The following is a 131,542-nucleotide window of genomic DNA, read 5'->3' on the forward strand; positions in this document are numbered from 1 at the left end:
TTTGGAATGAGCTGATTTTTTGTGAGGATGATCTCTATGATGAGGAGATCATCCTCACCAAAAATCAGCCTATTCCAAAACTATTAATCTCATCAAAAGTGATTTACAAAAATTGGACGGTCCACAATTCTTTAACTTGTAAACTAGGGTTAGAAGTTTCAAAATGAGCTGATTTTTTGTGAGGATGATCTCTTCACCGTAGAGATCATCCTCACAAAAAATCAGCCTATTCCAAAACTTCTAACCCCATCAAAAGTGATTTACAAAAAATGTTTGACACCAAACTTGGCAAACTTTAGGGCTGCCGAACCGCTCCCTATATATATATATATAGGAAAATGTTCAGCAACAAACATTTTGGCAAAACATTTTTCAAAACATGGGTTAGAGGTTTTGGAATGGGCTGATTTTTGGTGAGGATGATCTCTACGGTGACGAGATCATCATCACCAAAAATCAGCCCATTCCAAAACTTCTAACCCCATCAAAAATGGTTTACAAAAAATGGACGGTCCATGATTTTTCAACTTGTAAACTGGGGTTAGAAGTTTTGGAATGGGCTGACTTTTGGTGAGGATGATCTCCTCACCGTAAAGATCATCCTCACTAAAAATCAGCCCATTCCAAAACCTCTAACCCATGTTTTGAAAAATGTTTTGCCAAAATGTTTGTTATTGAACGGGACCCATATATATATATATATATATATATATATATATATATAAATGAATTTTCCGTTTTCTACATAAAGTGACCAAATTGTAGATTTCCCTGCTTTTGAAAATTGGAACAACTAAAGCTTGAATAAAATCCAAACATTAACGAATTTAACACTTTGAAATAAATAAATAAGCTAATATCCCAAGTGCCCAATTTATGGTTTTGATATCCGAAGAAGTAATGAATTTATCAATTGGTATAAAAAAATATGAACCGTTTGATTGTTCTTTCCGGATGATACATGATCTACTATCCTTCTATATGGTGGGGTCGTCACCTAGATTAATAAAAAAAGGGAAAATTATAAAAAAAATACAAAAAAAAATTATTTACCAAAACAAATCCAATTTTTCAAATTTTTGAAAAAAGATACAAAACCGGTCTTTGAAAGACCGGTTTTTTCTCTCTCCTCTAATATTATATGAAAAAATGAAATTTTTTTAAAAATCGATCTTTGAAAGACCAGTTTTTCTCTCTCTTCAATTTTTCTCAACACTTTCTCTCTCCTCTATTATTTAAAAAAAAACAAATTTTTTTTAATTAAATTTTTCTCTCTCTTCATTCATTTCTCTCACCCCTTTCTCTCTCCTCGTGTATTTCCACCAATATACGTGATACCTTTAACAGAATCGCCATATCGACAAATAATTGCTCTTGAATTCATATTCGATGTAAATTGTGAGAGAATAAAAATAAGGAGAATTCTTAGAGAATCAAAATAGTAAGAATTATGAAATGATCAAAATAGTGAGAATTGTGAAAAAATAAGTGTGAGATTGTATATATATACATATAGTATAACGGTAAAAAAATGACAAAAAAACAGCTATATAACGGTCGAATTTGAAAAAGAGGAGAGAGAAAAAAATTTGATTTTTTTAAAATATTAAGAGAAATGAATGAAGAGAGAGAAAAATCGGTCTTTCAAAGATCGATTTTTTTAAAAAAAATCATTTTTTTTTAATAATAGAGGAGAGAAAAATGAGTGAGAAAAATGAATGAAGAGAGAGAAAAACCTATTTAAAAAAAAATTCATTTTTTTTTAATAATAAAGAAAAGAGAAAGGGGCGAGAGAAATGAATGAAGAGAGAGAAAAACCGGTCTTTCAAACACCGATTTTTAAATAAATTTCATTTTTTTTAATATTAGAGGAGAGAGAAAAATCGGTCTTTCAAAGACCGATTTTTAAAAAAAATTCATTTTTTTTATAAATATTAGAGGAGAGAGAAAAAACGGTCTTTCAAATACCGGTTTTGTATCTCTTTTCAAAAAGTTGAAAAATTGGATTTGTTTTGGTAAATAGTTTTTTTTTTGTGTGTGTATTTTTTTGATAATTTTCCCATAAAAAAATGAATAGTTGATGGTGCTGATGTCGTAGTGGTTTTGAATTATCATAGAACTGATGTATGTGATCATATACGAAGAAGACTTTCATACTTAGTTTTGTTAATTACTACCCAAAAGTAATATTTTTTAACGTAGTACTAAAAGGGATTTAAAACGATGGAGCTTGGACAGTCAAACGTTTTTAGCCACTCATATTTTTTTTAAAACACTTTCCTTACTAATTTAGTGAGATTTGAAATCTTACTAAAAGTTGTTGAGCTGAAATGGATTGTGATATCGACAATCCAACACCACATCCCTCTAGATTTCATTGAAAAACTTAGATTCAAAAAACTTTCACGGAACTCCCAAATTTAAAATTAAAATTCAATTATGAAAAATAACTTTTTTTCTAAGTTCATAAAATATTGTCATGTACAAACATGTGGCATCAAATCATTTTTTTGAATGCCACGAGGTGAGGTCGACAATTCAATACTACCGTCATCATAGTTCCAAGTTTTAGATCCTTTTTGATAAATTTTTAAAATTTATTATTTTTTTTATAATTAATAAGAAAAACAATCCCGTTTTAGTAATTCTCCCTAAATAATTCAAGGGAACAGTAACATTGCCGTGTGGAGCCACTGAACAGTAATATAGCTTCTACATATTATAAAGGATGAAGGTGGTTTTTAGTACAAGGATGAAGGTGTTTATCTGCAGATAGCCCTCCAAGATCAATGTCCTTAGTGTATTATGAAGAAGACATCAAAACATCGCTTTGTAAAATTACAAATTTGTTGAAGCTATAAGAACAATTCATTAGGTTTTGAGTTCAAAGCATACTATGAAGTTCACAACAAATCATTGAATAATATTTGTAGTAATTTCATACATCAAAATGCTTGAATTCTTATAATGGAAATAGAATTTTTATAACTAAGTTGATAATTTTGTAACTTTTAAAGAAGATAAATTTTTATTTTTGAAACGAGGACCGAAAAAATATAATTATTATGGTTCTAAGTATCTTAGGACTTAAGTTGAAACCAACCCAGTGACACCCCAAGTTGGGATCATAGTACTCGGTAGTTATTCACAGATAAATTCTAAAAATATTTATAAAAAAATCAAAAAATTTCAAAGAATATACAAATGATTTTTTTTTTTTTTTCCTTTTTCGCTTCAACAAAACTTCCATATAGATATCTTCTGTTCCAATTTCGTTACATTCTTTCAAACTTCCAGTCCTTTTATTTTTTTTCAATAGAATAGCAATAATGCCGTGTGGGGCCTCTGTTAAGTAATTATTGGCTTTATCTGAACGAGCGCACGGAACTATTGAGCTGTCAATACCGACAAATTTGAAAAATATTATTAACTCAACTTTTTCCAATGGGAAAGCTGAAGGACACCGAACAATATTCTTTAAGTTGTCCAATCCAATTTTCATATGATTTAACTAAGGGGAGAAACAAATGACTATCAGAGGCATTAGACAAATTAGCAATTGACTAATTGCACACCACTTACCACTTACAATCGGTTTTAGAAAAAAAAAATTATTTATAAAAAAGTCAATCTTGAATTTCACATAATTTTAGATCGATGAATCACATGAACCCACTTGTATTGTGGGCATGCTCAATATACAAAACTACCCGTTAGATTTCATGAGATTAGTCAATCGAGAATCTATAAAATCCCATATAAATTTTTTTGTGAGTAAAAGATCTCGTTAGAATGCTTCCCAACACTTGAAAAATCAAGAAAACTGTTAGTCGCACTCCATTTTGAAAAATATCGATTTGGTTCATTTTGAATCAATCATTTAATATGAGATTTAAGTAAAGGAAAAAAATTTGTACGATAATGGTTAAATAATTGTTTCAGTTCTAATTTGTATTTACATTTTAATATGAGATTTAAGAAAAAGGAAAAAAATTTGATCAACATGACATAAGTGTGGAAGCGACTAGTTGCACACCACCCATGATCGATTGCAAAAACGATCATCCGCAATTTATGTGAAATTCAAAATTTATGTCCGCCCGTGTGTCCCCCCATTAAGGTCACTCCAGCGTTAATCTTCTTTTTTCTTTGTAAGTTGAGGAAGCAAATCTATAGTTGAAAGTGTCCACGAAAAGTCAATTTAGAACACTCTTCCATATTTGGAGTGCAGCTGTCAAAAACATGAAGAAGAGCCACGATGAGTGCAACTGATAGGAAATTAAAATTAAGGTCTAAAATTGATATTTTCAATTTTGGAGTGCAACTGTCAAGTTTTGATCTAGAACTAGTCCTATATAAAGTTTGCTCGCTCTCTCCCTCTCTCTCTCACTCAACTTCTGCCCTCCATTGCTGAAGAACGAAACACTGTGATCCTTTGTGCTCAGTAAGTCGTCTTCTTCTTCTTCTTCATTTTTTATTTTATTTTGATGGTCTAAGTACATATAGCAAGAATTTGGAATGGATATGTAGCTAAACTATTCTTTCCTGGTTTTTCATTTCATTTTTAGAAAAATATGTATATTCTTGAATATCTATGACAGCCAAAGAAGCTGAAACATTACTCTCTTTTCTTACTGAGTTGGACTAACCTTACTAAGTTAGTAAGGATTCCACTCTTACTAAAGGTCCTTTTGGGCTAATCTTGTGGCATCCAAAAGCATGATCTGATGCTTCAGAGTTGTAGAGGATATAATTCTGTGAACTTTGTTTTTTGATTTTTTTTTTTTTCTTTTGAATCTAAGTTTTTTCATGAAATCTAGAGGACTGTGGCGTTGGATTGCTAATACAATAATCCATTTGAACAAAACGACCCGTTTGGGTTTTTGTTGGCAAATTTTATTGATTGAAAAATTTACCAAGGCCAAGTTGAGGCAAAACTTCAAAAGAATTAAAAACTAGAGAATTCCTACTTCTCTCCAAACAACCTTTAGTAAGGAATAAATCTTACTATGTTAGTAAGGAAAGTGCTTCTTTTATTTATTTTATTTATTTTTATCTTCAACAGAACTTCCTGATGTGATATGTTAGTTGGTGACGTTTTGCTAATTATCTCGGTATTCATAGAGTATCTATGAAAGCCAAAGAATTAAAAGCTGATTTCCCCCCCCCCCCCCCCCCCTTTTACGCTTCAACAAAACTTCCATATAGATATCTTCTGTTTCAAATTTCGTTACTTTCTTTCAAAATTCCATTATACAACCCATTTTGTCCTTTTTTTTCCAAGAAAATATTAAATATATATGGACGCATAACTCAATTTAGTTTTTAACCAACTCGTTGTCCAACAGGTACAGTAATGGAATCGATTGCTAAAGAAGCTATTAGTTGCTCAATTCCTTGTATCCTGACTCATGTCAGATATCCTTTTAACTGCAAGACAAATGTTCAAATCCTTGAAGGAAAATTGACTGATTTGGGAAGTATGAGAGATGGCATTGAACGATATGTCCAAACATTGGTTTGACACTATTGGACTGATTCACTAATCTGAATATAATTGACTCGCTGTTTTTTGGGTGCACATAAGATATTTAAAATCGATTTTTTTTATAAAATTCTCACTGTTTTGGAGGAGGCATCGAGTGTGGCGTTGAGATTTCATGTGATAAATGGACATTGAGTTGACCCACTGATTTGCGTGTGCATAGGAACTTCCAAATTGATTTTTTTTATCGTTGCCACGTGAGTTAACCCACTAATTTCTATGTACATTGGAATTTCAAAATTGATTTATCAACAAAATAGACATTGAGTTAACTCACTGATTTGCATGTGTGCATAGAATTTCAAAATCAAATTTTTTAATAATATTGCCACGTGAGTTAACTCACTGATTTCTATGTACATTGGAATTTCAAAATTGATTTATCAACAAAATAGACATTGAGTTAACTCACTGATTTCTATGTACATTGGAATTTCAAAATTAATTTATCAACAAAATAGACATTGAGTTAACTCACCGATTTGCATGTGTGCATAGGAAACTGAAATCGATTTTTCTTGATGAAATTGACATGTGAGCCAATTCACTGATTTTTGGTGTGCATAGGAATTTCAAAATTGGATTTTTTTTATAAAATGGACATGTGAGTTGACTCACTGATTTTGGTGGACGTTGGGAAGGGAAAACATATCTTATGTTTCAAAACGTTGTCAACGAGTCAACTCGCTGATTTGTGTGCATGTGACAAAAATGGGTTATTGAAAAGATCATGGCTTGCTAATTTGGGAAATCCAATATTGACAATCCTCTAACTTGGAAAATCTTTTCATAAATTTTTAATTGGGAACTCATCATATTTGAAAATTCTTATTTTGGGAAATTTATTTCTAATTTGGGAAATTCTCATATTTTCATAAGTTCCCAATTTAGGAAATTTCAAAATTTTAATTTAGATATTCTATGAGTCACCAAATTAAAATTTTAATGTTCACGATTTTCTAATTTAGAAAATTTTCATAAATTCCTATTTTAGTCTATTCAGAAAAAATATTGGTACATTTGGATTTGTAATCGAATATCTTGCCACGTGAGCCTTGAAGCATGATTTAGAATTTAGGTTTTTTCAAATATTTTCACTTTTGTGCGAAATTCGAGAATCATATGATATTTGGGGAATATTGGCCTTGGGATTCGTTTAGCACATTTGATATAATTTGATGGTGATGGTGATGATGATTGGACCATAGTCTTGACTTTAGTCTCTATCCGTTGACCGTAGCATATTTTGAATCGTAGTAGAAACTGATCATCTCGATCGGGCGGGTTCTGTGCCTAACACCTTCCGAAACCCGTAATTTGACCCCTTACCTATTTCTCTTATCCGTGGACCAACCCGATCCATTTCGGAGTCATTTATGGTTCCTAGACCTAAACTAGGTGGCGACTCCTTATTCCCTAAAAGCCCCCAATTTATCAATCGGACCCTTATCCACAATTTGGTGGAAAATGGGTCGAGGCGATTTCATCTAAATTTCCATTTCTTGGTGTAAATTTATTGGATTCCTTTCATGAGATAAAATTATTTTTTGTCCAACACCACCTGCTCATGAGTCTAATAGTACTCAACTATTTATCATTCTCCCATGCACTAGCGACCATGGTGGCTAATTATCTTCACCTTAAGTATTTGTTTTTGATTTATTACTAATACTCTAGAGCTCACCAATAAATCTCTCTCTAGACATTGTTCCAAAAACAATATCAATGGCCTTACTAAGAATGGAAACACTTTCTTCAACAAAGAAAGAAGACATGGTTGATTGGAATCTGTGATTGCAGCTCATGCTGATAACAACACAAAGACTCGGAATAATTGTGTGAGAAATTCGATTTTGGGAAGAGATTATGAGTATAAAACATGTTTTAGGGTGATGATGTCTTAAATGAAAAGTCATGCAATGTGGATATTCTTGGGGAGTGAGAGAGAAGCTGCGAAGCATCGGGACATTAGAGTGCCTCTCACTTGCAAACTGAGCCTGACAGATTTGAGGGAATAAATGTGAGGTTGTGTCGTTTAAGTTCAAGATGTTTGCTTTCTCTCTGAATTAGTTAAGTTAAATTGGTTTACTTCTCTAGAATCATTAGATTTGAATTTCTTACTACTTAAACATCGATTAACTAAAATCTTCAATTGGATGGACTTTATGAAGTAATTTGCTCTTCAGGACATTGAGTGAATAGCTTCTACATATTATAAAGGATGAAGATAGTTTTTAGTACAAGGATAAAGGTGTTTATCTGCAGATGGCCCTCCAAGATCAATGTCTTTAGTGTATTATGAAAAAGACATCGAAACATCACTTTGTAAAAATTACAAATTTGTTGAAACTATAAGAACAATTCATTAGGTTTTGAATTCAAAGCATGCTATGAAGTTCACGACAGATCATTGAATAATATTTGTAGTAATTTCATATATCGAAATGCTTGAATTCTTATAATGGAAAAAAGAAATTTTTATAACTAAGTTGATAATTTTGTAACTTATAGAGAAGATAAATTTTTATTTTTGAAAAAAAATCATTAACTTATATCTTTAGTATAAAAAATTATAATAAGTTGATAATTTCGAAGATAATATATTAATATTTTGACAGGAAAAAATTTATAACGATTTAAAATACTTTTTTTCTCATTTGATTCTTGAGAATCGAAATTGATGGGTACCTGTGTTTATTGCGGGTTCCGATTTTATTTTGGAACGAGGACCGAAAAAATATAATTGTTATGGTTCTAAGTATCTTAGGACTCGAGTCGAAATCAACCCATTGACATCCCAAGTTGGGATCATAGTAGTCGGTAGTTATTCACGGATAAATTCTTAGAATATTCATAAAAAATAAAAAATATTCCAAAGAATATACAGATGACGTTTAACGATTTCGTGCAAAAACACATCATCTTCTCCTAAAAGCCCTGTCTTTGCATGGAGAGACTGCAATGTTGAAGATAATAAAATTTTGAAGGTGATCATAAAAATGTTTTCATATTAGATGATTAACTGAGAAATCATCAATTAATTGGCCTATTCACCAATTTAATTGGCTACTACTTATTTGGAGAATTTTACATGTTTTTTGAAAAATTCAAAGAATTTTGTGACTATGACTGGGATAATCTTACCATCTCAGCCATGTATAGGTTTGATGTTCTACTATAAAAGTTGTTTGAAACTAGTATTTTCTAACAAACCATAGTGTCATCAATAATGAAAGAGAATTCGATCCACAAAGAAATAATGATGTACTCTTTCTTAAAAGAATGAGAAAATAATCTCAAATCCACCTTTTGTTTAGAAAACAAGGGCAATAGAATCAAAACAAAAACAAACGCAAATACAGAGAACACAAAGGTTTACGTTATTCCCTCAAAATTGAGATATATCCATGGATCACACTGATTCCACTATGAAGAGAAAAATCATAATTACAAATTACACCATTTTATCAAAAAAAGAAAATATGTACCTTAAGAAAACACACCTAGATTTTACATAATAGTAATGAAATTATGAAAACACCATTTGCGACACCTTATAATCTCAAATATTAGTGAACATTAGTAAAAACATTGTGTTAAATGATGAATAATACTCATTTTGACCATATCATCAGGCTTCACAATAATAAAATATTTTGCAACACTCATAACTTAAAATCTATAATCTCTAGAAAAAGATTTGATACAAATCGAAGGACATGCAAATAGATCCAACCGTAAGAACCCACTTTTTCATGAGGCAGTCTTTGTCGTATTCTTCGCATCAACCGGTTAAGATCGTTCAATCTTTGTTTTACGGTGCTTGTGTTGTAGTGATTTTGAACTAGCATAAATCGGATGTATGTCATCACATCTTAACAAGACTTTCGTACCTCAATAACTCAATGGAATAGCAATAATGTCGTGTGCGCCTCTGATTACATCCTATCAAGATTTTCGTACCTAAATAATTTAATAGAATAGCAATAATGTCGTGTGGGGCCTCTGTGTAGTAATTATTTGCTTTATCTAAACGAGAGCACGAAACTGTTGAGTTGTCAACACTGACAAATTTGGTCACAGTGTACCGTTACTGCATTCTATCAGTCCAGCCTGTAAACCTGCCACTCTGAAAGGTACCTTAACGACTTTCTCTTAACCGGCCTTCTCTTTTTTCTCTCGTGTTTCAAGCTTTGACGACTTGTTTTTTTAATATTAATGTTTAAAATGAGAGACTAGAGAATAATTAATTAAGTGTGGAGGGAGGAGCAATAAACTAGATATAAAGACTCTAATTGAGGCATTGAAATACATAAAAAGATTAATTTCCTTCTCAAATACATACATTACCTATAGAATATTATTAACAATACTTGTAACAATTGCTTCTGTAGAAAGAAGTTTTTCAAAGTTGAAATTGATAAAATCTTATTTATGATCAACTATGTCACAAGAAAGATTAAGTGACAGTAATTTTTTCTATTGAAAAAGATATATTGTAGACGCCTCATTTTTACACTTGCCTGATTAATCAATTCTTCAACCTGATTGCTACGGTTCCTAATGATGGATGAATATTTCAATATTTTTATTTGTTACTAGATATGTTTCAGAAATTTGGATGAGGTATTTCAAACAAACAAAACTTCAGAAACCACGCTACGCTAGAAAAATATGATCCAAAAACATAAAAATCATTATTGTGAAACAAAAAAAAATTTTACAAGAAAAATCACAAAAAAAGGCCAAATTACTAAAATATCCCTAATATCAAAACATCTATAGAGCCTACATTACTCATAGAAAAATCCTTTCGAACACATAAAACAACAAACAAAAATTAAATAAATCGTTTCGCCAATTTTCACAAAATTTGACAAAATTACGAAAATACCCTTCACATGGTCCACGATCATTTTACATCAAAAATTCATAAATGACACAAATCGATACTCCCATTGAATTTCTTATGAAAAATTACTTCTAAAACATCGAAAAACGACCTCGAAATGTAAAATTCTTTTTCGGGGGTAAAACGATAATTTTCCGACCCTAAAAATTTAAAATTTGAAAATTAATAATTAAAACATTAATTAACACAAAATGAAATCTTAATAAATTTTAATTAAAAATTTTAAAATAATTAAAACCAATTAATTAAGCCTACAAGGCCAAATTTTAATTGGTAGCCCACTTGTTTAAGTGGGAATCCACCTGACATTTATTAAAATATCCATCCATCTGGGGGCCCAAATAATTAAAGATATAATTAAGGGGGGTTCTCTCAAAAATTTAAAAAATATATTCTTTCATTTTACGTAAAAATGGAAACCCTAATTTAAAACTCTAATTCAAAATCATAATTAAACAACTTAATCTTATCTAAAGGCAACGTAGTCAAACTAAAAAACTTCCAAAAAAATCTATAAATAGGAGCCTCCACAACTTAATCTCGCGGGTCAAAATAAACCTTAGGAAAGAGAGATCAGAAACACCCCCCAACCTTCCCAAAATCCTAAATTTAAAGTCCCAACTCCTTGCCTAACATCCAAACCCTAGTTTCTGCTCAAAAAACACCCAAAAACCCTCTAAAAATACCCAAAAATCTTCTAACAAAACATTAAAAAAAATCAAAAAATACTCAGATCTAAGAGGAGGATACCTCAACTTGAAGATTAAAAGCAGATCTAGTGACGGAGAAAAAGTAGAAAAACTCATACGAAGACGCTCTCCGCCAACTCTAAGGGAATCAGTTGTCGCAATCAATCAGGTATTGTTTTTATTTATTTATTTTTATGTCTGTTTAGCAATATAATTTTTTTGAAAAAAAGTAGAGACTAGCGGTTGTCGGGCAGGGTTGGAGCCTAACACCTTCCAACCCCGTAACGTGATCCCCGGACCCTTTTTTTTTTTTTTTGTAAATTAATGTTTTTATCTATTCAGAGTCAATATTCGATTCCTAAGTCATAATAACTAGGTGGCGACTCCCAAATCCACAAAAAAAAAAAAGCAAATCCGCAACCCGCGGATCGAAGGCGCTTTCATATGTTACCAAAAATTGAATAAAAAAACTTAATAATATCCTTAGGGTATTACAAAGAAGGCAGATAAGGTGTTTATCTACAGATGGCCCTCCAAAATCAATGTCCTTAGTGTATTACGAAGAAGACATCAAAACATCGCTTTGTAAAATTACAAATTTGTTGAAACTATAAGAACAATTCATTAGGTTTTGAGTTCAAAGCATGCTATGAAGTTCACGACAGATCATTGAATAATATTTGTAGTGATTTCATATATTGAAAATTTTGAATTCTTATAATGGAAATAGAATTTTTATAACTAAGCTGATAATTTTGTAACTTTTAGAGAAGATAAATTTTTATTTTTGAAAAAAAAAAATTCATTAACTTATATCTTTGGTATAAAAAAATTATAATAAGTTGATAATTTTATAGATAATATATTAATATTTTGAAAGGAAAAAAATTTATAATGATTTGAAATACTTTTTTTCTCATTTCAATTTTAAGAATCGAAATTGATGGGTACCTATGTTTATTGGGGGTTCCGATTTTATTTTGGAACGAGGATCGAAAAAATATAATTGTTATGGTTCTAAGTATCTTCGAACTCGAGTCGAAACCAACCCATTGACACCCCAAGTTGGGATCATAGTAGTCGGTAGTTATTCACAGATAAATTCTAAAAATATTCATAAAAAATCAAAAAAATTCCAAATAATATATAGATGATGTTTAACGGTTTCATGTAAAAACACATCATCTTCCCCTAAAAGCCTTGTCTTTTCATGGAGAGGCTACAATGTTGAAGATAATAGAATTTTGAAGGTGATCATAAAAATGTTTTCATATTCGACGATTAACTCATAAATCATCAATTAATTGGCCTATTCACCAATTTAATTGGCTAGTTACTTATTCGGAGAATTTTACAAGTTTTTTTGGAAAATTCAAAGAATTTTGTGACTATGATTGGGATAATCTTACCATCTCAACCATGTATAGGTTTGATGTTCTATTGTAAAAGTTGTTTGAAACTAGTATTTTCTAACAAACCATAGTGTCATCAATAATGAAAGAGAATTCAATCCCTGAAGAAATAATGATATACTCTATCTTATAAATAATGAGAAAATAATCTCAAACCCACCTTTTGTTAAGAAAACCAAGGCAATAGAATTAAAACAAAAACAAACGCAAATACAGAGAACACAAAGGTTTACGCGGTTCCCTCAAAATTGAGAAACATCCATGGATCACACCGATTCCACTATGAAGAGAAAAATCGTAATTATAAATTACACTATTTCACCAAAAAAAGAAAATATGTACCTTAAGAAAACACAACTAGATTTTAGATAATAGTAATGAAATTACGAAAACACCATTTTCAACACCTATAATCTCAAATATCGGTGAAACATTAGTAAAAACATTGTGTTAAATGATGAACAATACTCCTCGTTGATCTGTATCATCAGACTCCACAATAATAAAACATTTTGCAACACCCATAATCTAAAATTTATAATCTCGAGAAAAAGATTTGATACAAATCGAAGGACATGAAAATAGATCCAACCATTTTATTTAAGAATCCACTTTTTGATGAGGCAGTATTTGTCGTACTCATCACATCAAACAATTAAGATCGTTCAATCATGGTGGTTATGATGTACTATCCCTTTATAAAGTGGGGTCAGTTAGATTAATGAAAATCTATAATCTCTAAAAAAAGATTTGAGACAAATCGAAGGACATGCAAATAGATCCAACCGTTTTATTTAAGAATCCACTTTTTGATGAGGCAGTCTTTGTCGTACTCATCACATCAAACAATTAAGATCGTTCAATCATGGTGGTTATGATGTACCATCCCTTTATAAAGTGGGGTCAGTTAGATTAATGAAAATCTATAATCTCTAAAAAAAAGATTTGAGACAAATCGAAGGACATGCAAATAGATCCAACCGTTTTATTTAAGAATCCACTTTTTGATGAGGCAGTCTTTGTCGTACTCATCACATCAAACAATTAAGATCATTCAATCATGGTGGTTATGATGTACTATCCCTTTATAAAGTGGGGTCAGTTAGATTAATGAAAATCTATAATCTCTATAAATAAAAAAAAAAAGATTTGATACAAATCGAAGGACATGCAAATACATCCAACCGTTTTATTTAAGAATCCACTTTTTGATGAGGCAATCTTTGTCGTACTCATCACATCAAACAATTAAGATCATTCAATCATGATGGTTATGATGTACTATCCCTTTATAAAGTGGGGTCAGTTAGATTAATGAAAATCATAATCTCTATAAAAAAAAAAAAGATTTGATACAAATCGAAGGACATGCAAATAGATCCAACCGTTTTATTTAAGAATCCACTTTTTGATGAGGCAGTCTTTGTCGTACTCATCACATACATCAAACAATTAAGATCATTCAATCATGGTGGTTATGATGTACTATCCCTTTATAAAGTGGGGTCAGTTAGATTAATGAAAATCTATAATCTCTATAAAAAAAAAGATTTGATACAAATCGAAGGATATGCAAATAGATCCAACCGTTTTATTTAAGAATCCACTCTTTGATGAGGTAGTCTTTGTCATACTCATCACATCAAATAATTAAGATCATTCAATCATGGTGATTATGTGTAATATCCCTTTATAAAGTGGGGTCAGTTAGATTAATGAAAATATAAATTGTTTTACGGTGCTTATGTCGTAGTGATTTTGAACTAGCATAAACCGGATGTATGTGATCACATCTTCACAAGACTTTCGACTTCAATGATTCAATGGAATAGCAATAATGCCGTGTGGGCCTCTGATTACATCCTATCAAGATTTTCGTACCTCAAGAATTCAATAGAATAGCAAATTGGTAATAATGCCGTGTGGGGGTCTCTGTTAAGTAATTATTTGCTTTATCTGAACCAGCGCACGGAACTGTTGAACTGTCAATACCGTCAAACTTGATCACAGCGTACCGTTACTGCATTCTATCAGTCCAGCCTGTAAACCGGCAACTCTGAAAGGTACCGTCAATTTAAAATAAGGGACTAGAGAATAATTAATTAAGTGTGGAGAGAGGAGAAATAAATGGAAAAGATTAGTTTGAATTGATCCGTATTGATCCGTTAATTGTACACAGTAACTACTACCTAACGCCCCTGTCAGTGATATTATTGGGTAGGTTTTGATTTTTGAAAAATATTATTAACTCAACTTTTTCTGGTGGGAAAGCTGAAACGACATTGAACAGCATTGTTTAAGTTGTCAAATCCAATTTTCATACGATTTAATTAAAGGAAAAAACAAATGAATACCAGGAGCATTAGATAAAGGGGACGGTTCAACAGCCCTAAAATTTGCCAAGTTGTATGTCAAATATTTTTTAAAATATGGGTTAGAAGTTTTGAAATGAACTGATTTTTTGTGAAGATGATCTCTATGATGAGGAGATCATCCTCACCAAAAAATCAGCCTATTCCACTACTTCTAATCCCATCAAAAGTGATTTACAAAAATTGGATAGTCCATGATTCTTCAACTTGTAAATTAGGTTTAGAAATTTCAAAATGAGTTGATTTTTTGTGAAGCTGATGTCTTCACCGTATAGATTATCCTCACAAAAAATCAGCCTATTTCAAAACTTATAATCCCATCAAAAGTGATTTACAAAAATGTTTGGCATCAAACTTGGCAAACTTTAGGGCTACCGAACCGCTCCCTTAGATAAATTAGCAATAGACTAATTACACACCACCTATGATCAGTTGCAGAAAATAAAAATTATTTAAAAAAAAATTAATCTTGAATTTCATAGAATCTCAAATCAATCAATCACATGAACCCACTTGTATTGTGGGCATGCTCAATATACAAAACTACCCGTTAGATTTCATGCGATTTGTCAATTGGGAATCTATGAAATTCCACATAAATTTTTTTGTGAGTAAAAGATCTCGACCAATTGCTTCCCATCACTTGAAAGTCAAGAAAATAGTTAGTCGCACTTCATTTTGAATCGGTTGTCCATTAAAGTTGAAGAGTGGTGCAAAGTTCTACCCAAAGGATGGAGTAAATTTTATGAAGAATCTGTCTTTGAATCTATATATATATATATATATAGGGTCCCGTTCAACAACAAACATTTTGACAAACATTTTGGCAAAACATTTTTCAAAACATGGGTTAGAGGTTTTGGAATGGGTTGATTTTTGGTGAGGATGATCTGTACGGTGAGGAGATCATCCTCACCAAACTTCAGCCCATTCCAAAATTTCTTGCCCCAGGTTACAAGTTGAAAAATCGTGGACCGTCCATTTTCTGTAAACCATTTTTGATGGGGTTAGAAGTTTTGGAATGGGCTGATTTTTGGTGATGATGATCTCCTCACTGTAGAGATCTTCCTCACCAAAAAACAGCCCATTCCAAAGCCTCTAACCCATGTTTTGAAAAATGTTTTGCCAAAATGTTTGTCAAAATGTTTGTTGCTGAACATTTCCCATATGTATACATATATATACATTTTGGCAAAACATTTTTCAAAACATGGGTTAGAGGCTTTGGAATGAGCTGATTTTTGGTGAGGAAGATCTCTACAGTGAGGAGATCATCATCACCAAAAATCAGCCCATTCCAAAACTTCTAACCCCATCAAAAATGGTTGACAGAAAATGGACGGTCCATGATTTTTCAACTTGTACCCTGGGACTAGAAGTTTTGGAATGGGCTGATTTTTGGTGAGGATGATCTCCTCACCGTAGAGATCATCCTCACCAAAAATCAACCCATTCCAAAACCTCTAACCCATGTTTTGAAAAATGTTTTGCCAAAATGTTTGTTGCTGAACGGGACCCTATATATATATATATATATATATATATATATATATATGGTCAGGTTCAAGGGCCATATGAGAAAACATATGTAAAAACTTTCGTTTTTAATAAAATTTTAAAATATGGGTTAGAAATTTTGGATTGAGCTGATTTTTTGTGAGGATGATCTCTATGATGGGAAGATCATCCAAAAAAAAAATCAGCCCAATCTGAAACTTCTAACCCCATTAAAAGTGATTTAGAATGTGGACTGCCGATTTTTTACCAATTTTTATCACTAATTTGTAAATCGCTTTTGATGGATTTAGGAGTTTCTGATTGAGCTGATTTTTTGTGAGGATGATCTTTTCATCATAGTGACCATCCTTGCAAAAAATCAGCTCAATCCAAAACCTCTAACTCTTATTTTGAAAAATGAAAGTTTTTTCATATGTTTTCTCATATGGCCCTTGAACCATATATGGGGTCCCGTTCAGCACCCTAAGTTTTACCACACACTTTAACAAACGTGTTTTGTCTGACATGGATTAGAAGTTTTGGAATGGGCTGATTTTTGGTGAGGATGATCTCTATGGTGAGGAGATCATCCTCACCAAAAATCAGCTCATTCCAAAACTTCTAACCCCATCAAAAATGGTTTACAAGAAATGGACGGTCCACGATTTTTCAACATGTAAACATAGGGCTAAACATTTCGGAATGGGCTGATTTTTGGGCAGGATGATCTTCTAATCATAAAGCTCAAATGACATTGAGGTTAAATAATTGTACGATAATGGTTAAATAATTGTTTCAGTTTTCTAATTTGTATTTACATTTTAATATGAGATTTAAGTAAAGGAAAAAAATTTGATCAACACGACATAAGTGTGGAAGCGACTAGTTGCACACCACCCATGATCGATTGCAAAAACGATCAGCTGCAATTTATGTGAAATTCAAAATTTATGTCCGCCCGTGTGTCCCCCCATTAAGGTCACTCCAGCGTTAATCTTCTTTTTTCTTTGTAAGTTGAGGAAGCAAATCTATAGTTGAAAGTGTCCACGAAAAGTCAATTTAGAACACTCTTCCATATTTGGAGTGCAGCTGTCAAAAACATGAAGAAGAGCCGCGATAAGTGCAACTGATAGGAAATTAAAATTAAGGTCTAAAATTGATATTTTCAATTTTGGAGTGCAACTGTCAAGTTTTGATCTAGAACTAGTCCTATATAAAGTTTGCTCGCTCTCTCCCTCTCTCTCTCACTCAACTTCTGCCCTCCATTGCTGAAGAACGAAACACTGTGATCCTTTGTGCTCAGTAAGTCGTCTTCTTCTTCTTCTTCATTTTTTATTTTATTTTGATGGTCTAAGTACATATAGCAAGAATTTGGAATGGATATGTAGCTAAACTATTCTTTCCTGGTTTTTCATTTCATTTTTAGAAAAATATGTATATTCTTGAATATCTATGACAGCCAAAGAAGCTGAAACATTACTCTCTTTTCTTACTGAGTTGGACTAACCTTACTAAGTTAGTAAGGATTCCACTCTTACTAAAGGTCCTTTTGGGCTAATCTTGTGGCATCCAAAAGCATGATCTGATGCTTCAGAGTTGTAGAGGATATAATTCTGTGAACTTTGTTTTTTGATTTTTTTTTTCTTTTGAATCTAAGTTTTTTCATGAAATCTAGAGGACTGTGGCGTTGGATTGCTAATACAATAATCCATTTGAACAAAACGACCCGTTTGGGTTTTTGTTGGCAAATTTTATTGATTGAAAAATTTACCAAGGCCAAGTTGAGGCAAAACTTCAAAAGAATTAAAAACTAGAGAATTCCTACTTCTCTCCAAACAACCTTTAGTAAGGAATAAATCTTCCTATGTTAGTAAGGAAAGTGCTTCTTTTATTTATTTATTTATTTATTTTTATCTTCAACAGAACTACCTAATATGATATATAAGTTGGTGACATTTTGCTAATTATCTCGGTATTCATGAGTATCTATGAAAGCCAAAGAATTAACAATTAAAATTGCATGCAATTCTTCAAAAGAAGCTGATTTTTTTTTTCTTTTTTTTGCTTCAACAAAACTTCCATATAGATATCATTTCGTTACTTTCTTTCAAAATTCTATTATACAACCCATTTTGTCCTTTTTTTTTTTCAAGAAAATATTAAATATATATGGACGCATAACTAACTCGTTGTCCAACAGGTACAGTAATGGATTCGATTGTTAATGAAGCTATTAGTTGCTCAATTCCTGTTATCCTGACTCACTTGGGTTATTCATTTAACTGCAAGACAAATGTTCAAATCCTTCAACGAAAATTGACTGATTTGGGAAGTATGAGAAATGACATTGAAGGATATGTCAAAACAGCTAAGGAGAAAAGCGATTCGATCAAATCAACTGTTGAAAATTGGCAAGAGAAGGTGATCACTGTTCAAGGTGAGGCGACGGTTTTGATTCGTGCATCCCAAGATATCAATAGGTGGTTCCAAGGCTGGTGGTGCTTGGCTCGTTATAATCTAGGCGAAGATGCACACGAGAAGATCGACATCGTGAACGAACTCATAAACGAAGGGACAAAGTTCAGTAGCGCCAGTTGTGTATCAGATCCCGCACCTCTTCCTGGCTTGCTATCCTCTGTAGATTTTCAGGCTTTTCCATCCAGAGAATCTACTAAGAATGAAATCATCGAAGCATTGAAGGATAAGAAGATCAACAGAGTTGGGGTGTGGGGGATGGGAGGAGTGGGTAAAACCACCTTGATCAAAGAAGTAGGAGAGCAAGTGATGAGAGATAGACAACTCTTTGACCAGGTTGTGATGGCAACTGTGTCCCAAAACCCAGCTTTGATTGAAATTCAAGGTGAGCTAGCAAAGAAATTGGGAGTCGAAAACTTTGCATCCGGCATCATCGGTGCAAGAGCAGCACAGTTAGGGGTGAGGTTGAAGGAAAAGAAAATCCTTGTTATCTTGGATGATATATGGCGTAGTTTGGATTTGACTGACTTGGGAATCTCTTTCGGAGATCAAAAGTCTTGCAAAGTTGTATTCACATCCAGAAACGAAGATATTTGTAATGATTTGAATACCCAAAAGAATATCAAAGTCGAAGAGCTATCGAATCAAGATTCATGGGATCTGTTTGCTAAGGAATCAAGATTGAATGTGGGTGATGTTGTGGACGACGAATTGGCTAGGAAGGTTGCCAAGGAATGTGAAGGTTTGCCGTTAGCAATTGTTACACTTGGAAGGGCATTACGAGGCAAGGACCAACTTTTCTGGAAAGATGCGGCTAAGCGTCTGCAAAATTCCATCTACTTCCAAGAAGGTACGTTGGAAGTCTTACCCTTGATAAAGTTGAGCTATGATTACTTACAAAGCGAAGAAATCAAACATTTCTTCTTATTTTGTTGTTTTTTCCCTAAAGACGAAATTTTTAATGTGGATGATTTGATATGGTTTGTATTGGGAGAGGAACTGCTTTCAAATGTCGAAAATTTAGAAGATGCCAGAGGAAGGTTGCATACAATATTCGACAGACTTGTGGCTTCATGTTTGTTGTTAAAAAGTGGTAATAGGCGGGGAGTTGGATGCGTGATGCACGACATTGTTCGTCATGCAGCCATATCAATTGCACATGAGGAAAGTAACAGTTTTATTGTAAAAGCAGGCTTGGGATTGGAAGCGTGGCCTGTTATGAAAAATTTAAGAAGATGCAAAAGATTATCACTAATAGGTAATAAAATCAGTGAGCTCCCAGATCAACCAGAATGTCCACAACTCTTTTCCTTATCATTATCATCTAATGCCTCTTTTACCAAAATCCCAGATTGCTTTTTTGAAAGAATGACATCCCTTGTAGCCCTTGATCTAAGTCAAAATAAACTTTCATCTCTACCACCATCACTCTCATGCCTTGTGAACCTTCGAACACTTTGTCTACAGGGTAATCCACTGAGTGATGTATCTCTAGTTGGAGAATTGAAGAAACTCGAATATCTTAATTTAAGTGAAACTGAGATACAAAGCTTGCCAGAAGGAATAGGGGGATTGACCAATCTAAGGTTTTTAAGCTTTTCAAAAATCCGCCGTCTTAAAATTATTCCAAAAACTGTGTTATTGAACTTGTCTCGCTTAGAAGAGTTATACATGGGGATTTACGGTTCTTTGGGGGACACGGAAATGGGAGATGAAAGTAATGATAGATTACCAGAGTTGGGATCTTTGAAATTGTTGACTACCCTACACTTGAATGTAGTACGCAATGTCAAATGTTTGTCCCAAGAGATCTCCATATTTGGTGAAGTCTTGGAAAATTTTATTATAACTGTAGGTCGTCGCAGTAATTTGAATTTTAATTACCTGACGAAGAGTATGGAACTTAAGTATATTGATTACCAGAGGAGTATGAAACTTAATGCTATATCAGATCCGCTTGCGAACTGGGTGAAGGTATTGTTGAGAAAAACGGAGTTACTTTATTTGTGCCACTGCCGAAGCCTCAAGAATATTGTAAAACTTGGTGAAGGAGGATTTGACAACCTGAAGGTTCTTCAAATAGAAAGCTGCGACGAAATAGAATATCTTACGTGTGTGGTGGAAGAAGATACTCCACAAATTACATTTAATGGTTTGGAGGAATTGGTTCTGTCGGGATTGAATGGGTTTGAGGTGATCCATCATGGATCACTTCCAAATAGTTTCCTTGGCAAATTAAAAACCTTAAAAGTTTTTCAGTGTAAAAAAATAGTTAAACTTTTTCCGTGTGAATTGTTGTTGAAGCTGCAAAATCTAGAAGTGTTGGAATTAGTTAGATGTGATAAGTTGAAGGAAGTATTTCACACAGTAGGGATTGAGGAAGGGCATGTTGCTATCCCTCGTTTAAGAGAGATGAAATTGATTAACTTATCAAGTCTGACAACAATATGGAAGAGAGTTATTCCCCTTGTAAGCTTCCAGGAGCTAAATTCCCTGACAGTTGAAACTTGTGGTAGATTAAGATATCTCTTTACACGAACCATGGTTCAAAGACTTCAGAGATTAGAGAATCTTGAGATTGAAGACTGCAGCCAAATGAAGAAAATAATAAAATCAGAGGAGGATGAGGAAGATGAAATAATGGTAGAAGAGGATCATCAGGAAATAATGATAGAAGAAACAGTGGTAGAAAGAGAGCAGGACGAGACGGTTCAGTTCCCTCGATTAAAGACTTTACGGCTACGTGGATTACAGAAGTTCCTGGGTTTTTATCGGCCCAATATACTTTGGCCTTCCTTGGAATTACTGCATGTGTACGATTGTCCTAACTTGGAAAAGCGTCCTTTGTGCCTGCAAAGCACTACTAAACTAAGGGAGCTTTCTGGAGATAATATTGAATGGTTTGAAGGGTTGGAATGGGAAGACCAAAGTCTCAAGTCGCGCCTACAACCCCTCTTTGTAAGTCCCCAATCTTTTGTTCTTCATCATAAGTAGAAATTCAAACGCAGTAAAACCACACATGTATCATCATAATATAGGTCTAGTCAAGATCCACTAGTTCTTAGAGTAAAATATTTTTATTTATTTGTTGAAAAAGAGTCCCTTTTTCGATAAAATCAAAGAAGAACGAAATTGTTTATTTTGTTTGATCTCTTTCCACACAAGTACTCCGTTCTTTGTGTTCAACCTCATTGGTTGCATGGTATCCAACAAATAGATGTCATCTTTTTTGCTTTGAACCCACCCCAGAACACTCCTTTTTCAAATGTTTTGTTAAACCCTCGACTATTTTATTACCTGTTGGATTAAAGTATTTGTTTTGGATAACAAAATCAAATTAAATGTTTTAAATATAATCAAACTGAGGAGGACTAAAGGGAACTATCTGTTTTATTTCCATTGAGTGGAAGACTAAAATTTATGGGCTTATAGAGCCCAAAGGAGTATATTACACACTTGGGGGGTGAGATCATTATCTCCACTGGGCACAAAAAAAGGCCATGAAGACACCTTACCTTTAGTATAAGATAGAATATTAGGCTTATTTTGGTTTTATATTTATAAATGCTTGCTGAAGAATATAAAAAAAAATGTTTAAAGGTGGTGAAGTACTTTCATGTGCAGCTAAGCCTGGATGATTTAAAGGCACGGAGGTGGAATTGATGTCATTTGAAAGAAGGTAACTCATGTCATGGATTTTTGGGTATGGCTCGTTATCATTTGATAAAATCAGTCAAATTTGAATAGATCTCTGAGATTTATGTATCTTCATGATTCTGTGATCCTTCTGATCTTTCAAATCAATTTTGATGTTCTATTTTTCTTTTTTCCTCTTCTTTACTAAAGTGTAAATGATCTGCATTTATGATATTTTTGTTATTTGAAACCAAATATTGCAACTAAAAAAACACAATGTTTGTCCAGATTTAATGGTCCCTAACCAAGGTTTGGCTTGTTTAAATGTTCTTTTTTATGCCTTTTAGTTGAAGTGCAACACCATGAATCCTTTTCGATATACAATGCCATGGATTTCTTCAGCAAAATTTTGATATATAAAGAAATCTATACCCTCCATCCTGTGAATTCAATCTTGATCGAATTGCTTCGCATCACAATGCTTTTAAAATTTATGCTTTCTTCTTCATCACGGTTCACCCATCACAATGTGGCCAACTGCAATTAAAAGGTCGATACATGTTATCTTTATTTTATCATTGTTACATTCATTTGCTTATATGATTTGTCTGTTTCTTCCATATCTTACAGGCACTAATGCATTTACTTATAGTTTTTTTTTTCTTTCTTGTTTTGTAGATGGAAATTCGGTCTGATCTTGCATGGATGCACATTTATAAGCATCTAAGAGGTTTGTGGTTTTTCTAATGAGTGATGATAATTTGACACCCCCACGTGGCATACTCAAAATACTCACCTAACGTGGATACACAACTGCACAAATTTATGGGAATGTGCGGTCGTGTATCCAGAGGCATAAAGTCTATGGTTCTGGCACACCTAGTGTCAGGTGAGTATTTTGTATATGCCACATGGGGGAGTCAAATTATCACGACTCTTTTCTAAAACCTTCTAAGCTATCTTCTTTTTTTTTACTTCCAAAGCTTCCACATGAAAGCACTCTATGCTGACCCTTTTTTCCTCAGTTCTCTATCAAGTCCATTCGGCAAGTGGTTTGAATCAAAAGGTGACTGTGTTAAGTTTGGATGTCTTGTTTTCTTATTTAGTCTTGGGCTTCAAGATCGAGGCAAAATCAAAATGGACCTTTTCAGAAGTGGAGTGAGCTTAGGTAATATATGTATTCTTATGAGAAGTCACTATAGGAAAAAAGACATAGCAACCACTTTTAGTGACAGTCAGATTTTGACCACTTAGTGATTTTTTTTAATTATTTCTTTTGATATGTGAGGTTGAGCTCTCGGTCTCTCTCTTTGTATAATCCTAATTTCTATAGTGTTGATTCAAATTTTAGTTCGATTTCAAATTAAAATCTCAATTTCTATAATTTTAATTTAATTTTAGTTTCAGTTTCAAACCAACACCCTAACTTCTCATTTTTATAGCTAAGATTTTAATCAAAGAAAGTGGTACTTTTGATTACGGTGTAACAATCAAACCCTAAACCCTAGATATCATTTTCTAGGTTTCTAATATCGAGAGGGGATCAACTCTGTTGAGCTTCAACATCGAAAGGCAAGTTTTTAAAGATTTTATTGGTTGTACTCCAACTCTGATCTCAATCACTTTTTGGATGAAATCAGATTTCAGGTGAGTTTATGGTTTAATTTTTTGTTTACTTTCTTGAAATGCAATGTGCCGCTATTTTTTATTATTTTTTGTTTATGGTAAATCTATTTACTTGAATTTGATAGTTCATTGTCATTTCTCGAAATAGATATTCACCTTTCCAGCTTGTAGACCAATGTAAATTATATTACAAAGTATATAAATTATATTATTTATTTATTGAGATGTATGAAGTTTGTTTAGATTTTGTATATAAAATCCGATCTGACTTGATTATTAATGGATTGAATTTAGATCTTAGTATTGGGTTTTGATAAAAAGTCGATCAGATACTTATCGGATAAGTCCAATTCGATTCTTATTAGATCGGTACCAAATCAACCCCAATCTGATTCATTGACAACCCTAGTTCAGGGCTATGTTACTTGTTTCATGGTTCTTGCTCTGTTCGAATTTGGGTTTTGTGATTCACCACTCTAGAATGGATCTAATTTGTGGGGGTTGGTAGAGATCATTCATTTCTTACTTCACTCTTGTGCATATATATAATTCAGGTAAACAAGTTATAAGTACAATTATAATTTAAAAAAATTCCAAGTTAAATAAAAATTTTAAATATGAATAATGAAAAAAATATAATAAATTGGTGGTTTGGTTCATTGAACTAAATTGTTGGGTTTGTCGAATCCAACCAAAATTATGTGGGTTCGTGGTTCACTTGATTGTATAAACATCCGATTCGTGGTTCAGACTAGTGACCACAAATTCGGTAGCATTAGTATGGCATTCAACATAAATCTGTACAAAAATTGCACTTCTTTCATGAGACTCAAGTATAAATTATTACAAATTTCTTAATTAATCTTTTTTTAAGAATGATATGTTTGTAATGTTATTAAATTTGTGTAAGTTATTTAAAGGAATAGGAAGAATAAGAAAAACTAAGTAATTAAACATACAGTAGGGACAAAGAGTTGTACATAGCACCAGTTGGACATGGTGCGTATATGTTTATAGATTATTTCAATTATATCATTTTCTTTTAATATTTAAGCGACCTACGACATATACTAATTTGTTTTTTTTTTATCATGTAATTATAGGCCAAGGGTAAAGAAGATGGTAGTTTACCTACTCGGGATGAAGTTTTCAAGAAAATCCATACTAGGAAAAATAGGTCTTACAGTGATCCTAAATCGGCCGAGCTTATTGTACGTAAGACGTCACTTGTAAGATAAATTATTTAATGTAAGATAATTACTAATGTATTTTTTTTTATACAGAATAATATGATAAAAAAACATAAAGATAGTGACGGATCTGATTCTACACGCATAATTGAGAAGATATTTATTAATGAAATGGGACCAGAGCGGCATGGTAGAGTACGTACATATGGCCTAGGCCTAGCCCTAAGTTTGGTTTTTTACATCTGCTTCCAACTCATCTCGTAGTAGTACTTATGCCGAGATGCAATCCTAGTTGAATGAGATGTAAAACACACAAGTGAAATGTGATCGACAACATAAGGAGATGATTGTTGAGTTGCAAAAAACACAAGTGGAATGTGATTGACAACATGAGGAGAGGATTGCTAAGTTACAAATGGAGATGCAGATGCAGATGTAGATGCAAATGCAAATGTAAAGAGAGATCCATAGTCAGGTGCAGAGCCAAGTCCAAGAGCATATAACCCTATACTCCGTATCATGTTTCCTAATGGTCATCCTCCCAATCAAGGACCTTGGAAGTCAAGTAGATACAATTAGTTTTTGGTACATTTAATTTCCGCATTTTAGACTTTTTTACATACATATTGTTTAACCAATAACTGTTTTCTTTGTTTTGGTAACTAACCCCTTTTTAACTCCGCCAATGTAAAATTAAATATTTTACATTGCCGGTCCCAAGCCCGGATAAAGGAGGAGGGAAAAGATAAGGTATTGTTAATTTATAAATAAGGTAATTTTCTTTTAACATGACATGCTTCTATGTTATCATTCATATAAGTTACTCTTGATTTCAACTATGCCTGTCTTCAACCAAGCATTGATATATTTGAAGCATTTGATGAGGTTAGAAGCATTAACAAGTTCTAAGATCTTCAATAGAAATCTCACCACTTTTATGAAGGTTAAATGCAGTTGCAATAAGAGAACCCCAACTCCCAGAAGTGTTTCCCTACCAATTGGAGCTGTTGTTTTTCGAAGCCCGTCTCCTTATAATTCAGATTTTGATGCAAATCCCTTCTCTGGACTTGTTTGATTTTCATTGTGACATTGAACTGGTTATTTATGATCTCTCTCAATTTTTTTTCTTCCGTAGGAATGTTGATTGGCGCATGCAATGTAAAGGATAAATCTTTTTTTTTGCCCATTCTCATCGAAGTTCTAAATGCTAGTTATGGTGGTGATGGACTTCTTTTGAAGGTAACTATTTCTTTGTTGAACTTAGTGCATCCTTGAACTTAGTTGGGATGCTGGTTGTTTGTGTACTCTTCGTAGTTTGTGGGGTAGGGCAAGTAGTATGTAGGCTGGTCTAAGATCTCAGTGCATACTATAGATTTTATGGTGCTTACAACTTGTATTTTTTCGTGGGTTGCTACTTAAAAAAAAAATAAAAAATTACTTGTGCATGCTTTTAAGTATTTGGTTAATTATAATTATGACATATGACGAAACCAAATACTGGTATTTTATAATTATGTTCGGGAAAGATTGAATGTAGTTGATTGATGAGATGATGATGTGGCGACTGATGAGGCTAATTGAACTTCTTAGATTGATGATGTTCATTTTGATGGTGGTTGCAAACAGAAGAATGTTGGTGCCAATACTCAAAATGTTAACTAATTTGCTATGATGTTCTTATGATTGGTAAGGATCGTAATTCATGTATATATATTCTCAATTGTCCTGTATCCCTTTGAAATTTGATACTTGCCTGGGCCAATGTTTCTGTTGCCTTTCGAAAATTTTAAATTTTTTGGACCAAGGAGTTGTAGCTGTGATGGCCAAAAGGTGGTCAGAGTAGCATGTCTTGTAACTAAGGCTGCCATGGGGCTAGACCTGATGTATGACCACACTGATACTAAGATGAAACCTAGTGTGCTAAGTAGGTTCTCTTCTATCATACCGAGAGGTTTGGACAGGGTAATTAATGCATGGTTTCTTATTTTGTTTAGGATTTCTTAATTAGGCCTAACCTCTTTTTATGTCTAGTTGTTAAAGGATTGACATTGCATTCATTTATAAAAGTTAAGTAAAAAATCTGACTTCATAGAGACATGTCATAAACTCATATGTTAAGTTAGGAGAGCAAAGAGGGGGGGTTGAGTTTGCTTTACAAGCTTCATCATCTCTACTTCTTTCATTTTCTGATTCTTCCATGTTCTACTTCTTTAAATGATTGGGATTCCATCTTCTTATTCTTTGTTCGTGCAGTCGATGTTCAGAACCGCTTCTTCTTCCTCCCCCTTTCTTCTTCTCTACTTTGTCTTTATTAATGTACAATGACGCATTAATGAGTTGCTATGTAAGGGACTAAAGTGAAGAGATTTTGCATTTTTTCAATTATTGAAAGAAATGAATGTGATTTTTGTATTGTTCTTCTCTTTTATGTAATCTGTGATCTTCTCAATGAAGCATATTGAACATTAATTAATATTCTCATAAAATCATCATTTTCAAGTTTTAGGATTTCAATATGCTAGTGGCATGATCTTACTTGAGTTGATCAACTTTTGTGTTCAACACCATTAGGTAATATAAAATCCTTTTTATCTACAAAGGAACTAATCTCATCCACACATCTCACCCTCATTTCATTCTAAGAGTCAAAGATAACACCTGTTCAAGACACGCGTCCTTATCCACAACCTCCAATTGAAACTTCTCCATCATAGATGCTGCAATTGATTTCATTTGAATATACGCCATATCTTTCCCTAAACACATCCTCGGCCCACCATGAAACACAGGAAACCGAAACGGATTTTCCGTCCGAAACGTTCCATTCACCAACTAGACAAGCCGGATCTTCGTTAAAAGCAACTTTACAAACATTATCAAAAGCGAATTGTTCAAGAAGATCTTGAACATCGATTACTTGATTATTTTTCTTCGATTTGACAACAAATGTATCAATCTCGATTGAATCTCTTTTCTAACATTCTCCATAATGAAATTTCGAAGAGATCTTGTGTTAAATTCGAAACTTGCAGTCTTACGTTGAGTTTTCTAGAGATCTCCATTAGAATTGAAAATTCCTTTTTCGAGAAAATCTTGAAGAAGAAATATGAATCGATCGCTTTTCGGATAGTTTTGGAAGTTGGATTTGAGAATGTGTTCGACGTTTGAGGGATTTGCGATGATGATTCCTTGGACTTCTCCAGGTCTACGAAAAATGAAGGTGTTGGTAGGGCTGCGATTTAGAATATCTGTGGTCCAATCAAGGAATTTGTAACGATTTTTGATGAATTCGGAGAGGTTTCCGAGTATTGAATAGGTTGTCAAGGGTTTGTTCATTACGTCATATTGCGTTTTTGGCGACACTACCATTGGCTAAAAACGACTGCTAAAGGCTGTCGTTAATGGCGACAGTTTTTGGCTGTCGTTTGCTCATCGTTTTTACAGAATCACTGACGATAATAAGTAAAAGTTGGTGTGCCAGTAGCCACTCTAAAACTACCCTTTCTTCCCCAGAGAGAAAAACGAATTTCTCTCTCTCTCTCTCCCCGATCTGGTTTGATTCTCGGATTCTTTTATGTTCATTTCTCCTTAAATAAACAAACTCGCGCTCTCTCTCGACTCGATTTGTTCAAGTTGGATTGTTACGTACCCACTTAAATCATATCACAAAAATAAGAAAAAAGAAGAAAAAAGAAGAAAAAGAATGAGATTGATCTCGTTCGAAGGAGATCAGACCTCCTAAGCCACCAATTCGAGATGGTGAATCTCCAAAATCCAATAGGATCTTAATAATAATTTCTCTGCATATTTTTAATTAGTCTAATAATAAATTTAAATACAAAGAATTACTACATTAACTACCCACTTATCCAAATTACCCACTCTCCTATTCATTCAAGTAACTACCCCATAACCATAACTCCATAACTCCTACACAATTCGTAACTACCCTTACCCATTACCTAAGACTCCTTAACTAATTAAAACAATTAAAATAAAATACATTAAGATGCATCAAATCTTGATACAAGATAATAAATTTCTAGGCACATAACATTCTCTACCCCTTGTAAAAAAACCTTGTCCTCAAGGTTTCAATCTAGAAAGTATTCCCTCCCCCTTCATCTTCAATTTTCTTTCCATCATCTCGCTCGTCAATTTCATCAATTTCTTTTGGCCAATTCCCCTCTAAAAGGAAAAGCTGCTGAACTTTACATTTATGACCTTGGGAGAATTTCTCATCGCAATTATAACATAACCCACGATCTCTACGCTCTTTCATCTCCACAGGTGAGAGTCGTTTAAGAGCAACTGCTAATGGTTTTCCTGAATGAACGATTGTGTTGGTGTCATTTGTAGGGTCGTTCATCTGCTTTCGAGCCAATATTTTTTCTTCTTGCATGCAAGCAAGACCGATTGCATCAGTGAGTGTTGTTAGTTTCAACATCTGAACACTCAAACGAATTTCTTCCTTCAATCCTCCCACAAAACAACTCACCATGAAGGACTCATTAAGACCTTCAGTTCTGTTTGCTAACTCTTCAAACAGAGTTTGATATTGCTCCACCGAAGACGTTTGTTGCAATTTAGATAGCATAGCTGTTGGATCCTCGTATGGTGAAGATCCGAATCTAACTTGCAAAGCAGAAGCAAGTGATTCCCAATTTGAAATTGCTCCTGACCGTTCCATCCAACGAAACCACTGAAGTGCCTTCCCTTCCATGTGAAAGGAGGCTATAAGTAGCCTTTGTGTGAAGGGTGTCTGCTGGTGTAAGAAGAATTGCTCTGCCCTATAAAGCCAACCATCTGGATCCACCCCAGTAAACCTTGGAAATTCCAATCGTACTGTCCGAGTTTGAATTCCCTTGTCAATATCAAATTGATAAGATTCATCAAGTCTATTAATTGTCTTACTGGAACTCTCCCCTATCTCCTTGCCTTTTTCTTTAGAGAGGTGCTCAATTTTGGTGTCCAAACTTGAAACCTTCATCACTAGCTCATTAAGCATCTTCCCATGAATCTCTGTGGTTTCCTTCAAGAAACCCATCATCTCATCGAGTTTGGCATTTCGTGTTCCTTCCGCCATTCCAGAATCTATCGCTCTGATACCAATGTTACGTACCCACTTAAATCATATCACAAAAATAAGAAAAAAGAAGAAAAAGAATGAGATTGATCTCGTTCGAGGGAGATCGGACCTCCTAAGCCACCAATTCGAGACGGTGAATCTCCAAGATCTAATAGGATCTTAATAATAATTTCTCTGCATATTTTTAATTAGTTTAATAATAAATTTAAATACAAAGAATTACTACATTAACTACCCACTTATCCAAACTACCCACTCTCCTATTCATTCAAGTAACTACCCCATAACCATAACTCCATAACTCCATAACTCTTACACAATTCGTAACTACCTTTACCCATTACCTAAGACTCCTTAACTAATTAAAATAATTAAAATAAAATACATTAAGATGCATCAAATCTTGATACAAGATAATAAATTTCTAGGCACATAACATGGATCCATAGAGCTGTTCATCAGGTTGGTTTGTTTTTTTCCCTCTCTTGAATTGTTCTAGGGTTTGAACTCTCGATCTCACTCATTTATTTTGATTTTTTTATTTGTTTTTTCTTCAGATCGAACTCTCGGTCTCTTTCTCTCTCTCTATAATCTTCATCGACTTTGGTTCTAAGTTTTCGATTTGATATCGAAACTTTAATCAGGTTCGATAGTATAGTTTTGATTTTATTTTTTGGTTTGATTTAAAGGTTGATGGATCTGTATGCAGATATTGGATACAAATCCCCAACTTTTTTTCCATCTGCAGCAGCAAAGGTTGATAGAATTGATTTGTAATGGAAAAGTAGAAGAAGCTTTGGAGTTTCCTCGGGAGGAGCTCGCACCAAGGGATGAAGAAAATGTAACTCTTGTCCCCTAATTTCCTTATTGTGCCTTTTTTTGGTTGATGCTTTGTAATTTTGAAAAACAACACCTCACAAGGTTTTCTTGTTCACACCAGATCATAAAAGCTTGAATTTATTATTTTCAATTGTTTTTCTTCGTAGAAAAGTAGTTTTTTATAATATTACTTGAACCTGAAAGGATTTGATGATAATGATAGTGATAATTATCTGTTAGGATCAAGCTAGCAATCATATTCCTTATTAAATTTACAATTGAATCATGATTTATTTACTAAGCTTCAAACAAATTTGTATGCCTCTGCGGCAAAGCTTTCTAGAAGAGCTGGAGAGGACAATAGATACAAAGTGTTATAATTAGTAGACTATCAAGGGGTATATCCTCTATTTGAAAACATGAGTATCTCAAATATTCAACAATAATGTAGAGCATGTCTAAATCACAGATTTAATTTGGTTTCTGTTCTGTATTTTAATTATGTTTCTAGGCACTTTCATATAGAACTTGGTACCAAGGAAATGCTCAATATCGAAGAATACACAAGGATGTTTCCATATCTGATGAAACTCAAGTAACATCAAAATAATTCAGGACAGAAGCCACTCGAGAAAGTGCTCTTGTTATAGTGAGCATCACTCTTGTTGATGCATTCTTGGATGTTGTAAGTCCTTACTTTAAAAATAATTAGTTTGGTAAATGCAGAAAAATAACAAAATGAGTATATTCAATTTTTTATATATGATTTGAAAACTTGTCTATGATCACACACACACACACACAAATGAGTATATTCAATTTTTGATATATGATTTAAAAACGATAAAATGTCAGTTCATAACTTGTTAGCTGAAAGTTCTTGAGATGATGTTTTTCTATACATGGATCGATTACAACCGGCATTGATCCAAAATTATGTTATGGGTCAACCTCAATATCCATATCCATATCCATGTCCATCTAGTGAAGACTCAAATGATGGTTTCAAGCCTACTAGTGGGAGAGTCCAGGTAAGATTTGTTGTATTTTGTAAGAATATCCCATTTATTTTCCTATCTTCTGCTTTTATCGTGAACTTAATTGGAGTGATTTGACTTGTTATAGGAACTGAGTTTCAAAAGTAAGCCAAATGTGTGGGCATACTTCTCTGCTAAGGTATATCTTCTGAGGTACTATATGGGACGTCTTCTATCATACTCTCGCATGTAATAGTCACTAACATGATGGGCATTTATGGTTTGCAGTCTGGAAGAGGCATTCATGAATTCTCAGATTCTCAGTTCGGCAAGTACTGGGTGGCTAGAATAGTAATTATCCATGGAGTTACTTTGAACATAGAAGGAAGCAAATACACGGTAACTGTTTCTATATAAAGGGTTCATTTTTATCATTTTCAAGAGTGTTAAAGATTTTCAGTTCATGAAACTTTTTAGTGCTTCACTTACTCTGTGGAATGGTGTCCTTAGATTGACATGGTAAGGGGAGGACCAAGAAGCAATAGATTGAGGATTAACCAATCTAAGATCGAAGCAGAAATACATACTTTGCAGGGTGGTGGTCTACTAATGCAAGTAAGCATTTGTTTTCTCCTATTCTCTCATGTAAAAATACCACAACAATTTTTAGGATATTTGTCGTGTTGAACACACATCCTAACACTTAAGGTAGTATTACACTTAACCCCTTATTGACTTCTTTTAAAAATTGACCTCTAAAAGAGGGTTGGTGTTATTTTTCCTCCATTGGCTAATTTATTATGTTGTTAAACACCCCCACAGTTTGATATTAGAAATCAAGTTTAATTAGTTTATGGTGTATATTAATGTTTTCCTTTGTTTTCATATATTTCTTTCCTTATTTTTATTAGAAACACTTATGAGTTACATATAACTAAATATTATGCTACAATAACATTGTTTGCTATGGCTATGAGTCTGATTGCTGGTCAGTTTTATGATGAGTGGTAGTAGTAATCTTTGTATCTATATTATTATTATATTCTGTTGGGTTGGCAAAAATTATGAACAGTAACCTGCCTTGCAGGTATATGCAAAGATTTGATCTTCGGTTTGGGTTCAGGACCATACACCATGCAGCCCTTGTATTCCCCTGCGTTGAACTATAATCATTAGTGGTTTTCCTTCTTATTCAATTTTGGGTGGTGTTGATATTCTTAGGTGTGTTAGGTCTCTTTGTAACTTGGAGCTCCTGTCTTCAATTATACCTTGTTGTCTTTCAGCTTTTAGTGATTGGATACAAGTTTAGGGAAGGTTTGCAGTGATGATTGAAAAACCTAAACCACCTTGGAAGATAGGAACTTGTTGCTATTTTCTGAGTTTAAAACGGTTATTTCCTATCCTTAAAGATGAGAGTGGTGATTTATTTTTCCACGTTGGCATTAACTTAGCCTCTTGTCGCATAGAGTACGTGTGGCACTCAAGCTAATCCCCTAATATAGCCTCACCCAAGAGTCCAGGGAGTTCCTTTGATTTCACTAAGGCACTCACATACTCAACAAGATGCTCACACACTTAGAAAGGGGGATCCACCATAGGTGTGATGAGGGAAAAAAGGATTGAGTATGTTTAGTTCATAGTTCTGTTCATGTCTTCAAGATGTATGTTGTCTATGTGAAGGTATGTATGTTTAGAACTACATGCTTTTGTCCTATGTAGGTATGCCAAAGAGGTACTTCAAAAGGAAATGCTTCCCCATGTTAGAGTTGAGGAATATTGTGAAACTAAGAAAGCTTATTATTTTGGGTAGGTTCTGCCTGCCCCTATCTCTTGTTATTGTCGTGCTTTACTCTTTGTTTATGAGCAATTGAATTTTCATTTTGACATAGTGTTGTAAGCATTGGATTATTAATTGTGAGAGCATCCTATAGAAGCGTTCTGTAATGTGGATTACATAATTGTGTTCTTGTTTTCAAGGACATACATTGATAAGAAATATGTTTCCTTAGGGATGTCCATGGTGATTCTCTTGCTTTTGACACAAGATTCTTTGAAGGATATTTTTATTTTTTGTTAGATCATTCTTAGAAAGCAAAACATAATGTTTTCCTTTTGGAAGGATCATTATTGAAGGAGGTGTGCATTGCTAGTTAAGGCTTTTTGATAGACTAGGTCATATGCTGCACACAAAATTTCTTGTTTTTGTTTTATTTGAACTTGAGTCAAAGCTTTACAAATTCCCTACTACTTTAGTGTTTAGCATTTTATCTAAATTTTGTGCACGTATGCTCAAACGTTTGTTTCAGAGGAGTTGGGAAATTCTTTATTTTTTGTATTTTCTATTTAAGTTGATATATGGACTTTGTTGGTTCGATTGTCAAAAGATGGTTGGATATTTGCTTCTTGCATTGCACCGTTTACACATTCATAGGTCAAAAGAGGCATCTATTTCGCCAACACCATAGAGTTAGTAAGTATGGTAAGGTACAGAGGTGTTGTAACCACTCATGTTCTCCTGAAAAACTAATGCAGGTGATAAGATGAACACCTTTAATTGGGAATTGTAATACACTGGGGGAAAAGCATTTAGGAATAGGATCCCTATAAGAAGCATTGTGAAAATTATTATATATTTTGGAGCTGGTTATTGACTTTTGAAGCCGTATTCAAAAACTCTATTCTTGCACTTGTGGCTCAGCTGGCTTGGGCTTTCTTGCATCTGTGCATTGAGTTGTCAAAGCTACCAGTTTTTTAAGTGTTCAAAATCTATTCGTCAAAATGATCTATCTAAACCATTTTAAGTTCTCTGTTACCTAATTAGTAAATTAGGTGCATGATTCTAGTTTTGCATCAAATAAATTGGGATTTGTTAGGCAGGGTTTGGCAGTTTCTTTCTTCTCAATATAGTTTTGCTGCTTAAAAATAGTTCGGAGGTAGCACAATTTAACTGGTCCAACTACATGTAGAATATATAATATTTGCTAGTGCTGTGTTTTCTTTCTATAAATTAGTGTTCTTGAGAATTTTTCATAAATTCTGGATGATATCTTATAGTTACTATCAAATGCCAATCAAATTGGCACCAACGTCTGTATTAAGCATATCTTTGTAACATTACAAATCAGGAAGTTTTCTCCCCCATGTTTTATTTAGTCTTGTTCAGTCACATGAGACATTGACAGTAGATATAAGGGTAATCAGCATTGTATAGCTCTTGAAGTATTTTTCAAATTTTTTGTAAGCTTTTACGAGGGTACGTATTTTCATATTTCTTGGCATAGGTTGTCAAGACGGTAGATCTTATAAAGGCTAAAGGGGGCAAAGTAACCAGAGAATCTGGTCCTGTCAAAGGTGGCAGTACTATGATTGCTTTTGTTGAAGATCATGATGGTTATAAGTTTGAGCTTTACCTATTGATCATATATTTTGTAATGTTTTCTGTGTTCTTTAGTAGATTCAAGGTTTTATTCTTTTTTACATAAGCTTTTAAGCGGGTTATTCTTTGCAGTTGTGTGCAAATACTGAACTGGTTTGACTATCATTGGCAGTCCTCTCTGCCTACGCTTGCTATTATCAGTTAAATTGTTTAATCAGTAGATGATTGTTATGTTGAATTATGTGTCCACTGCTACAAGTGCTTATGTTTTGGTATTATATTTATAAAATTTGCAGTTATGCATGATTTGCGTCTCATCCATACTGATTTGAAGCCAGAGAACATCTTGTTTCGCCAGAGTATGTAAAAATTCCAGAATTCAAGGTTAGTTACGTTTTGAAAGATGGATCTCATCTTCTTACTACCAGAAATTGAAAATCCTCTCTTTCTTTTTTCTTTGCTTACCTTCTTTTATTATTATTTCATTGGTTTAATAACACCATTAAAATATTGTTGATGTAAAGGTTTCATTTCGATCGCCCAAGGATGGGTCTTACTTCAAGAGACTTCCGAAGTCAAGTGCTATCAAGGTGAGAAGGGGTAGATTGGACTGGCCAGAGATCTCCACATCACGGGAGAGTATAAAAGCAGTTTTAAAGTTACCTCGTCTTCAGGTGTGGTGCTTGTTAATCACATTTGTTTATCTTGCATGCATGCTGAGGGATGATGATGGTGAATTGTGCTTATTATTTCCTTTTATGGGTGCTGCTATATGTCAGAATCTAGTAATGCAGCATGTGGACCACTCGGCTGGGAACTTGATAGATTTACTGCAAGGTCTCCTGAGGTATGATCCATCGGATAGACTAACAGCTAGAGAAGCCCTCAGACATCCTTTCCTTACCAGGGATCACAGGAGGTCTTAAAAAGGAGGGGGAAATTTTCTTCTGGGAGGACATCTCTTTAGAGTGTAGTAGTTCTCTAATGGGCTGCTGCTGCTGCTCTTCTAGTGACAGAACTGTGTTCCTAGTGCAATTACTAAGCAGGGGGATGTTTACATTACAATGTGCTGTAGAAAAAGATGTTTGGGAGCACATAATACACTGTGATTCCATTGCTGTTAAAATAAAGAGGAGCTTTGACTGGCGAAGGTAGCCATTACTTAATTTTAATCGCCAGCAAGTTTTGTAATGTCAAGATATCTTCCATGTATTTTTTTATTTTCTGTTTCATGCATCTGAGATATTAATAATAGTAGTAGTAATAACAATAGAAGCAAATGAGGTTTCAATTATTTGAAGTTGAGTGATTTTATATTTTAGAAAAATAATTTTTTTAATGATCTATTATTTTTAATTTATAAATTCAGAAAAAAAATAATTTTTTTTATATTATAAAATCAAGAAAAACAACTGTCCATGACCGTCATTTTTCCCGTCTGTCTAACAGTCATTTAACGATTGCTACTGTCGTATTTTTCGACTGTTAATGACAGTCGTTTTTTTTCGACTGTTAAAGACAGTCATTTTTTCCGACTGTTTTACCATACCGCAATTTAAAAATCCCTCTTTTTAAAATGACCCTTTTTTCAATCGTAAGAGCAGTCGTTTTTAGTGCATCATGACGTAGTGGTTGTTTGAAGATTTGTGATTTTATCTAACTATTATATGGGGGGATTCAATTCACGTTGACGACAAACAAGGGAGGAGTGATAAGGAAGGATTCTCTAGGTGTTGGATAACATTAATTAGCCAACATCAAGTCTCTATTCTTGCCACGTGTTGTATTAATTAAAGAGGATGAGAGAGAGAGATGGTCCAGTGTTGGTTAACATTAGTCTGCCGACATAAAGTCTCTATTCCTCCTTGTCGTATATAAAAATCCAAGATGATTTTTGTATGTTGGACATATGTCCAACGAAGAGCTAAGATAGAATAGTAGATTAGCTACCTTAAAATTAATATATACTATACATTTATTTTTGAGAGCTTCTATTGCGACACCAACTTTTGCTAACAGCACACTATGATGTGTCAATTCCTAGGTAAATTACCATTTCGTGGGTTGATTATGAAAAAAATTCAGCTCCAATACACTGTTCATTTTAATTCCCAAATCATATTTTTCAACGAGTCCGTCAATTTTATAATCAGCAATCTTGCCAATAAAAATATCAAGCGTATTTGACTTTAACATTTCCTGTAATCTCTCTAGTAATTTATCAATGAGATCACTAGTTATAAAAGTCACTTTAAAGTTACCAACGATCTTGTTGGTAATTTATCAATGTGTTTGTTGGTTATAGAAGTGACAAACTCACTAGAAAACATGTTTTGGGAATTAGAATAATAGTGTCCCGAAACCCGAATTTTACTATATATTGCCATGTTTATAGAAATTTCTCTTAATTCTTTGATGATTAATGTGCCAATTGGGGATTTGTTTACAAAAATTTGTGTGACAATATAATCTTTTTTTTTTTTTTAAAGCAAATATATTTTTCTTACAATGAACCTGTTTGAATAGAACTAAAAAGTAATATTTTTTGTACTTTTAAAGGTTAAAAAGTTTTAAAAAAAAAAAAACAAAAAAAATTTGATTATTAATTTAAAAAGTAAAATACTGAACTTTTTAAAATGTTAAAGAAAATTACTTCCTAAAAAGCTCAATGGACCTTTCTTTCCCATTTACTTTCTATTTTCTGTTTTGTATCCAAACAAGGTTAATAAGAAAGCTTCCTAACCGCACCACCTTGTAGCATTGAAAAACATGATCCGATGCCAAAGGCATGTAGAGGAAATAATTCTAAGAACTTTGAAGAAAACAAAACTTATTTTTGACCGTTGAATTTTAATCTTTAGTTTTGTAATTCCGTTATCATCCATTTTCAACACTTTGGATCAAGTCCAATTATTTTTTTTTAAATCAAGAAGAGTCGGGTTGGAGTAACATTGAAATTGACATTGTTTCACACATTGGTGTGCAAAGAGCCAGAGATGATTTTTACTCGTATCTCAATGAAAAGCATCTATGGTTCTATAAATGCATCCACATCAGCAATTCTTGAAGCGTTTCTTGAAGTTCTTTGCCTCCATGACCTTGATCTTTTCTAATAGATTAATGCAAAATGACCTCAAAACCCTTGACTTCAACTTAAAATAATAATAATACCTTTGATTTATATTTTTGAAAAGCCAATCATCTTCAACATCTTGAGTAAAAAATTTAAGATTTTCTGTAAAGTGATTAAGGCGAGGATCAAAATGATAGGTTGAAAATGAGGTTAAATATATAAAAATAATTTTCAAAAGAAGTTGAAGAGTTTGAAGATGATTGATCGTAGGATGAAAAATAAAGGATTTTTAGTTATAGGTTCAAGACGAGGGTATTTAGTATTTTTTGTTAGTGTAGAAAAGAAGAACAAGATCAATGGGGGCATGAGTCTGGATACCACGTCATTAAAAAAGGTCAGTGGGGGCATGCATGTCTCCAGTTTGAAAACATAAGGGCTTTTCAAATATTCACCCAAATATGAAGGGGTGTCCAAATCAACAACAAAATTAGAGGGGAGCGTATCATCACTTTTTGAACATAACAATATCTCAAATATCCACTAAAATTTGACGAGACATGGTATGGATTTGAAAGCAAAGAGTTTTCTCAAATGTTTGTCAAAATTTTGAAAATGGCATGGCTGGAAAACACAAGTGGTGTACAAATGTTAACCAAATAGAGAGGATTCTAATAAATCCAAAAAAAATGAGTTAGGGTGGACACAACTTCCAATAATTTTGTGGGGGCAAACATGGGGATAAATTCAAAATATATCAAATTATCAGTAGGTTCATGTAATATTTTTAAATTCTTGTTGGGGAAAGTTCCCCCACTATAAATCCGCCTCTGTTTAGTCCGTCGAACAAAATTGGCTTCATTGATGGTTATATCAAGAAGCCCAACTTCAACAGCCATTATTTCGCTACAATAATACGATCATTTCTTGGATTCTCAATTCTTCATCCAAGGGATTGGCACTAAGTGTTATTTATGTTGAAAGTGTGCATTAGTATGGTCTGACGTAAAGGAGGAGTTTTCTAGGTAATATATGCTCCCTACATGTTTCAAATTGAGAAAGATAACTTTTGTAACCAAGACATCTATCAATTGCCACTCATTATACTTGGCTGGAGGAATTAGGAGATGAACTAGCCAATTTGCAACATGGGGGATACTTTTGACGTGGAAATATGTAGTTACCATAGATGCTTTTCATTGATATCTCACTCATGAAAAATTCTAAAGGAATCCTCTTCATTACAAAATACATGGCACTTTGAATTTATTTCACGTCCCCTGCATTTTCACCAAATTTTGGAATACCTCCTTGGAAATATCACGTGTATTCCAATGGAGATTGGAGGGAGTTCCTTTTAAATTTTGAAGTGGCTTGCCTATTTCAAAGTTTTTTCCAAAGAAATGATGGTCAAATTCAATTTGAATTAAAATTTTACTACTTCGAGTGATTTCATGTATCGATTATTATAATTATTTTGGATTTTGGGGAGCTAATTCTCTGTTTGTTTTGTGTCATCTTTTACACCACATTGTTAGTCCCGAATTTGGATAGAGAAGGAAGATTGAATCAAGGTTGCAATTGGTGTAAATATCTACCACCCTCAAGGATGAATCTTAATGAGTAGTATACAGGAAAAAAAAAAAAATGAAATTCCTTCTCAAATATATTGGCACTAACAGAAAGGAAGGGGTCCATGTAGCTGCTGCGCCCGCCCACTGAGCAGCAGGTTCGGCATCTACTACAAAAGAGAGAATCCACTTCAGATAACCACGCCTCTGCTAGGCAGCGTGTGGAATGGCCGAGAGCGGACCTTTTTGGATAGATAATCCAAGTCGAGAGTGGAGTTACGGGAACAGCCGTCTGATGGAAAACAACTTTCACGTTCGGTTCAGAGAGCACTTTTTTCGTTGAGAATTCCATGGGTCTTCTTCGTGGGCTTTGGCCCGTCAATTTTTTCTGTAGAATTTTCCAATTTTCACATAGTGATGATCCCAACCCTTTAAACAAAAAATCCAATGGTTGAGATTTATAAGAATCTTGATAACACAAATCTCAAAGATACTTATCATGAGGATGAATCTTAACCATTGGATTCTGCATTTAAAGGATTGGGATCAAGTGTTTTTTCATGAGTCATTCTTAGGAATCAAGGGATATATAAGGTCGGGTTTCATGGACAAAGTGTGTTGTCCTATATGGGTTAAAAGTTTCAAAATGGCTTGATTTTTTGTGATGATGGTCTCTATGATGAGGAAATCATCCTTACAAAAAATCTGCCCATTCTGATATTTTTTAGCGACCAAATTTTGCCTAGAATTGTCTCATATGTTCGAGAAAATCTTTCGTTCAAAAGGTCCAATAGTTTGTCATCTGTAAATTCTAGCAGGGATAGGGAAGGAAGAGAGTGTTGCAAGGATTGATGGTTACAGTATTTCATCCACACTTCTCTACCTGATCAACTTACCTACGTTAACAAATCACTATTTTTTTTTTTTTTTCGGGGGTTTGGATAAGTAATTTCCCCCTGAAGATATAACTTAGAAGAATCCTTTGATATGAAATCATGAGTGTATTCATGTTGATGTCAATATAATTTATATATTGGACTAGTTGTGCGGAAGCGTAACAAGAAAAAGTAAATCAAAATGAAAACGATCACACAAAGAACACAAGATTTACGTAATTCGACAAATTACCTACATCCATGGAGGAGAGGGAGAAAAATCGATAAAGATTACACATTCTCTGTCCCCTACAACTCTCTCGGCCGCAAGAAACCCGACAAATAAAAAAACATAAAGAAACCCTACCTAAAAAGGTCCACTTTGATATTGTCTTGTTTCTAAAAGCCCAATCCCAATCCGACTAGTTGAAGCTCAAATTCTACCACAATTGGTTGTTGGATCGATAATGAGTGATTGTCCATATTTGGCTGTTGAATGTGATTTGAGAAATGTTGAAAATTGGGTTAGGGATATTTTATCAAATAGAGTGGGAGCCATAACTATTTAGAAATATTCAACTTTTTTTATCTTCAATCCATAATCCATTGTTCTCAAATCTCAACTTAAGCAGCTCAAAATCGTAGATTCTTCCATTCAAATTCCATTTCTTACTATTTCCCCAAAAATCGTATCTTGCATTGAGGTTTTGAAGTTGAGGTAGATCATTTCTCAAGTTTTAAGATTTGATTGATTTTGAATATGATTTGTTTTGAGGGGAAAAAAAGATTTTTTTTTCCCTTCTTGAGATGAGTGCATTCAAGAAGAAATTTATCAAAACAGAACAAACATTTGGCATAATTATGAAAACGAAGCACTTTTAAACTTATTTTCAAAAATAATAATTTATTATTTTTAAAAATATTTTATTTTACCAAAACGGTAAGAAAAAAAACTTTGAAAATGTACTTTTATTCCAAATATGTGAAGATTTATGTATAAAAGAGAATATTCCTCTACTCATTTTCACCTTTTGGCTGATGCAATAAACGAAAAAGCTGAACATGATAACTTTAGAAAACTGCTATTGCCACACCAACATTTTACTAATGCTACACTAATTCTTAAATTCAACACCATTAAATAAGTACAATAACCAAATCAAATTTCATTGGAAACAAACCAACTCAAATCGAACTATAGTTGGTTTGATTTTGTTTGATTCCACAGATTACCAATAGTTTATAAATTATAAGTAATATTTTTTAATAAAAAATAAACATAAAATTTTATACAATAATCACTAATCTATTTATTTAAAATCATTAATTTATTCATAAAAAAATATTAATTTATGTTCTAATTCCTAAAATAATCCATAATAATTATTATTTACATATATATATATATATATATATATATATATATATATATATATATATATATATATATATATATATATATATATATATATATATATCCATAATAATTATTATTTACATATCTATATATATATATATATATATATATATGTATTTATTGCATAGAGGTTTGGCTCTCGATTTGGTTCAATCCTACACAAGCTTGATCCGATAATCGAATTAAATTGATTGGTTCTCCATTTTCGTAATTTAAAATCGAACCACAACTTGTTTCAAATCAAACCAAATCACCTCAAAACTATCAGTTTGATTCTGTTCTCGATTTGAATTAAACCAAGTTGCACCCCTAGTTTTATTAGTGCGGATTTAGAGAATTACTACTATGATGCCAACCATTAGGAATTGGTGTGACTTTAATAAAAGTTGGTGTGGAGTAACTCTAACTCTATTACCAATACAACACATTTTTTAAGGCCAGAAGCAAGAAAAGCAAACCTCAAACACATTTCCAAACACAACCTTAGAATTCCTAACGAGACCCACATTATGAAAAGTCCACTTTGAAGAGTATTTATTATATTTATCTCAAAAGTTGGGGGAGATGATCTAATCGTCTTCCTCTCCCTTCCTTCTTCTCTACTTTGTCTTTATTGATGTACATTGGTGGATTAATGAGTTACTATGTAAGAGAATAAGGTGAAGAGATTTTGAATTTTTTCAATTACTGAAGGAAATAAATGTGATTTTCATATTATTCATCTCTTTTATGTAATTTGTGATCTTCTCAATGAAGCATATTGAACATTAATTAATATTCTCATAAAATCATCATTTTCAAGTTTTAGGATTTCAATATGCTAGTGGCATGATCTTACTTGAGTAGATCAACTTTTGTGCTCAACACCATTAGGTAATACAAAATCCTTTTAAAAGTAAATATCTTAATAGTAGTAGACATTTTGTAACCAAAATGAATTAGACATAAAGTATTTTTTATTTTTTTCAATTAATCCTTGACAAATTGAATGCAACAGGGGATATTTCTTCATTTAAAATAAAGTAAGTAAATAGAGATTTTATTAACTTCTCAGCTAAAAACTTTAAATAGTACTTGAATTTGATACATTTAAAGTGAAAAAACTCATAATATATTTGCTATTGCCTGTACAGCAGGTGTATCACAGTTGATGATGATGTCTAAAATACCAAATAATTATATCCATCCATCAACTAATCTCGTCCACACATCTCTCTTTCACCCGTACCTTCATCCTAAGAGTCAAAGATAACACCTGTTCCGGACACGTGTTCTTCTCCACAACCTCCAATTGAAACTTCTCCATCACAGATGCTGGAATTGATTTCATCTGAATATACGCCATATCTTTCCCTAAACACATCCTGGGCCCACCATGAAACACCGGAAATCGAAACGGATTTTCCGCCCGAAACGTTCCGTTCTCCAAACACCGTTCCGGTACAAACTCCCTACAATCTTTCCCCCAAATACTCTCCATTCTTCCCATCGCATATGCATTATACGTCACAAACCATCCCTCGGAAACCACCGTTCCGTCAGGCATGACGTCATCTTTCAGGCAAGCTTTTGTATCGACGGCCACTGGAGGGTAAAGTCTCAGAGTCTCAGAAATTGCTGCATGAAGATAATGCATTTGACGCAAATCTTCTAAATCGTAAGTATCGCCGATACGTTTCCCGCTACTTTTCCGTATCGTTTTGAGTTCTTCTAAAATGTTTCTTTGGATATCAAATCTTGATGATAAGAGCCAAAAGAACCAAGTGAGAAGCGAAGACGTTGTGTCTCGTCCAGCGAGTATGAAACTTATAACGATATCTCGTAAAAACTCGGGCGAGTTCTCATCATTCGCAATAAATCGGGATAGTAAATCGCTCTCTTCTTTAACATTCTTCTCTAACCTCATACGAATGATTTTATCTGCAAAATCGTGTACGGTAGAAATCGATTTTCTCAAGCGCTTCTCAGATCCGAGATTCAACAGCTTTTTGATTGTCCAGAGAAGCGGAATCGCGTACATGAATCTTCCAGCACTAAGAGTCGTGGCATCTTCGAACGCCCGCATGAAATCTCCACCATCGGTTCCATCTCCAACTAGACAAGCTGGATCTTCGTTAAAAGCAACTTTACAAATGTTATCAAAAGCGAATCGTTCAAGAAGATCTTGAATATCGATTACTTGATTATTCTCCTTCGATTTGATCAACAAAGGTATCAATCTCGATTGAATCTCTTCTCTAACATTCTCCATAACGAAATTTCGAAGAGATCTTGTGTTAAATTCGAAACTTGCAGTCTTACGTTGAGTTTTCCAGAGATCTCCATCAGAATTGAAAATTCCTTTTCCAAGAAAATCTTGAAGAAGAAATATGAATCGATCGCCTTTCGGATAGTTTTCGAAGTTGGATTTGAGAATATGTTCGACGTTTGAGGGATTTGCGGTGATGATGCCTTGGACTTTTCCAGGTCTACGAAAAATGAAGGTGTTGGTAGGGCTGCGATTTAGAATATCTGTGGTCCAATCGAGGAATCTGTAACGGTTTTTGATGAATTCGGGGAGGTTTCCGAGTATTGGATAGGTTTTCAAGGGTTCGTTATTTGAAGATTTGTGATTGAAGAAGAAGAAGAAGAGATAGAGAGAGACGAAGAGGGAGAAGAAGAAGAGGAAGAGAGACTGTAGAGAGAAGATATCCATGAGAGAGAGATAGAGTCCACAGAGATTTTATCTAACTATCATACGGCACAGAGTCCATGGATCCATGAATACTTGGCTCCTCCTTGTCGTATATAAAAATCCAAGCTGACTTTTGAATGTTGGACATATGTCCAACGAAGAGTAAAGATAGAATAGTAGATCAGCCACCTTAAAATATATACTACATATTTATTTTTGAGAGCTTCTATTGCCACACCAACTTTTGCTAACAGCACCCTTGATATGTGTTAATTCTTGGGTAAATAACCATTTCGTGGGTTGATTATGAAAAAAATTGGGTTTCGATACACTGTTCATTTTAATTCCCAAATTATGTTTTCTAGTGAGTCCATCAGTTTTATAATCAACAGTCTTGCCAATAAAAATTTCAAGTGTATTTGACCTTAACATTTCCTATGATCTCTCTGGTAATTTATTAGTGATATCGCTAGTTATAAAAGTCACTTTAAAGTTACCTACGATCTTGTTGGTAATTTATCAATGTGCTTGTTGGTTATAAAAGTGACAAACTCACTAAAAAACATGTTTTGGGAATTAGAATAACAATGTCCCGAAACCCAAATTTTCTATTTATTGCCACGTTTACAGAAATTTCACTTAATTCTTTGATGATTAACATGTCAATTGGTGTTTTGTTAACAAAAATTTGTCTGACAATAGAATCTTTCCTTCTTTTTTTTAAGCATACGTATTTGTTCTTACTAAGAGCCCGTTTGGATAGAATTAAAAAGTAACATTTTTTTTTACTTTTGAAAGTTTAAAAATTGAAAAAAAAAATTTTTGATTAATTTTAGAAAGTAAAATACTGAACTTTTTAAAAAGTAAAAGAAAATTATTTTCTAAAAGCTCAATGGACCTTTCTTTCCCGTTTACTTTCTATTTTCTGCTTTTTATCCAAACAAGGTTAATAAGAAAAGCTTCCTAACTGCATCACCTTGTAGCATCGAAAAACATGATCCGATGCCAAAGGCATGTAGAGGGAATAATTTTAAGAACTTTGAAGAAAACAAAACTTATTTTTGACCATTGAATTTTAATCTTTAGTTTTGTAGTTCCGTGATCATCCATTTTCAACACCTTTGATCAAGTCGAGTTTTTTTTTTTTTTTTTTAAATCAAAGTATTTTCATGAAGAGTCGTGCTAGAGTAACATTGAAATTGACATTGTTTCACACATTTGTGTGCAAAGAACCATTGATGCATTTTACTTGTATCTCGATGAAAAACATCTATGATTCTATACATGCATCCACATCAGCAATGTCTGAAACGTTTCATGAAGTTCTTTGCTCTTTCTTTGGGCAATGTAATAGTTAGGGAACTCAAATATAGACCAAAATGCCTACATGCTTCCATGACCTTGGTCTTTTCTAATAGATTAATGCAAAATGACCTCAATATTGTTGACTTCAACTTAAAATAAAAATAAAAATCCTTTGATTTCTATTTTGAAAAGCCAATCATCTTCAACATCTTGAATAAAAAATTTAAGATTTTCTACAAAGGGATTAAGGCAATGATCAAAATGATAGGTTAAAAATGAGGTTAAATATATTAAAATAATTTTCGAAAGAAGTTGAAGAGTTTGAAGATGATTGATCTTAGGATGAAAAATAAAGGATTTTTAGTTACATGTTCAAGATGAGGGTATTTAGTATTTTTTGTTAGTGTAAAAAAGAAGAACAAGGTCAATGGGGGCATGGGTCTGATACCGTCATTAAAAAAGATCAATGGGGGCATGCATGTCTCCAGTTTGAAAACATAAGGGCTTTTCAAATAATCACCCAAATATGGAGGAGTGTCCAAATCAACAAAAATATTGAGGGGACATGTTATGGATTTGAAAGCAATAGATCAATTTTCTATGGGTATTTCTAAAAGTAACATTGTGTGTGTGTGTGTGATCATGGGGGCCATTTCTGACGTGGAAGTGTATAGCAACCATAGATGCTTTTCATCGAATGGACTTGGAGAAAGTTCCTTCTAAATTTTGAAGTGGCTTGCCCGCTTCAAAGTTTTTTTTCCAAAGAAATGATAGTCAAATTCAATTTGAATTCAAATTTTACTACTTTGAGTAATTTCATATATTGATTATTATAATTATTTTGGATTTTGGGTTCTCTGTTTGTTTTATGTCATCTTTTACACAACATTGTCGGTCCCAAATTTGGATAAAGAAATTGAATCAAGTTGGCAATTGGTGTAAATATCTACCACCCTCAAGCATGAATCTTAATGAGTAGTATACGGAAAAGAAAAATGAAGTTCCTTCTCATATATCTATATATATATAGGGTCGGGTTCCATAGACCCCCATTACGACCCCCTTTGCGACACATCATTTTGTCTTATATGGGAAAAAATGTTTGGAATGGGCTGATTTTTTGTGATGATGATTTCTATGGTGAGGAGATCATCCTCGCCAAAAATCAGCTCATTATGAAATTTCTAGCCCCATGTTTACTAGTTGAAAAATTTTAGACCGTCCAAAAATTTTAGCCCCATGGTGATGATTTCTAGACTTGATGTATGACCACACTGATACTAAGATGAAACCTAGTGTGCTAAGTAGGCTCTCTTCTATCATACCGAGAGGTTTGGACAATGTAATTAATGCATGGTTTCTTATTTTGTTTAGGATTTCTTAATTAGACCTAACCTCTTTTTATGTCTAGTTGTTAAAGGATTGACATTGCATTCATTTATAAAAGTTAAGTAAAAAATCTGACTTGATAGAGGCATGTCATAAACTCATATGTTAAGTTAGGAGAGCAAAGAGGGGGGAGGAGGGGCTGAGTTTGCTTTACAAGCTTCATCATCTCTTCTTCTTTCATTTTCTGATTCTTCCATGTTCTACTTCTTCTTTAAATGATTGGGATTCCATTTCTTATTCTTTGTTCATGCAGTCGATGTTCAGAACCGCTTCTTCTTCCTCCCCCTTTCTTCTTCTTTACTTTGTCTTTATTGATGTACAATGAGGCATTAATGAGTTGCTATGTAAGGGACTAAAGTGAAGAGATTTTGCATTTTTTCAATTACTGAAAGAAATGAATGTGATTTTTGTATTGTTCTTCTCTTTTATGTAATATGTGATCTTCTCAACGAAGCATATAGAACATTAATTAATATTCTCATAAAATCATCATTTTCAAGTTTTAGGATTTCAATATGCTAGTGGCATGATCTTACTTGAGTTGATCAACTTTTGTGTTCAACACCATTAGGTAATATAAAATCCTTTTTATCTACAAAGTAACTAAACTCGTCCACACATCTCTCTTTCACCCTTACCTTCAACCCTCATTTCATTCTAAGAGTCAAAGATAACACCTGTTTAGGACACGCGTCCTTATCCACAACCTCCAATTGAAACTTCTCCATCATAGATGCTGCAATTGATTTCATCTGAATATACGCCATATCTTTCCCTAAACACATCCTGGGCCCACCATGAAACACAGGAAACCGAAACGGATTTTCCGCCCGAAACGTTCCGTTCTCCAACTAGACAAGCCGGATCTTCGTTAAAAGCAACTTTACAAACGTTATCAAAAACGAATCGTTCAAGAAGATCTTGAACATCGATTACTTGATTATTTTCCTTCGATTTGATCAACAAAGGTATCAATCTCGATTGAATCTCTTCTCTAACATTCTCCATAACGAAATTTCGAAGAGATCTTGTGTTAAATTCGAAACTTGCAGTCTTACGTTGAGTTTTCCAGAGATCTCCAACAGAATTGAAAATTCCTTTTTTGAGAAAATCTTGAAGAAATATGAATCGATCGCCTTTCGGATAGTTTTGGAAGTTGGATTTGAGAATGTGTTCAACGTTTGAGGGATTTGCGGTGATGATTCCTTGGACTTTTCCAGGTCTACGAAAGATGAAGGTGTTGGTAGGGCAGCGATTTAGAATATCTGTGGTCCAATCGAGGAATCTGTAACGATTTTTGATGAATTCGAGGAGGTTTCCGAGTATTGGATAGGTTTTCAAGGATTCGTTGTTTGAAGATTTGTGATTTTATCTAACTATTATAAGGGGGGATTCAATTCACGTTGACGACAAACAAGGGAGGAGTGATAAGGAAGGATTCTCTAGGTGTTGGATAACATTAATTAGCCAACATCAAGTCTCTACTCTTGCCACGTGTTGTATTAATTAAAGAGCTAAAAAGTAACATTTTTTTTACTTTTGAAAGTTGAAAAGTCAAAAAAAAAAAAAATTTGATTAATTTTAAAAAGTAAAATACTGAACTTTTTAAAATGTTAAAGAAAATTATTTCCTAAAAGTTCAATGGACCTTTCTTTCCCATTTATTTTCTATTTTCTGTTTTGTATCCAAACAAAGTTAATAAGAAAAGCTTCCTAACCGCACCACGTAGCATCGAAAAACATGATCTGATGCCAAAGGCATGTAGAGGAAATAATTCTAAGAACTTTGAAGAAAACAAAACTTATTTTTGATCATTGAATTTTAATCTTTAGTTTTGTAATTCCGTTATCATTCATTTTCAACACTTTGGATCAAGTCCAATTATTATTTTTTAAATCAAAGTATTTTCAAGAAGAGTCCTATTGGAGTAACATTGAAATTGACATTCTTTCACACATTGGTGTGCAAAGAGCCAGAGATGATTTTTACTCGTATCTCAATGAAAAGCATCTATAGTTCTATAAATGCATCCACATCAGCAATTCTTCAAGCGTTTCTTGAAGTTCTTTGCTCTTTCTTTGGGCAATGTTATCGGTTAAAAAAAAAAAAGGTAGAGATCTCAAATATAGACCAAAATGCCTACATGGCTCCATGACCTCGGTCTTTTCTAATATATTAATGCAAAATGACCTCAAAACCCTTGACTTCAACTTAAAATAATAATAATACCTTTAATTTATATTTTTGAAAAGCCAATCATCTTCAACATCTTGAGTAAAAAATTTAAGATTTTCTGTAAAGTGATTAAGGCGAGGATCAAAATGATAGGTTGAAAATGAGGTTAAATATATAAAAATAATTTTCAAAAGAAGTTGAAGAGTTTGAAGATGATTGATCTTAGGATGAAAAATAAAGGATTTTTAGTTATAGGTTCAAGACGAGGGTATTTAGTATTTTTTGTTAGTGTAGAAAAGAAGAACAAGATCAATGGGGGCATGGGTCTGGATACCACGTCATTAAAAAAGGTCAGTGGGGGCATGCATGTCTCCAGTTTGAAAACATAAGGGCTTTTCAAATATTCACCCAAATATGAAGGGGTGTCCAAATCAACAAAAATATTAGAGGGGAGCGTGTCATCAGTTTTTGAACATAACAATATCTCAAATATCCACTAAAATTTGACGAGACATGGTATGGATTTGAAAGCAAAGAGTTTTCTCAAATGTTTGTCAAAATTTTGAAAATGGCATGGCTGGAAAACACAAGTGGTGTACAAATGTTAACCAAATAGAGAGGATTCTAATAAATTCAAAAAAATTGAGTTAGGGTGGGCACAACTTCCAATAATTTTGTGGGGGCAAACATGGGGATAAATTCAAAATATATCAAATTATCAGTAGGTTCATGTAATATTTTTAAATTCTTGTTGGGGAAAGTTCCCCCACTATAAATCCGCCTCTGTTTAGTCCGTCGAACAAAATTGGCTTCATTGATGGTTATATCAAGAAGCCCAACTTCAACAGCCATTATTTCGCTTCAATAATATGATCATTTCTTGGATTCTCAATTCTTCATCCAAGGCATTGGCACTAAGTGTTATTTATGTTGAAAGTGTGCATTAGTATGGTCTGACGTAGAGGAGGAGTTTTCTAGGTAATATATGCTCCCTACATCTTTCAAATTGAGAAAGATAACTTTTGTAACCAAGACATCTATCAATTGCCACTCATTATACTTGGCTGGAGGAATTAGGAGATGAACTAGCCAATTTGCAACATGGGGGATATTTCTGACGTGGAAATATGTAGTAACCATAGATGCTTTTCATTGATATCTCACTCATGAAAAATTCTGAAGGAATCCTCTTCATTACAAAATACATGGCATTTTGAATTTATTTCACGTCCCCTGCATTTTCACCAAATTTTGGAATACCTCCTTGGAAATATCGCGTGTAATCCAATGGAGATTGGAGGGAGTTCCTTTTAAATTTTGAAGTGGCTTGCCTATTTCAAAGTTTTTTCCAAAGAAATGATGGTCAAATTCAATTTCAATTTAATTTTACTACTTCGAGTGATTTCATGTATCGATTATTATAATTATTTTGGATTTTGGGGAGCTAATTCTCTGTTTGTTTTGTGTCATCTTTTACACCACATTGTTAGTCCCAAATTTGGATAGAGAAGGAAGATTGAATCAAGGTTGCAATTGGAGTAAATATCTACCACCGTCAAGCATGAATCTTAATGAGTAGTTGCTGCGCCCGCCCACTGAGCAGCAGGTTCGGCATCTACTACAAAAGAGAGAATCCACTTCAAATAACCACGTTTCTGCTAGGCAGCATGTGGAATGGCCGAGAACGTATCTTTTTGGATAGAAAATCCAAGTCGAGAGTGGAGTTACAGGAACCGCCGTCTGATGGAAAACAACTTTCACCTTCGATTCAGAGAGTACTTTTTTCGTTGAGAATTCCATGGGTCTTCTTCGTGGGCCTTGGCCCGTCAATTTTTTCTGTAGAATTTTCCAGTTTTCACGTAATGATGATCCCAACCCTTTAAACAAAAAATCCAATGGTCGAGATTTATAAGAATCTTGATAACACAAATCTCAGAGATACTTATCATGAGGATGAATCTTAACCATTGGATTCTGCATTTAAAGGATTGGGATCAAGTGTTTTTTCATGAGTCATTATTAGGAGTCAAGGGATATATAAGGTCGGGTTTCATAGACAAAGTGTGTTGTCCTATATGGGTTAAAAGTTTCAAAATGGCTTGATTTTTTGTGATGATGGCCTCTATGATGAGGAAATCATCCTTACAAAAAATCTGCCCATTCTGATATTTTTTAACGACCAAATTTTGCCTAGAACGTTGTTTACAATTTTTTCTACCGAGCGTTGTCCATGTATATATAACCACACACACACACACACACACACACACACACACACACACACACACACAAACACACATATATATATATATATATATATATATATATATATATATATATAGAACAGCGTTATTACGACCCCCTTTGCGACCCCCTTTGCGACACACCTTTTTGTCTTATATGGGAAAAAATGTTTGGAATGGGCTGATTTTTTGTGAGGATGATCTCTATGGTGAGGGGATCATCCTGGCAAAAAATCAGCCCATTCCAAAACTTCTAGACCGTCCGATTTTTGTTGAAAAATTATAGACCGTCCAATTTTTGTAAATCAATTTTGATGGGGTTAGAAGTTTTGGAATGGGATGATTTTTTCCCAGGATGATCCCCTCACCATAGAGATCATCCTCACAAAAAATCAGCCCATTCCAAATATTTTTTCCCATATAAGACAAAAGGTGTGTCGCAAAGGGGGTCGCAAAGGGGGTCGTAATAACGTGACCCATATATATATATATATATATATATATATATATATATATAGGGTCCCGTTCGGCACCCTAAGTTTTACCACACACTTTAACAAACGCGTTTTGTCCTACATGGGTTAGAAGTTTCGGAATGGGCTGATTTTTGGTGAGGGTGATCTCTATGGTGAGGAGATCATCCTCACCAAAAATCAGCTCATTCCAAAACTTCTAACCCTATCAAAAATGATTTACAAAAAATGGACGGTCCACGATTTTTCAACTTGTAAACATGGGGCTAAACATTTCGGAATGGGCTGATTTTTGGGGAGGATGATCTTCTAATCATAGAGATCATCCTCACCAAAAATCAGCCCATTCCAAAACTTCTAACCCATGTAGGATAAAAAACGTTTGTTAAAGTGTGTGGTAAAACTTTGGGTGCTGAACATTTCCCATATATATATATATATATATAGAGTAGCGTTCAATGGCCAACAGTTTGGCAAACATTTTGGCAAACACATTTTTCAAAACATGGGTTAGAGGTCTTGGAATGGGCTGATTTTTGGTGAGGATGATCTCTATGGTGAGGAGATCATCATCACCAAAAATCAGCCCATTCCAAAACTTCTAACCTCATCAAAAATGGTTTACAAAAAATGGACGGTTCACGATTTTTCAACTTGTAAAATGGGGCTAGAAGTTTTGGAATGAGCTGATTTTTGGTGAGGATGATCTCCTCACCGTAGAGATCATCCTCACCAAAAATCAGCCCATTCCAAGACCTCTAACCCATGTTTTGAAAAAGTGTTTGCCAAAATGTTTGCCAAACTGTTGGCCACGGATAGGGACCCATATAGAGTAGCGTTCAATGGCCAACAGTTTGGCAAACATTTTGGCAAATATATATATATATATATATATATGGGAAATGTTCAGCAACAAACATTTTGGCAAAACATTTTTCAAAACATGGGTTAGAAGTTTTGGAATGGGCTGATTTTTTGTGAGGATGATCTCTACGGTGAGGAGATCATCATCACCAAAAATCAGCCCATTCCAAATCTTCTAACCCTATAAAAAATGGTTTACATAAAATGGACAGTCCACAATTTTTCAACTTGTAAACATGGGGCTAGAAGTTTTGGAATGGGCTGATTTTTGGTGAGGATGATCTCTACGGTGAGGAGATCATCCTCACCAAAAATCAGCCCATTCCAAAACTTCTAACCCCATCAAAAATAGTTTACAAAAAATGGACGGTCCACGATTTTTCAACTTGTAAATTGGGGTTAGAAGTTTTAGAATGGGCTGATTTTTTGTGAGGATGATCTCCTCACCGTAGAGATCATCCTCACAAAAAATCAGCCCATTCCAAAACCTCTAACCCATGTTTTGAAAAATGTTTTGCCAAAATGTTTGTTGCTGAACGGGACCCTATATATATATATATATATGGAAATGTTCAGCAACAAACATTTTGGCAAAACATGGGTTAGAGGTTTTGGAATGGGTTGATTTTTGGTGAGGATGATCTCTACGGTGAGGAGATCATCATCACCAAAAATCAGTTCATTCCAAAACTTCTAACCCCATAAAAAATGGTTTACAAAAAATGGACGGTCCACGATTTTTCAATTTGTAAACTGGGGCTAGAAGTTTTGGAATGGGCTGATTTTTGGTGAGGATGATCTCCTCACCGTAGAGATCATTCTCACCAAAAATCAGCCCATTCCAAAACCTCTAACCCATGTCTTGAAAAATGTTTTGCCAAAATGTTTGTTGTTGAACGGGACCTATATATATCTATATATATATATATATATATATATGGGAAATGTTCAGCAACAAACATTTTGACAAACATTTTAGCAAAACGTTTTTCAAAACATGGGTTAGAGGTTTTGGAATGGGCTGATTTTTGGTGAGGATGATCTCTACGGTGAGGAGATCATCATCACCAAAAAATAGCCCATTCCAAAACTTCTAACCCCATCAAAAATGGTTTACAAAATATGGACGGTCCACGAGTTTTCAACTTGTAAACTGGGGCTAGAAGTTTTGGAATGAGCTGATTTTTGGTGAAGATGATCTCCTCACCGTAGAGATCATCATCACCAAAAATCAGCCCATTCCAAAACCTCTAACCCATGTTTTGAAAAATGTTTTGCCAAAATGTTTGGAAAAATGTTTGTTGCTGAACGAGACCCTATATATATGTATATATAGGGAAATGTTCAACAACAAACATTTTGGCAAAATATTTTTCAAAACATGGGTTATCTTAATTAGCGAACATTGTTCATCACATTTCCTTTCTCTATCTTAAGATGAAAATTTAATTGAACACAACAACAATACCAATGGCACAAATGCAATGTGGAGTTGGGCCAAATGATGAAATATTGTAAGCATGGAATCTATGTATGGCTTTTTTTGATGGGGTGTGCTATTGACACCCACTTTTCTACTCGTTCACTTCCTTTTTCAATAAATCATGAAATTACTCATCATACCCACTTAAAAAACAATTAATTTTTTTTATTTAGTGAAAAGATGTTTTTCAATTGGAAGCTTCTAAAAATTTACATTGCAATTCGGTAGGATCCTATTGAATTTAGTTGAAAGGATTCTGTAAAAACTTACCAATTGACAAATTTCGTACTAATCTACTGAATGAAGTTTTGTTTGAACTTTTTTTTTTTTTTTTTACTCGAAATTTATGTAAGTCCAAAGAAGAAGAAGAAGAATGAATGTTGTCTAAATTTACGCACGCAAGTATACGTATCGAAACAAGTAATAAAGTGATAGGAAAGTATCGTTCCCACGAAGACTAAATACCAATCTATTGCTAATTACAAATTTATCTCACTCTAATTTTATCCAAACAAAAGTAAAAATAGGAATTAAAACTAAACAAGAAAACTAACAGAGAAAATAAACTTGCAGATTTAAAATCAATGAGTGATAAAATCTAGGTTTATAATTTCCCCCAAACAATCCACTTGATTAGATTATTTTTCCTTCCATGATAAATTAATCCACTATAATTGTCACCCAAGAACACTAAATTCTCTACAAGCCTCTGTCGATGGTCATGTAAAAATACCCTTCTAAACTAACTCCCTATATGTCTATGAGAATTAAATTAAGAAGAATTCATTAAGAATAAGCTCTCATAAGGGATGCACATACAACTTGAGTATATGTCTATCTCAAATTAGCATATGTTACTCTATCTAGGTCATGAACACAAAATAACTCTGTCGATATTATTAAGGTTCACCGAATCAATTCAATCAATGGCCAGTTAATTAAATCGCATTAAACATAGGATAGAATAAACAATCACATGTGGAATCAGAGAAGAAAGAAATAAAACTAATTAAATATCATGAATGGGTTCCATTATAACCCTAGAATAGAAATTAGTTTTTCATTGAAAAGAAAACAAAATCACAAAAGTATTTAGCCATTCTTAGATTACAAAATTAAGAGAAGAGTTAAGGTTAAAGAAGATAAAACTCAAAAGCCGATCTCTAATTCCCATCCTCCTTCTCAATCTTCTGCCTCCAAGAAAAATCCAAAAACTTTCGTCCCCAAATAAGGGTTAAACTTTCCTATTTATAGATATAGAGTCATTAGGGTTTAAGAGTCCCAAAATCCGTCTCTAATTCGATCACCACAAATTAACGTGTAAAGCTGGAAACGTAAGCAGGCCATGGCCTCCCAATATATCATGCCGCGGCTTGTACTTTTATATTTCTGTTATGCCATTCTTGAATTCCCGCCGCGGCCTCGTTTTCTATCAAGCTACGGCTTGAAGACTTTTTAGCTTGTATGCTTAGCTTCCTTCTTCCGAGAGTGCACCAATTTGGAGTCAGAATTTCTCCTAAACGTATGCACCTATCCCAATGTTCCATATTGTTCATAATCTGTAAAATAAGCATAAAAATCAAATAAAAACATAGAATCACATAAAAAGTATAAAACTAACTAAACTTAAATAAAAACAACTAAAAGACTCTAAAATTAACAAAATATTATATTTAAAAGTATTTAATTCGTAGGTATAAAACCTACTCATCAATGAAAAAGATGGAGATGGGCGAGAAAGAAGTGTGCGTCCATAGCACGCCACTTTTTTCTTCGTAGTGGTTATGTTGTGGTCATATCAACTACTTGCGCCATACCCTACATTTTAAAGCATCATCTGCATGTATTTTTCATAATTTTGAAATTTGAAATGAAATGTGATCTTTTATTTGAGGTTCAAAATAAGTTTAAGAAAGTAAAATCGCTAGTACATCCATAGTGGGTATTCATTTTGCTAAAACAAAATACAATAAATACCAAAACGGCTATAATTTTGGCCTCATGCATGACTGTTCCACATCGAAATCAAATGAGAACCATCAATGATTAAAAGGACATCCATTTGGTTAGCAATAATCCTACCAATTTTGACCTTTCAAGTCGGTTTGACCATCTGCTTCAATTGTTTCTATAAATAATTTATACCATTTGGAACTAGATGTGCAACATGGTCCGATTCAAACCAAGAACCAAACCAAACAAATGGGTTTAGGTTGGTTTGGTTCGGTTTGAAATAAGTTGCGGTTTGATTCTGGGTTGATAAAATGGAAAACTGATCAATTTGGTTCATTTATTAGTTTAAGGATTGTATAAAATCTAACTCTTAATGACTTACTACCTTTTGAAGATTTAGGACACAAATTACCTCTCAACAACCTGACGCACTTCAGTCCTGATTAAATTTTTTTTATGGTTAAACCAATGACTTATTTTAAATTTCATGTTCATTAATTATTTTACTTTGACTATGATTTTTTGACCCCCTTGACATACACCCCCTATGCTCCAATCATAGAATCGTAGATCATTTGCCTCAGGATACACAGAATCATTTATATTTTCTTATGTATCCCGAGGCCCTGGAACCAACTTATGTCGGTTCGGTTATGATTTGACTATAAACCGAATCAAGTTGCACCCCTATTTGGAACCATTAAGCATCCCAGAAAAGCCAGATTAGCACAAGCTCAAAGCACTTTAACAGAACGAATGTCACCATACCTAATCGAAGATCGTTTTTATTTTTATTTTTTTATTATCACCACCAACAATATCACAAAATCCTCCAAATGTTAAAAAATATATATAAAAAAATTCCAGCAAAAAAGGGATTGCCTGATTAATTTTGTCAAATTAATCAATGATTTGTGGAATTACACGACAATTCTCCAAAGTAATTGACAATTTGTTGAAAAATAAATCAGATCCAAGCTAATCAGTCCTCTCGAAACCCTAAGGTCCCTAACTCCCACCACTTCATCTCACTAACCTAACTTTATAATGCCATGCACCTATGTTATTTGGTTAAAAGAATCATTTTTATAATTTCAGAATTTTTTTCTGAATCTTTCCATAATTAAACTGTACCTTCTCCTCTTATGCGATTTTAGTGAACGGAATGCCTCATGGATTTTTTAAGAGTATAAGAGGCCTCAGACAAGGGGATCCTATATCACTTTTCTTGTTTATCATAGTGGCAGAAGCATTTGGTAAGATGATGGAAAGAGAGGTAGCGAATGGTTCTTTTTTAGGATTCTCAGCAGGGGTAAGCACGGTTAATATTTCACACCTCCAATTTGTAAATGATACTTTAGTTTTCTTAGACGACTCCATAGATCAAACAAGGAGGTTAGGCAGATTGCTTTGTTGTTTTGAAGCAATGTCTAGTATTCCATTTAACACGAGGAAAAGTAAGGTGTTGCCGGTCGATTTGGTTAGATGTGCAATTCTTCTAGCAACTTCATTAGGATGGCAGGTGGGTGTCTTCCTTCGTCCTACTTGGGGATGCCTCTAGGAGCCCCCTACAGGAGGGTGGCGATTTGAGACCCGATAGTGGAAAGAATCGAAAGGAAACTAGCAATGTGGCAAGCCAATTATCTTTCGAAGGGAGGTAAATTGATTTTGATAAAAAGTGTCTATCTAGCATTCCAATATATTTTCTCTCTCTTCTGTCAATGCCTTGAAGTGTAGAGCTAAGGTTAGACAAGTTGTTTCGTAACTTTCTATAGCATGACAGAGTTGGAAACATAAAACATCATCTTGTGAATTGAAAACAGATTTGTTCAACTAAGAAACATGGTGGCCTCGGTGTTAAGAGACTCGGGGATATGAACTTGGCATTGAGGAGAAAGTAGTTGTGAAAGTTTGGGAATGATAGCAACAACTTATAGAGATAAGTCATAGAAAACAAGTACAAGTTGAGCCGGACGGGGTGGGAAAACGGATCAACCAGTTGTGGAAGGGCATCATGAAGATCATCCCACTGTTCAATATGAGAATAAAATTCAAGGCAACCGAGTAAGATTTTGGGAAGACACATGGTGTGGCAATCGGCTTCTAATGGAGGTATTCCCAACCTTTTATTCCATTTCCTCGAAGAAAGAGCAAATAATCACATCCGTCCAACGAGTTATGAGTGGAGAATGGGCATGGGATCTTGGATTTCGAAGGGACATTAATGAGTTAGAACTTCAAGAAGTTGAGAGATTAGTCAGTGACGCTTCTAGTATCGAGCTACGTACGGGAAGTGAAAATGAGAGAATATAGACGGCAATCAAGGACGGAAGATTTACGGTATGCTCATTTTATCAATCCTTGTGTAATAATGGAGACTCCCTCTATTTCCTCATGCTTCAATTTGAGGTCCAAAAGTACCAAGCAAAGTCGCCTTCTTCACATAGACGATGACTTTAGGAAGGATACAATCGACGGATTTGTTGATGTGGCGTGGATGGTGCTGGGTGAGTTGTTGTGTGCTATGTATGAAAAATGGAGAATCATTGGATCACCTTCTAATCCATTACAAGTTCTCGCACGGCATTTGGGCTCATTTTTTTAAGTTGTATGGGGTTTCAACATGCTTACCGAAATCAGTTAAGGATATCTTCATTGGTTGGTCGTCAATTGGCCATTCGTTCAGTGGCACAAAGAGGATGTTGTAGACTATTACACCTTTCGCAATTTGCTGGGGGGGTGTGGTTTGAAAGGAATAGGAGTATCTTTGAGGGGAAACAAAAAATTGTCCAAACACGATTATATCTATCTTGGGTCTTATCTTTTGTTGGTCCAAAGTGTATAAGGAGTTTAGGGGTCTGTTTTTTGAGGATTTTTTGTACAAGTGGGATGGGATTTGTTAGTCTGTACCTGAGTAGTGCTGTAATGTAAGGCCTATCTTGGTTGGTCAACTCGACCGATTTGGTTATGTTTCATGAATACAATGCTATTTATCAACAAAACAAAAAAAAACAAAAAAAAAACATGCATGAACGTGAGATGTAGCAAGATCACAAATATTTATTCTAATTTTAAAGTGACAATCTCAAAGCCTTATTTCATGGTTTTCTTCTATGCCTCTTCTGGGAAAGTATCTGATCATTGAGAGTTATCATAAATTCCTGGTTGATATAGGCAATGGTCAAAATATTCTTTGAAAATTGGAATCCTTATGGTATGAAATTAGACAGATTCTTTAGACCTTCTAGTGGGAAAAACGTCATGTGTTCAAGGAAGGCAATGGCGTTGTGGATGAACTGGCAAAATTAGCAATTCTAATTGCTTCATCGCCAATTTTTTATTCTTTTGTAAACTTACCTCTAATGGCAAAAAAAAAAAAAAAAAAACCTTTGAAGGAGAGATAATTGGTCTGCTTCCAGGGAAGTGATGTAATTGGGTTTGCCCCCCTTCTCTGTTTTTAAAATTTATTATTTGCTTACGTGGCACAAAAAATAGTGAGAGAGAGAGAGGGAGATTATAGGTATTTTATTCTACAATTGATCATTTCGCTGATAAAAATTAAAACATGATGTAGTGATATTGTGACCTAATAAATCAGATACATCATAACGTTTTTAATTGTGAGATCACAAGTACTTATTCTAGAAGTGAGAATGTAGTTGAAAAATAATTCCCAATGAATGGAAATTTCCGATATTCAACACATGAATAGAAAGGGATATTTTTATCATTCAGCAATACAAATTGTCGGAATGGATCATAATTCAAAAAACTTTAATGCATTAAAAGAAGTGATAAAGAAATATTTATTACTACTTTGAAACATTTGTTAAGATGAGGGGCATGAAGTTATCCCCAAAACTAACAGACGACACATTTGTAAGGTTTTTTTGTTAATTTCAATTAGGGCTTTCAATGGATCGGGTCTGGATCAAATCGGATGTTAATCTAATCAAGTTTTTATTGGAACTCAATATTAAGATTCAGATCCAATCCATTAACAGTCAGATCGGACCCGAATTGGGGCAAACACAGTTTTATATACAAGATCTAAATAAATTTCATACATCTCGACAAATATATAATATAATTTATATATTTTCTAATATATTATTGGATTATATGTGAACATGGTTGATCCAGATCCGATCCAATAAGATATCGGATTGAAACCCGAAACATCTATCTAGACCCAAAGTTATCAGATCGGATTTTGGGACTGATTTGATCCGATTCATTGACAGCCTTAATTTAAATACCATTGCATCAATTTTGTAACTAATGGTGTAACAGACCCTGAAAGACACGCAAATAGATCCAACCGTTTTATTTAAGAGCCAACTTTTTGATGAGGCAGTCTTTGTCGTACTCTTCGCACCAAATGATGAAAATCGTTCAATCATGATCTACTTGTAAAAACTCTTCAGTCTATAATTTGCAGATTAACCATTTGTTGAACATGATTGTTCATATTATTCTGTCGGACAAGAAGCCTGAAGAACTTCCAATGGTAAGTGTTTATTTTGGGTATAATCATCCATGCCTTATCCCGAATATTGGTGGAGTTAGATAATTAAATTAAGAACCAGGATGAGCGGATGGAAGGGAGATTGTCTGGTTGCTCCTTTCATAAAGATACCATTTAGGCGGCTGCCTAAGGCCGCAAAGATAGAATCCATTTTTTATTTTGTTTTGTTAAAGTGGATGTTTCTAATTTAAAAATACCTAAAATAAATAGGAGATAAGATCTCCTAAATTGCTAAATCCATGGCCCAGCCTAAGGCCGCCAAAAATTTTGACTTTAATTGAGTAGCTCATTGATGGAAGCCTGTGTGTGTAAGGAGTTTTTCCTTCAATTCGTTCGGTTCGATGATGATTTTCAGTCGTTCGGTTCGATGATGATTTTCAGTCGAGTCTTATGTTTACTAAAAAAAATATGTGCTAAGCTGATGAGTCAACAACATGATACCATGTGATCAACAAAGAAATTAGTAAAATCCAAACACTTAATTATTCTATTTTTTTTAATACGTGTGACATCATGTCATTGATTCATCAACTATATACACAGATTTTTTGTTTTGGTTTTTTTTGTTTTTGTTTTTAATTGACAACAAATTCCTAGCTATTAAAGAATGCAGTTTAGAATTGACGAGGTAATTTATTTTAATGGTAACTAACCAATGAAAGGGTCTTTAAGGCTTTTAAATTTCGGAATGACAACACATTTTGGTGAGGTTGCTAAATTTCATTTTTGGTTTGTTGTCTCACTAATGCTTTCATGGCCTTTGTGCAGAAAACAATGTCTGCTGTGTGGAGAAGAGTATTGAATCACCATACTTTTTGTGTGTAGTTTTTCCTCTAGGATTTAATGGCAACCTCTTCGGCTGGAGTTTCTTGGAAAGATCTTCTAAAGGGTGGTAGCCCTTCTTCGATAGAGAAGAGACTTGATTTTTTTCCTGAAGTATTCAAGGGCGATACGATTTTGTTGCCAGAAGAGGAAATAAAAACTGAAGCAGCAAGATGGGAGAATTCTCTGGTGGGATATCTTCTAGGGAAACGACTTTATTTTCATGGATTAAAAATTGTTGTTCAAAGGATGTGGAAAATAAAAGGAAATCTGGAAATGCTATCCATGGAAGATAGATTTTTTTTTATTTAAATTCAGCAATTCAGAGGACTGTAATATGATTCTTAATTCGGCAGTATGGAGTATTGGAGGAAGACCATTAATTCTACGAAAATGGTCTGTGGATGCTAAACCTATGCGTGAAATGCTATCTTCGATTCCAATTTGAGTTCGGCTTCCGCAATTACCAATTCAATTTTGGTCTCCAATCTGCTTGGGTCGTATAGGAAGCAAAATTGGAATTCCTTTGCATTCGGACGAGGCTACAGCGAATAGATCTCGACTTAGGTTTGCTCGTATTTGTGTAGAGATTGACTGTCTATGTAAATTTCCAGACATAGTAGTTCTAGAAAGGGAGAATGGAGCGAAGTACAATCAACGAATTGTTTATGAATGGAAGCCGAAGCCGTGTAAGGTGTGCACAACCTTTGATCATAGTCATGATCAATGCTCGAAAGTGAAGAGAAAGAAACCTGTCATTATGGTCTCTGCTTGGACTGCAAAGCAGTCAAGAGTTAATGAAATTCCAACTGATGTAAATTCAGTTGAGTTGGGCGGTAAAGAGGCTGAAGTAGGAGCAAATATGGTTAGTTTGGGTGAGTTTGGGGATGATGCAGATGCAGGCAAGGAGGATCGCAGTGGAGAAGAAGATAATGACGTGGCTTTAACAAATTCCTAAAATTTAGGAGTTTCAAATTCGAACTCAACGTGTGGTTCGGAGTTGGGTGGAGAAATAGAGTTGTTTGTGCGAGAAACAAATCTGATGTCGTATTCCACTCCAACTAAAGATGGATGGAATCTCGTAGTTGGGAGACGTGGGTCTTCCTCAAAAAAACCTGGAATGGATACGGGTATACCAATTGGAGCGGAGCAAACTGTTGGAGCAGAGAAAGAAGTGGATAATCCGGAATTGGCAGCTAGTCTTGAGGTTGTTCTAAACGTCCAACCAATGCACATTGAAAACTCTTTTCAAGTACTGGATAATGAAACAGCAAAAGGAGGAAAAGAACCTGGTCTATTGGCTGAGAACAGTAATTATTATGAAGCAACAGAGTTTGCTATCAATGGTAATTCTAAAATTGTCAAAAAACAGGGTGGAAAAAATATGAGGAAGAAGAATGTGGTGGAGGTCGCTAATAGAACCACGAGATTGAAATCTATCCCTAGTGAGGGAAATCAAATTAATAGTTCTTAATGTTAGTGATAATGTGGAATGTTCGGGGAATGAATTATGCGCAAAAGAGAAGGGCGATTAGAGATTTCATTAGTGATAGAAGGCTGAGTTGATGGGGTTTTGTGAGACAAAAATTCAAATTGCAGATGCAGATGCAGAAAAATTTCAAAAACAGTTGTGTAAAAATTGGAAATTCATCGATAACTATGAGTCTCACTTTTATGGACGGATTTGGGTGGGATGGAATCCATTATATTTTTTTTGTGCAAAAGATATTCGAATCAAGTCAAGTGATCCATTGCAAAGTTACTAGGATTCGGGATGCTTTTGTTAGTATTATGTCGTTTGTGTATAATAAAAATTTTGAAAACGATAGAAGACTGTTATGGACAGACCTTAGCCACTTAGTCACAGTGGAACCATGGATTGTATTGGGAGATTTCAATATGGTTAGATTCCAAGAAGAGAAGGTAGGAGGGCGCCCTTCTTCAAGACGATCAACGCGTGATTTCAATGACTTCATAAATACGATTGGTGCTCAAGATTTGAGGACAAATTCTGACTGGTTCTCATGGAGTAATAAATCTACAGGAGGTCGACGTATTCTTTGTAGGTTGGATAGGGTGTTAATAAATATGGCATGGATGATTAAATTTCCTCAGATGTTGCTGAATTATTTACCATGTGGAGTCTCGGATCATGCCCCATTGAAATTGGAATTTCCAAGGAATTCTGCTGGCGGACCGAAAGTTTTTTAAATTTTTTTCGATGTGGATAGGCAAACCAGGATTGCGAGAAGTGGTGTTCAATGCACGGAATCAGGAAATTATGGGTATAACAATGTTTAGACTCACAAAAAAGATTCGTGCGGTGAAAAATCCCATAAGAGTATGGAATAGGAATTACTTTGGTTCTATTCATAGTCAAAAAGAAGAAGCAAAGGATAAATTGTTTCGGATTCAAATCAAATCCAGAAAGAGCCGATGGACAATAATCTTCAAGGCCAAGAGGTGGAGGCTTTGAGGGTCTATAATTCTGAGCTAGACAATGAAGAAAGTATGTACAGACAAAAATCAAGGGTTCAATGGCTTCAAGAAGGGGATAGAAATACACAGTTTTTTTACTCATCAGTAGCCGAGAATATTGCGAAGAATGGGATTATGGAGTTGATTACGGATCAAGGAGCATTACTCAAAGATGAAGAAAAAATGGGACAGTGGGCTACTCAATTTTTTTCAGCTATGTTTCGCAATCCGAATCCTACTGTAAGTATGCACGTGCCTTTTATTTCAAAATTTTCTGAAAAACATGTGCAAATTTTATCAAGTCCTATTAAAAGGGAGGAGATAAAATTTGTTATATTTGCTTCCCCAAAGAATAAATCTCCAGGACCAAATGGATTTGGGGGTGAATTCTTCGTCAATTTCTGGGATATTGTGGGAGAAGATGTGTGTGTGGCAGTGTTGGATTTTTTTAAAAAGGGGAAGCTGTTGAAGGAAATAAATGCGACTTTAGTTTGTTTAATCCCAAAGGAAGAGAATGCCAATAGTCTTGAAAAATTTAGGCCCATTGCGCTTTGCAATTTTATATACAAAATCATTTCCAAGTTACTAGCAAATAGGTTAGCCGTTTGCCTTCCTGATATTATTTCTCCTAATCAGTCAGCTTTTATTAAGGGGAGAAAAATCCAAGACAATATTCTTCTTGCCCATGAAATGGTCCATAATTTTCATAGTTCAAAATCTCCTGAAGCCTTTTGTGCCAAAATTGATATTAGGAAAGCCTATGATTGTGTTAACTGGAGCTTTTTGTAATCAATACTCCTTCAATTAGGTTGTCCTTCAATTTGGATAGATCAAGTTATGGAATGTGTGTCAACTCCCAGCTTTTCTATTCTTATTAATGGCACCGCTCATGGGTTTTTTAGAAGTGAAAGAGGTCTGAGACAAGGAGACCTACTTTCCCCTTATTTATTTACAATGATTATGGAAGCCTTCTCTTGTATCCTTAATCAACTTGTTTCTTCAAATTATCTGAGTATTCCTAGAGTTATGGGCAATCCAGGAGTTTCCCATCTGATTTTTGCTGATGATATTCTAATTTTTTTCTAACAATGATGAATCATCAGTAAAGTCTATTCGAGATATTCTAAACTCTTTTTACAACGTTTCTGGTCTCCAAGTTAATGAAGCAAAGAGTCAGATTTTTTTCAGTGAATCATGTAAAAATCATAATATTATTCTTGATTCTCTTGGATTCTTTAAGGGAAGTCTTCCTATTAAATATTTGGGTCTCCCTTTATTTTCTTCAAGACTATCTCATACGCTAAGTCAACCTTTGATTGATAGAGTTTCTAAAAGGGTTGAGGGGTGAAGAGCAAATCTATTGTCGTATACGGGTAGACTTGAGCTAATCAAATTTGTTTTATTTAGTTTTCAAGTCTATTGGTCGGCGTTTTTCAATATTCCGGTGAGTGTTTTGAAAAAGATTGAGAACATTCTAAATAATTTTTTGTGGAGTGGTCCATCCCTTGTGCGTTCTATTCATCCGATTAGTTGGGTTATAGTTTGCAAAGCTTATGGGAAAGGAGGACTTGGCATTCGACGTCTAAGGGATATAAATAAAATTGGTATGGCAAAATTGTATTGGAGAATGGTGGAAAACAATTCCTTTTGGGCGGAGTGGATGAGGAAGAGATATGTGGGGGATGCTGATATTTGGGGATGCCAACCTCCAAACAATGCTTCTTGGGCATAGAGAGGCATCTTAAATGAGAGAGAATTTGTTAGAAAGCATGTTCAATTTCTAGTTGGAGATGGGAAAGACACATACATTTGGAAAGATCCTTGGATACAAGAAGGGAGCATTATTTCTAGATTTGGAAATAGAGTTATAAATCAATTTGATAGTCATTCAAGTGCAGTTATTCGAGACTTTATTGTGGAAAGAAGGTAGGTGTTTCCAAGACCATACAATGATCGTATGCAACAATTATTGATCTTATTTCAGCAAAACCAATTCCCAAAATGTTGATGAGGGATAGAATAGTTTGGAACCTAACATCAAACGGCCAATTTACTTCGAAATCGGCTCACGAAGAGCTATGTGAAAGGCAAGAGTCAATGGACTGGAAGAAAATTATTTGGAATAATTATATTCCAAAATTTTCCTTTATAGTGTGGTTAGCGGTTCAGAAGAAGCTATCTACAGTGGAAAATCTGAACAAGAGGGGTTTCAAATGGGTGTCCCGATGTGCCTTGTGTTATAACCATCAAGAGACAAATGACCATTTGTTCTTTCGTTGTCCATATACACGATGGATTTGGACTCAATGTTTGAAGAAGTTTGGAATTTTAAGAGCAGGAATGGGATCAATAGAGGATGAAACAAATTATGCAAATGCTTCATGCTGTAGACACCCCATTTTTGCATTTGCCTAATTCGACAATTCGTCATCCGGTTACCGTGAATTCCTAATGATGATCGCAAAGAACTCGAAAGCTTGTGAGTACTGTCCCTGATTCCTTCGTTTCCACTCTTTTCATCTCCTCTACTCGTTACGACTTGACATAGAAATTTACGCACGCTTAGGATCGCCATACGTCACACCCGATTTAGCAAGCACACACGTTTAGGCTCGCCACACAGTTCGATAACCTAGAGACCTCGCCACGCTAGGAAAATACAACTTTGAAACATATAAATAATCACGTTGGGACTAAAAGAAACCTCACGCCAGAATTCGTAAAAATCCGCAAAAATTGACAAAATGACGAAAATACCCCTCATAAATTTCGGACCTTCGAAAGACTTCGAAAATACCTCCATTGCACTCAGAACATGATTTCGAGTCTAACGGGACCCAAATCGACGAAAATCGAGAAATTTAGGAAAAATCATAAAAATGATCGAAATGCCCCTCGACCTCCAAACTCAACTTAGAGACCTCGACCGTTAGGAAAATGTAACAAAATCAAATCTAATTAAAAATCCAATAATAATAAAATTCAAATTAAAAAATCAACCAATTCAAATAAAACAATTAAACAATTCAAACAATTTAAACTAAAAATTAAACAATTTAAACAATTAAAACTAAAAAATTAAACAATCCAAACAATTAAAACCAAAAATTAAACTCAAATTAAAAAATTCAAACAACTAAAACTAAAAATAAAACTTAAAATTTAATTCGAAATTAAACAATAAAAATTAAAATCAAATTAAAATTAAACGATTAAAACTTAAAATTTAACTCAAAATTAAACAATTAAAAATAAAAAAAATTAAAACTTAAAATTAAACAATTAAAATTCAATTCAAAGTTAAACAATTCAAAATTAACAATTAAAATCTAATCTAATTAAAAAAACAAACAATTAAAATTCGAAATCAAAATCAAAATAAAAATCGATGAACAAATTAAAATCGAAATCGAAGTCCTACCGACCAAAAATCCAAATCGATCGACAAAACTAATAAATCAAATGGCCAATTAAAACTCAAATTAAAAATTAAAATCAAATTTAAAACCAACAAAAATCGAAATCAAAATTAAATCAATAAAATTTAAAACAATTTTTTAAACAACCAAATCAAATTAAAATCCAAAATAAAATACAAATTAAAATTTTTAACCAAAACAAAGTTAATCAATTAATAAAATTCAAAATAAAAAAATAAACCAATAAAAACTTGAAACAAAACCAATCGATCGACCAACCAAAAATCGACAAAAAGAAAACTAACTAACTACGAGTAGCGCAAGATCCTAACTTCCATTCTCTTAAAAAAGAAGGTAGAAAACGTGTCAAAAAATTAGAAAGAAAATCGAAATAGAAACTCTTTTTTTATAAAGAAGAGAACGTTTTCTCTCTAAGGGGTGCTTCTTCTCCAACGTCAGTCGGCTGGATCTCTTCTTCTCGAACGATTTTAAGGTCTCCTTCTCAAGATCCTTGGGCTGACCTTCGACGCTCTCTCCCTGCACTCTCTGCTCTCCCTCTCTTGGAGGTTCATCTCATCTCCTCTCTCACTATCACAACCTCTTCCGGCCTCCTTCCTCTTCCCCATTAAACCTGCAACTCACACACCCCCTTGCTGCCCTCTCCATCATCCCCATAAACCAGCAACATCTTTCAACCCAGACCCCTCTCTCTCACGTTCAGCACAGCCCCTTACAACTCACCTCACTCTCCTCTCCTTCATCTTGGAATGACCCTGCATTATAACTTGCTGCTGTGAAATCAGCAACGCCCAGACCTGCGCCTCCTCCTAGCTATCCTCTTCTTCTCCAACGTCCCAACATCCCCCTACAACTCACCTCTCTCTCACGTCCCTCTCTCTTCCCAAAACGTCCCTAAACAGCAGCTTTTCTTCTCCTTCAAGGTGGCTGCTATCCTCCCCAACGTGGCTGCTTCTTCATCACTGCAACAACTCTCCACAGCCTTCACCTCACGGTCTGCAACAGCCCACACCTTCTAAACGTCCCCTTCTCTTTCAATCTCTCCCTTTCCTTTGATCTCTTCTCTCTCAGATCTCTTTCCCATATTTTTTTTAGCCATTAAACCTGCACTCCCCCTTCTCCATGTGTTTTCTAAGCCATTAAACCTGCTCCTCCTTTTCTCCACGTTTTTCAGCCATTAAACCTGCTCTCTCTCTCTCTCTCTTGCACCCACGTTCTGCCCGGCCCCTTCGTGCTGTTGTTACAACATCACTCTTTGGCTCACTGCTACAACACTGACGAGAACACATCCCTCTTTGCCTGCAACGCCTCTCGCTATCCGTTTATATCTTCACAGCCACAGTGCACACAAACTTTGGAGGTCATACCTGAAGGAATCGACGCCCGATAATTCATTTTATAGGTATGTTCATTGTTGGATTTTTATTTTTATTTATTTTTTATTTTTTTATTTTATTTTTATAGTAGGAGGACTAGGAAGGTATTTTTATTTTATGTAGTTTTTGATGTTTTTTATGTCGATAAGATTAGGATAATTTTATGTATTCTTTTTTATGCTTTATTTGTTATTTTGTACATTGGTAAGATTAGGGAGCGTTTTTAGGCATATCTCTTGGTTGATTTTTTTTTATTTTCTTGTTTATGTTCGCATGTTAATAGAATTAGGAGGGTTATTTTTATTTATTTGTTTATTTTTGCATCTTTTTACGAATTCGTGGTGACATAATCCTTGTGTTTGAGCATGATGGTTCTATATGTTTTCTACGATGAATTTGTGATAAAGACTATTCCACATGATGATATATTTTTTGTATGACGAGTATGTATGTCGTTGAATGATGATTATCGCTGAAGAATTGGGAGGCATATCGTTGTATGATAGTTGCTTTGAAAAATTGAATGTCGCGTATGCTTGCCCGTTTGGGTCGATTTAAGAGTCATTCGAAATTGGAAATTTTGTATACATTGGTGTTTGTCGATCTCCAATTTGGTAAGCATGACGATGTGGAACTTTTCATTGCTATTTTTTGATTTTCAATTTGGTAATTTGTTACAAATTCACAATTTTCTAATTCGAAAACTCTTATTCATGATTTTGTTTTGAAAATTCATATTTGGAAACCTTCTAATAGGAGGTTGCATAATTTTCTATTTTGGGAAAGACACATACTTGTAAATTTCCATTTTAGGAATTTCATATTTTATCAATTTCCCAATTTAGAAGATTTTGCATCCTCATATTTAGAAGGTTCACATTCATGGAAAATTGGGAGTTTCCAATTCGGAAGTTTAGATTTTTGAAACTTTTTATTTTGGAAAATGTATCTTTTGAAATTTATAATTTGGGCATTCAACAAATATTTTTAATGCTGATTCAGGAAACTTCAGATTCCAATTTGGAAATCCTAATTTCTAATTTGACAGTTTCTATTTTGGACAGTTTGAGAAATATTTGCAGGTGGAATTTCTTAATTGATTTCAGGTCATGAAGCTGATTAGGGTTTTTTTCAAACCCTCCCATACTTTGTGGAATTCAAAGAAGAATCATGTGATAATTGGGACAGTTTTTAGCCACGGGATTCAGTTGAAAAATCCAACATAAATTGATGATGATGATTGGACTGTGACCTTGACTGTAGTCTCTGTATGTTGACCATAGGATGATCTTGGATTGTAGTAGAGACCGATCATCTTGATCGGGCGGGTTCGGTGCCTAACACCTTCCAAACCCGTAATCTGACCCCTTACCCATTTCTTTGATCCGTGGATCGACCCATATCCATTTGGAGTTATTTATGGTTCCTAGACCTAAACTAGGTGGCGACTCCCTTTTTTCAAAAGTCCCCCATTTAATAAATCGGACCCCTATCCACTATTTAGTGAAAACGGGTCGAGGTGATTTCACATGCATCCTTTTGTGCCGTGGTTTACTTTTGTTGGAAGGAAAGAAATCAAAGAATTTTTGAAGATATTAAGAAATCAAAAGAAGCTATATTGACACAGGTTGGCGAGGTGATAAAAATTCGATTTGATGGTTTATCAATTGAGGACAGATTCATGTATACTTATATGCAGATTTTAAACAATTGGAGTTGTTGTTATTTCATTGTTAAATCAGTTACAAAACATATATGTTGGTCAAAACCAGAGGAGAATGTTGTGAAGATAAATACAGATGGAGCTCGATCTTTGCAGGGGTCAGGATTTGGATTTATTGGAAGAAATAGCGTTGGGTTAATGTTTTTTACAGGCTGGAGTAATATTACAGCAGATGATATTATTCAAATTGAACTTCAAGCAATACTAGAGGTGATGAGGTTTGCTAGATCAAGGGGATTGAACCGACTTCTGATTTCTTCAGATTCATTATATTCAATCAAATGCATAAAAAAAAGAAATCATTTCATCATGGAAATATGACGAAAAGTTGCTGGAAATTGCAGAACACAGATTTTTCTTTGCAAATTGTTCTTTTGAATTTGTTTGGAGAGAAACAAATCGGACAGCGGATTTTTTTAGCGAAATAGGGCACTTTTGCAAATAGTTTTTTCGTTGATGAAGAAATGTGTAATGTTCCTTAAGAAATTTTGAGAATTATTGAGGAAGATTTAACTTGTATTTACACTCGACAGTAGTGTCTTCAGGGCGGGGTCCCTTTAACCCCAGCTTATCAATCTAAAAAAAAAAAATAATGTCTGCTGTCAGAGAATGGGCTACATCTCAGAATAGTAAATTTCTTGAGGTTAATTTCCCAACCCATACCTCTCTTCTACTGCCTTAACTGTTTCAAAACCGATAAAGCATTACTTATGTACTCTAATCCTTGAATGTTATTGCTGTCAGGCCGTTGCTGTAAACAACTTGGGGAAATGGAAAATAGCCACCCAAATGACTGCACTAACTACAATCCCCATTACTTATCACCCTTGAGTATCTTTTACTTGGGCATATGCTAATGCTTAGACATGTAAGTATCTTTTACTTTCAGTTTCTGTTAGCTTTGAGTTTTATTTTTGTCGTTTGCATATGCTAATGCTTGTAGTGGTTACCTTCCAATGTGATTCGTATTGAGCAGAGTTTGCCAAACCATTTTCACCACCATGTACCTCAACAGCAGCCAGACACGTCAAGTGTCAACTCGTCGACTACTTTGGATACAATACATTATTATGCTCCTGGAGCCACGAATGTTGCTATACAGATGCAAAGACCTATGCAGGCTGCTGGGAATAACGACATTCAACAGATGGATGGTGCACCAGCATTGCTTAGTAAGAGCTACCAACACTCCTCACTCTCAAATCAGTTCTCTTATGTTCAAGCAGACCACCACAACGGGCACCCTCCTCACAAATACTGAGTCGTGGGTGGTCTTTTCCTCCTCCCAGAACATTGAATTATATGCACCCTACACCTCTTAGACCACCACCTGAAAATACAATCCCCAGAGCAAATGGAGGTGCATTATCTTGTTACTTTTAATATATTACTCTGTTGGTCTCCCTGCAACATTTTATATATATTTTTAGTTCAATTCCACGTAGCATTTACTGCTGTTGAAGTTATACAATATTGCATCAAGATTGTTTTGTTTAGTCTTTAATGGTGTGGTGTGTGGGCATGCCAATGTGGGCAAGGGACTCTCTGAATTCTTGGGACTCCACAACTCCTCTACTTTTCTTCCCGCCTCCAGAAAAGTCTCCAGACCTCAGCGGTGGGTTTACTAATTTTCAGAGTTTTCTAATTGGGTTCAGTTAATTATGTGAACTTGTATTCTTTGCATCACATGTGGTTATTGCATATGTTTTGCTTAGTAATGAGTAATGGTAGGTTACATTTGACAATTAACCGTGTACTGTTGAAATAATGGATAGAATGTATCTTGATTCGCTGCCTTTGCTCAGTGAGCAATTCAAATGAATGCCAATAAATTTGACAAAATTGTTCATGACAGGTTGTCACTTATTTAGTTTCTTATGAAGTTTTTTTACTTTTGTTTCTGTTTATTTATTCACTTAATGATACAAAACTCTGTTGATGACAATTAAAATTTTGGTATACTATACTGATGGAGAAATTTACTCGATAAACCTGAGGCCTTTTAGGTGCAAAATAAACAAGTAGAAGCTTAGTCTAGATGAGATTTATAGATGAGGTAATTTAGTTTCTAATGTTCATCTCAAATAGCGTTTCTGAACTTTGTTGTTGTTAGATTGATGAATTCATGTAGTTTCTAGAATCGAAGCTGTCACCATGGCAGCCAAAGATCAAGAGTGCATGTTTTGCATTTAAAATTTCACTACTGCTGGTTTGGAATGGTATAATTTGTTAGTGGTATTGTTTCACGTTCATTTTGAAGTTCATGTTTTCTAAGCATGTCTTTTTTTATTTTTTATGTTCCTCTTACTTTACTGAAGTGCTATGAGTGGTTTCAGGAACCATGGGTCTGGTAGCCTATACCAATTATGATGACATGAAATATGCTATAAGAAGTTGATAATTCTTTCTCATTCTACTCCACTATCACATGTTTTATAAACTTGCTTTCACCTCCTGACATGGAGCGGCAATCACTCTTGGGTTTTAGTAGCTATAGTTTATTCCTAATTTATTGTAGATATTTAGATCAATATTAATTTTTCTGTAGGCCTCTGGAAGATCTACTGAAGTCAGGGATGTGAAATGCAATGGTGGGCGTGACAACACTGACCACTGCACCATTGATAAGGAGCAGAAGAAGACCTTCATGCATTCAGATGAATCAGACATTAGGTATGCTGCCCAATTACACTTCCCAAATGTCAAAGATAACTGTTTCAAAATCATCAGATCAAAAGTCGAGGTAGTGGGTGGACGTGATTTACAGTTCTCTACTGACCAAAGTCATGAGAATCGTCTCAACAAGTATAAGGTTACTGAGAAGCACACAACTTCAGCATCTGAAGAGGGTCAACTGGTAGTAGAGGAACGGCAAGAAAAAGCTGGGGATGCTAAGGAGAAAAGAGATTGTTGGGTCATACCCAGGATGCGGTGTCAGATCAGCAAAGAGAGTCATACCCACAAATACAATAGAGAAAGAGATTGTTGGGTCATACCCACAAATACAATAGAGGGGAAGCCATTGTCATAGGTTATCCCATTAATTTGTTGTGACATTGTTGGATCTTCAATTGGATCACATTCTTTTTAATATAAAAATTATTACATTGAAATGGATAATAGAAATGATGATACAGGCTCAATTTGCACTTTTTAGCTATTGAATTTTTTTTATTTATAAATACAAAACGACAGTCGGTGAGTGTTGTATGCGTGTTGCATTTGTAGATAAACGACTGTCTTTGACAGTCGTTTTTTCCTACTGTAAAAAATAGTCGTTTTAACTGTCGTTTTTTCCGACTGTCAAGAACAGTTGTTTTTTCCGGCTATTTTGGGTTGTCGTACTTAAAAAATCACTCCTTTTAAAAGGACCCCTTTACCGACTGTAGCGGCAGCCTTTTTTTGAAAAACGACTATCTTGGACAGTCGTTTTTGTCCCATTATGACGTAGTGATGGATCTTTTCAAAATATAAAAAATTTACATATTATAGGTGTAAAAGATACTCTGATCAAGCTTTATGATTAAATCTTAAAAATTTTAAGTATGTCATTCTCCTTTTGTTGTTCATTTTCGTAAGCAGACGAAAGTTTCATGCCTATCTTCAAAATTATTAATGTAGAAAAAATTCCCAAAAAATGCACAACTTTTGTTAAAATTCTCATTTAAGTACAATGTTCATTTTAATTCCCAAAACATGCATGAACATGAGGTGGCGAGATCACAAAAACTTCTTCTAATTTTAAAGTGACAATCTTGCTAATAAAATTAAAACATGAGGCAGGGAGATCACAGGTATTAATAACTGGAGTAGGTGACTAATAGTTGGCGGAACTCAAAGCCTTATTTCATGGTTTGCTTCTAATGCTACCTTTGGGAAAGTATCTGATTATTGAGACTGGGTATAAATTCCTTGTTTATATAGTCAATGGTCATAGTATTCCTTGAAAATTGAAATCCTTATGATATGAAATTAGATAGATAATTCAAACCTTTTCCAATGGGAGGTCCGCCGTGTGTTCAAGGAAGGCAATGGCGTTACGGATGCATTGGCAAAATTAGCTGTTGTAACTGCTTCATCACCGATTTTTTAATCTTTTGTAAACTTACCTCTAATGGTAAAAACTTCGAAAGACATACATCTCGACAAATATATTATATAATTTATATATTTTCTAACAAATTAGTAAATCATATCTAGACATGATTGATCCAGATCTGATCCAATAAGATATCGGACGAAAATCCGAAACATCTATCCAGACCCAAAGTTATTGGATCGGATTTTGGGTCTAATCCAATCCGATCCATTGACAACCCTAATTTCAATACCATTGCATCAAACCGTTTTATTTAAGAGCCCAGTTTTGAAGAGGCAGTCTTTGTCTTACTCTTCACACCAAACGGTTAAGATCATTCAATCATGATGGTTTATGATCTACCATCCCTTTATAAAGTGGGATCAGTTAGATTAATGACAATATAAATTGTTTACGGTGCTTATGGCGCAGTGATTTTGAACTAGCATAAACCTGATGTATGTGATCACATCCTAACAAGACTTTCGTACATCAATAATTCAAGGGAATAGCAATAAAGCCGTGTGGGGCCTCTGATCACATCCTAATAAGACTTTCGTACCTCAATAATTCAAGGGAATAGCAATAAATGCCGTGTGAGGCCTCTGAATCACAGACTATAGATTTATTTTAAATGAAATCAATGTATAATATAATAATTGTTATGTAATTATTTGCTTTTCTGGAAAATAAAGCCATTTTTTCCCAAAGCAAAGCCAACTTTTTCTTGTGGGAAAGCTGAAAAGACAATAAACAGCTTTGTTTAAGTTATCAAATCCAATTTTTCAATTTTTATTTACATTTTTAATATGATTTAACTGAAGGGGAAAAAAATGATGTGTTTATCTGCAAATGGCCCCCCAAGATCAATGTCCTTAGTGTATTACGAAGAAGACATCGAAATATCGCTTTGTAAAATTACAAATTTATTGAAGTTATAAGAACAATTCATTAGGTTTTGAGTTCAAAGCATGCTATGAAGTTCACGACAGATCATTGAATAATATTTGTAGTAATTTCATATATCAAAATGCTTGAATTCTTATAATGGAAATAGAAATTTTTATAACAAAGTTGATAATTTTATAACTTTTAGAGAAGATAAATTTTTATTTTTGAAAAAAAATCATTAACTTATATTTTTAGTATAAAAATTTATAATAAGTTGATAATTTTGTAGATAATATATTAATATTTCGAAAGAAATTTTTTTTATAATGATTTGAATTACTTTTTTTCTCATTTAATTCTTGAGAATCGAAATTGATGGGTACTTGTGTCTATTCGGGATTCCGATTTTATTTTTAAGGGAGGACCAAAAAAATATAATTGTTATGGTTCTAAGTATCTTAGGACTCGAGTCGAAACCAACCCATTGATACCCCAAGTTACAATCATAGTAGTCGACAGTTATTCATGAATAAATTCTAAAAATATTCATAAAAAAATCAAGAAAGTTCCAAAGAATATACAGAAGATGCTTAATGGTTTCGTGCAAAAACACATCATCTTCCCCTAAAAGTCTTGTCTTTTCGTGATGAGACTGCAATGTTGAAGATAATAGAATTTTGAAGGTGAATATAAAACTGTTTTCATATTCGACGATTAACCGATAAATCATCAATTAATTTGTATATTCACCAATTTAATTATCTAATTACTTATTCGGAGAATTTTACGAATTTTTTAGAAAATTCAAAGAATTTTGTGATTATGACTTGGATAATCTAAAATATATAGTCTCTAGAAAAAGATTTGATACAAATCAAAAGACATGCATATAGATCCAACCATTTTATTTAAGAGCCCACTTTTTGATAAGGCAGTCATTGTCGTACTCTTCACACTGAACGGTTAAGATCGTTCAATCATAGTGGTTTATGATCTACTATCCCTTTATAAAGTGGGGTCAATTAGATTAATGAAAATATAAGTTGTTTTACGGTACTTATGTCGCAATGATTTTGAACCAGACTTTCGTACGTCAATAATTCAATGGAATAGCAATAGTGCCGTGTAGAGCCTTTGATTCACGACTATAGATTTATTTAAAATAAAATCAATGTATATATAATACAGTAATATTTAAGAAATTCTTTGCTTTTATGGAAAGTAAAGCCATTTTTTTACAAAGCAAAGTCCACTTTTTCTCGTGGAAAAGCTGAAAGGACACTAAACAACATTGTTTAAGTTGTCAAATCCAATTGTCAAATTTATATTTATATTTTTAATATGATTTACCTAGGGAAAAAAAAATATGACTAACAGAAGTATTAGATAAATTAGCAATAGACTAATTGCACACCACCTATGACCGGTTGCAGAAAAAAAAAATTCTTATAGAAAAGTAAATCTTGAATTTCACAAAATCTCAGATTGACCAATCACATGAATCCACTTGTATTGTGGGCATGCTCAATATACAAAACTACCCGTTAGGCTTCATGGGATTGATCAATCGAGAATCTATGGAATCTCATATAAATTTTTTTGTGAGTAAAAGATCTTGACAAATTGCTTCCCATCACTTAAAAAATCAAGAAAACAGTTAGCCGTACTCTTTTTTCAAAAATATCGGTTTGGTTCATTTTGAATTGGTCGTTTATTAAAGTTGAAGAGGATGGTGCAAAGTACTACCCAAAGGATGGAGTAAAATTTATGAAGAATCTATCTTTGAATCTATATTTCCTGAATATATATATATATATATATATATATATATATATATATATATATATATATATATATATATATATAGGGTCACGTTATTACGACCCCCTTTGCGACCCCCTTTGCGACACACCTTTCTGTCTTATATGGGCAAAAATGTTTGGAATGAGCTGATTTTTTGTGAGGATGATCTCTATGGTGAGGGGATCATCCTGGCAAAAAATCATCCCATTCCAAAACTTCTAACCCCATCAAAATTGATTTACAAAAATTGGACGGTCTATAATTTTTCAACAAAAATCGGACGGTCTAGAAGTTTTGGAATGGGCTGATTTTTTGCCAGGATGATCCCCTCACCATAGAGATCATCCTCACAAAAAATCAGCCCATTCCAAACATTTTTGCCCATATAAGACAAAAAGGTGTGTCGCAAAGGGGGTCGCAAAGGGGGTCGTAATAACGCAACTCATATATATATATATAAATGAATTTTCCATTTTGTACATAAAGTGACCAAATTGTAGATTTCCTTGCTTTTGAAAATTGGAACAAATAAAGCTTGAATAAAATCCAAACATTAACGAATTTAACACTTTGAAATAAATAAATAAATAAGCTAATATCCCAAGTGCCCAATTTATGGTTTTGATATCCAAAGAAGCAATGAATTTATCAATTGGTATAAAAAAATATGAACCGTTTGATTGTTCTTTCCGGATGATACATGATCTACTATCCTTCTATATGGTGGGGTCGTCAATTAGATTAATAAAAAAATGAACAGTTGATGGTGCTGATGTCGTAGTGGTTTTGAATAATCATAGAACCCAATGTATGTGATCATATCCAAAGAAGACTTTCGTACTTAGTTTTGTTAATTACTACCCAAAAGTAATATTTTTTAACATAATATTAAAAGGGATTTAAAACGATGGAACTTGGCCAGTCAAACGTTTTAGCCACCCATCTTTTTTTTAAAACACTTTCCTTACTAACTTAGTGAGATTTGAAATCTTACTAAAAGTTGTTGAACTGAAATGGATTGTGATATCGACAATCCAACACCACATCCCTCTATATTTCATTGAAAAACTCAGATTCAAAAAACTTTCACGAAACTCTCAAATTTAAAACTAAAATTCAATTACGAAAAATAACTTTTTTTTCTAAGTTCATAGAATATTGTCGTGTACAAACATGTGGCATCAAATCATGTTTTTGAATGCCACGAGGTGAGGTCGACAATTCAACAATTTTACAAGGACGTGGACCGTCGTCATAGTTCCAAGTTTTAGATCCTTTTTGATAAATTTTTAAAATTTATTATTTTTTTATAATTAATAAGAAAAGCAATCCAATTTTAGTAATTCTCCCTAAATAATTCAAGGGAACAATAATATTGCCGTGTGGAGCCACTGAACAGTAATATAGCTTCTACATATTATAAAGGATGAAGGTGGTTTTTAGTACAAGGATGAAGGTGTTTATCTGCAGATAGCCCTCCAAGATCAATGTTCTTAGTGCATTACGAAGAAGACATCGAAACATCACTTTGTAAAAGTACAAATTTGTTGAAGCTATAAGAACAATTCTTTAGGTTTTGAGTTCAAAGCATGCTATGAAGTTCACAACAGATCATTGAATAATATTTGTAGTAATTTCATATATCAAAATGCTTGAATTCTTATAATGGAAATAGAATTTTTATAACTAAATTGATAATTTTGTAACTTTTAAAGAAGATAAATTTTTGTTTTTGAAAAAAAATCATTAACTTATATCTTTAGTATAAAAAATTATAATAAGTTGATAATTTTATAGATAATATATTAATATTTTGAAAGAAAAAAAATTTATAATGATTTGAAATACTTTTTTTCTCATTTGATTCTTGAGAATCGGAATTGATGAGTATCTGTGTTTATTGGGGGTTCTGATTTTATTTTGAAACGAGGACCGAAAAAAATATAATTATTGTGGTTCTAAGTATCTTAGGACTCAAGTTGAAACCAACCCATTGACACCCCAAGTTGGGATCATAGTACTCAGTAGTTATTCACAGATAAATTCTAAAAATATTTATAAACAAATCAAAAAAATTTCAAAGAATATACAAATGATGTTTAACGGTTTCGTGTAAAAACACATCATCTTCCCCTAAAAGCTCTATTTTTTCATGGAGAGACTACAATGTTGAAGATAATAGAATTTTGAAGGTTATTATAAAAATGTTTTTATATTCGACGATTAGCTAATAAATCATCAATTAATTGGCCTATTTACCAATTTCATTGGCTAGTTACTTATTTAGAGAATTTTACAAGTTTTTTGGAAAATTCAAAGAATTTTGTGACTATGACTGGGATAATCTTACTATCTCAGCCATGTATAGGTTTGATGTTCTACTGTAAAAATTGTTTGAAACTAGTATTTTCTAACAAATCATAGTGTCATTAATAATGAAAGAGAATTCAAACCCCATAGAAATAATGATATACTCTTTATCATAAATAATGAAAAAATAATCTGAAACTCACCTTTTGTTAAGAAAACAAGGGCAATAGAATCAAAACAAAAACAAACACAAATACTGAGAACACAAAGGTTAACGCGGTTCCCTCAAAATTGAGAAACATCGATGGATCACATTAATTTCACTACGAAGAGAAAAATCGTAATTATAAATTACACCATTTCACCAAAAAAAGAAAATATGTACTTTAAGAAAATACAATTAGGTTTTACATAATAATAATGAAATTACGAAAACACCATTTGCAGCACCTATAATCTCAAATACATGTGAAACATTAGTAAAAGTATTATGTTAAATGATAAACAATACTCCTCGTTGACTTGTACCATCAAGTTCCACAATAATAAAATCTTTTGCAACACTCATAATCTAAAATCCATAATCTCTAGAAAAAAAGATTTGATACAAATCGACGGACATGAAAATAAATCCAACCTTTTTATTTAAGAACCCACTTTTTGATGAGGCAGTTGTCGTACTTTTCGCATCAAAAGATTAAGATCGTTCAATCATGATGATTTATGATATACTATCCCTTCATAAAGTGGGGTCAGTTAGATTAATGAAAATATAAATTATTTTACGGTGTTTATGTTTTAGTGATTTTTAACTTAGCATAAATTGGATGTATATGATCACATCTTAACAAGACTTTCGTATCTCAATAATTCAATGGAATAGCAATAATGCCGTGTGGGCCTCTGATCATATCCTATCAAGATTTTCGTACCTCAATAATTCAATAGAATAGCAATAATGCCGTGTGGGGCCCTCTGTTAAGTAATTATTTGCTTTATCTGAAGGAGCGCACGCAACTAGACAAATTTGGTCACAGCGCATCGGTACTGCATTCTATCAATCCAGCCTGTAAACCTGCCTTCTCTTAACTGGCCTTCTCTTTTCTCTCTCTTGTTTCAAGCTTTGCCGATTTGCTTTTTTAATATTAATGGTTAAAATAAGGGACTAGAAAATAATTAATTAAGTGTGGAGGGAGGAGAAATAAATGGAAAAGATTGGTTTGAATTGATCTAACTAAGGGGAAAAACAAATGACTATCAGAGGCATTAGACAAATTAGCAATTGACTAATTGCACACCACTTATGATCGGTTTTAGAAAAAAAAATTTATTCATAAAAAAGTCAATCTTGAATTTCACATAATGTTAGATCGATGAATCACATGAACCCACTTGTATTGTGGGCATGCTCAATATACAAAATTACCCGTTAGATTTCATGTGATTGGTCAATCGAGAATCTATGAAATCCCATATAAATTTTTTTGTGAGTAAAAGATCTCGTTCAATTACCTCCCATCACTTGAAAAATCAAGAAAACAGTTAGTCGCACTCCATTTTAAAAAATATCGATATGGTTCATTTTGAATTGATCATTTATTAAAGTTGAAGAGGATGATGTAAATTTCTACCCAAAGGATGGAGTAAAATTTATGAAGTATCTGTCTTTGAATCTCTATTTCCTGAAAATATATATAAATGAATTTTCCGTTTTGTACATAAAGTGACCAAATTTCAGATTTCCCTACTTTTGAAAATTGGACAAATAAAGCTTGAATAAAATCTAAAAGTTAACGAATTTAACACTTTGAAATCTAGAAAATAAATAAAATAAAATAAAAAAGAAAGACTAATATCCCAAGTGCCCAATTTATGGTTTTGATAACAATGAATTTATCAATAGGTATAAAAAAATATGAATCGTTTGATTGTTCTTTCAGGATGATACACGATCTACTATCCCTCTATATAGTGGGGTTGTAAGTTAGATTAATAAAAATACGAACAATTGACAGTGCTGATGTCTTAGTGGTTTTGAATTACCATAGAACCCGATGCATGTGATTATATCCAAAGAAGACTTACTTAAATAATGGGATTAGTAACAAAACAAAATCAGTTTTGTTAATTACTACCTAAAAGTAATATTTTTTAACATAGTACTAAAAGGGATTTAAAACGATGGAGCTTGGAAGTCCAACGTTTTTAGCCACCCATTATTTTGTTTTTTTTTTTTTGTTTTTAAACACTTTTCTTACTAACTTAGGTGCTGTTTGTTAAACTGAAAAAAATAAGTGCTAAATAGCATTAAGCGTTGAAACTTATAAGTACTGAATTTAAGTGCTGAAAAAGTTGTTTGTTTAGATGCTGAATCATGTTTGTTCCACATTGCTGAAACTGGTAAATTGTCTTTGTTACCCTTACAATCATATTATACATTATTTGCATGTTTCAAATGTTTATTTATCATCAAACACAATAAAATATATTATTTCTTATAAAATTAAAATATAATTTATTTTTAAATAATAAATAATACTCAAATCTTCAATTTATAAATAATAATTTCTATTTATAAAAGCCCATAAATTTCAAATTAAAAATAATAATGTTATTCAAGTCACCAAAATTTGAAATCAACTTTAAAAGAACTTAATTTTGGATGAATAATTTTCAATGGAAATGAAGGATGTGTAATTATAAAAGCACCATATGCATTAATAAGGCCAACCCATACTATAGCCATTTTTTTTTTGTTTTATATGGGTTAAAGTTTTTTGAATGAGCAAATTTTTAGTGAGGATGGTCTATATGGTCTAGAGATCATTCTCACAAAAAATCTGTCCATTTTGAAACTTCTAATTCGTCAAAAATAGTTTTTAAAAAAAAGTGACGATTTACGGTTCTTGAACTTGTTTTGATAGGGTTAGAAGTTTCAAGATGTGCTGATTTTTGGTGAGGATGAACTCCTCATTGTAGAGATCATCTTCACCAAAAATCAACTCATTCCAAAACTTTTAACCCATATAAGACAAAATAATTTAGTCATGGTGTGGGTTTATTAGTTTGTGGGGTGTTTATATACTTATCCATGAGATATAAGAGGTAATATCCTTTTAAAAATAAGGACTTACTCGTCCATGCTAAAAAAAAAGGGCATACTTGTCCGTGTTGAAAAAAGTGAAGTGCTTACCGTTTCAGCACTTTTTTTCAACATCAAAATAGTGCTGAATTTTTTTCACTTATTTTCAACGGTAAACGCTGAAAATATAGAGTAAACAAACGCGCTATTTTGACAAAAGTGCTGAATTTAATTTTTTTCAGCAATAAGCGCTGAAAAATAGCACAAACAAACACCGCTTTAGTGAGATTTGAAATCTTACTAAAAGTTGTTGAGTTGAAATGGATTGTGATATTGGCAATCCAACATCACATCCCTCTAGATCTCATTGTAAAACTCAGATTCCAAAAACTTTCACGGAACTCTTAAATTTAAAATTAAAAATAAATTACGAATTTTTTTTTTTTAAGTTCATAGAATTTTAAAGTGACAATCTCGCTAATACAATTAAAACATGAGGTAGCAAGATCATAAGTATTAATAACTGGAGTAGGTGTACTAATAACAGTATGGAACTCAAAATCTTATTCATAGTTTGCTTCTAATGTTTCTCTTGGTAAAGTATCTGATTATTGAGATTGGGTATCTGATTAGATAGATAATTCAAACCTTTTCCAATGGAAGGTCCATTGTGTGTTCAAGGAAGGCAATGGCATTACCGATGCATTGACAAAATTAGTTGTTGTAAACCTATCTCTAATGGTAAAAACTTCAAAGGAAAGATAATTGGTCTACCGCCGGGGAAACTTTTGTTAAGGTGAGGGGCATGAAATTATCCCCAAAACCAATGGGGGATTCAGAAAGAAGTCCCTCCCACAGTACACATGCATTATGTAATGGAATCAAGTTTTTATTAGAATTGAATATTAAGATTCAGATTCAATCCATTAACAATCGGATTGGACCCAAATTGTGCCAAACATGATTTTAAATACAAGATTTAAATAAACTTCATACATCTCAACAAAAATATAATAAAATTTATATATTTTCTAACATATTAGCAAATCATATCTGGACATAATTGATCCAGATCTGATCCAATAAGATATCAAATCGAAATCCGAAACATCTATCCAGACCCAAAGTTATTGGATCGGATTTTGGGTCTGATCCATTTTGATCCATTGATAGCCCTAATTTCAATACCATTGCATCAAACTGTTTTATTTAAGAGACCACTTTTTGATGAGGCAGTTTTTGTCGTACTCTCCGCACCAAACGGTTAAGATCGTTCAATCATGATGGTTTATGATCTACCATCCCTTTATAAAGTGGGGTCAATTAGATTAATGAAAATAAAAATTGTTTTACTGTGCTTATGTCGCAGTGATTTTGAACTAGCATAATAAACCTGATGTATGTGATCATATCCTAACAAGACTTTCGTACATCAATAATTCAAGGGAGTAGCAATAAAGCCATGTGGGGCCACTGATCACATCCTAACAATACCTCAAATTATTAATCTTTATAGTAAAATAATAAATATAAAAAGGCCTCACATTGAGGTTGCGCCTAAGGCCTCAAATTGTATCGACCCGTCCTAGTCAAACTATTGTGAAAAAGTCAATATATAAAATGGTTTATAGCCCAACTTTTTAAACTTAACTGTTTGTTATCTTATATTTTCTAAATTTCCATTTCTTGGTGTAAATTCATTGAATTCCTTTCATGAGATAAAATTATTTTTTGTCCAACACCACCAGTTCATGAGTATAATAGTACTCAAACTATTTATCATTCTCCCTTGCACTAGCGACCACGATGGCCATTATCTTCACCTTAAGTATTTGTTTTTGATTTATTACTAAAACTCTAAAGTTTATCAATAAATCTCTTTCCAGGCATTGTTCCAAAAAATATCAGTGACCTTACTAGGAATGAAAACACTTTCTTTAACAAAGAAAGAAGACATGGTCAATTTGAATCTGTGATTGCAGCTCATGCTGATAACAACACAAAGACTCAGAATAATTGTGTAAAAATTCGATTTTGGGAAAGAGATTTTGAGTATAAAACATGTTTTTGGGGAGATGATGTCTTAAATGAAAAGTAAAGCAATGTGAATATTGTTGGGGAGTTAAAGAGAAGCTGCAAAGCATCGGGACATTCGAGTGCCTCTCACTCGCAAATTGAGCCTGACAGATTTGAGGGAATAAATGTGATGGATGACTCTCCAAAGGTTGTGTCATCTAGGTTCGAGATGTTTGTTTTCTCTTTGAATAAGTTAAGTTAAATTGGTTTACTTCTCTAGAATCATTAGATTTGAATTTCTTACTACTTAAAACATTGATTAACTAAAATCTTTAATTTGTTGGACTTTATGAATTAATTTTCTCTTCAAGACATTGAATGAATAGCTTCTACATATTATTAAGGATGAAGGTAGTTTTTAGTACAAGGATGAAGGTGTTTATCTGCAGATGGCCCTCCAAGATCAATGTCTTTATTGTATTACGAAGACATCGAAACATTGCTTTGTAAAATTACAAATTTGTTGAAGCTATAAGAACAATTCATTATGTTTTGAGTTCAAAGCATGCTATGAAGTTCACGACAAATCATTGAATAATATTTGTAGTAATTTCACATATCGAAATGCTTGAATTCTTATAATGGAAATAGAAATTTTTATAACTAAGTTGATAATTTTGTAACTTTTAAAGAAGCTAATTTTTTATTTTTGAAAAAAAATCATTAACTTATATCTTTAGTATAAAAAATTAAAATAAGTTGATAATTTTGTAGATAATATATTAATATTTTGAAAGGAAAAAAATTTATAACTATTTGAAATACTTTTTTTCTCATTTGATTCTTGAGATTCGAAATTGATAGGTACTTGTGTTTATTGAGGGTTCCGATTTTATTTTGGAACGAGGACCGAAAAAATATAATTGTTATGGTTCTAAGTATCTTAGGACTCGAGTCGAAACCAACCCATTGACACCTTAAATCGGGATCATAATAGTCGATAGTTATTCACAGATAAATTCTAAAAATATTTATAAAAAATCAGAAAATTTCTAAAGAATATACAAATGATGTTCAACAGTTTCGTGCAAAAACACATCATCTTCCCATAAAAGCCCTATCTTTGCATGGAGAGACTGCAATGTTAAAGATAATAGAATTTTGAAGGTGAACATAAAACTATTTTAATCGATAAATCATCAATTAATTCGTCTATTCACCAATTTAATTGGCTAGTTACTTATTCGGAGAATTTTACAAGTTTTTTGGAAAATTCAGAGAATTTTGTGACTATGATTGGGATAATCTTACCATCTCAGCCATGTATAGGTTTGATGTTCTACTATAAAAGTTGTTTGAAACTAGTATTTTCTAAGAAACCATAGTGTCATCAATACTAAAAGAGAATTCAATCCCCAAAGAAATAATGATACTCTTTCTTAAAAGAATGAGAAAATAATTTCAAACCCAATTTTTGTTAAAAAAACAAGGGCAATAAAATCAAAACAAAAACAAACGCAAATACAGAGAACACAAAGATTTATGCGGTTCCCTAAAAATTGAGAAACATCCATAGATCACATCTCGTAATTATAAATTACACTATTTCACCAAAAAAGAAAATATGTACCTTAAGAAAATACAACTAGGTTTTACATAATTGTAATGAAATTACGAAAACACCATTTGCAATACTATAATCTCAAATACCGATGAAACATTAGTATAAGCATTGTATTAAATGATAAACAACACTCTTTATTGACCCGTACCATCAAGCTCCACAATAATAAAATATTTTGCAGCACCTAGATCCAACCGTTTTATTTAAGAACCCACTTTTTGATGAGGCAGTCTTTGTAGTAATCCTCGCATCGAACGGTTAAGATCTTAACAAGACTTTCGTACCTTAATAATTTAATGGAATAGCAATAATGCCGTGTGGGCCTATGATCACATCCTATCAAGATTTTCGTACCTCAATAATTTAATAGAATAGCAATAATGCTGTGTGGGGTCTCTGTTAAGTAATTATTTTGCTTTATCTGAACGAGGGCACGGAACTGTTGAACTGTCAATACCGACAAATTTGATCACAGCGTACCGTTACTGCATTCTATCAAATCCAGCCTGTAAATAAGGGACTAAAGAATAATTAATTAAGTGTGGAGGGAGGAGAAATAAATGGAAAAGATTGGTTTGTACATACCTACTACCTAACGCCCCTGTTTCAACCATTGTATCCACTTGTATTGTGGGCATGCTCAATAAACAAATTTCATATGATTTAACTAAAGGGAAAAACAAATGACTATGGGGGCGTTAGACAAATTAGCAATAGACTAATTGCACACCACCTCTGACTGGTTGTAGGAAAAAAAAAATTACTTATAAAAAATTCAATCTTGAATTTCACAAAATCTCAGATCAATCAATTATATGAATCCACTTGTATTGTGGGCATGCTCAATATACAAAACTACCCGTTAGGCTTCATGTGATTGGTCAATCGAGAATCTATGAAATCCCATATAAATTTTTTTTGTGAGTAAAAGGATCTCAACCGATTGCTTCCCATCACTTGAAACATCAAAAAAACAATTAGTCGCACTCCATTTTCAAAAATATTATTTTGATTCATTTTGAATTGAACATTTATTAAAGTTGAAGAGGATGGTGCAAAGTTCTACCCAAAGGATGGAGTAAAATTTATGAAGAATGTATCTTTGAATCTATATATATATATATATCTAAATGAATTTTCCATTTTGTACATAAAGTGAACAAATTGCATATTTCCCTGCTTTTGAAAATTGGAACAAATAAAGCTTGAATAAAATTTAAAAGTTAACGAATTTAACACTTTGAAATCTAAAAAATAAATAAAATAAAATAAAAAAGAAAAGCTAATATCCCAAGTGCCCAACTTATGGTTTTGATAGCAATGAATTTATCAATAGTTATAAAAAAAAAAATGAACCGTTCGATTATTCTTTCAGGATGATACATGATCTACTATCCCTCTATATTGTGGGGTTGTAAGTTAGATTAATAAAAATATGAATAGTTGACAGTGTTGATGTTTTAGTGGTTTTGAATTACCATAGAACCCGATGCATGTGATCATATCCAAAGAAGACCTACTTAAATAATGGGATTATTAATAAAACAAAATTAGTTTTGTTAATTAGTAGCCAAAAGTAATATTTTTTAACATAATACTAAAAGGGGTTTAAAACGATGGAGCTTGGAAGTCCAACGGTTTTAGCCACCCATCCTTTTTTTTTTTAAACACTTTTCTTACTAACTTAGTGAGATTTGAAATCTTACTAAGAGTTGTTGAGCTGAAATGGATTGTGATATTGGCAATCCAACACCACATCCCTCTAGATCTCATTGTAAAACTCAGATTCAAAAAATTTTCACGGAACTCTTAAATTTAAAATTAAAAATAAATTACGAATTTTTTTTTTTTTAAGTTCATAGAATATTGTCGTGTACAAACATGTGACATCAGATCATGTTTTTAAATGCCACGAGGTGAGGTCAATGATTCAACAATTTTACAAGTACCTGGACCATCGTCATAGTTCCAAGTTTTAGATCCTTTTTGGTAAATTTTTAAAATTTATTATTATTTTTATAATTAATAAGAAAAGCAATCCCGTTTTAGTAATTCTCCCTAAATAATTCAAGGGAACAGTAATACTGCCATGTGAAGCCACTGAACCACCGACTGTCGTTATATAGTACGATAATGGTTAAGTAATTATTTGCTTTGGTGGAAAGTAAAGCTATTTTTTATTCCAAAGCAAAGCCAATTGTTTTAGTGGAAAGCTCAAATGACACTGAGGTTAAATAATTGTACGATAATGGTTAAATAATTGTTTCAGTTTTCTAATTTCTATTTACATTTTAATATGAGATTTAAGTAAAGGAAAAAAAATTGATCAACATGGCATGAGTGTCATGATCAATTGCAAAAACGATCAGCCGCAATTTATGTGAAATTCAAAATTTATGTCCGCCCGTGTGTCCCCCATTAAAGTCACTCCAGCGTTAATCTTCTTTCTTTCTTTGTAAGTTGAGGAGCCAAATCTATAGTTGAAAGTGTCCACGAAAAGTCAATTTAGAACACTCTTCCATATTTGGAGTGCAGCTGTCAAAAACATGAAGAAGAGCTGAGATGAGTGCAACTGATAGGAAATTAAAAATAAGGTCTAAAATTGATATTTTCAATTTTGGAGTGCAACTGTCAACTTTTGATCTATAACTAGTCCTTTATAAAGTTTGCTCTCTCTCTCTCTCACACTCACCTTCTGCCCTCCACTGCTGAAGAACGAAACACTGTGATCCTTTGTGCTCAGTAAGTCTTCTTCTTCTTCATTTTTTATTTTATTTTGATGGTCTAAGTACATATAGCAAGAATTTGGAATGGATATGTAGCTAAACTATTCTTTCCTGGTTTTTCATTTCATTTTTAGAAAAATATGTATATTCTTGAATATCTATGACAGCCAAAGAAGCTGAAACATTACTCTCTTTTCTTACTGAGTTGGACTAACCTTACTAAGTTAGTAAGGATTCCACTCTTACTAAGGGTCCTTTTGGGCTAATCTTGTGGCATCCAAAAGCATGATCTGATGCTTCAGGGTTGTTGAGGATATAATTCTGTGAATTTTTTGAATTTTTTTCTTTTCTTTTGAATCTAAGTTGTTTTATGAAATCTAGAGGGCAGTGGCGTTGGATTGCTAATACAATAATCCATTTGAACAAAACGACCCATTTGGTTTTTTGTTGGCAAATTTTATTGATTGAAAAATTGACCAAGTTGAGGCAAAACTTCAACAGAATTAAAAACTAGAGAATTCCTGCTTCTCTCCAAACAACCTTTAGTAAGGAATAAATCTTACTATGTTAGTACGGAAAGTGTTTATTTTATTTATTTTTATCTTCAACAGAACTTCCTAATATGATATGTTTGTTGGTGACGTTTTGCTAATTATCTCGGTATTCACGAGTATCTATGAAAGCCAAGGAATTCACAATTACAATTGCATGCAATTCTTCAAAAGAAGCTGATTTTTTTTTTCTTTTTTGCTTCAACAAAACTTCCATATAGATATCTTCTGTTTCAATTTCGTTACTTTCTTTCAAAATTCCATTATACAACCCATATGGACGCATAACTCAATTTAGTTTTTAACCAACTCGTTGTCCAACAGGTACAGTAATGGAATCGATTGCTCAAGAAGCTATTAGTTGCTCAAGTGATTGTATCCTGACTCACTTGGGTTATCCTTTTAACTGCAAGACAAATGTTCAAATCCTTGAAGGAAAATTGACTGATTTGGGAAGTATGAGAGATGACATTGAACGATATGTCAAAGCAGCTCAGGAGAAAGGGGATTCGATCAAATCAGTTGTTGAAAGGTGGCAAGAGAAGGTGATCACTGTTCAAGATAAGGCGACGGAATTGATTCGTGCATCTGAAGATATCAATAGGTGGTTCCAAGGCTGGTGGTGCTTGGATCGTTATCATCTAGGCAAAGATGCACACGAGAAGATCGACATCGTGAATGAACTCATATGCGAAGGGAGAAGCTACAGTAGCGCCAGTTGTGTATCAGATCCCGCACCTCTTCCTGGCTTGCTATCCTCTGTAGATTTTCAGGCTTTTCCATCCAGAGAATCTACTAAGAATGAAATCATCGAAGCATTGAAGGATGAGAAGATCAACAGAGTCGGGGTGTGGGGGATGGGAGGAGTGGGTAAAACCACCTTGATCAAAGAAGTAGGAGAACAAGTGAGGATAGATCGACAACTCTTTGACGAGGTTGTGATGACAACTGTGTCCCAAAACCCAGATTTGATTAAAATTCAAGGTGAACTAGCAGAGAAATTGGGAATCATAAACTTTGCATCCGACAACATCTCTGCAAGAAAAGACAAGTTATGGGTGAGGTTGAAGGAAAAGAAAATCCTTGTTATCTTGGATGATGTATGGCATAGTTTGGATTTGACTGACTTGGGAATCTCTTTCGGAGATGATCAAAAGTCTTGCAAAGTTGTATTCACATCCAGAAACGAAGATATTTGTAATGATTTGAATACCCAAAAGAATATCAAAGTTGAAGGGCTATCGAATCAAGATTCATGGGATCTGTTTGCTAAGGAATCAAGATTGAATGTGGGTGATGTTGTGGACGAAGAATTGGCTAGGGAGGTAGCTAAGGAATGTGAAGGTTTGCCGTTAGCAATTGTTACACTTGGAAGGGCATTACGAGGCAAGGACCAACTTTTCTGGAAAGATGCGGCTAAGCGACTGCAAAAGTCCATCTACTTCCAAGGTAAGTCGCCAGTCTTCTCTTCGATAAAGTTGAGCTATGATCACTTGGAAAGCGAAGAAATCAAACATATCTTCTTATTTTGTTGTTTTTTCCCTGAAGACCAAATTTTTAATGTGGATGATTTGATATGGTTTGTATTGGGAGAGGACCTGCTTCCAAATGTCGACACTTTAGAAGATGTCAGAGGAAGGTTGCACACAATATTCGACAAACTTATGGCTTCATGTTTGTTGTTAAAAGCTCATCATAAGTGGCGGGTTGGATGCGTAATGATGCACGACATTGTTCGTGATGCAGCCATATCAATTGCACATGAGGAAAGTAACAGTTTTATTGTAAAAGCAGGCTTGGGATTGAAAAGGTGGCCTGTTATGAAAAATTTAAGAACATGCAAAAGATTATCACTAATAGGTAATCAAATCAGTGAGCTCCCAGATCAACCAGAATGTCCACAACTCTTGTCCTTGTCATTATCATTGAATTTCTCTTTTACCCCAATCTCTTTGACCAAAATCCCAGATTGCTTTTTTGAAAGAATGACATCCCTTGTAGCCCTTGATCTAAGTCGAAATAAACTTTCATCTCTACCACCATCACTCACATGCCTTGTGAACCTTCGAACACTTTGTCTACAGGGTAATCCACTGAGTGATGTATCTCTAGTTGGAGAATTGGAGAAACTCGAATATCTTAATTTAAGTGAAACTGAGATACAAAGCTTGCCAGAAGGAATAGGGGGATTGACCAATTTAAGGTTTTTATACTTTTTAGAAATCCCCTGTCTTGAAATTATTCCAAAAACTGTGTTATCGAACTTGTCTCGCTTAGAAGAGTTATACATGGGGATTTATGGTTCTTTCGGGGATAGGGAAATGGGAGATGAAAGTAATGCTAGATTACCAGAGTTGGGATCTTTGAATGTAGAAGACAATGTCAAATGTTTGTCCCAAGAGATCTCCATATTTGGTGAAGACTTGAAAAAATTTATTATAACTGTAGGTGGTTCCTTGTTTAGTGATCTTGATTACCAGAAATGTATGGAACTTCATTCTATTATATCAGATCCACTTGCAAACTGGGTGAAGGTATTGTTGAGAAAAACAGAGTTTCTTTCTTTAGACGACTGCCAAGGTCTCAAGAGTATTGTAAAAGTTGGTGAAGGAGGATTTGACAACCTGAAGGTTCTTAAAATAGCAAGCTGCTATGGAATGGAATATCTTACGTGTGTGGTGGAAGATTCTCCACAAATTACATTTAATGGTTTAGAGATTCTTGAGATTGAAGACTGCAGCCAAATGAAGAAAATAATAAAATCAGAGGAGGATGAGGAAGATGAAATAATGGTAGAAGAGGATCATCAGGAAATAATGATAGAAGAAACAGTGGTAGAAAGAGAGCAGGACGAGACGGTTCAGTTCCCTCGATTAAAGACTTTACAGCTATGTGGATTATCAAGTCTGACAACAATATGGAACAGAGTCATTCCCCTTGGAAGCTTCCAGGAGCTAAATTCCCTGACAGTTGTTTGTTGTGGAAGATTACGATATCTCTTTACACGAACCATGGTTCAAAGACTTCAGAGACTAGAGAATCTTGAGATTAGTTTTTGCCCGCAAATGAAGAAAATAATAAAATCAGAAGAGGATGAGGAGGATGAAGAAGATGAAATAATGGTAGAAGAGGATCATCAGGAAATAATGATAGAAGAAACAGTGGTAGAAAGAGAGCAGGACGAGACGGTTCAGTTCCCTCGATTAAAGACTTTACGGCTAGATGAATTACCAAGACTGACAACAATATGGAAGAGAGTCATTCCCCTTGGAAGCTTCCAGGAGCTAAATTCCCTGACAGTGATAGGTTGTGGAAGATTACGATATCTCTTTACACGAACCATGGTTCAAAGACTTCAGAAATTAACGTATCTTTGGATTTCAAAGTGCAGCCAAATGAAGAAAATAATAAAATCAGAGGAGGATGAGGAATATGAAATAATGGTAGAAGAGGATCATCAGGAAATAATGGTAGAAGAAACAGTGGTAGAAAGAGAGCAGGACGAGACGGTTCAGTTCCCTCGATTAAAGACTTTATGGCTAGATGAATTACCAAGTCTGACAACAATATGGAAGAGAGTCATTCCCCTTGGAAGCTTCCAGGAGCTAAATTCCCTGAGAGTTGTTAGTTGTGGAAGATTACGATATCTCTTTACACGAACCATGGTTCAAAGACTTCAGAGATTAGAGAAGCTTTGGATTTCAGACTGCAACCAAATGAAGAAAATAATAAAATCAGAGGAAGATGAGGAAGATGAAATAATGGTAGAAGAGGATCATCAGGAAATAATGATAGAAGAAACGGTGGTAGAAAGAGAGCAGGACGAGACGGTTCAGTTCCCTCGATTAAAGACTTTACGGCTAGATGAATTACCAAGACTGACAACAATATGGAAGAGAGTCATTCCCCTTGGAAGCTTCCAGGAGCTAAATTGCTTGGAAGTGAATCATTGTGAAAGATTACAATATCTCTTTACACGAACCATGGTTCAAAGACTTCAGAGATTAGAGAATCTTAAGATTAGTTACTGCTGGCAAATGAAGAAAATAATAAAATCAGAGCAGGACGAGACGGTTCAGTTCCCTCAATTAAAGACTTTACGGCTATGGGGATTAGAGAAGTTCTTGGGTTTCTATCGGCCCAATATACTTTGGCCTTCCTTGGAATTACTACATGTGCACTCTTGTCCAAACTTGGAAAAGCGTCCTTTGGGCCTGCAAAGCGCAACTAAACTGAGGGAGCTTTCTGGAGATAATATTGAATGGTTTGAAGGGTTGGAATGGGAAGACCAAAGTGTCAAGTCACGCCTACTACCCCTCTTCGTAAGTCCCAACTCTTTTGTTGTTCATCATAAGTCGAAATTCAAACGTAGTAAAACCACACATGTATCATCATAATATAAAGGTCTAGTCAAGATCCACTATTTCTTACAGGAAAATCTTTTTATTTATTTATTGAAAAGAGTTCCTTTTTGGGTAAAATCAAAGAAGAACAAAATTGTTTATTTTGTTGGTTACGATTATATCTATTTTGGGTCTTATTTTTTGTTGGTCCATAGTCTATAACAAGTTAGAGGGATTTTCTTCAAGGATTTTCTTTATAATTGGGTTGGGATTCGGTATATTTCATGTGAGTAGCGTCTTATTTATAAGGTTTTGCTAGGCTGGTTACCTCGATTGGCCTAGTGTTTTTTTGAATGAAATGCTATTTATCATAAAATAAAATAAAAAACAAATAGATGTCATCTTTTCGCTTTGAACCCACCCCAGAAAACTCTTTTTTCAAATGTTTTGTTAAACCCTCGACTATTTTATCACCTGTTGGATTAAAGTATTTGTTTTGGATAACAAAATCAAATTAAATGTTTAAAATATAATCAAACAGAGGAGGACTAAAGGAAACTATCTGTTTTATTTCCATTGAGTGGAAGACTAAAATTTATGGGCTTATAGAGCCCAAAGGAGTATATTACACACTTGGGGGGTGAGATCATTATCTCCACTGGGCACAAAAAAGGCCATAAATACGCCTTACATTTTGTATAAGATAGGATATTATGCTTATTTTTGTTTTATATTTATAAATGCTTGCTGAAGAATTTAAAAAAAAAATGTTTAAAGGTGCTGAAGTACTTTCATGTGCAGGTAAGCCGTCGATATCACTAGGAGGTGGAAATTGATGTCATTCGAAAGAAGGTGACTCATGTCATGGGTTTTTGGGTATGGATCATTATCATTTGAGAAAATCAGACAAATTTTACTAGATCTCTGAGATTTATTTATCTTCATGATGCTGTGATCCTTCTTATTTTTTAAATCAATTTTGATGTTCTATTTTTCCTTTTTCCTCGTCTTTACTAAAGTGTAAATGATCTGCATTTATGATATTTTTGTTATTTCAAACCAAATATTGCAACTAAAAACACAATGTTTGTCCAGATTTAATGGTCCCTAACCAAGGTTTGGCTTATTTAAATGTTCTTTTTTATACCTTTTAGTTGAAGTGCAACACCATGAATCCTTTTTGATATACAATGCCATGGATTTCTTCAGCAAAATTTCGATATATAAAGAAATCTATACCCTCCATGCTGTGAATTCAATCTTGATCGAATTGCTTCGCATCACAATGCTCTTAAAATTTATGCTTTCTTCTTCATCACGATTCACCTATCACAATGTGGCCAACTACAATTAAAAGGTCGATACATGTCATCTTTATTTTATCACTATTACATTCATTTGCTGGTATGATCTGTCTGTTTCTTCCATATCTTAGAGGCACTAATGCCGTTTCTTATAGTTTTTTTTTCTTTCTTGTTTTGTAGATGGAAATTCGGTCTGATCTCGTATGGATGCACATTTATAAGCATCTAAGAGGTTTGAGGTTTTTCTAATGAGTAATGATAATTTGACACCCCCATGTGGCATACTCAAAATACTCACCTGACGTGGATACACAACTGCACAAATTTATGGGGATGTGTGGTCGTGTATCCCGAGGCATAAAGTCTATTGTTCGGGCACACCTAGTGTTAGGTGAGTATTTTGTGTGCCACATGGGGGAGTCAAATTATCATGACTCTTTTCTAAAACCTTCTAAGTTATCTTCTTTTTTTTACTTCCAAAGCTTCAAAGTGAAAGCGTTCCTTGCTGACCCTTTTTTCCTCGATTCTCTATCAGGTCCATTCAGCAAGTGGTTTGAATTAGAAGGTGACCGTGTTAAGTTTGGATATCTTGTTTTCTTATTTAGTCTTGGGCTTCAAGATCAAGGCAAAATCAAGAGGGACCTTTTCCGAAGTGGAGTGAGCTTGGGTTATATATGTATTCTTCTGGGAAGTCACTACAGGAAAAAAGACATAGCAACGACTTTTAGTGACAGTCAGATTTTAACCACTTAGTGAGGTTGAGCTCTCGGTCTCTCTCTTTGTATAATCCTAATTTCTATGGTGTTGATTCAAATTTTAGTTTGATTTCAAATCAAAATCTCAATTTCTATAATTTTAATTCAATTTTAGTTTCAGTTTCAAACCAAAACCCTAACTTCTTATTTTTATAGCTAAGATTTTAATCAAAGAAAGTGTTACTTTTGATTACGGTGTAGCAATCGAACCCTAAACCCTAGATTTCATTTTTCTAGGTTTTTAATATCCGAAGGGGATCAATTCAGTTGAGCTTCAGCATCAAAATGCAGGTTTTTAAAGATTTTATTGGTTGTACTCCAACTCTGATCTTAATCACTTTTTGGACGAAATCATATTTTAGGTGAGTTTATGGTTTAATTTTTTTGTTTACTTTCCTGAAATGCAATGTGCCACTGTTTTTTATTATTTTTTGTTTATGGTAAATCTATTTACTTGAATTTGATAGTTCATTGTCCTTTCTCGAAATAGTAGATTCACCTTTCCAGCTTGTAGACCAATGTAAATTATATTACAAAGTATATAAATTATATTATATATTTATTGAGATGTATGAAGTTTGTTTAGATTTTGTATATAAAATCCGATCTGACTTGATATTAATGGATTGAATTTGGATCTTAGTATTGGGTTTTGATAAAAAGTCAATCAAATACTTATCTGATAAGTCCAATTCGATTCTTATTAGAATGATACCAAATCAACCCCAATCTGATCCATTGACAACCCTAGTTTAGGGCTATGTTACTTGTTTCATGATTCTTGCTCGGTTTGAATTTGGGTTTTTGATTCACCACTCTAGAATGGATCCAATTTGTGGGGGTTGGTAGAGATCATTCATTTCTTACTTCACTCTTGTGCATATATATAATTCAGGTAAACAAGTTATACGTACAATTATAATTTAAAAAAATTCTAAGTTAAATAAAAAATTTAAATATGAATAATGAAAAAAATATAATAAATTGGAGGTTTGGTTCACTGAACTAAATTGTTAGGTTTGTCGAATCCAACCAAAATTATGTGGGTTCGTGGTTCGCTTGATTGTATAAACCATCGATTTGTGGTTCAGACTAGTGGCCACGAATTCGATAGCATTAGTATGGCATTCAACATAAATCTATACAAAAATTGCACTTCTCTCATGAGACTCAGATATAAATTATTACAAATTTCTTAATTAATCATTTTGTAAGAATGATATATTTGTAATGTTATTAAATTTGTGTAGGTTATCTAAAGGAATTTGAAGAATAAGAAAAACCAAGTAATTAAACATACGACAGGGACAAAAAGTTGTGCACAATACCAGTCAGAGATGGTGCGTATATGTTTATAGATTATTTCAATTATATCATTTTCTTTTAATATTTAAGCAACCTACGACATATACTAATTTTTTTTTCATGTAATTTTAGGTCAAGGGTAAAGAAGATGGTAGTTTACCTACCCGGGCTAAAGTTTTCAAGAAAATCCATACTAGGAAAAATAGGTCTTACAGTGATCCTAAATCGGCCAAGCTTATTGTACGTAAGAAGTCAATTGTAAGATAAATTATTTAATTTAAGAGAATTACTAATATATTATTTTATGCAAAATAATATGATAAAAAAACATAAAAATAATGACGGATCTGATTCTACATGCATAAGCGAAAAGATATTTTTTAATGAAATGGGACCAGAGCAGCATGGTAGAGTACATACATATGGCCTATGCCCAACCCAGAGTTCGATTTTTTACATCTGCTTCCAACTCATCTCGTAGTAGTACTTATGCCGAGATGCAATCCTAGTTGAATGAGATGTAAAACATGCAAGTGGAATGTGATTGACAACATGAGGAGAGGATTTCTAAGCTACAAATGGAGATGCAAATGTAGATAGAGATATAGATGCAGATGCAAATGTAAAGAGAGATCCATGGTCAGGTGCAGAGCTAAATCCAAGAGCATATAACCCTATACTTTCGTACCATGTTTCCTAATGGTCATCCTCCCAATCAAGGACCTTGGAAGTCAAGTAGATACATTTAGTTTTTGGTACATTTAATTTCTCCACTTTAGACTTTTTTACATACATATTGTTTAACCAATAACTTTTTTTTTGTAACTAACCCCTTTTTAACTCCGCCAATGTAAAATTAAATATTTTACATTGCCGGTCCCAAGCCCGGATAAAGGAGGAGGGAAAAGATAAGGTATTGTTAATTTCTAAATTAGGTAATTTTCTTTTAACATGACATGCTTCTATGTTATCATTCATGTAAGTTACTATTGATTTTAGCTATGCCTGTCTTCAACCAAGCATTGATGTATTTGAAGCATTTGATGATGTTAGAAGCATTGACAAGTTTCAAGATCTTCAATAGATATCTCACCACTTTTTTGAAGGTTAAACGAAGGCGCGATAAGAAATCGCCAACTCCCAGAAGTGTTTCCCTATCAATTGGAACTGTTGTTTCTCAAAGCCCATCTCCTCATAATTCAGATTTTGATGCAAGTCCCTTCTATGGACTTATTTGATTTTCATTGTGACATTGAACTGGTTATTTCTAATCTCTCTCAATTTTTTTTCTTCTGTAGGAATGATGATTGGTGCATGCCATGTAAAGGATAAATCTTTTTTTTTTACTCATTCTCATCGAAGTTCTAAATTCTAGTTATGGTGGCGATGGACCTCTTTTGAAGGTTACTATTTCTTTGTTGAACTTAATGCATCCTTGCACTTAGTTGGGATGCTGGTTGTTTGTGTACTCTTCGTAGTTTGTGGGATAGGGCAAGTAGTATGTAGGCTGGTCTAAGATCTCAGTGCGTACTATAGATTTTATGGTGCTTACAATTTGTATTTTTTCGTGGGTTGTTACTTTTAAAAAAAATAAAAAATTACTTGCGCATGCTTTTAAGTATTTGGTTAATCATAATTCTAACATATGACGAAACCAAATACTGGTATTTTATGGTTATGTTCAGGAAATATTGAATGTAGTTGATTGATGAGATGATGATGTGGCGGCTGACGAGGCTGATAGAACTTCCTAGTTAATGATGTTCATTTTGATGGTGGTTGCAAACAGAAGAATGTTGGTGGGTTTCCAATACTCAAAATGTTAACTAATTTGCTATGATGTTCCTATGATTGGTAAGGTTTGTAATTCAAGTATATATATTCTCAATTGTCATGTATCCCTTTGAAATTTGATACTTGCCTTGGCTAATGTTTTTGTTGCCTTTCGAAAATTTTAAAATTTTGGACCGAGGAGTTGTAGCTGTGAAGGCCAAAAGGTAGTCAGAGTAGCATGTCTTGTAACTGAGGCTGCCGTGGGGCTAGACTTGATGTATGACCACACTGATACTAAGATGAAACCTAGTGTGCTAAGTAGGCTCTCTTCTATCATACCGAGAAGTTTGGATAGAGTAATTAATGCATGGTTTCTTATTTTGTTTAGGATTTCTTAATTAGACCTAACCTCTTTTTATGTCTAGTTGTTAAAGGATTGACATTGCATTCATTTATAAAAGTTAAGTAAAAAACTCATATGTTAAGTTAGGAGAGCAAAGAGGCCCGCCGGGGGGGGGGGTTCGTTATCTCTTCTTCTTTCATTTTCTGATTCTTCCATGTTCTACTTCTTCTTTAAATGATTGAGATTCTATTTTCTTATTCTTTGTTCGTGCAGTCAATGTTCAGAACCGCTTCTTCTTCGTCCCCCTTTCTTCTTCTCTACTTTGTCTTTATTGATGTACAATGACGCATTAATGAGTTGCCATGTAAGGGACTAAAGTGAAGGGATTTTGCAATTTTTCAATTACTGAAAGAAATGAATGTGATTTTTGTATTGTTCTTCTTTTTTATGTAATATGCGATCTTCTCAATGAAGCATATTGAACATTAATTAATATTCTCATAAAATCATCATTTTCAAGTTTTAGGATTTCAATATGCTAGTGGCATGATCTTACTTGAGTTGATCAACTTTTGTGTTCAACACCATTAGGTAATATAAAATCCTTTTTATCTACAAAGTAACTAATCTCGTCCACACATCTCTCTTTAACCCTTATCTTCAACCCTCATTTCATTCTAAGAGTCAAAGATAACACCTGTTTAGGACACGCGTCCTTATCCACAACCTCCAATTGAAACTTCTCCATCATAGATGCTGCAATTGATTTCATCTGAATATACGCAATATCTTTCCCTAAACACATCCTGGGCCCACCATGAAACACAGGAAACCGAAATGGATTTTCCGCCCGAAACGTTCCGTTCTCCAACTAGACAAGCCGGATCTTCGTTAAAAGCAACTTTATAAACGTTATCAAAAGCGAATCGTTCAAGAAATCTTGAATATCGATTACTTGATTATTCTCCTTCGATTTGATCAACAAAGGTATCAATCTCGATTGAATCTCTTCTCTAACATTCTCCATAACGAAATTTCGAAGAGATCTTGTGTTAAATTCGAAACTTGCAGTCTTACGTTGAGTTTTCCAGAGATCTCCAACATAATTGAAAATTCCTTTTCCGAGAAAATCTTGAAGAAGAAATATGAATCGATCGCCTTTCGGATAGTTTTGGAAGTTGGATTTGAGAAATCTGTGGTCCAATCGAGGAATCTGTAATGATTTTTGATGAATTCGAGGAGGTATCCGAGTATTGGATAGGTTTTCAAGGATTCGTTGTTTGAAGATTTGTGAGTTTTATCTTAACTATTATATGGGGGGATTCAATTCACGTTGACGATAAACAAGGGAGGAGTGATAAGGAAGGATTCTCTAGGTGTTGGATAACATTAATTAGCCAACATCAAGTCTCTACTCTTGCCACGTGTTGTATTAATTAAAGAGGATGAGAGAGAGAGAGAGAGATAGTCCAGTGTTGGTTAACATTAATCTGCCGACATAAAGTCTCTATTCCTCCTTGTCGTATATAAAAATCCAAGATGATTTTTGTATGATGGACTTATGTCCAACGAAGAGCTAAGATAGAATAGTAGATTAGCTACCTTAAAATTAATATATACTACATATTTATTTTTTAGAGCTTCTATTGCGACACCAACTTTTGTTAACAGCACACTATGATGTGTCAATTCCTGGGTAAATTACCATTTTGTGGGTTGATTATGAAAAAAATTCAGTTCCGATACACTGTTCATTTTAATTCCCAAATCATATTTTTCAACGAGTCCGTCAATTTTATAATCAGCAATCTTGCCAATAAAAATATCAAGTGTATTTGACTTTAACATTTCCTGTGATCTCTCTAGTAATTTATCAGTGAGATCACTGGTTATAAAAGTCACTTTAAAGTTACCTACGATCTTGTTGGTAATTTATCAATGTGTTTGTTGGTTATAGAAGTGACAAACTCACTAGAAAACATGTTTTGGGAATTAGAATAATAGTGCCCCGAAACCCGAATTTTACTATATATTGCCATGTTTATAGAAATTTCTCTTAATTCTTTGATGATTAACGTGCCAATTGGGGATTTGTTTACAAAAGTTTGTGTGACAATAGAATCTTTTTTTTTTTTAAGCAAATATATTTTTTCTTACAATGAACATGTTTGGATAGAACTAAAAAGTAATATTTTTTTTTTTTTAATTTTTGAAAGTTAAAAAATTAAAAAAAAAAAAAAAAAATTGATTATTAATTTAAAAAGTAAAATACTGAACTTTTTAAAATGTTAAAGAAAATTATTTCCTCAAAGCTCAATGGACCTTTCTTTCCCATTTACTTTCTATTTTCTGTTTTGTATCCAAACAAGGTTAATAAGAAAAGCTTCCTAACCGCACCACCTTGTAGCATCGAAAAACATGATCCGATGCCAAAGGCATGTAGAGGAAATAATTCTAAGAACTTTGAAGAAAACAAAACTTATTTTTGACCGTTGAATTTTAATCTTTAGTTTTGTAATTCCGTTATCATCCATTTTCAACACTTTGGATCAAGTCCAATTATTTTTTTTTAAATTAAAGAGTCGGGTTGGAGTAACATTGAAATTGACATTGTTTCACACATTAGTGTGCAAAGAGCTAGAGATGATTTTTACTCGTATCTCAATGAAAAGCATCTATGGTTCTATAAATGCATCCACATCAGCAATTCTTCAAGCGTTTCTTGAAGTTCTTTGCTCTTTCTTTGGGCAATGTAATCGGTCAAAAAAAAAAAGGTAGAGATCTCAAATATAGACCAAAATGCCTACATGCCTCCATGACCTCGGTCTTTTCTGATATATTAATGCAAAATGACCTCAAAACACTTGACTTCAACTTAAAATAATAATAATACCTTTGATTTATATTTTTGAAAAGCTAATCATCTTCAACATCTTGAGTAAAAAATTTAAGATTTTCTGTAAAGTGATTAAGGCGAGGATCAAAATGATAGGTTGAAAATGAGGTTAAATATATAAAAATAATTTTCAAAAGAAGTTGAAGAGTTTGAAGATGATTGATCTTAGGATGAAAAATAAAGGATTTTTAGTTATAGGTTCAAGACGAGGGTATTTAGTATTTTTTGTTAGTGTAGAAAAGAAGAACAAGATCAATGGGGGCATGGGTCTGGATACCACGTCATTAAAAAAGGTCAGTGGGGGCATGCATGTCTCCAGTTTGAAAACATAAGGGCTTTTCAAATATTCACCCAAATATGAAGGGGTGTCCAAATCAACAAAAATATTAGAGGGGAGCGTGTCATCAGTTTTTGAACATAACAATATCTCAAATATCCACTAAAAATTGACGAGACATGGTGTGGTTTTGAAAGCAAAGAGTTTTCTCAAATGTTTGTCAAAATTTTGAAAATGGCATGGCTGGAAAACACAAGTGGTGCACAAATGTTAACCAAATAGAGAGGATTCTAATAAATCCAAAAAAATTTGAGTTAGGGTGGGCACAACTTCCAATAATTTTGTGGGGGCAAACATGGGGATAAATTCAAAATATATCAAATTATCAGTAGGTTCATGTAATATTTTTAAATTCTTGTTGGGGAAAGTTCGCCCACTATAAATCCGCCTCTGTTTAGTCCGTCGAACAAAATTGGCTTCATTGATGGTTATATCAAGAAGCCCAACTTCAACAGCCATTATTTCGCTATAATAATACGATCATTTCTTGGATTCTCAATTCTTCATCCAAGGCATTGGCACTAAGTGTTATTTATGTTGAAAGTGTGCATTAGTATGGTCTGACGTAAAGGAGGAGTTTTCTAGGTAATATATGCTCCCTACATCTTTCAAATTGAGAAAGATAACTTTTGTAACCAAGACATCTATCAATTGCCACTCATTATACTTGGCTGGAGGAATTAGGAGATGAACTAGCCAATTTGCAACATGGGGGATATTTCTGACGTGGAAATATGTAGTAACCATAGATGCTTTTCATTGATATCTCACTCATGAAAAATTCTGAAGGAATCCTCTTCATTACAAAATACATGGCATTTTGAATTTATTTCACGTCCCCTGCATTTTCACCAAATTTTGGAATACCTCCTTGGAAATATCGCGTGTAATCCAATGGAGATTGGAGGGAGTTCCTTTTAAATTTTGAAGTGGCTTGCCTATTTCAAAGTTTTTTCCAAAGAAATGATGGTCAAATTCAATTTCAATTTAATTTTACTACTTCGAGTGATTTCATGTATCGATTATTATAATTATTTTGGATTTTGGGGAGCTAATTCTCTGTTTGTTTTGTGTCATCTTTTACACCACATTGTTAGTCCCAAATTTGGATAGAGAAGGAAGATTGAATCAAGGTTGCAATTGGAGTAAATATCTACCACCGTCAAGCATGAATCTTAATGAGTAGTTGCTGCGCCCGCCCACTGAGCAGCAGGTTCGGCATCTACTACAAAAGAGAGAATCCACTTCAAATAACCACGTTTCTGCTAGGCAGCATGTGGAATGGCCGAGAACGTATCTTTTTGGATAGAAAATCCAAGTCGAGAGTGGAGTTACAGGAACCGCCGTCTGATGGAAAACAACTTTCACCTTCGATTCAGAGAGTACTTTTTTCGTTGAGAATTCCATGGGTCTTCTTCGTGGGCCTTGGCCCGTCAATTTTTTCTGTAGAATTTTCCAGTTTTCACGTAATGATGATCCCAACCCTTTAAACAAAAAATCCAATGGTCGAGATTTATAAGAATCTTGATAACACAAATCTCAGAGATACTTATCATGAGGATGAATCTTAACCATTGGATTCTGCATTTAAAGGATTGGGATCAAGTGTTTTTTCATGAGTCATTATTAGGAGTCAAGGGATATATAAGGTCGGGTTTCATAGACAAAGTGTGTTGTCCTATATGGGTTAAAAGTTTCAAAATGGCTTGATTTTTTGTGATGATGGTCTCTATGATGACGAAATCATCCTTACAAAAAATCTGCCCATTCTGATATTTTTTAGCGACCAAATTTTGCCTAGAACGTTGTTTACAATTTTTTCAACCGAGCGTTGTCCATGTATATAGAACCACACACACACACACACACACACACACACACACACACACACACACACACACACACACACACACACACACACATAATATATATATATATATATATATATATATATATATATATATATATATATATATATATATATATATATATATATATATATATATATGGGTCCCGTTCAGCAACAAACGTTTTGACAAACATTTTGGCAAAATATTTTTCAAAACATGGGTTAGAGGTTTTGGAATGGGCTGATTTTTGGTGAGGATGATCTCTACGGTGAGGAGATCATCCTCACCAAAAATCAGCCCATTCCAAAACTTCTATCCCAGTTTACAAGTTGAAAAATCGTGGACCGTCAATTTTTTGTAAATCATTTTTGATGGGGTTAGAAGTTTTGGAATGGGCTGATTTTTGGTGATGATGATCTCCTCACCGTAGAGATCATCCTCACAAAAAATCAGCTCATTCCAAAACCTCTAACCCATGTTTTGAAAAATGTTTTGCCAAAATGTTTGTTGCTGAACATTTCCATATATATATATATATATGGGTAGCATTATTTGGCCAACAGTTTGGCAAACACATTTTTCAAAACATGGGTTAGAGGTCTTGGAATGGGCTGATTTTTGGTGAGGATGATCTCTACGATGAGGAGATCATCCTCACCAAAAATCAGCCCATTCCAAAACTTCTAACCCCATCAAAAATGGTTTACAAAAAATGGACGGTTCACGATTTTTCAACTTGTAAACTGGGGTTAGAAGTTTTGGAATGAGCTGATTTTTGGTGAGGATGATCTCCTCACCGTAGAGATCATCCTCACCAAAAATCAGCCCATTCCAAGACCTCTAACCCATGTTTTGAAAAAGTGTTTGCCAAACTGTTGGCCAAATAACGGGACCCTATATATATATATAGGGAAATGATCAGCAACAAACATTTTGGCAAAACATTTTTCAAAATATAGGTTAGAGGTTTTGGAATGGGCTGATTTTTGGTGAGGATGATCTCTACAGTGAGGAGATCATCATCACGAAAAATCAGCTCATTCCAAAACTTCTAATCCCATCAAAAATGGTTTACAAAAATGGACGGTCCACAATTTTTCAACTTGTAAACTGGGGCTAGAAGTTCTGGAATGGGCTGATTTTTTATGAGAATGATCTCCTCACCGTAGAGATCATCTTCACCAAAAATCAGCCCATTCCAAAATCTATAACCCATGTTTTGAAAAATGTTTTGCCAAAATGTTTGTTGTTGAACGTGACCCATATATATATATATATATATATATATATATATATGGGTCCCTTTCAGCAACAAACATTTTGGCAAAACATTTTTCAAAGCATGGGTTAGAGGTTTTGGATGGGGCTGATTTTTGGTGAGGATGATCTCTATGGTGAGGAGATCATCCTCATAAAAAATCAGCTCATTCCAAAACTTCTAGCCCAATGTTTACAAGTTGAAAAATTGTGGACCGTCCATTTTTTGTAAATCATTTTTGATGGGTTAGAGGTTTTGGAATGGGCTGATTTTTGGTGATGATGATCTCCTCACCGTAGAGATCACCCTCACCAAAAATCAGCCCATTCCAAAACCTCTAACCCATATTTTGAAAAATGTTTTGCCAAAATGTTTGTCAAAATGTTTGTTGCTGAACATTTCCCTATATATATATATATATGGGAAATGTTCAGCAACAAACATTTTTCAAAACATGGGTTAGAGGTTTTGGAATGGACTGATTTTTGGTGAGGATGATCTCTACGGTGAGGAGATTATCATCACAAAAAATCAGCCCATTCCAAAACTTCTAACCCCATCAAAAATGGTTTACAAAAAATGGACGGTCCACAATTTTTCAACTTGTAAACATGGGGCTAGAAGTTTTGCAATGGGCTGATATCTCCTCACCAAAAATCAGCCCATTCCAAAACTTCTAACCCATGTAAGACAAAAAGTGTCAGCTAAAATGTTGGCCAAAATGTTTGATGCTAAACGGGACCATATATATATATAGGGAGCGGTTCAGCAGCCCCTTATGGTGCCACACATGGTGCCATGCATTTTTTGTAAATTACTTTTGATGGGGTTACAAGTTTTGGAATAGGCTGATTTTTTGTGAGGATGATTTCTACGGTGAAGAGATCATTCTCACAAAAAATCAGCTCATTTTGAAACTTCTAACCCAAGTTTACAAGTTGAAGAATCATGGACCATCCATTTTTTGTAAATCACTTTTGATGGGATTAGAAGTTTTGGAATAGGCTGATTTTTGGTGATGATGATCTCCTCATCATAGAGATCATCCTCACAAAAAATCAGCTCATTCCAAAGCTTGTAACCCATGTTTTGAAAAATGCATTGCACCATGTGGGGCACCATATTGGGGCTGCTGAACTGCTCGCATATATATATATGGGGGGCGTTCAATGGCCAAATTTTTGGAAAACTTTTTGGCAAACATTTTTCAAAACATGAGTTAGAGGTTTTGGAATGGGCTGATTTTTTGTGAGGATGATCTCTACGGTGAGGAGATCATCATCACCAAAAATCAGCTCATTCCAAAACTTCTAACCCCATCAAAAATGATTTACAAAAAATGGACGGTCCACGATTTTTCAACTTGTAAACTGGGGCTAGAAGTTTTGGAATGGGCTGATTTTTGGTGAGGATGATCTCCTCACCGTAGAGATCATTCTCACCAAAAATCAGCCCATTTCAAAACCTCTAACCCATGTTTTGAAAAATGTTTTGCCAAAATGTTTGTTGCTGAACGGGACCCATATATATATATGGGTCCCGTTCTCCACCCTAAACTTTACCCTACACTTTAACAAACGTGTTTTGTCCTACATGGGTTAGAAGTTTTGGAATAGGCTGATTTTTGATGAGAATGATCTATATAGTGAGGAGATCATCCTCACCAAAAATCAGCTCATTCCAAAACTTTTAACCCCATAAAAAATGGTTTACAAAAAATGGACGGTCCACGATTTTTTAACTTGTAAATATGGGGCTAAAAATTTTGGAATGAGCTGATTTTTGGTGAGGATGATCTTCTAATCATAGAGATCATCCTCACCAAAAATCAGCCCATTTCAAAACTTCTAACCCATGTAAGACAAAACACGTTTGTTAAAGTGTAGGGTAAAGCTTAGGGTGTTGAACATTTCCATATATATATATGGGTCCGGTTCGTAGACCCTCATTACGACTCACATTACGACACACCGTTTTGTCTTATATGGGCACAAATGTTTGGAATGCGCTGATTTTTTGTGAGGATGATCTCTATGGTGAGGAGATCATCCTTACCAAAAATCAGCTCATTATGAAATTTCTAACCCCATGTTTTCAGGTTGAAAAATTCTAGGCCGTCCAATTTTTGTAAATCAATTTTGATGGGGTTAGAAGTTTTGGAATGAGATGATTTTTTGCCAGGATGATCCCCTCATCACAGAGATCATCCTCACTAAAAATCAGCCCATTCCAAATATTTTTGCCCATATAAGACAAACACGTTGTCGCAATGTGTGTCGTTGGAACCCGACCCATATATATATATATATATATATATATATATATATATATGGGAAATGTTCAGCACCCTAAGTTTTACCACACACTTTAACAAACGTTTTTTGTCCTACATGGGTTAGAAGTTTTGGAATGGGCTGATTTTTGGTGAGGATGATCTCTATGATTAGAAGATCATCCTCCCCAAAAATCAGCCCATTCCGAAATGTTTAGCCCCATATTTATAAGTTGAAAAATCGTGGACCGTCTATTTTTTGTAAATCATTTTTGATGGGGTTAGAAGTTCTGGAATGAGCTGATATTTGGTGAGGATGATCTCCTCACCATAGAGATCATCCTCACCAAAAATCAGCCCATTCCGAAACTTCTAACCCATGTAGGACAAAACGCGTTTGTTAAAGTGTGTGGTAAAACTTAGGGTGCTGAACGGGACCCTATATATATATATATATATATATATATATATATATATATATAGGGTCCCTTTCAGCAACAAACATTTTGACAAACATTTTGGCAAAACATGGGTTGGAGGTTTTGGAATGGGCTGATTTTTGGTGAGGATGATCTCTATGGTGAGGAGATCATCCTCACCAAAAATCAGCCCATTCCAAAACTTCTAGCCCCATGTTTACGAGTTGAAAAATTGTGGACCGTCCATTTTTTGTAAACCATTTTTGATGGGTTAGAAGTTTTGGAATGAGCTGATTTTTGGAGATGATGATCTCCTCACCGTAGAGATCATCTTCACCAAAAATCAGCTCATTCCAAAACCTCTAACCCATATTTTGAAAAATGTTTTGCCAAAATGTTTGTTGCTGAACATTTCCCATCTATATATATATATATATATATATATATATATAGATGGGAAATGTTCAGCAAACAAACATTTTGACAAACATTTTGGCAAAACATTTTTCAAAATATGGGTTGCAGGTTTTGGAATGGGCTGATTTTGGTGAGGATGATCTCTACGGTGAGGAGATCATCATCACCAAAAATCAGCCCATTCCAAAACTTCTAACCGATCAAAAATGGTTTATAAAATGGACGGTCCACGATTTTTCAACCTGTAAACATGGTGCTAGAAGTTTTGGAATGGGCTGATTTTTGGTGAGGATGATCTCCTCACCGTAGAGATCATCCTCACCAAAAATCAGCTCATTCCAAAACCTCTAACCCATGTTTTGAAAAATGTTTTGCCAAAATGTTTGTCAAAATGTTTGTTGCTGAAAGGGACCCTATATATATATATATATATATATATATATATATATATATATATTCAGCAACAAACATTTTGGCCAACCATTTTTGTCCTTTTAGCCCTATGTTTTCAAGTTGAAAAATCATGGACCGTCCATTTTTTATAAACTATTTTTGATGGGGTTAGAAGTTTTGGAATGGGTTGATTTTTGGTGATGATGATCTCCTCACCGTAGAGATCATCCTCACCAAAAATCAGCCCATTCCAAAACTTATAACTCATGTTTTGAAAAATGTTTTGCCAAAATGTTTGTTGCTGAACATTCCCCTATATATATATATATATATATGTCTCATATGGCTTAAAAGTTTTGGATTAGACCAATTTTTTATGATGATGATCTCTATGGTGATGAAATTATTCTCAAAAAAAATCTGCCCAATCTAAAACTTTTTAACTCATCAAAAGTGATTTTCAAATTTATAATAAAAATCAATAGTCCACGATTCTTCAACTTTGTAATCTACTTTTGATGGGGTTAGAAGTTTCAGATGATTTTTTGTAGGGATGATCTCCTCACAAAAATCAGTCCAATCCGAAATTTTTAAGTCATATAAGACAAATTTTGTCAATCAACGTAGTCGGCCAAATATTGTCAATCGAATGCTACTTTTATATATATATATATATATAGGGTCAAGATCCCATGATTTCTAAGAATGACTCATGAAAAAAACATATAATCCTAACCCTTTAAATGCAAAATCCAATAGTTAAGTTTTATCCTTGGGATAAATATCTCCAGATTTGTGTTATCAAGATACTCATAAATTTCAATCATTGGATTAATTATTTAAAGGATTGGGATCATGTGTTTTTTTCCTGAGTCATTTTTAGGTGTCAACAGATCCCAACCAATATATATATATATATATATATATATATATATATATATGGGGGCGGTTCGCGGGACGTCTTCAAAACCAGCTGAAAAACTGATAAAAGTCAACCGTTGGATTTTTAGATTTCAACAGTTAGATTTCGTTTTCAAAGCGGAACATGCGGCCAGCTGGAAATACAGTTTGTTTTAAACTTTTTAAATTATTTTCAAAGACCTCCCTCTATCATTTAGCTTATTAAAATTAAAATCATCTCTCCTCTTTCTCAAAACTAACATACGGATTCTATCTTCTCTCTCAAGTCTCTTCTCTACAAAAATCAGATTCAAACCCCACATACATGAAATCCCTCCTACGACTACGACCACGAAACCGAAACCAACGCTCCCTTGATTTGAACTCTTCCATGGCCCTCCCTCTCAGAACCTCCCCTATCTTCCTTACCCCAACCACACATCTCGCCAGGTCCAAATTGTTGTTGAAGTAGTTGAATCGGACCACTGGGTGGACTCGGACGTCTGTGGACCTCAGTTGAAGCAAATCATAAGATAACGGCCTCGTTATTTTCTCCACGAGTGTTGCTACCGTTAGATATAACGGAGTACGATTGTTGAGGAAGATTGAGCGAGGTGGAGAGGAGAAAGGAACGATATTTGATGCGCGGCTTCGATGTACGTGCCCGAGTCTGTGATACCAACTACCTGTATTAAGGAATGATCCAGTGGAAACGGTGGTATTATAGAGATTTCGTTACGAGGGTTGTCGTATAAGTATTGACCAACGTAAGGTTGATGGTGGGCCACTGGGATGCCCCAAGATGAGAGGTATGGGCGTGGGCCAATGCCACTTAGTAGAAGAAGTTGGGGACTACCAAGAGCCCTGGCACACAGGATAACTTCTCCATTGGTTCGAACCATGGCGTGGTGATGCCGCCTTGCACATTCACGATAGACGACTCCGATTGCTGCTTTTTTACTAGAACTAGAAGAAGATGATGACCCTGACCCAAAAGACCGATCAAAAAATAGAAAACAAAGAAAAATTAATTTCCAACAATTTTTTTTCCACCTTGAGCAACTATGGGTTCATACACAGGAGGTTGAGCAATTCAATTTTCAATAGAGTCCTTCATGTGTCTTCTATCAGAGGCAAAAAAGTGAAGGAAAATTGGAGCATGAACAACACTGATAAGCCTAAACTTTTGGAGCAAGATCAATTATTAAACTTTTGAGAGACCCTAGTGAGAGAGGAGGGTTTGAATCTGTGATTTTTGTAGAGAAGAGACTTGAGAGAGAAGATAGAGTTCGTATGTTAGTTTTGAGAAAGAGGAGAGATGATTTAAATTTTGATAAACTAAATGATAGAGGGAGGTCTTTGAAAATAATTTAAAAAGTTTAAAACAAACTGTGTTTCCAGCTGGCCGCATGTTCTACTTTCAAAACGAGATCTAACCGTTGAAAGCTAAAAATCCAATGGTTAACTTTCATCAGTTTTTCAGCTGGTTTCGAAGACGTCCCGCGAACCGCCCCCTATATATATATATATATATATATATATATATATATATATATATATATATATATATATATACATATGGGTCAGGTTCAAAGGACAACCATTTCAACACACATATAGACAACGTGTTTTGTCTTATATGGGCAAAAATGTTTGGAATGGACTGATTTTTTGTGAGGATGATCTCTGTGATGAGGAGATCATCCTTGCCAAAAATCAGCTCATTATGAAACTTCTAGACCGTCCAATTTTTGTTGAAAAATTATAGACCGTCCAATTTTTGTAAATCAATTTTGATGGGGTTACAAGTTTTGGAATGGGATGATTTTTTGCCAAGATGATCCCCTCATCACAGAGATCATCCTCACAAAAAATCAGTCCATTCCAAACATTTTTGCCCATATAAGACAAAACACGTTGTCTATATGTGTGTTGAAATGGTTGTCCTTTGAACCTGACCCTATATATATATATAGGGTGGCATTCAGAAGCCCTAGAGAAAGTCAAACATTGTGCTAAACATTTTTTCAATGTATAGATTAGAGGTTTCATAACGGACTGGTTTTTTGATGAGAAGATCAACCTCACCAAAAATCAGCCCATTCCGAAATTTCTAACCCCATCAAAAGTGGTTAATAAAATCGGACGGTTCACGATTCTTTAACTTATAAATTAGGGTTAAAAGTTTTGAAATGAGCTAATTTTTTATAAGAATGATATAAGAACAAACAAAGTATGGAGAGAGCTAATTTCTTTCGTATCAAAAAAGAAAAGAACCATGAATAGATACATTGACATGATATATGTATGTTTGAGAATGAGACTATTGCAAAAACAAATGAACAAGTGACTGGCCGATTTAACCTAAAGTAGTCCATAAATTGATCAAATCAATGGTGTTGGTTGTGAACCAAGTCACTGAGGGACCCAATTCAATTTGAATCAAGTTCAAGAGTGACTCATGGCTCAACCTAGATCTTTGAGCAATTTCCAATTCAATCAACTATACATCACTCACTTCAATCCAATCAACAAAGCAGTCAAATTACCCAAACTAGATTTTGAACCAATCCACTCCAGAACCTAGTCCCAATCTTGATCAACTCTAATCATTGTTTTTGGTCTCGGTTTAACATCTCGTCTCATTCATGGACGGGATGGAGTTGTCTTAAACAAGTCAACTCGTTTTATGAGATAATCCATTGAACTGGTTTAATATGAATTAATTTGCATATATGTAAATTAAAATAATTATAATTTTATAATAAAATAACATAGATTAAAAACTGTTTAGTCATAAAACAATATGTTTATTTATATAATAAATATTTAAAATTTAAAGAAACATTAATTATTTTAATCAAAATCTATAAAACCGTGATTGACTTGACTGAGATTTTCAAAATATCATCTGAGATATCTCATTTATTTCTTGAGATGATGTGAATGTAAAGATACAATGCAAATCCGTATCGTTACTTAACGAGACCTAGATGAGTCTCGAACAAGATTGAAAACCATGGACTCCAATTCTCCAAATGTGAATTCCGCCCACCTCACCCACGCAATGGTCCAACCTATATCTCTAATTATTTTTAATCCACTTAAGTTGATCAAGTGGTCCAATTCCAACATTATGGAGTGGGAAGTGGAGCATCGTGGATCCGATTAATAAGAATAATGGGGCTCCATTTTAACCATAGATTTGCTAATATTGGGTGGGACCCAAGGATCAAATACATTAATAAGACAGTTTTTTTAAGAGCATTTGCCACGCCTTATTTCCTTATAAAATAGAGATATGATGAATTGTAAAATCTAAGAAAAATCTTTCAAACTTGGTAAGAATAAAATTCAATAATTTTTATGGAAGCTAAATCAAAATATTTATTGGGAATTTGATGAATTGTAAAATCTTAGAAAAATATTTTGATATTAAATATTGTATCTTTGCTTAATCTAAATATAACTAATGAATTTTTCATCGCAATATATTTAAGTAATAATCAAAATGACTATTAAGAAAAATATATCTAATGACTTGTAAAGTCTTTATTGCAACTTTTTCTATAAATAATTTTGTGCAACGGATTTTTCTATATAAGCACCACATTTCTGAATAAACACCGTCATCATAGGGTTTGAGTTACATTTTTCATTTTGGGTGGGGGAGAGAAGGAGACTTCAGTGTCCATTTGGTTTTCTTAATTAGCGAATATTGTTCATCACATTTCCTTTCTCTATTTAAGATGGAGATTTTATTGAATACAACAACAATTCCCGCATTGCGCCAAATGATGAAATATTGTAAGCATGGAATTTATGTATGGCTTTTCTTGATGGGGCAAGCTATTGACACTCACTTTTCTACTTGTTCACCTCCTTTTTCAACAAATCGTGAAATTACATGTCATACCCACTTAAAAATGACTAATTTATTTGTTCAATGAAAAGATTTTTCTTATAAGAAGTTTTTAAAAATTTACATTGCAACTCGGTAGAATCATATTAAATTTAGTTGAAAGGACTCAATAAGAACTTATCGATTGAAGAATTCAATATTATTCTATGGAATGAAACTTCATTTGAATTTTCTTTTCATTATTGAGATTTTATAACAACTATTATATTAGGAGTTGAGATTTTCACAATCATTACTAATTTATTTTGCAAATTCTAAGGATATTGTTTATTGTACCACGAAATCCTAGTTGAAATTCTACTTGAAATTTATGTAAGTCCAAAGAAGGAGAAGAATGAAAAAGATGGAGATGCCAATGAGAGAAAAGAAGGAGGAGGAGACCAAATCGGATTGGGCAGGGGATGGAGTGAAAGGAGTAAAGTTGGTGAGGCGAGAAAAAAGCACGCTACTTTTTTCTTCGTAGTGGTTGCGTTGTGGTCTTATCTGTACTTTTATTCCAAATATGTGAAGATTTATGCATAAAAGAGAATATTCCTCTACTCATTTTCACCTTTTGGCTGATGCAATAAACGAAAAAGCTGAACAATATAACTTTGGAAAACTGCTATTGCCACACCAATATATTACTAATGCTACACTAATTCTTAAATTCAACACCATTAAATAAGTACAAGAACCGAATCAAATTTCATTAGAACCAAACCAACTCAAATCGAACTAAAGTTGGTTTGATTTTGTTTGATTCCACAGATTACCAATAGTTTATAAATTATAAGTAATATTTTTTAATAAAAAAAAAACATAAAATTTTATACAATAATCACTAATCTATTTATTAAAAATCATTAATTTATTCATAAAAAATATTAATTTATGTTCTAATTCCTAAAATAATCCATAATAATAATTATTATATATATTGCATAGAGGTTCGGCTCTCGATTTGGTTCAGTCCTATACAAGCTTGATCTGATAATCGAATTAAATTGATTGGTTCTCCATTTTCGTAATTCAAAATTGAATCACAACTTGTTTCAAATCAAACCAAACCACCTCAAAACTATCAATTTGATTATATTCTCGATTTGAATTAAACCAAGTTGCACCTCTAGTTTTATTATTACGGATTTAGAGAATTACTACTATGATGCCAACCTTTAGGAATTGGTGTGACTTCAGTAAAAGTTGATGTGGCAATAGTAACTCTAACTCTATTACCAATAAAACACATTTTTTAAGGCCAGAAGCAAGAAAAGCAAACCCCAAACACAACCTTAGAATTCCTAATGAGACCCACATTATGAAGAGTCAGCTTTGAAGAGTATTTATTATATTTATCTCAAAAGTTGGGGGAGATGAACTAATCGTGTTCCTCCAATTAAATGTTTTTGTTTGAAGTCGTATTTTTTTTTCTAATTATAGTGGGTAACATAATTTTCGTCTTAAACAAATAAACAAATTTAAGTGGCCCAATTGTATGATTAAGTCCTCAAATATTTGAATTCCTCCTCAATCCAGTTACCTTAAATAATATCAAATTGGATTCCCTTCTTTGATATGTATAATTTGGATGATTTTAGAAATTATTTCTTTCTTTTTTTCATAATTTTGAAATTTGAAATAAAATGTGATCTTTTATTTGAGGTTCAAAAGAAGTTGAAGAAAGTAAAATCGCTAATGTATCCATAGTGGGTATTCATTTTGCTAAAACAAAATACAATAAATACCAAAACGGCTATATGACACTTTTGATAAATATTTTAAAAACATAACTGGACTAATAATTTTGGCCTCATGCATGACTGTTCCACATGGAAATCAAATGAGAACCATTAATGATTAAAAGGACACCCATTTGGTTAGCAAAAATCCTAAAAAATTTGACCTTTCAAGTCGAACTGACCATCTGCTTCAATTATTTCTGTAAATAATTTATACCATTTGGAACTAGGCGTGCAAAATGGTCTGACTCAAACCAAGAACCAAATCAACCCGATGGATTTAGGCAGGTTTGGTTCAGGTTTGAAACAAGTTGTGGTATGATTCTGGGTTAATAAAATGGAGAATCGATCAATTTGATTCATTTATCAGTTCAAGACTTGTATAGAATCAAACTCTTAATGACTTATTACCTATTTAGGATTTAGGACCTAGATTACCTCTCAACAACCTTACGCACTTCAGTCTGATTAACTTTTTTTTTTATGGTTAAATCAATGACTTATTTTATAAATATAGTGAGATTTATCATATGAAATTTCATGTTCATTAATTATGTTACTCTGACTATGAATTTCTGACCCCCTTCACATACACCCCCCTATGCCTCAATCATAGAATCATAGATCATTTGCCTCAGGATACACAGAACCATATTTTGTTTATGCATCCCGAGGCCCTGGAACCAACTTATGTCGGTTCGATTATGATTTGACCATAGACCGAATCAAGTTGCACCCCTATTTGGAACCATTAAGCATCCCAGAAACCAGATTAGCACAAGCTCAAAGCACTTTAACAAAACGAATGTCACCATACTTAATCGAAGATCATTTTTTTTTTTTTTTATTATCACCACAAACAAAATCACAAAATCTTCCAAATGTCACCAAAAAAAAAAAATTCCAGCAAAAAAAAGATTCCCTGATTAATTTTGTCAAATTAATCAATGATTTGTTGAATTACTCGACAATTCTCCAACGTAATTGACAATTTGTTGAAAAATAAATCTGACCGAAGCTAATCAGTCCTCTTGAAACCCTAAGGTCCCTAACTCCCACCTCTTCATCTCACTAAACCTAACTTTACAATCCCATGCACCGATGTTATTTGGTTAAAAGATTCATTTTCATAATTTCTGAATCTTTCCAGAATTAAACTGTACTTTCTCCTTACCAAACTTAGTAGTCTGCAACACTCGTTTCAGGTACTCAAAAACAAACTAATAAATGCCTGAAAAACAACATATCATGTTGAGCCGCGAGCAATTGAGATTGTCCTCAGGAAGACCACACGATGCCAAAATGTTGCCAGGTTGGCATGGTGATTAGGATGCTTCATGGTTGCCGCATCATGAATTGGCTCATCACACGACCTGAAAATGCTATTTCAGGTCTAGTAGAAGCCAAATATATTAAGCTATCGACCAACTCTAATAACACTCATATGGATCTGCAATTATAAAAAGCTCATAAAGAAGCAGATACATGCCAAACCAAGTCAAATATAAGAAATAAGGTAGGCAAGCAACACAATTTTACAATGCCAAAAGACACAAATTCAAAAGAAATTGTAAAAGTGAATCCAACATGATATATTTCAGGTCAATCTCAGTTTTATAATATTTAGTAACTTCTGAGTTCACTCTGTCCATCCAATTGTCTTCGTCGTTAATTCAGTGGAAGCAATCGGTAATACTTCAATATGTGTTTTATTGACCATGAACTTCATACTTCCTGCAAAACCAGAAATTTTGATATCATTAACAAACTACGAATAAAGGGTGGCGTTAAGAGGCCCCAAAGAAAGCCAAACATTTTTTCAATGTACGGGGGGTTAGAAGTTTCGGAATGGGCTGATTTTTTCCAAAACTTCTAACCCCATCAAAAGTGGTTTACAAAAATTGGATGGTCCACAATTGTTCAACTTCTAAACTAGGGTTAGAAGTTTCAGAATGAAGCTATTTTTGGTGAGGATGATCTCTTCACCATAGATATCGTCCTCACAAAAAATCAGCCCATTCCGAAACTTCTAACCCCTATTTTGAAAAATGTTAGGCACAATGTTTGACTCTCTTAAGGCCTCCGAAGGCTTCCCATGAATAAATCCATTAAAAGATCCTTTAAACATCATCACTTAATTGCAAAGAAAACAATACCTCATATAATCAAAATCTCATGTACTTGCCTGTAGAGGTGAGCAGTATAACTAAATTCCAGTAAAAATAAGTTTTTTATTTCCTAAAATAGGTTTTGTTATGGGGCAAATTACCAATTCATGAGCTGAATATGATGAAATTCCGATTCCAGCTAACGGTTCATTTTAATTCCCAAAAGTCAACGTGCGAGATCACAGGTTTTTCAAGTGACGATCTCGCAGGTTTAAAGTGACAATCTAGCTAAAAGTAGTGAACCTACAAGATCATCACTTTTATAACCAGCGAAATTGTTCATTTTGGGAGAAAAAATATCAGCGAGATTGTCAATTTAGAGCTGCAAGATCGTCACTTGCAAACCAGCAATCTCGCACGTTGACGTTTTGGGAATTAAAATGAATAGTGCCCATAATCGGAATTTAGTCAAAAGTTGATCAGATTTTAGTAAAAATTCCTTTGTTATAAGCATATCGAGATTTGTATTCCACAACTACTTGTACTTAATAGCTTGGAATATATCATTCCTAAGCTAATTTCAAGGGATATCCGTGACGAGCCTCATGAACCCAAGTAGAGAACAAATTCAAAATTTGCTAAATAGAGAAAAATTCTACAATGAATCTGAGACATAAAAAGTTGCTAAAATATAGAAATAGTAGAAGATGAAGTCCGGCACAAAGATTAATATTATGAAACAAAGGAGAAAACATGTCAAAAAATCAAGGAGTAGTGTGAAAGTGTAATGTCTTAGAAATCCATTACGTATCTCGGGAAATTCTGATTAATAATTAAGTTTGGTCACCTAGAAATGAAAAAAAAAAAAAAATTAGAAAATTATTCTTGAAAATCCAATAACATCATTAGGTTTGTATCGAAAAATTTTCCAAAAACGACAATAATTTTGTAAAAAAACCGGAATCCGAGGCATAGACATTTTAAACAAATACGAAAATGACCTCTACGTCCTTGGGCACTATAAATACTAAAGCTAGAGAAAAATTTACATAATTTTTTTTAATCTCTTCCCCATACTAAAACCCTAACCATAGACCCTCTAAAACTTCAAACTTAGATCTAGAGTAGAGCAAGATCCAAGACTTAACGAAAGAGAAGAAAACTTTCGTCTCATCAAGGGCTTCGCAAGCATACAAGAAAATGGTGATTTTGTGGAAGAGGAAACACGAAAAGTGAACGAAGAAGGATATTGGGAGTCGATCTCGGAGTCATTGCATCATAAAAGACATTAAAAGAAGTAGGATCTCCTCCCTTCTATCCTTGAGTTGCTAAGTTTGTTTGTAAAAAATCGTTTTATATTAAATAATTCTGCTAGATTTTCAATCCAAGATAAAAACTTTCAAAATCATGCATGATTAGTTGGTTTCAATTCGTAGATCTTGTTTTAAATTGGTACCAACAACCACCGACAAAAAATGAGTTATGCCACAGACAACCAATCTTTCAGTATTTAGCATTCTTTTTCCCAACAGCACATACATTTCAAACACCTTATTTCCATTAAAAACATATAAGTACATGTACTTTAAGTTATTTAATAAAAATAATGAAAGACGTCTCATTTGGAAACAATGGAAATAGTTTAAAAATCTAAATCTCAATGTATCAAAATTTAATTTTTGGTTCCAAGAACAAAACATGTAATGACTTGAAATCCTAAAATGTATCTCAAGGAAAGAATTTTAGATCCGTACATTGATTTAAAAGTATAGATTATTAATTTTTAATATTTGAGGAAAATTAACTTCACCAATAGATTTAGAAGGATCGAGAAACATACTTTAGCCTGTAAGCACGCCGAAATCTGAAGTCGATTGAAAAAGTTATCAAATCCTCGAGTTTCGTATTAGATATTCCAATAGGTAAACGACACCTTAGAGACGTAATTTGAGAAAACCGATCATACCATTAGATTCATGTCGAAAAATCACCCGAAATAGAGTATAAGTTTGCCCAATTCGACATTCGGGAAAAACAATTCCCAAAATGACAAGTATGTCCCAACTTAAGTGATATAAATATCTAAATTCTATTAGAAAAATCAGATTTTTCTTATTCTCCTCTCCAAACAAATCTCAACCATTTTCCTTCAATATTTGAAACTCAGATCTACACTAAACGAGAACGATCCGAGCTTAGGCGCAAGAAGGAAAGTTGTTCCTCTCGCCGAGGGTTACGCGTGGACGCAAAGAAATCCGATTTTCGTCGGAAGAAAATTTTGGAGATTGGCCGGAGGCGATTTTAAAGTCCATTCAACCGTTGAAAATAGCTTGAGGTAGGTTGCCTTCCCTTCTACCTTCTAGTTATGCGATAATTTCATAGAAAATCCATATGATTGTTGATAAATCGATTGTTTCATTAAGTTTATACATATTTGAACAATTTAAATCATGTTTGCATGCTTATTTATGATTGGTTTTAGTTCATTTGATGTAATATAATCATTTTATAATTAATATGATATTTGGATCGATTTTGGTCGAGTTTCGACGAAAAATCAGCAATTCGGAAAAGTATCCGAATGTTGAGTTTGGTTCTAATTTGTTTTGTGTTGCTTCCATATAGTATGTATACTCATTTCCTACATTTATTTCATTAAAAACAATTAAGTATTACTTTAAGTTCTTTAATAAATAAATAAATAATTCGTTTTCAAGTTTGACTTTGAAAAATCATTTTTTCAACACTTAGTTAAATTTTCACAGATTTCAGCTTTTATGTCTTATGGTTTTATCTTTGTTTTCGAGTCTCTCGACTCAACCAAAACTATCGAATGGAATTGGCTGATGCTTTATAGATTTCGAATTACTTCAAAAGTAAAATTACTTTAATAGATATGTAGGAAATTAGATGATAGCTTAATCGATTTAATCGATGGATGGATAGAGAGAACGTATGTTCTCGATTGATTAATGGGACAGTGTCTCCAATTCTACGTAGTGGCCATGCCACGTAAAACGTGATAGATAGATAGAGGGATGAGATGGTTGATGGATGGATGACAGATAACTGTCACTGGAGGGCACTACCAGACTTTGTTTGTATTTTCGATTAAAAAGAAATGATATATTATATACAAAATAAATTATTTTGTTTATCAGTAAAGGTTTGTAGAAAACCCATAAAGAGTGACGCGTTGCTATGTGTCCGGAAGCGACGAGTCAATCAAGGATAACACTAGATGTCATATGCTCTTCGGTAGTATGGGATACCTTAGAGCATATTACAACTTATGAAATCCGGGAATCTCCTACTTATTTCCTGGGAAACCTTGTGTGTAAAGGCGGTCTCTGTATAGTGTAGAGCTAGGCGGGGTTCACATGCATTGCCTCTTGATAGGCTTCAACGCAAGGGATTTCCTGGGCTAGTTAGTGATCACTATTAGTCTGTAGTCGTCAAACGGTCGACCTCACCGTTAGTTGAACTCAGTATTGGGTTCTTGGTCAACGGCCAGTCTGAGCCGGATAAATGGTCATCCAACCGTGGTATGCTAGACCGGCCACAAAATCAGATTATAACGATGGGATTCCACATCGGAGGTTAAGTTTGAAATATCGTATTGCCATAGCCGAGGCGGTTATTTCGGCGTGTTCCTCTGCTCTCTTATCGATTACACCGCCGTGTTCTTATTATGTATATTTTCTTATTTTGTGATGTTTGATAGATGTTTTTATTTGAAAGATGCATAGGTTACTTGAAATGATAGGTTGAAATTATTTAACTATTTATTGAATATGCTTAGACATTTATCGTATGTTACATTATGAAAAACTTACATTATTTAACTGTTCAACTGATTACTCGTGCATGTATGACTCGTTGTTAGAACGGCGTTCATCCTGCTGAGTAACATTCCCCTGTTACTCACCCTATCCTTCCCCTTTCAGATTATTCAACTTTTGAAGAACCGTTCTTTGAGGAGTCTTTTGAGGAGGTCCTCGAGGAGGATCAGATTGATGTCTTGCCGCCGCCATGTCTTTGAGGACTAGTAGAGGATCCTAGCGATTTTTGGTTGTAGATAAGAAACATGTTAGTTTAGAAATTTTTGTAACCTGATGAATTATGAGATTAAAGATCTTGACTTATATCAGTGTTTGTCGATTTCTTCTGCTTACTCTAAACTCTCGTATAGATGTTAAATGTTTATTCCGCTGCGTATATTTTCTTTTCATAGATATTATTATTTGTGAATGTTCTATCAGGTTGTGTGATTGATTACCTCACACCTCAAGATTCTGATTGATGAATCATAGAGATTCGTGTTGGGATTTCGGGGCGTGACAAAACACAAATTATGACTTTTTGTCAGATTTTCAAATCTAGTTTACTTTGACCTCCCTTCAAATTAAGTTTCAAAAGTTTTATGATATCAAATCTCGTGATTAAGACTCTCAACTCCAAAAATCCATTTTACGTTTGTAGAACTTTGAAAAATCACATTTTCAGTACTTTGACAAATTTTCACAACTTTACATATTTATGATTTTATCGTATTTTTCAAGTCTTTCTACACAACCAAAACCATCATATGAAATTGATTGAAACCTTAATATCACAAATATTCTTTTAAAAAAGAAACATATCTTGATAGTTACTTAGAATGATAGATGTTCATCAATGGATGGCTAGAGAGAACTTATGTCCTCGACTGATTAATAGGACAGTGCCTCCAGACTTATGCAGTGGCTATGCCACATTATGCATAATAGATAGATAGATGGATGGATATCTCACGTTCCCATAACCACGTGAGATATTATTGATGGGAAGATGGTTTAACAGATGGATGTAACTGGAGAGCACTACCAAACCTTTGTTTGTATTTTTTATAAAAAGAAATTATATATATATATATATATGGGTGCCATTCGTTGCCTCACGGTTTACCCTACGCTTTAGCAAACAGTTTTGCGCTGTTTGATCGGACACAATCCAACAGTCGAAATCTATTTAACGTTAAATTATAAATTATCACATTTTTACAGCGCCGTCCTTTAATATTTATTCATTTAGTGTTAACTCCCTCCCAACGTAAAACCCAAAAGAAGAGAGGGAGGTTTGTTCTCTCTTCTCCTTCTCCTTCTCCCCGCTCAACCCACTCTCTCTCTCTCTCTCTCGTTTGCTAAAACTCTCTCTCTTTCTTTCGATCTCTCTCTCTCTCTCTCTCTTTCAACTCAACCCTCTTTCTCTCTATATATATAAACGTGTATTCTTGTAAATCATCGGAGCGGAGCAAACAATATCTCTGATTTTTTGTGGAGAGAAGCAGAAGATCGGTTAGAAGAGAGAATGGGTTTGAAGGTTTACAAGGTTTGTTGGAAGAACTCAGGTTACTTTGATTCTGATATACTTGCGGCCTTTGATCGTGTTGTGGCAAATGGTGTCGATGTGATTTCGATCTCAATTGGTGGTGGAGATGGAGTTTCTCCTCCATATTATCTAGATCCAATTGCGATTGGGGCTTACGGTGTTGTTTCAAATGGGGTTTTTGTGTCATCCTTAGCTGGGAATGGAGGACCGATTGAAATGTCAGTCACAAACGTCGCTCCATGGCTTACAACCGTCAGAGTTGGAACAATTGATCGAAATTTCCCTGCTGATGTAATCCTCAGCAATGGACAGAGACTCTCCAAGGACAGAAAGGGTTTCAGCAAGAGAGATGAGAGAGAGAGAGTTCTACGCTCTGTTCTTTTTTGGGTTTTAAGTCCCCAAGGAGGTAGCACTAAATATTCAAAAACAGATGGACGGCGCTGTAAAAACGTGATAATTTATATTTTAACGTAAAATAGATTTCGACCGTTGGATTGTGTCCGATCGAACAGCCCAAAATTGTTTGCTAAAGCGTAGGGTAAACCGTGAGGCAGCGAACGGGACCCTATATATATATATATATATATATATATATTCAAATAAAACTATTTTATTTATCAGAAAAGGGCCATAGAAAACCTAGAAAGAGTGATTCGTTGCTATATTTTCGAAAGCGACAAATCAATCTAAGATAACACTTGATATCCTATCTTCTTTGGTAGTATAGGATACCTTCAATAATACTATAGCTCTTGAGATCAGAGAATTTCTCTTCTTTCCTGGGGAACAATATGTGCGTAAAGGCGGTCTTTGTATAGTGTAGAGACAATCGAGGTTTACATGTATTACCTCTTGATAGGCTTAGATGCAAAAAGAACATTCTAGGACTAGTTAGTGATCATTAAGAGTTTATAGTCGTCAAACAGTTGACCACAACTTGGTTGAACTCAATATTGGGTTCTTGGTCAACGGCTATTCTGAGTCGGATAAATGATTACCCAACTATGGTATGCAAAACCAGACATAAAATCAGATGAAAATAGTAGGATTCCACACCGGATGTTAAGTATTGGAATATCGATTTGCCATAGAACTAATTACACCGACGTGTTTGTACTATGTATTTTTTTTTTTTTTATTTGTATGCACAGATGTTTATATTTTGAAAGCATGTTAGAACTAATTACAAAATATTTGATAAAACTGATAGATTGATAATTATTTGAATTGCCTTAATATTTTTCTTTAGTCCTTATCCGAATGCTATGTTATATTGAAACTTGCATGATTTAAATTTCAGTATGTTTATTCATTACATGTTATAACTAGTTATTAGAACGGTAGACATCCTGCTGAGTAGCTTCCGTTACTCACCCTACCATTCACATTTTCAAATCATACGACTTTAGATGAACCAGTCCTTGAGGAGGAGATTTACGAGGCAGCACCAGAGATAAAATATGTGAATGAGCAACTGCCTCCATCAGCTTGAATAAGAGTTTAGCAGTTTTTTTTGTTTATGTTTCAGTTTGAACAACTTATGTCAGGGCACTGTGTGTCATTTTATTCTAGTATTACATATTAACTATTTTTATGTCAGATTTGGAGTCATCAATTTATGTTATCACAAGATTGAGGAGTGTGGATTATTAATTGATTTTTAGCTTCCGTAAACTATTATCTATTGATTTTAGTCATATTCTGTGGTGATACAACTATTAAACATGAACTATTATCTATTGGGATGGGATAGTTAATTACCTCGAGATTTTAAAACTTAATCATTGGGATTCGTGTTGAGATTTTGGGCATAGGTTTGTAGGTTTTAGCTGAACCGAAAAAATAAATATTGTGTTGATGTGTTCACCCACAAAGTCTTTAAACAATCAATGAAAAGCCAAAGGTAGAAGATAGACAAAAAGAACTAATAAGACTTGTATTTGCTTTCTTTTTCAATCTTCCAATTCATATACCTTATTACCAACTTACGCGTTGAAGTACAATCTAGCAATGTCCCATTGAGCTAAGGCAGAAAATGATGTAGGTCAACGAGTCAAGTTCATGGCACAGATCTCGACATGTGAGGAAACCGAAATTTCCTCCACAACAATCATTTTTAGATTACGAATTTTTCACCTCAAGTCTGTTGGGTATGTATGATCACCCTCAATTCAATGTGGATCACCACTCAATCAGTGTTTATAACTTACTCACTAGCTAATCAAAAAATAATAATAATAAGGTTTGAACAAAAGTATTTATTTTGCAAAGTTTCTTATTTCTCCAACAAGTGATTTCGAAACCTTCAAATTATATAAATGTCTATGGAAGTTTTATAGAAATACAAAGGCAAAACTTTTCATTTCTAAGGTGAGACGTATTAGCAATTTGGCAAAATAATAGAATGGTAAAAACTTTTCTTTATTCATACCACATATGGCACAGATATGTTGGAAGTTTGTAACCATTGCAAGGTCCCTACTCTGAAATTTCCTAGGACAATATAAACCTGGCCTGATTAACTTAGCTAGATGGGGAGAAATGGTCTGAACTGGTTGGTTTTGAGAAATTAGAGAGACGAAGTTTAGATAACGATGTGGAGGACGAGTGTCTAAAAAGGATTCTAAACTTGAGATAGGGTTTGGGGCCTTCGAGATAATGAGATAGGGGAGATTCATTTGGCAAACAAAGGTAAATCAATGGACAGTGCTAATAGGAGGTTACAAGCTTCATCTCAAGGAACCTAGTCAGGACTCCAAGCTGAAGATGGGAACGAAAAGAATTTGACCAAGCTTATCCCTTCAGAAAGGAACAAGTCATGGGCAGTAGTTGTGGGGGAGCTGCTTCTTGGAATGGTAAGGCCTTCTTTATCTTCCATGACACTAGAGTGGTTATGGTTTGTGGAGCCTAATGACACTGGTCAATAAAAAAATTTCTCAAAGGTATTTTCATAATTTCACTAGTACTATGTAAAACGCTAATTATGTTTTCCTGAGGTATATATTTCTCTTTGTTGGTGAAAGGGTATTATATGTAATTGCGAGTTTTCTCTTCATAGTGGAATCAGTGTGATCCGTGGACGTACCTCAATCTTCAGGGAACCACGTAAAATATGTGTTTTCGTGTGTAATTGCATCTTGTTTTTCTTCTCGTTCTCCGTTACTTCTTTGTTCTTCTAAGCAGAGGTTTTCAATGGCAAGATCGTAATCAGTTGTCCAAAAGAAGTTGAAGAGGGAGAAGCTAATTGAGAAGGCTATCTAGTTGGGCATTTCTTAAATCAAATATTACCCTTCGCCCTAGTAAAAACTGTTGTGGAGAGGACGTTGACGACTAAGGGGTCACCTGAAGTATTCTCTGATGACAATCAATTATATTTTTTCAAATTCTCAAAAATAGAGGACAAAGCAAAGAAGCTAGAGTAAGGCCTATGGTTTGTTGGGGGGGACTCCTTATTCTGAGGCAATGGAATAGGCTCATAGAATTGGAAAAGAGGGAAGTTGTCTTCATCCCAACGTGAATCACAACGTTCAAGCTCCCCAAGTAATTATGGACTATTGAGGGCCCAAGTTATGCTGCTAGAGAGGTTGGTAACCATTTGTGTTAATAAAATATGAGCAATCGAACCAAGAAAACGAATTGAGAGAAAGAAAACAAGATGCAATTACACATACAAACACGGAGATTTTACGTGGTTCCCTCAAGATTAAGGTACGTCCACGCATCACACCGATTCCACTATGAAAAGAAAACTCACAGTTACAGATTACACCCTTTCACCAGAAGGAAAAACTTATATACCGTAGGAAACATAAATACGGTTTTACATAATACTAGTGAAATTATGAAAATACCCTTGGAAAATTTTCTTTTAGGGCATCAACCCTTGAACCCACATTTTTTGAGTAAGGACGCCACTGACCCCTTCCAACCCTCAACGCCAAGCTTGACCGACATCTCCATTATGTTAAAAGATGAACAGTACTCCTTGCTAACCAATGCCATCAGGCTCCACAAACAATAACACTTTGTACATGGACAAGGCCACAATGGAACTCGGGAGGATCTCATTTGCTCGAGTTTGTGTGGAAATCAATGCCTATGTCTGAGAAGGAAAAAACACGAAAAAGAGGAGCCTAGTGGGAAAGAAGCAGTTATCAGTACTAGTAGTGTGCGGGGTCTCAATGATCTCCTAAAGCAAGTTGAAGTTTTTAAATCTTGTATTCAAAAGAATAAGATCTCCATTATGGGGTTGTTGGAAACAAAGTTTGAGTTAAGAATAAACAAGTGATTCTTAACCAATGTTGTCAAATGCTGTCACATATTCGCATATGCTACAGTCATATACCCCAAATTATGCTATCTGCCAATATGCGATAGCATATTTTTGTGTGCGATGGCATATGTGATGTGTGCAATGGCATATGTGATTTGTGTGATGGCATATATTTCTGCATTTTTTTTGCAACATATGTCACCAGATATGCGATCTACGAAATCGCATATGCAAACAGCATGTGTTGGTCGCATAAGCTATTTAACAACATTGTTCTAAACAGAATCTGTCCTAGGTGGGACTTTAGTGACAATTTTTCTTATGCCTTTAATGGTTGAATGTGGGTTATGTGGGACAGTGTTGTGGTTACAAGATTATTCAAATGTCCAGGGTTTAGATCCATAGCTCAATTGATTGACGTATTGCAACCTCAACTTTGACGTCAAGGGTTCAAGTTCAGCTTACCCATCAAAACAAAAAAAATGCAAATGTCCAGCCAGATCATTCGTGCCTTCATTGGTCCTATTTATGGGTATATTTTTTTTTCTTTTATATGGTTTATGCTGCAAATGATCAAATCGAAGATGAGAGATTTGGAAAGACATTGCCTCTATTGCTAAATTTATGAAGGTCCCTTGCATTCCAAACTGCTACCGTTGGGGACATTAAGGTCAATGGTTGTAGGGTTCACTTGTAACCAACAGGAAGAATAGTATCCAAGTTGGATAGGCATGGATCGATTCTTTCAATGAGTCTGAAGCTGAGTTCCTCACTAGTGGAGTATCTGATCATAGTCCCATGGTCGTCACCACCTATCAAACAGTCGCATCCGCACAAAAGCCCTTCAGATTCATTAATTTTTGGGCACATGACATTCAGTTCCTTGAAATTGTTTCCAAGGCTTGGGAAATCCAGATTAGAGGCAACCCTATGTTTAGAGTTGTCATGAAGCTTAAATATGTCATCAAATCCTTGAAGAAGACTTTCAAAGGAGTATGCCTACATAGAAATGAATGTAGAATCTGTTGTGAGATAGAAATCTCGTGTGAGGTGGTTCCAGCTTGGTGATTGTCCTATGTTTCTCCCATCAATCTCTCAAATTAAGAAGATCAAAGAACAGAATCACCACCTTAAAGTGTAATGATGGAAGGACTGTTTCAGAGAACAATATATAATTCAATCTGAAATTGTTTAGTACATCAAGGGACTTCTTGAGAAGGAGCTCCCACCAAGTAACCTGAATAATGGGCACATTTTTTTTTATATTTCTAAGGAGGAGAAATCAGAAAAGCTATTTGCATGGGTATTTTGAGGGAAAGAGAGGGATCAGACAAGGGGATGGGATTCCTTGTCCTCGTATCTATTCGTTATGGTGATGGAGGCCTTCTCAGCTATGATTAGCATGCAAGTTCTACTTGGAAGATATAGTCTTCACCCCAAGTGTAGGAATCCTGAAGTCTCCCTATTAAGGGAAAGAGCAAACTCTTCTTTTAAGGTGTTTGTATCAACACTAGAGAAGAGATAAAGAGTATCCTAGGATGTGGGGAAGCTAATCTTCCCATAAAATATTTGGGGTTGCCTCAAGGCTTTCTTATAAAGAATGTGAACCCCTTGTTGACAGATTTTGTTCCAGAATTCAGTCCTGGAAGAGATGATTTTTATCATATGCTAGACGAGTGGAACTCATCAAGTCGATGTTAAATAATCTTCACATCTATTGGTTGAGTACATTCATCTTACCAAAGAGGATTTGGAAAGCTGTGAACAAAACCTGTGCGAAATTCCTTTGAATGGTCCCGGTTTGGGGTCTAGAAAGCAACCTATTGGTATAAGTAAACCACTATTGGTGCCCAAGGAGGAAAATGAATCCAAGGGAAGAATGGAAGCAATAAAAAGTGATATAAGCCTAGAAATACATAGAGATTGTAAAATTATAATTAAATTAGGTATTCCTTCATAACTACTATCGTGAAAGGATTGAGATAGTGAAAATGGATATCATGATGAGAGAGAGAGATGAAAAAATCCTAAAAGATCTCGAAAGAATGATCGCCAGCTTGCTAAGTTTGTTGAAGTAGTCAGTGTCAATAACTAACTAGCTAACTTATCAAAATAATAATAGTAATAATAATAATAATAAGGTTTAAGCAAAATTATCTAATTTGCAAAGATTCATGTTTCTCCATAGAATGATTTCAAGACCTTTAAATTATATAAACGTCTGTGGAAGTTTTACTCAAATACAAAGGCAAAAGTTTCCGTTTCTAAAAGTCGGATGTATTGGCAATTTGGCATGGTAAAAACCTTTCTTTATTCATCCCACATATGGCACAAATATGTGGGATGTCCATAACCACCTGAGGGTCCCAACTTTGAAATCTCTTAGGACAATATAAAACCTGAACCAATGGAGAGAAATGGTCCGAATTGATAGGTTTTGAGAAATCGGAGAGGCCAAAGTTTAGATAACAACGTGGAGGACCAAGGGGGCCCTTGGAAGTATTCTCTGATAACAATAATTCATTTTTTTTTTAATTAACACAATAATTACACCAATACAAGTCCATAAGGGGGAATTACCTTTAGCATTGTTGCCGCCGATGCTTCTTACTCCTCTTCTCAGATCGCTTGGTGCCCCGACCAACCCGTGAATCATCCAAGTTGCTCGTACCAGAATCTGATGGTGATTCTCCCCGCCTACTCTTCCGCTTTTGATGTCTATCCTTATGACTTCTCCTCGTTCTCTTCTCCTTCCTACTTTTCCTATGACGGTGACGATGCTTATCATCTTCATCCGAGTCCTCATCTTCATCTGAAGACTCGTGTCTCTTCCTCCTCTTCTCCTTTCTTTTATCCCTACCATCTTCATCATCATCATCCGAATCATCACCACCACCCCTCTTCCTACTACTCCTTTTCTTCGATCTTCCTCTCTTCTTCCTTTCTCCATGATCCGATCCCTCTTCATCCGAAACCTCCTTTTTACTTGCCGACCTCATCTTCGAACCACCCTTTTTACCCATTCGAGCAG

At 34.0% G+C, this 131,542-nt stretch overlaps 4 protein-coding genes and 1 pseudogene across 36 annotated transcripts; 4 read left to right on the plus strand and 1 right to left on the minus strand.

Annotated features, from left to right (window-relative positions):
* Nucleotides 1–17,172: 17,172 nt before the first annotated feature.
* LOC147386785 (disease resistance protein At4g27190-like) lies at nucleotides 17,173–100,353 on the plus strand. 28 transcript variants are annotated; one of them, XM_086422287.1, is made up of 9 exons: nucleotides 17,173–17,729; nucleotides 18,628–21,860; nucleotides 22,512–22,581; nucleotides 22,886–23,088; nucleotides 23,217–23,268; nucleotides 96,735–96,932; nucleotides 97,192–97,316; nucleotides 98,205–98,294; nucleotides 98,392–100,353. In XM_086422287.1, exons 2-3 carry the CDS (start codon nucleotides 18,636–18,638, stop codon nucleotides 22,563–22,565), a joined length of 3,279 nt encoding a protein of 1,092 aa, XP_086278413.1. In that variant the 5' UTR covers nucleotides 17,173–17,729; nucleotides 18,628–18,635; the 3' UTR covers nucleotides 22,566–22,581; nucleotides 22,886–23,088; nucleotides 23,217–23,268; nucleotides 96,735–96,932; nucleotides 97,192–97,316; nucleotides 98,205–98,294; nucleotides 98,392–100,353. The 28 variants fall into 28 exon arrangements, 27 of the variants coding, with proteins under 27 accessions (XP_086278413.1, XP_086278428.1, XP_086278433.1 ...); XM_086422302.1 differs by having other exon boundaries at nucleotides 22,527–22,581; XM_086422307.1 differs by having other exon boundaries at nucleotides 18,628–19,752; nucleotides 22,527–22,581.
* Nucleotides 30,994–36,544, plus strand: LOC147386786 (serine/threonine-protein kinase AFC1-like; annotated as a pseudogene). Its single transcript, XR_015171716.1, has 7 exons — nucleotides 30,994–32,293; nucleotides 32,388–32,438; nucleotides 32,528–32,638; nucleotides 32,750–32,854; nucleotides 35,912–35,999; nucleotides 36,140–36,289; nucleotides 36,395–36,544. The product of XR_015171716.1 is annotated as a serine/threonine-protein kinase AFC1-like (transcript).
* Nucleotides 43,614–45,404, minus strand: LOC147386787 (cytochrome P450 CYP94D108-like). Its single transcript, XM_086423998.1, has one exon. The coding sequence runs from the start codon at nucleotides 45,241–45,243 to the stop codon at nucleotides 43,738–43,740; it is 1,506 nt and encodes a 501-aa protein (XP_086280124.1). The 5' UTR covers nucleotides 45,244–45,404; the 3' UTR covers nucleotides 43,614–43,737.
* On the plus strand, nucleotides 68,767–74,634 carry LOC147386788 (uncharacterized). Of its 5 annotated transcripts, none has more exons than XR_015172242.1 (5): nucleotides 69,793–72,114; nucleotides 72,216–72,339; nucleotides 72,448–72,831; nucleotides 73,010–73,086; nucleotides 74,020–74,633. XR_015172242.1 is itself a non-coding variant. In XM_086424191.1 (4 exons), exons 3-4 carry the CDS (start codon nucleotides 72,826–72,828, stop codon nucleotides 74,500–74,502), a joined length of 489 nt encoding a protein of 162 aa, XP_086280317.1. In that variant the 5' UTR covers nucleotides 68,767–69,774; nucleotides 72,216–72,339; nucleotides 72,448–72,825; the 3' UTR covers nucleotides 74,503–74,634. The 5 variants fall into 5 exon arrangements, 2 of the variants coding, with proteins under 2 accessions (XP_086280317.1, XP_086280316.1); XR_015172243.1 differs by having other exon boundaries at nucleotides 69,795–72,114; nucleotides 72,448–72,643; nucleotides 74,020–74,632; XM_086424191.1 differs by lacking the exons at nucleotides 69,793–72,114; nucleotides 73,010–73,086 and adding an exon at nucleotides 68,767–69,774 and having other exon boundaries at nucleotides 74,020–74,634.
* Nucleotides 89,445–94,964, plus strand: LOC147386789 (putative disease resistance protein At4g27220). The gene is made up of 2 exons (XM_086422284.1): nucleotides 89,445–90,017; nucleotides 90,877–94,964. The coding sequence occupies exon 2, from the start codon at nucleotides 90,885–90,887 to the stop codon at nucleotides 94,947–94,949; it is 4,065 nt and encodes a 1,354-aa protein (XP_086278410.1). The 5' UTR covers nucleotides 89,445–90,017; nucleotides 90,877–90,884; the 3' UTR covers nucleotides 94,950–94,964.
* Nucleotides 100,354–131,542: the final 31,189 nt, after the last annotated feature.

The sequence above is a fragment of the Akebia trifoliata genome, chromosome 14, assembly GCF_017979445.1.
Source record: "Akebia trifoliata isolate Shusen 1 chromosome 14, ASM1797944v1, whole genome shotgun sequence".
NCBI lineage: Eukaryota > Viridiplantae > Streptophyta > Magnoliopsida > Ranunculales > Lardizabalaceae > Akebia > Akebia trifoliata.

What these genes read in the sequence shown, in the direction of transcription:
- LOC147386785 (XM_086422289.1), top strand. Translation starts at nt 18,636, where the DNA reads ATGGATTCGATTGTTAATGAAGCTATTAGTTGCTCAATTCCTGTTATC. An exon ending in CGCGCCTACAACCCCTCTTT is followed by an intron (nt 21,861 to 22,511) that starts GTAAGTCCCCAA and finishes AAGGTGGTGAAG; the next exon opens with TACTTTCATGTGCAGCTAAG.
- LOC147386787 (XM_086423998.1), bottom strand. Translation starts at nt 45,243, where the DNA reads ATGGATATCTTCTCTCTACAGTCTCTCTTCCTCTTCTTCTTCTCCCTC.
- LOC147386789 (XM_086422284.1), top strand. Translation starts at nt 90,885, where the DNA reads ATGGAATCGATTGCTCAAGAAGCTATTAGTTGCTCAAGTGATTGTATC.